The following is a 144179-nucleotide window of genomic DNA, read 5'->3' as shown; positions in this document are numbered from 1 at the left end:
ATGATATAAATGGTTGGTTAAATGATCTTTTCGCATGATGGTTGATGATTAAAAATCTTGCTTAGATGATTTAGGGTGAATGAGCATGAAATGTATGATATCCGATTTGTTATGATTTTTGGTTAGAAGTTCATGATAGGTGTTATTGATTGCATGTTTCGGATTGTTGTTGTCCGGTTATTAATGAGGGTCCGGTTAGATGTTTTTAGGCATAGTTTTTGGGTTTAAATGGTGATGTTACTGATGATGATTATAGTTGCTGAAAATTGGATTGTTGCTTATGAGATATTTCTTGAATATGTTGATAAAATGAAGAACAGTTTGAATGTTACAAAATATTTTCAAATATGCTGATTTTGATCCAAATTTGTGCACAAACCGACCAACAGACATGTTTAGTGGCTTAGAACACTGATTTCATGAAATAGCAATTCCATTGGGTCGTACACTGCAGGTTCTAGAAGGGATTGCCATGCACGTTATCACGGTTGCGAGTCGCAACCTTTGGTTTCTACTCGAAACCACACATGACCAGTCGAAACCTCCCAGTTGCGAGTCGCAATCAGCACGCATCAAACCTAGTTGCGAGTCGCACCCACAGCTGCTAAGTCGCAATCTCCGGTTACGAGTCGTAACCAAAACCATGATGGACCGAGACCTCGGTTGCGAGTCGCAACCTCGGTTGCGAGTCGCAACCACCTTAGTTTCGACTGGGCTGTTTTATGTTATTGGGCCTTGACTGTTTGCTTGTTGTTTTGGGCTTCAACTGTTGGGCCTTCTATTGACTGGACTTCATTTTTGATCTGCTACTGTATGTATATATGTTACTGTTTGTATTTCTGCCTGTTAACTGTTTGTATACGTGCATGCTATACGTGTTTACTTGTACCCGACTTGACCCATACTTGGTAACCATGCTAGGACGTGGTGACCAACATACTTAACCAAGTAACGTATCATACCGAGCAACCCAAGGTGAGTTCACAACTTAAAAGCATGCGTCCCGGTGGTTTGGGACACGAGACTAAAACAACCCTATCCCCTTGTAAAGGGGATACCGTCTACATTCCTTCCCTAGTTATTGGGAACAAACTTACTTTATCTTCCCTTGTATTGGGAAACCTTTTTAGTTAATTACTGTTTATACGGAATGCAACCAACGGCACTAAACGCAACTCTATCACTCAAGTCCCTACTACATAATACCGATTAGTCGCCGGTGCCGGGCGAACGGGTTATTAGTTGATAGCGCTATTTAGGTCTTACCAGCCTCACACCGTGCCATGGTATGGGATCGGTCGTGAACTAATGTACTCAGGCATCCGTCAATGATGATAGAACATTGACATCGGGGCATCCTGCGGAAACGCAAACGGTTACCTAGTGTTCGGTATTGGAAAAACAGTTTAGTCGCTAACTTTTGGGGTAGCTCCCCATGGCATGTATAAACGGATACATTAACTGGTGAAACAAGTTTTTTTTTTTTGGTAATTAAAACTGGACAACTAGTGAACTCACTCAGCATTATTATTGACCCCTTTTACTGCATGCTTTGCAGGTGACCAGTGACTGGAGCAGCTGCTTGGGATGTGTAGTGGTCGTCTGCCCGTGTGTTGGGCCTTTATTATGTTTACCTTATGAACACTGTTTAAAACTATTTAATTATGCTTCCGCTACTTGTTACTGTTTAAACTTGAAACCTTAAACTCTGAACTTGATATTTGCTAATCTTATGGTTAGTAAGTATTACTTTTTATTAACAACTCAATCAGTCAGTATAATTGGTGGCTGGATCCTGGTCAGTCACGCCCTCGAAGCGGGTGTTATCCGCGGGTGGATTTTGGGGGTGTGACAGATTGGTATCAGAGCCATTGGTTATAGTGAACTTGGTTTTAAAAAGGGGAAAAATCTTTTTGAGAAAAACCAGACTATAACCCGTGACTCGTGACGACACTACACTCCAAGTACAAGGCTCGACTTATCTGACCTCATAGCTCGGACCCATAGTTACTTGCTTAATTGTCTTATGCTTTCTGCTTTACTATACGTACTAGTTTGCCTGATTAGATAGATACATCTTCTCTCTTCTATCTTATTCTCGCTATCACACACTCATACTATGTTTTCTGGTTATGAAGACAATGAGTGGACGCGGACGAGGAAACGTCAACATGACTCAGGCTCAATTCACTAACCTGCTCAACACCGTGGCTGCAGCTTTCGCAGCTCACCCTATAGGTAAACTCGATGTTTTAGGATGTTTAGATCCTACCGCCACATCGTCTTTTCGCCTCTAAACCTATTTCGCTTCACTCCTCACAACAGGTCAGCCTGCACCTGTGCAACCACGTGTTTGTACCTTCAAGACCTTCATGGATTGCAAGCCTCTTCCATTCAGTGGCACTGAGGGTGCCATAGGTCTTTTACACTGGATCGAGAAGGTCGAAGCTGTCTTCGCTGTCTGCGAGTGTCCCCCTGCTAATTGGGTGAAGTTTGCTACTGGTACCCTTGAGGGTAGTGCGCTTTCATGGTGGAAGGCGCAAATTCAAATGCTTGGTTTGGAGACTGCTAACGCTACTGCGTGGGAAGATTTCAAGGATATGATCAAGGAAGAGTACTGTCACAGGGATGACATCCACAAGCTTGAGAATGAGTACTATGAACTCAAGATGGTTGGGTCAGAGATTGAGACCTACACCAAGCTGTCAAACGACTATGCTGCTCTTTGTCCAAACATGTCTCGACCTATGTATCGAAGGATCGAACTGTACATCAAGGGTCTGGCTCCAGAAATTCGAAGCCATGTAACTTCAGCCAACCACACTACCATTCAGCCGATCGTTCGACTTGCTCACAAACTCACTGATCAGGCTGTGGAAGAGGGCAGGTTGCCCAAAAGAATCAGTGCTACTGTCGGAACTTCTAGTGACAACAAGCGTAAGTGGGAAGGAAATCAAAGCAAGGATGCTAACCCTACTCAAGCCCCAGCTCAGCAAAGGAAAACTGACAACAACAAAGGCACTCAGCAACAGGGTGGCTACCGGGGAAACTACCCTAAGTGCAACAAGTGTAACAGGCACCACAATGGGGCATGCAACAAGGGTCAGTGTCAGCGATGCCACAAGATGGGGCACGAAGCAAAGGATTGTAGAAGTCAGTTCCCGGCAAGGCAGAATCAACAACAACCCCAACAGCAACAGCAGCAGGGAAACAATAGAGCATGTTTTAAATGTGGGGCAACAGGGCACATGCGAAAGGATTGCCCTGAACTGAATCAGAATCGCAACAACAATCAGGGAGCTGGGAACATTGAGCAGAACAACAATGCTGGGAATGCAAGGGGAAGAGCTTTCGTGATTGGAGCTGGAGAAGCAAGGAACGACCCCAACGTCGTGGCGGGTAAGTTCCTACTTGATGATCGTTATGTTTCTGTGTTATTTGATTCCGGTGCCGATGCCAGTTATGTATCCCGTCGCATTAGTAAGAAACTTAAGCACTCGCCTGCATTATTAAGTTCTAAGCACATCGTCGAGATAGCTAATGGTAAGAACATCGAGGCCACGCACATGATCCACGACTGCACGCTAGAGTTGTCTGGCCACACGTTTAGTATCGATCTTTTCCCTGTCAAGCTTGGAAGCTTCGACGTCGTCATTGGTATGGATTGGTTATCCAAACATCGCGCTGAGATCCTCTGTCAAGAGAAAGCGGTCCGTATACCTCGTCGTTCTGGCCAACCCCTCATCGTTAAAGGCAACAAAAGTGGAGAAGTCACAGGCATTATCTCGCTCCTAAAAGCCCAGAAGTGTCTACAAAAAGGGCACACCGCTATCTTAGCACTCGTCACCAATACCCACGAAAAGGAGAAGAGGATTGAAGATTTTCCTGTAGTACGCGATTATCCCGAGGTATTTCCGGAGGAACTACCTGGACTCCCTCCTCACCGTCAGGTCGAATTCCAGATCGAGCTAACTCCCGGAGCAGCACCTATAGCTCGTGCACCGTACCGTTTAGCCCCTGCGGAACTGAAGGAACTCTCTACGCAACTACAAGAACTATTGGATAAAGGATTTATCCGTCCTAGTTCATCACCCTGGGGAGCCCCAGTACTTTTTGTCAAGAAGAAGGATGGCACATTCCGAATGTGCATCGACTATCGTGAGTTGAACAAGGTTACCATCAAGAATCGTTACCCTCTCCCGCGTATCGACGACCTATTCGATCAGTTGCAAGGATCGAGCTACTATTCAAAGATTGACCTGCGATCAGGCTATCATCAGCTGAGAGTTCGTAATGAAGACATTTCCAAGACTGCATTCAGGACTCGTTATGGTCATTACGAGTTCCTCGTCATGCCTTTTGGAATGACCAACGCGCCGGCGGTGTTCATGGATCTTATGAACCGCGTATGTAAGCCTTACCTCGACAAGTTCGTGATTGTGTTTATCGACGACATCTTGATTTATTCAAAAAGTCAAGAAGAGCATGAACAGCACCTACGCCTTATTCTGGAACTCCTTCGCAACGAGCAACTGTACGCCAAATCCTCTAAATGTGACTTCTGGCTTCGGGAAGTCCATTTCCTCGGCCATATAGTTAATAAGAACGGAATTCACGTCGACCCCGCTAAGATCGAATCGATAAAGAACTGGCCTACGCCTAAGACTCCCACTGAAGTTCGCCAATTTTTGGGTTTGGCAGGCTACTACCGCAGATTCATTCAGGGATTCTCGAAGATTGCACAACCTCTCACGACACTCACTCAGAAAGGCGTCGCCTACAAGTGGAATGAGGCACAGGAATCTGCTTTTCAGAGGCTTAAGGATAACCTCTGTAGCGCTCCTATTCTCTCGCTACCTGAAGGTACTGACGACTTTGTGGTTTACTGCGATGCGTCTATTCATGGGCTCGGTTGCGTGCTAATGCAACGCGAGAAAGTTATTGCCTACGCCTCTCGACAACTCAAGACGCACGAAAAGAACTACACGACGCATGACTTGGAACTGGGAGCAGTGATCTTTGCTCTTAAGATATGGAGACATTACCTGTACGGTACCAAGTGCACTATTTACACCGATCACAGGAGTCTCGAGCATATCTTTAGGCAAAAGGAATTGAACATGCGACAGCGTCGATGGGTCGAACTCTTGAATGACTACGAATGCGCCATCAAATACCATCCGGGCAAAGCCAATGTCGTGGCAGACGCCCTCAGCCGAAAGGACACTATACCAAAGCGCGTGCGAGCACTGCAACTTACCATCCAGTCTAACCTCCCTACCCAGATTCGAAATGCTCAAGTTGAAGCATTGAAGCCGGAAAACATCAGGGCTGAGTCTCTGCGAGGATCGAGACAGCAACTAGAACAGAAAGAAGATGGTGCTTACTATGTAACAGGGCGTATCTGGGTTCCACTCTATGGAGATTTACGTGAACTCGTGATGGACGAAGCCCACAAGTCCCGCTACTCAGTACATCCTGGTTCGGACAAGATGTACCACGACTTGAAAACTACATATTGGTGGCCTGGTATGAAGGCCCACATAGCAACATACGTCAGCAAATGTTTGACTTGCGCGAGAGTCAAGACAGAATACCAGAAGCCGGCAGGTCTACTCCAACAACCAGAAATCCCGAAATGGAAATGGGAGCAAATTTCCATGGATTTTGTTACAGGGCTACCTAGGTCTCAACGCGGAAATGATACTATTTGGGTAATCGTAGATCGATTGACCAAGTCCGCGCACTTTCTGGCTATTAAGGAAACAGACAAGTTTTCTACCCTGGCGGAGATCTACTTAAAGGAAGTAGTTTCGAGGCACGGAGTGCCAACCTCAATTATTTCAGACCGAGACGCTCGATTTACTTCGGAATTGTGGCAAGCTATGCACAAATGCTTTGGCTCACGTTTGGACATGAGCACTGCTTATCACCCGCAAACGGATGGACAATCCGAACGCACCATCCAGACTCTAGAAGACATGCTTAGAGCGTGTGTGATCGATTTTGGCAAGAATTGGGAGAAGCATCTACCGCTAGTAGAGTTCTCTTACAACAACAGCTACCACACTAGTATTCAGGCAGCACCTTTTGAGGCATTGTACGGTCGTAAATGCCGGTCACCTCTCTGCTGGGCAGAAATCGGTGATAGTCAAATCACGGGCCCAGAGATGGTGGTAGATACAACGGAAAAGATTGCCCAGATCAGACAACGCATGGCGGCAGCTCGTGACCGTCAGAAGAGCTACGCTGATAAGCGTAGGAAACCATTGGAATTCCAGGTCGGTGACCGGGTTCTACTTAAAGTCTCACCCTGGAAGGGTGTGGTTCGCTTTGGTAAACGGGGCAAGCTTAATCCACGATACATTGGACCATTCGAAATTACCGAGAAGATCGGTAAGGTCGCTTATAGATTGAACCTGCCTGAAGAACTGAGTGCGGTACACAACGTTTTTCACGTATCCAACCTGAAGAAGTGTTTGTCGGATGAAACACTTGTGATTCCTATTAAGGAACTAACGATTGATGAACAGCTACACTTTACTGAGGAACCGATTGAGATCACGGATCGGGAGATCAAAATCCTCAAACGTAGCCAGATACCTCTTGTACGAGTTCGTTGGAACTCGCGACGTGGCCCAGAGTATACCTGGGAGCGGGAAGACCAGATGAAGCACAAGTATCCCCAGCTGTTCCCTAACGAAAACCCCAGCACTGAAGCTACGAACGAATTTCGGGACGAAATTCCAAACTAACGGGGGGGATGATGTGACACCCCGTTGAAACGCTTTCACTTACACTAGCTTGACAGTGGCTGCCTTAACTTTCGGGACGAAAGTTCCTAAAACTTGGGGATAATGTGACACTTCGGATTTTCCCGGGAAACCTTTTGTGATGTAACTTACGTGTATATATGTTATCGAATAAAAATCTGAACTTTTGTGTTATATGTATTTGTGGTATATATGTGTACATATATATATATATATATATATATATATATATATATATATATATATATATATATATATATATACATGTGTTATATTAGCGAGCCGAAACCACAACCAAACCCGAGACCCGACTCGAGACTTAGGCCGGTTGGGCCTTGTGACCGAGAAACCCAATCCGGAATCCCCCTAGCCCAACTCGGAACATTATATAAACCAACCCACCCCTCCCTAAACCATTTTACACTCTCCTCTCACACTCTCATCTCTCACACTAAACCCTAAAACCCTTACTAACACCAACATCCACCATCACCTTCTTCCTACTCGGAACCACGCTCTCGGGCCAACCAACATCAAGAAACTCTCGAATCCTAGCTCTCGGACCAACCACATCATCATCCGGTTAGTGTGTCTTATGTGTTTACCATGATTTTTGCTTTGTGTTAGAATGTGTGATGATGATATATGATATAAATGGTTGGTTAAATGATCTTTTCGCATGATGGTTGATGATTAAAAAGCTTGCTTAGATGATTTAGGGTGAATGAGCATGAAATGTATGATATCCGATTTGTTATGATTTTTGGTTAGAAGTTCATGATAGGTGTTATTGATTGCATGTTTCGGATTGTTGTTGTCCGGTTATTAATGAGGGTCCGGTTAGATGTTTTTAGGCATAGTTTTTGGGTTTAAATGGTGATGTTACTGATGATGATTATAGTTGCTGAAAATAGGATTGTTGCTTATGAGATATTTCTTGAATATGTTGATAAAATGAAGAACAGTTTGAATGTTACAAAATATTTTCAAATATGCTGATTTTGATCCAAATTTGTGCACAAACCGACCAACAGACATGTTTAGTGGCTTAGAACACTGATTTCATGAAATAGCAATTCCATTGGGTCGTACACTGCAGGTTCTAGAAGGGATTGCCATGCACGTTATCACGGTTGCGAGTCGCAACCTTTGGTTGCTACTCGAAACCACACATGACCAGTCGAAACCTCCCAGTTGCGAGTCGCAATCAGCACGCATCAAACCTAGTTGCGAGTCGCACCCACAGCTGCTAAGTCGCAATCTCCGGTTACGAGTCGTAACCAAAACCATGATGGACCGAGACCTCGGTTGCGAGTCGCAACCTCGGTTGCGAGTCGCAACCACCTTAGTTTCGACTGGGCTGTTTTATGTTATTGGGCCTTGACTGTTTGTCTTGTTGTTTTGGGCTTCAACTGTTGGGCCTTCTATTGACTGGACTTCATTTTTGATCTGCTACTGTATGTATATATGTTACTGTTTGTATTTCTGCCTGTTAACTGTTTGTATACGTGCATGCTATACGTGTTTACTTGTACCCGACTTGACCCATACTTGGTAACCATGCTAGGACGTGGTGACCAACATACTTAACCAAGTAACGTATCATACCGAGCAACCCAAGGTGAGTTCACAACTTAAAAGCATGCGTCTCGGTGGTTTGGGACACGAGACTAAAACAACCCTATCCCCTTGTAAAGGGGATACCGTCTACATTCCTTCCCTAGTTATTGGGAACAAACTTACTTTATCTTCCCTTGTATTGGGAAACCTTTTTAGTTAATTACTGTTTATACGGAATGCAACCAACGGCACTAAACGCAACTCTATCACTCAAGTCCCTACTACATAATACCGATTAGTCGCCGGTGCCAGGCGAACGGGTTATTAGTTGATAGCGCTATTTAGGTCTTACCAGCCTCACACCGTGCCATGGTATGGGATCGGTCGTGAACTAATGTACTCAGGCATCCGTCAATGATGATAGAACATTGACATCGGGGCATCCTGCGGAAACGCAAACGGTTACCTAGTGTTCGGTATTGGAAAAACAGTTTAGTCGCTAACTTTTGGGGTAGCTCCCCATGGCATGTATAAACGGATACATTAACTGGTGAAACAAGTTTTTTTTTTTTTGGTAATTAAAACTGGACAACTAGTGAACTCACTCAGCATTATTATTGACCCCTTTTACTGCATGCTTTGCAGGTGACCAGTGACTGGAGCAGCTGCTTGGGATGTGTAGTGGTCGTCTGCCCGTGTGTTGGGCCTTTATTATGTTTACCTTATGAACACTGTTTAAAACTATTTAATTATGCTTCCGCTACTTGTTACTGTTTAAACTTGAAACCTTAAACTCTGAACTTGATATTTGCTAATCTTATGGTTAGTAAGTATTACTTTTTATTAACAACTCAATCAGTCAGTATAATTGGTGGCTGGATCCTGGTCAGTCACGCCCTCGAAGCGGGTGTTATCCGCGGGTGGATTTTGGGGGTGTGACATTATTGACATAGTGAAGGCACATATATATACACACATGTTCACAATAAATATAAATATAATATAATATTTAATATAAATGAAGTTTTACCTACCTAATATGTCATCGAAACATATATAGAAATAACTATATATAATGAATTCTGTTTTATAAAATATAAATTAATACAAATCATTGAATACATTCAATATCGTCCTCTTCTATCTCGTCGACTGATTGTATAGGTATAAGCGAGTTGTAGAAAAGTATCGAAAGATGGATCCTCATCCTTGTAGCCGTTATGCTTGTGGCTTCACCATCATTTAGTGGTTTTTTGTTAATCAACCGGTCCAGAAATATACAAACCTAAACCCCACAATCCCCTAATGGTCCCGACTGCTGTGGCACGTCATCTGCATATACTATTTGAAACGGAAACTTTAACGGTAAAAGTTTGTTGTCATAATAATCATGCATACGAAGCCAATGGTCAAAAACAAAATTTATAAAACAAACCACTTCCGTTCTTCCTTTTTCCAATTGTTGCATGCCCATCAAGCTACAAAAAAAAAACAAGCATTTATAAATTTTTAAAGTCATACCTTTTGAGAGAACTAAAACTATTAAATAATCAGCTACAAAAAAACGAGCGTTTATAAATTTTTACCTGTTGTAAATAGTGAGGGTATGGTTAACCAGGTTGAAAACTCCTAAAAACCAGTGAATTGATGGTATAAATAACGGTACGTACACCTCGTCAACGCTAAATATCGGAGGAAAAGGTCCGACACCCCCGTTGAAGTAACCTCCGAACGTCTAATCCAAAGTTTGGTAATGCATCTGGAAATATGGGGGTAAAATGGACCAACGGTCGGATGGATTTCTTGAATGATACATGTGTAGCATCCATCCAAAAAGGTGTTGTTATAGGGTTGGACAATTTTAGGGTAAGTTTATAGGAAAATTTAGTGTATTTAGTATTAACAAAATAATTTATACGGCTTACATCATCGCTTAACCAGCCAGTACCGTCAGTGCCTAGCAATGCCGCCCAGAAATCAGGACCAACACAGCCGCCTGCCGTGAGGGTTAGTTGTCTAACGCCGCTAGTTGGTGCCCAATTTTGTATCATTTTGATTAAATTATCTTCATCATTTGCTATCTTTTTTTTTGTTTCCGCTTCATGTTTCTATAAACTACAAACGGTGATAGCAGAGACTTGGCAGGCTTCACAAGCCTTTTGGACCGCCTCAGTTTGATCATCTCCGGGTCCTCATTCTACAATAACATTAATTTAAGAGGTTAATTAACAGAACGTACACGGATAATGTCACACCCCTATTTACCACATGTCACCGGTGGGCCCGGTGGGGGTATCGTGACGTAGTTGATATCGTCATAGTCAAACAACTAAAATATTTAAATGCACAGCGGAAGCAAAAAGATAAATAGATTCATTTCAACCAAATGTATTGTAATATTAAGTATCACAAGTAGTTGAAACAGATCCACAAGCGGTCGGAAATAAAGAGGAACTTGTTCAACAGACTTAACGCATCCAAGCTTGCGAGACTCTAAAGGATGCTAAGGAGAGGCCAGCCTATTACGAGTAGTACCTGCACTTAACCTTTTTGGGAAAATACGTTAGTTTACACTGTTAAATACAATTTAACTGACTCATTTTGAAAATGTTAAAAATTGATTTGAATGCACATGGCACAAAAAGATTTTTATAACTCGGGATAATTATTTGAATATATAAACTTGTAAAAGAATTACAAGTCTGTTATGCGTTCAGTTGCCCGGTTCGTGCCGAGTTAAAGATTAATAGACACACCACATAGTATAGTCCCGCGGTGGGAAACCAACGGTTATACCTTGATAATTAAAAATGCACTAACGGGTGTACGCTTACACCCGTGTGCTAAGGTCATGGCCATTCTATGAATGATGCCAAGGATATCCGGGACATGGCCATTAAACTCCCAAAGGCGTCAAACAAACAAAACAAATTTTTAAACGGGTCATCTTGATAATACTTAATTACAAATGAATTAAGGTCAAATGTCCGACCAAGCGGTATTTTATATACCGTACCCCAAGCCCGTATAAGGAAAATAAGTTAAAAGTATTTACCTAAGCAAGTATAGTCACAATAAGCAAGTGCAAATAGCTTTTACTGGATCTCCTATTCTGGAACGAAGGTTTATAATAACCTATTAGAATCCTAACGGGTCTTTAATTTAGCCTAAGCTTAGACCGGTTAGTTTTAAAGGAAGAATACGGTTTAAACGCGTGAATAAGCGAAGACCGTCTTAGAATGTGGTTTTGACCCGACAAGCTTTCATGCTTGTTTAATATGGGAAACTTAATCACATTCTGGATGTTGAGACAAAATGATATAGTTTGACCTGTTTCGGCTAATATGTGTAAACTAGTTACATAAGCCGATCCGAACGCGAAAATGTGTAACGAGTAACCATAAGAGTCATATACAAGTTTCCTAAGCTAATATGCCTTAAATATGTTGTGACATCAGTAAGATGTCTTTTATTGTGCCCAAAATGATTTTAAATTTAAACTATGCCCCGTAAGGGCATTTTGGTCATTTTAAAGGGTGTAAAAGAGCTTAATTAGTAACCTGTGTTACAGGTCTGATTAAATCAGTAAATATACTCATTTTAATAAGTTATAACAGTAGGGTATCATTTATGTGTGAAAGTTATTAGTTCTAACCATTCTATGCACCGTATGGGTATTTTGGTAATTTCACATAAGCCTAAAAGGTCAAAACTGGAAATCCGAGTTTAGGACTTTTCCCTACTGTTAAAATATGAAAACTTACTGAGAAAATCAGTAGGCATCAACCCTTATATCTTTAAACTAGTTTTGATACATACTATGTGTTAAAAACTCTTAAAAAGGTGATTTGGAGCCATTTCTGGCTTTTGTATAGAAAGCTGATATTTTTATAATTCCAGAAGGCTCAAAATAATTTATTTAACATATTAGATCAGTAGAAAAAGGCTTGGGATCAAAAGGATTTATAAAACTCATTTTATAGCCCAAAAGGGCAAAACCGGCATTAACCGAATAAGCTTAGAACTCTGAGTTATGCTCAGCTTAAAAATAAATAAAAATCTCTAAAAATCCCAAAATAATTCTTTATATCAGTAGGTAATAAGTTATGTATAAAAATTTGGGTTTAGATAGGCTATATACTAATTATGCCATTTATTTACTAAAAAGGCTTCTAATTACGCTAATGAGCATAACTCTAAATCTAAACCTCAAACTGGTATCAAATTTTGGGTACAAGTTTATAAATCAGTAGCAAATGTTCCTACTCTTTTACTTTTTTCAAAAATCACATTTTAAGGGTCAAAAGGGCATAATAGTCAACAATTAGGCAATTAGCGGAAAGATGCATATGAATCGGATATCTAATGAACCAAGTTGTATAATCACAGTGGGTTATACTAACATGTAAATAGGTCCAAAAGAAGCTCTAAGGCAATCTTAAACTTGGCTTAAACGGGTTAGAACTGAAAGTCAAAGCAGAAGTCAAACTATGCGACTTTCGGTCCCGAACCGAGCCTAAACTGAAAATTGTCGGGGTGAACATGTTTAGACATGTTCTTACATTATTTACCAAGTTATATTAATGATAAAACAGGTTGCATGGATCTTACATTGCTAATTATGCATTAATTTGAAAATAAGCATTCTGTTGACTTTTTAAAGTAAGCTTTGACCCGACAATTGACCTAGTTAGAGTGGGAGTCAGAGAGTACCCTTTTAAGGGTTTATTACCAACATAATTACCCACTCATAGGTATTTTTAATTCGAGATTTAACTGAATAAATATGAGTAATCTCGAAGTCAAACCTTAATTACGACAGTTTGACTTTTAGCTAATTAACTAAGCTAAACTGAATTAGGAAGGGTTAAGGATGCTTACAAGAGTCCTAATTACGACTAGAGCCCACTAGGAAGCTTGCTTAATGACCAGAGAGCTCCAGGAAAGAAGTTGTGAATGTTGCAAATGAATGAACAAAGTTGTTGCAACTAGAGCTCCTTATATATGCATTTTGATTCAACAAGATCATGCCAAGGAGGTCTACAAATGTGATAAGATCAGTCCAAGTGCCCCTATTGCATGTTAAACCATTGGAGGGATCCCTGGTATAAGAAAACAAGCCTTTTAAGTCGGTTACAGACCTGAACTGGCAGCTGTGCATGTTTTCTGTCGCTGTGCTGCTCTCGCGGGCCGCGTAAACCCTTAAGGGTTTCTTACGCGGGCCGCCTGGCCTCCCATAACCAGCCAAACAAGTTTTACTTAATTGCATTTCAGCCCCTGGTCCTTTGTAACGTGGTTTTAAGCTCCCATTTTGCATTTTCAGCCTTCTAACCTTACTTTTAAGGGTCTTTAGACTTATACAAACTTGGTTAAGCCCTTGTTTAACTTTGTGGTCACCCGTAAGGCCTCAGAATTTAACGTTGACGCTTTTAATCCCTCGTATACGAATTTCATCATAACTTTCTCATTTGTTAACGAAACTATGAAATTTTTATCACATAATCTAGTGAGCATAATTTATCGTTACAAAACTTCGGGTTTGCTAAAAGGTCACTCAGAGGTATACTTTAAACATGTTGACACATTTAACCCCTATAGTTTGTAATCTCTCACTTTCTTTCATATTTAGCTTCGTATGATCCATGATTTATTCGTTTGAAGGTATAAACATCTTGTAGGGCTATTTTAAAATATATTTATCCATTGTTGACACTTTGGACCCTTATATTCACATAGTTTCCTTGTTTGTCAACTTTAGCCCCTTTAAAGTATTCTTTCACACGTTCAAGCTTATGACACGTGTCAATACATTATTGGACATTAATTTTCAAGGTGTTACATCCTCACCCCCTTAAAAGAAATCTTGACCTCGAGATTTACGGAAACAATTGAGGGTATTTTTCTTTCATTGTGGACTCTAACTCCCACGTATATTCGAGTCCTCTACGGGCATCCCATTTCACCTTGACAATAGGCACAAGTTTCCTTCGAAGCTTCTTTACCTGTCGATCCTCAATCGACAAAGGTTTTTCCACAAATTTTAAGCTCTCATCTATGTGCACATCTGTGTGTGGTATGACTAGCGATTCATCAGCTAGACATTTCTTCAGATTGCAGACGTGGAATACGTTGTGAATACCACTGAGCTCTTCAGGTAAGTTTAACTTATAAGCCACTGTTCCTACACATTCGATGATCTCGAATGGTCCTATATATCTCGGGCTTAACTTACCTTTCTTGCCAAATCGCATCACCCTTTTCCAAGGCGACACTTTAAGCAAAACTTTATGACCAACCTCAAACTTGAGAGGTTTTCGCCTTTTATCAGCATAGCTTTTCTGCCTATCCCTGGCAGCTTTCATGCGGTCACGAATCTGGACAATCTTGTCCGTTGCCTCGAAGACTATATCAGGACCTGATAACTGAGTTTCCCCTACTTCTGCCCAACAAATAGGCGTTCTGCATTTCCTACCATATAATGCCTCAAAAGGTGCAGCCTGAATGCTGGTATGGTAGCTATTGTTATAGGAGAATTCGACCAATGGCAGATGCTTTTCCCAACTACCACCTAGGTCAATTACACATGCTGCGCATGCACGCAACATGCCTTCCAGAGTTTGGATGGTACGCTCACTCTGCCCATTCGTCTGAGGATGGTAAGCCGTACTAAAATTTAAGCGCGTGCCCAAAGACTGTTGGAAACTTTTCCAAAAGTGTGATGTGTATCTGGTATCTCTGTCAGAGATAATAGCCACTGGTACTCCATGCAGAGATACAATCTTATCAATATACAATTGGGCTAACATGTCAGAACTGTAAGTTTCCTTAATGGGTAGGAAATGCGCTAACTTAGTCATTCTATCTACTATCACCCATATAGTATCATTTCCGTTCCTCGTCTTTGGCAGCTTGGTGATGAAATCCATCGTCACCATTTCCCATTTCCAAGTGGGAATTTCAGGCTGTTGTAGCAAACCTGACGGCTTCTGATGTTCAGCCTTGACTTGAGCACATGTCAAGCATTTAGCTACATAAGCAGCTATAGACTTCTTCAAGCCTATCCACCAATAATTTGCTTTTACGTCCTGGTACATCTTATCAGCTCCAGGATGAACGGAATATTTGGAACTGTGGGCTTCCTGAAGGATGACATCCCGAAGTCCTCCATAGACAGGAACCCATATCCGTCCATTTAATCTTAAGATTCCGTCCTTGCCATTGGATAACTGTTCTTCAGTTACCCCTAGCTTTTCATCAGGGTAGTTAGCTTCTAAAATAGCTTCCTTCTGTGGAGCTAACAACCTTTCATTCAAGCTATTCTTGATTTCAATGCTTTTGCCATTGATTCTTATTGGCTTCACTCTTTCCTTTCTACTCAAGGCATCCGCGACTATATTGGCCTTGCCTGGATGGTATCTTATTTCACAGTCATAATCATTTAAAGTCTCCATCCAACGTCGCTGCCTCATATTCAGATCTTTCTGATTGAATAGATGCTGAAGGCTTTTGTGATCAGAATAGATCACACACTTAGTTCCATACAGATAGTGCCTCCAAAGCTTTAGTGCAAATACAATGGCACCTAGTTCCAAGTCATGGGTGGTGTAGTTCTTTTCATGCACTTTTAACTGGCGTGAAGCATAGGGCAATGACCTTGCCTTTTTGCATTAACACACAACCCATCCCGGTGTGTGATGCATCACAATAAACTACAAACTCATCAACACCTTCAGGTAAAGTTAGCACTGGAGCGTTGCTCAACTTCTGCTTCAGAATATCAAAAGATTCTTGCTGCTTAGGCCCCCAATCAAACTTGCTATTCTTGCGAGTGAGGAGAATCAGGGGTGGTGCAATTCTTGAGAAGTTTTCAATAAAGCGTCTGTAGTATCCTGCCAACCCTAGGAAACTGCGAATCTCCGTAGGCGTCTTCGGCTCTTTCCAGTTCATAATAGCTTCGATCTTAGCAGGATCCACTTGGATACCACGCTCACTCACAACATGTCCAAGAAACTGGACTTCACGAAGCCAAAATTCACACTTAGAAAATTTGGCATAGAGTTTTTCTTGATGAAGCAGCTTCAGAATGCAACGGAGATGCTTCTCGTGGTCAGCTTGGCTCTTCAAGTAGATGAGGATGTCATCGATGAAGATGATGACAAATTTATCCACATAAGGCTTGCAGACGCGATTCATGAGATCCATGAATGTGGCAGGTGCATTAGTGAGCCCAAAAGGCATCACTAGGAACTCGTAATGACCATAACGAGTCCTGAATGCAGTTTTGTGTACATCTTCATCTTTGACCTTCAATTGATGATAGCCTGACCTCAGATCAATCTTGGAAAAATAGCTTGCTCATTGTAGCTGATCGAACAGATCGTCGATCCTGGGCAAAGGATACCTATTCTTGATAGTGACCTTATTAAGCTGACGGTAATCGATGCATAAACGCATTGAACCATCTTTCTTCTTGACGAACAAGATTGGTGATGAACTAGGTCGAATGAATCCTTTGGCTAGTAAATCATCTAGCTGCGATCTCAATTCCTTCATCTCTGTTGGTGCCAACCTATATGGTGCTCTCGCAACAGGTGCTGCTCCAGGGATGATGTCAATCCTGAATTCCACTTGCCTATCTGGTGGCAAACCAGGTAGTTCTTCCAGGAAAACTTCAGAGTATTCAGAAATGACTGGTATATCTTCAATATTGGGTTTCTTCTCATCAACGGTTACCTGTGCCATATAAATGACTCAACCTTTCTTTAGACATTTGGATGCCTTGAGCATAGCCACTTGCTCAGGCAATCCATGTTGAGTATCTCCCTGAATGGTGAGTGGCTCACCGGATGGAGTCTTGATCACCACTTGCTTCTTGTCGCATACAATCTGGGCTTGGTTATGGGATAACTAATCCATGCCTATCACTATATCAAAGCCGGCTAGCTTAAAAGGTAATAAGGACATAGGAAAAGAGTGGTTCCTAATGGATAAGACACATCCATCTAATACAGTCGAAACTGTTTCTATGGTTCCATCAGCTAATTCAACTTCATACTTCACACTCACTGCTTTAACAGGCAATTTCAACAACTCACAAAACTTATTATCTACAAAATATTTATCTGCTCTAGAATCGAACAACACTCTAGCAGATATCATTAATGAGAAAAGTACCTGTTATGACATTATCATTCTGGATGGCCTCCTATGCATTCATTTGAAAGACCCTGGCATTGGTCTTCTTTCCTTCCTCAGCTTTCCTTGCTAATTTTGGGCAATTTGTCTTAATATGCCCCTTTTCATTGCAACTATAGCAAGTTGCATCCTTCAGCTTCTTGCAGTCTAGGGTCCTATGTTCAGAAGACTTGCAAATCCCACATACCTTTGGCTGAGATTGGGATTTCTGCTCAAACCTGCACCTCCCAAAATGGTGCTTCTTGCAAACCTTACATTTGGGCTTATCTCCAGATTGATGCCCATCTTTCTTGGATTCAGACCCCTTCTTGTGGTCATGGTTTCCCTTGTGCTTCTTGTTTGACCGACGTGAATTGTCATCATCACGCTTTCTTTTCTCAGTGTCCGTGTTCCTTAGCGATCGCTGCCTGACCGCGTCTAGTGTGAGGGACAAGGAGATATCAGCTGCAGACCTGAATGTAGCTGGCCGAGAGGCTTTTACACTTGCCTTAATCTCTGGGGCTAAACCCCCAATAAAACGAGCTATTCTCTTGGGTTCCGGGGTCACAAGATCCGGAACCAACCTAGACATTGTATTAAAGCTCGTCAGGTAGGCTTGACAATCTAGGTTCTTCATAACCAGAGATAAGAAGTCAGCTTCAATCTTTTCAACCTCATGCTGAGGGCAATAGTTTTCCTTGATCAGTGTCACAAATTGTTCCCAAGACATGTTGTACAATGGGATTTTCCCGGTAGCTTGAATCAACGACTTCCACCAGGCTAAGGCTTCGCCCTTAAAGGACTGGGATACAAACTTCACTATGTCCCTTTCAGCACAACCACCTATATCTACCACCGTGTCCATTTCATCCAACCAGGTTATGCAATCCACTACCCCATTATCCCCAGTAAAATCTCGGGGTTTACAAGACACAAAGTATTTATACGTACAGGACTTGGCATGTGGTGCATCATCAAACACTATCTTTTTAAAGGGAACACTGTTTTCGTTGGAGGAATGTCGGTCATCATCTTTCTTAGACTCATTTTTCTTAGACTTAGGTTGGGTAGAGGGTGGTTTGCTGTGAGCCTCAGATTTAGGCTTTGAATGCGGTGTAGATATGGTCCTACTTCGAGTCCCACTATATTCACTATACTGGCGTTCCATAGCCTTTGCAACAGCATTGTCAACTAATGCTTGCAGTTCCGCACCAGTAACCTGTATTTTAGCATTTTCATGGTTTTTCACCGGACGACTATTCACTTCATTCGACCCAACCATGTAGCTTCAATTGCTACATATAGAAAATAATGGGCAAGGTTTTATTTAGAAGCTTTTACAGTATTTTTATGATTTATTAACCATGGTTTTAATAGCCATTTTTGGTTAATTTATATATTTAGGACCTTTATTATAATCCTATTTCATAATTTAATAATAGCACAAAAAGGGCATAGTCACATAGACAAATTTAATTTATAACCAAGACTTTTATGGAGTCAAGGCATTAAGACTTGAATCAAAGTTCATCACATTTTCTTAACAGGGAGTGGTAGGCTACCACTATCTTTAGTCCCAAAGGACATTAATTATAGCCCGTGGGCACTTCATCCTAAAGGAATGATTATTTTAAATAAGGGAATTTAGAATATCCCATTTAAAGATGGCATGTGTGACTTTAGCGATTCACAGTTTGCCAGAAATGTTAACATGCTTACAGATGTTAACAAGGATTGGAATCTTTTGGATAGGTTTTACCATCTTAGTCATGTCTGCAATGACATATAGACTAGGTTTTACCTTAAGATTCTTTTAATAATTAATGCAGAACAGTCCTAAATTGAGATGTTAAATTGGATCTGAATCTAATTTTGGAACTACCATCTTGGCCTTGTCTTAAGATGACACATGGCTAGGTCTTGTCCTTTTTAGATTTTGTCATTTTAATATAATGGTAGATCTTTTAACAGGAATGTTATTTTTCATTTATTTTATGCTTTATACTTATGCATATAATTTAACAATAAGTAAATATGAAAATTTAAATTTAAACCATTCCATTAATAATTTAAACAATACAAGTTTTGCCCTAAACGGGACTTCTAAGAAACAATATGCCCACGCAGGGGCCAAACAACAAACAAACCCACGCAGGGGTCAACAGAAAGACATGCCCACGCAGGGGCAGAATACTAAAAGACAAGCCCACGCAGGGGCTGAGTACAGAACAAAAAGTCCACGCAGGGACTTGATTACAACCCAAAAATAAATAAACAAAGGTCTTTTAATGACCCCTTCTTTTGGACTTCCCCTTGAGTAGGTCTGTTAGACCCTTGAAGAATCCTCGGTTGCTTTTACGCTCCCTTTGCTGCTCACATTTGCCCAATCTTTCATGGACTTCTTGTTGGCGTTCCGGCAGGATCAGCTGTGGCTGCGGCGGCTGCTGATACATAGGTTGACGAGGTGGCGGTTGCTGGTACACATAAGGTGGGTACCCGGTGGTCCAAGGACCACCATAGGGCCACTCAGGATGACGAGCATTGTAGTCCCACGCCTCCTGATACGGGTCTACATTGGCATAGTTGAAGCTGTTGTGGCCCGGCAGCTCAAACGGGTTATATGCCGCTGAACCGGCATAAGCAGGGATTGGGTTATCAAAACCCAATGGTGGCGCCACAGGCGCAGAGTGTACCTCCGAGACGGGGTTTGATGGTCCCCCCATCTGCGGGTCTTCTTCTTGGGGTGGCGGATAGTGACTGCCACTCGAGGGCTGAGGAGTGCTGATGCGGACTCCTCCTCGCACGGACATCCGCGCGTTTGATCTTCTCCGCCTCGGTGGCTCCGGAGGCGGTTGCTGAACTGGTGGTGGTGGTGGCAGAGTGACTGCCACAAATCGAGAATCCACCGAAGGATCCTGCTGCTGTTGCTGCTGCTGCTGGTACGGAGACGAGTGGTGAGAGGGTGTAAAGTACCACTCTATCTGGTTGAACCTCGCCTCGTAGCTTACCGGACCACGGTAAAGCGATCCATGAAACAAGGACCCATCCGAGATTTCAATGGGATGGTTTGGGGTCCCGGTTGCAGGCTCCACGGGATCCGTATCCTCATCCATGTCGTTTCCACCCGAGAAGTGATCCTCGGGTCCTAGTGCGTTAAAACCCATGGGTTCTTGAATATAATTAGCCGGGTTGAACCGACTCTGGAAGGCGGGAGTGGGGTCGCCAAACGAATGATGCGAGTTTGATCGCTGCAAAGGTATGAAGGATGATTGAGGGTTGTTGGGCTCGTTCTCAGACTGTGGCACAAAAGAGTGTAGGTAGGAAGGTGAGGAGCTTAAGGAGACAGATCGCCTCCCGGGTTCAATATACGTCCTCCACAGCTCCTGAGGGCTCGTGCTCATAGTAATCGAGGGTGTACGCCGGTGACAAGGCCCGACTTCATGATCGTGGCTAGTAAATGGAGCCTTACGTCGACCTCGTCTCATCCTAGGCGGCATTTTCAAACCTGTCAACAAAACAAAGATAACAACAAAATATATAATATGAAATAAAAGACAAAATAAAACAAAACAGAATTTGTCCTATGTTCTTTGTCTAGACTCAGAACTCGAGGAATGTGCATTTGTATAACTGAGATTAAACAAAAAAGGCTAGTGTTTAATTCCTCAGTGTTGGCTCTGATACCAACCTGTCACACCCCTATTTACCACGTGTCACCGGTGGGCCCGGTGGGGGTATCGTCACGTAGTTGATATCGTCATAGTCAAACAACACAATATTTAAATGCACAGCGAAATCAAAAGGATAAATAGATTCATTTCAACCAAATGTATTGTAATATTAAGTATCACAAGTAGTTGAAACATATCCACATGCGGATCGGAAATAAAGAAGAACTTGTTCAACAAACTTAACGCATCCAAGCTTGCGAGACTCTAAAAGATGCGAAGGAGAGGCCAGCCTATTACAAGTAATACATGCACTTAACCTTTTTGGGAAAATACGTCAGTTTACACTGGTAAATACAATTTAACTGACTCATTTTGAAAATGTTAAAAATTGATTTGAATGCACATGGCACAAAAAGATTTTTATAACTTGGGATAATTATTTGAATATATAAACTTGTAAAAAAATTACATGTCTGTTATGCGTTCAGTTGCCCGGTTCGTGCCGAGTTAAAGATTAATAGACACACCACATAGTATAGTCCCGCGGTGGGAAACCAGCGGTTATAACTTGATAATTAAAAATGCACTAACGGGTTACGCCTACACCCGTGTGCTAAGGTCGTGGCCATTCTATGAATGATGCCAAAGATATCCGGGACATGGTCATTAAACTCCCAAAGGCGTTAAACAAACAAAAAAAAATTTTAAACGGGTCATCTTGATAATACTTAATTACAAATGAATTAAGGTCAAATTCCCGACCAAGCGGTATTTTATATATCGTACCCCAAGCCCGTATAAGGAAAATAAGTTAAAAGTATTTACCTGAGCAAGTATAGTCACAATAAGAAAGTGCAAATAGCTTTTACTGGATCTCCTATTCTGGAACGAAGGTTTATAATAACCTATTAGAATCCTAACGGGTCTTTAATTTAGCCTAAGCTTAGACCGGTTAGTTTTAAAGGAAGAATACGGTTTAAACGCGTGAATAAGCGAAGACCGTCTTAGAATGTTGTTTTGACCCGATAAGCTTGCATGCTTGTTTAATATGGGTAACTTAATCACATTCTGGATTTTGAGACAAAATGATATGGTTTGACCCGTTTCAGCTAATATGTGTAAACTAGTTACACAAGCCGATCCGAACGCGAAAATGCGTAACGAGTAACCATAAGAGTCATATACAAGTTTTCTAAGCTAATATGCCATAAATATGTTGTGACATAAGTAAGATGTCTTCTATTATGCCCAAAATGATTTTAAACTTAAACTATGCCCCGAAAGGGCATTTTGGTCATTTTAAAGGGTGTAAAAGAGTTTAATTAGTAACCTGTGTTACAGGTCTGATTAAATCAGTAAATATTCTCATTTTAATAAGTTATAACAGTAGGGTATCATTTATGTGTGAAATTTATTAGTTCTAACCATTCTATGCACCGTAGGGGTATTTTGGTAATTTCACATAAGCCTAAAAGGTCAAAACTGGAAATATGAGTTTAGGACTTTTGCCTACTGTTAATATATGAAAATTTACTAAGAAAATCAGTAGGCATCAACCCTTATATCTTTAAACTAGTTTTGATACATACTATGTGTTAAAAACGCTTAAAAAGGCGATTTGGAGGCATTTCTGGGTTTTGTATAGAAAGCTGATATTTTTATAATTCTAGAAGGCTCAAAATAATTTATTTAACATATTAGATCAGTAGAAAAAGGTTTGGGGTCAAAAGGATTTATAAAACTCCTTTTATAGCCCAAAAGGGCAAAACCGGCATTAACCGAATAAACTTAGAACTCTAAGTTATGCTCAGCTTAAAAATAAATAAAAATCTCGAAAAATCCCAAAATATTTTTTTATATCAATAGGTAATAAGTTTTGTATAAAAATTTGGGTTTAGATAGGCTATATACTAATTATGTCATTTATTTACTAAAAAGGCTTCTAATTACGCTAATGAGCATAACTCTAAATCTAGACCTCAAACTGGTATCAAATTTTGGGTACAAGTTTATAAATCAGTAGCAAATGTTCCTACTCTTTTACTTTTTCAAAAATCACATTTTAAGGGTGAAAAGGGCATAATAGTTAACAATTAGGCAATTAGCGGAAACATGCATATGAATCGGATATCTAATGAACCAAGTTGTATAATCACAGTGGGTTATACTAACATGTAAATAGGTCCAAAAGAAGCTCTAAGGCAATCTTAAACTTGGATTAAACGGGTTAGAACTGAAAGTCAAAGCAGAAGTCAAACTATGCGACTTTCGATCCCTAACCGAGCCTAAACTGAAAATTGTCGGGGTGAACATGTTTAGACATGTTCTTACATTATTTACCAAGTTATATTAATGATAAAACAGGTTGCGTGGATCCTACATTGCTAATTATGCATTAATTTGAAAATAAGCATTCTGTTGACTTTTTAAAGTAAGCTTTGACCCGACAATTGACCTAGTTAGAGTGGGAATCAGAGAGTACCCTTTTAAGGGTTTATTACCCACATAATTACCCACTCATAGGTATTTTTAATTCGAGATTTGACTGAATAAATTACGAGTAATCTCGAAGTCAAACCTTAATTACGACGGTTTGACTTTTAGCTAATTAACTAAGCTAAACTGAATTAGGAAGGGTTAAGGATGCTTAAAAGAGTCCTAATTACGACTAGAGACCACTAGGAAGCTTGCGTGATGACCAGAGGGCTCCAGGAAAGAAATTGTGAATGTTGCAAATGAATGAACAAACTTGTTGCAACTAGAGCTCCTTATATATGCATTTTGATTCAACAAGATCGTGCCAAGGAGGTCTACAAATGTTATAAGATCAGTCCAAGTGCCCCTATTGCATGTTAAACCATTGGAGGGATCCCTGGTATAAGAAAACAAGCTTTTTAAGTCGGATACAGACCTGAACTGGCAACTGTGCATGTTTTCTGTCGTTGTGCTGCTCTCGCGGGCTGCGTAAACCCTTAAGGGTTTCTTACGCGAGCCGCCTGGCCTCCCATAACCAGCCAAACAAGTTTTACTTAATTGCATTTCAGCCCCTGGTCCTTTGTAACGTGGTTTTAAGCTCCTATTTTGCATTTTCAGCCTTCTAACCTTACTTTTAAGGGTCTTAAGACTTATACAAACTTGGTTAAGCCCTTGTTTAACTTTGTGGTCACCCGTAAGGCCTCAGAATTTAACGTTGACGCTTTTAATCCCTCGTATACAAATTTCATCATAACTTTCTCATTTGTTAACGAAACTTTATGAAATTTTTATCACATAATCTAGTGAGCATAATTTATCGTTACAAAGCTTCGGGTTTGCTAAAAGGTCACTCAGAGGTATACTTTAAACATGTTGACACATTTAACCCCTGTAGTTTGTAATCTCTCACTTTCTTTCATATTTAGCTTCGTATGATCCATGATTTATTCGTTTGAAGGTATAACCATCTTGTAGGGCTATTTTAAAATATATTTATCTATTGTTGACACTTTGGACCCTTATACTCACATAGTTTCCTTGTTTGTCAACTTTAGCCCCTTTAAAGTATTCTTTCACACGTTCAAGCTTATGACACGTGTCAATACATTATTGGACATAAATTTTCAAAGTGTTACAGATAACTAAAATAAACATATGCGCAACCCAAACTTACGGCTTTTTCCGTAAGATTTTTGGGATTTGTTGACACATGATACACATCCTTATCGAAGTTAAAATAGGAAGCAGCTGCCCCTTACAAATTTTTAAAAAAGGTTAGAAACATTTTTAAATAAATCTTTTTTTTACATTTTTATAACCAAATAAACGGGATTTTTGAATGAATACATTATCATCTTGTTTTTGCGATTGTTCCATCGGTATTCGTATGTGGCTTGGAGTATTAACAGGAGCCATACGAAAACTTGGCAACAACTCCTACTTGATCATGTCAGTCAACGCCCGGTTGTTTGCGAACATCAGTGACTGAAATTTAGAAACAAGCTGCTCTTCAGAATAAAATCCTGACGAAAACGGACCAGGAGCAGCATCCCATTTTAAGTCAGCCGTGTCTAACGGAATATCATGCATCTGAACCGGTACTTCATCATCTCCGAACAAGTCGTGAATGAAGTCCTTCATTTTCTGCTGGGCGCAGTTTTCAGTCGGCTGGATTGGATGTTGCATTTGAGGGGGTAATTCAGTCGGCATAGCAGGTTGATAAATTTGACGTTCACGGTCCAAATAATCCGAGCTTGAAATGAACCACTGTGTTTCGGCCTCAAACTCAGTAGGTAGTATGAAGTTTAGCAGTTTATATTCACGTCTCTATCATATTGAAACCAAACATTTTACAAAAAAATGTTAAAAACTATTAAAGGTCGAAAAAAAATTAAAAAATTTGTTACACAAAATAATTTGATTAGCTATTAAATGTCAAAAACTGTTAAACGTTGAATTTTTTTTATAATTTGATAATTTATAAAATTATTAAATTATTAAATTTGAAAATGCACATAAAAATGTTTAACAATTTTTGTTATAACATTATACTTTGAAAATGCATATAAAAATGTTTCAAAAACTATTAACGGTTGAAAATATTTTTAATAATTTTATAATTTTAACAGTTATTATAATTTTATACTTTTAACAGTTTTTATAATTTTATCGGTTTTTATAATTTTTTAAAAATTTAATTTTATAAAATTATAAAATTTTATAATTTTATAAAATTATAAAATTTTATAATTTTATAAAATTTGTCAAACAATTTAAAACACAATATAGCAATTTACCTTTATTGCATTCGCTAAGATTCCATCAACACTACCCTTCATCAGCTTTTGTCCTTCTTGCCATCCTAAAAATCTCGGAATGGACTGACCAGTGAAATACCCCCACCTTTGTTTGAATTCCAGAAATACCTCTGGAATCCACATATGTAAATGCATTAACATATTTAACAAGTATTAGTCTACAAATTAAAACGAACATTACACTTAAAATATATATACGATTTCCCAGGTACCTTAAAGGGCCAAACAAATCCATCTAACGAAAAACCCATCGTGTCTTCCTTTTGACGAACGTGCATATCATACACGTTCGTATACGTGCTCTCCCAAAAATAATTACCCCATGGATATTGGTTAAAGTCATTCAGATTATCCACCAGGTGTAACAGTTTATTATCGATTGCATTTGAATCCTGCAACCCTAAAAACCCTTGGCCCAAAGGCATCAGTAGACATATCCTTGTGCAATCTTCGTTGCTATATTGGATCGGACCTTCAAATATATCTCTTATTCTTTTGGAAGCAATACGTTCACAGCCTGGGAAAATTCGGTTTTTAAATGAGTCAGGGTGCTCAATCGGTGTCCAGTTAGTTGGCCCAAACCTTAACCCCGTTATAAGACAAAATTGTTTCGGGGTAAACATTAAAATTTCTTGGCCTAGGCGATATATAATACCTAATCTGGGTGTAGGTGTATGCATTTGTAATTGTGCAACACCGAGTAAAAGTAGGCTATCACACATAACACACTTAATATCTAAATATGGCCCAAAACAAGTCTGCCTAATCTGGGATTCAATAGGTGCCGTCATTCTTTTGTTCAAAGTCTTTACTATATTCCACGTTTGTCGAACTTTGATCTTTTTGGCCTTGTAAAGTAACAAGTGAAAGAAAAAAAAACAATTGAATCTTAAGTTTGCGTTACAAAAAACAGTAAATATACTAAAATACTAAAATAGTATAATAAAGGAAACAAAAGAGATAAAGTATCACCAATACACATGGGACAGGATTTTCTCCAACGTCTTGCATGATGTGATCAGGTTGCATGTGCTCTGGACGACCCATGGGTGGGTAACCGTGGTAATTTGGATCCATTCTGAGTCAACGGTAAACGTGGTAGTTCGGCGGCAGAAATGAAATGGTGGTCTGGTCTTCAACGCGGGTCGGGTCTTTCGTCGGATCTTCAACGGTGGTCGGGTCTTTCTTCGGATCTTCAACGATGGTCCACAAGGAGCATGTAGTCCCGAAGACGTTTGCCGACAGAAATGAAACATATGAACCCACACTCTGAAGGTCAAAACCTCTTCCTCGACACATGTCACGCGATGGCTACACGGGGAAATGAACTGGAACACGTGTCGTTCATCAAACGGTAGGAATGAGGAAACGTCTCAAGTAGCAGTTTAGACGTCTCAAGATTCTTGTGAAACGTCTCAAGTACCAGAACAAACGTCTTAATAAAGAAACGTCTCGATATGTTGGAAACGTCTTAAATGTCAACGTTGACGTCTCGTGCATGTCGGAAAAACGTCTTAAGACGTATAAAATGAAATGAAACGTCTTAAATGTACTCAGACGTCTTAAAATGCCACGTGTCCTACACTTAAAACGTCTTAAAGATGCCACGTGTCCTCAAATGTACTCAAACGTCCTGAAACGTCTTAAAGAAATGTCCTGAAACGTCTTAAAGACGTCTTGGTTGAAACGTCTCGTGCATGCATGCCACGTGTCCAAACGTCTTGGTTGAAACGTCTTGACCTAAATTCTCATATAATTTATCGAAATTTTTTTAAATAAATTAGACATCTTCCCTTTAAGTATAGTATTTGAGTACATTTCTGGAGCTCGCAAAATGTCTGAAAAAAATAAAAAATGATGTATACTGCTCGCAACCAGCAAACAAATCATCATCTTGGATTCTCAAAAAATGGAGAAGTTCCAAGGGTGAAAGTTCTTCTAAAGTTTCACAACGAAATGATTCAGAACAAAGCCACTTTGTACACAATCGACAAAGTTTTCACCTCCACCGGGCTGGTACATGGGCAATTCCGGACGACGAAAGTGAGAACTGGTCAAAAGACGTGGAAACATTCTACACAAATGGGGATGAGCCGTTCTGTTATTCAGTAGTTTTCACAAGATCAATAGAGTTGGACAAAAAATTTTGGGGGACTCTATTAGGTTTTCGCTGTGGCGGCTACCTAACGTCAACAGTTAATTATTCTTCCTAATATTTTAATTAAATCTAGAATTTTTTTCCCGTTATTAATTAATTTTAAATTACAACTCATACAGCATATTGATGGATGGGTGGGAAGGCTAATGGCTTGGAGGAATAGAAAGATTCAAAGGGATCCGTTGTTAAACTTGCGGTGGACAATTCTTCCACCACAATTTTATGAAACATTGTTAGATTCTACTCCTAAAAACGTTGTTAAATATGCCTGTGACAACCCGTAACTTCGAGGTAAAAACTCATTGATTTCGTTTTTATAAATCAAACCTTATGCTTATTTAATTTGGTGAATTAACCAAATCCTTACCGTGCGGTACCGACCCGAACCGTTTGAACCAACATGCATGCCTCACTTGTCGATTTAACCCACCCGTGTAATCCGAAGCTTATGAGTCCCGAACTAGAGCATGATGATTATACACTATATTGCAGATTGATTTATTTATACTTTTATAATAAGTTGGTAAACAAAATATATATATATATATATAATAGTCATAGCAAAACGACAAAGTGGCTGTCACCAATTCTTTTGTTTGCTCCCACATGTTCGGCCTACCCAGCCCAAATTACCTTGATCTACAGCCCAACATGTAGTTCTCGGCCACTAATCCCAAACAGCCCCAACTCTAAATTTCGTATATGCATAACTCCTCAACTAAAACTCCCAAAACTTGCGGCCTAAACTTCGTAATTCAAACCGACCTCCATAGAAACCCTTTATATAACATAACTTGTGTTATTTCAAATCATTCTCCCCACAACCCCAAACCGTATCATACACGCAGCAAACCTACGACATCTCTTCCTCTCTTTTCTCTCTTCGCTACGGTTGACGGAAGTCGGGTTCCGAGGTCGCTACGCTATCGGTTAGTACAAATCACTCCATAGTCTCTAATTAAGGTTTCATTGTTCGGTTTCGGTTCGATCTCGACTTATAGACTTGCATGAAAATAGGTTTATATGCAACTGCTGTTAATACTGTGTGCATCGTGATGTGATAGAGTAGATTATACGTGAATGTATATGCACATGAAAACTGTTTAAACAAAAGAGGTAGGATCGTATGAATGAACAGGTTATGTGCGACTCGTTACGGAAACTGTGATGGGGTGTTTGTATGAGGGTTTTATTAATAGTTAATGTAAGATGGCATGTATGCGGACGATCGGGCGGGTTTATGCGATGGGGAAATACTTGAATTATGAATAATAATACGGGTATTATCGTAGGGGATAAAAATGTATGCGGTGGTGTGAGTAGGAAACCGTTTTGCGACCTTATGCGTGAGAATATACGTACAGGTGCTAATCTGTTGGTTATTTACCTTGTTAATCGATTTAGAACTGTACATAATTAATATTATGCAAATATAAAGAAGATGGAACCTAATAATGGCGCCAAAATGCATGTAAGCTTGTTTAAATTGATACGTGTATATTGTAGATACTATAGAATTTAATATTATGGAAACTAAGTACAGATTTTAAATGAAAGGTAGAACATAAAATGTGTAACATGGTGGTACAGTACCATATGATCTCATACATGAAGCCATGCACTTCTCTTTTAATAACTAAAATGATTTTTTCAATGTTTTATTTATACCAATTAACTGGATACATCACTGGGTTAGTTAATATATAACAACATATTTTCAACAAAATAATCATTTGCTATTTTGTTACAAGAGTTTTTGGCTAAACTGTCATAATAAACCAAACCTAGGTGTGGAATGTTACTAGAAACGTAAATGCATTTATGGAGTAATATGATCATTTGCCTAAACTTCCCTAAACGTGTAATTGCATGATAACGTGATTCAGTGACTATGTGCTAGATACATGTAAAAATTCATAAATTGAACTAACGGTAAACATATCAGGACAAAGTTGACATTCCTGATTACCTTTCAAGCATACCGAGCAAACCAAGGTGAGTTCACACAGCCAAGGCATGGGTTCCCAGGGTGGGAATGGGTTGGATTATTTATTTGTGTTTACCTAGCACATGGAACTTAGTTATATGGTCCTCGGGTGAGGAAGGGTTATTGATAAGATACAACTAGACTAATGGTACTAAATTGAACTGATCTTCGCACACACGCCAGGGTTGGCCGCGATATTATGACTAATCTTCGCACACATACCTAGGAAGGCCGCGAACTATACTCTAAACTTCGCATACATTCCAGGGTGGCCGCGATACAAACATACCTAGTCTAGAATACTTGGGAACTTTCCCTAGTCATCGCACACATGCCTAGAGGGCCGCGATATGAACTAATACGATACATGACTAAACGAACGAACACAAGGCCTACTCTACTATTACTATTACTATTACTGAATTGTTTACTGTGAACTCGCTCAACTAGTTGTTGACTCTCTGCTGCATGCCTTGCAGGACCTTAGGTACTCATGGAGCTTGCACAAGGAGGAGCAGGTCGTTGTGGGATACGGATCGTAGACGTTATGATAAACAATTGAACTTATAACTTTACTTTGGGTTCTCATATTATGCTTCCGCTACTTAATTTACGTTTTGTTGAACATCAATCATGTCGTGATGAATTACATTAACTACTTTGAATATTAGATACTATGTTCGATATGATTGGTGGCTTGATCCTGGTCATGTCACGCCTCCAAGCGGTGGTACTCCGCGGGGTGGATTTTGGGGGTGTGACAGATTGGTATCAGAGCCATTGGTTATAGTGAACTTGGTTTTAATAAGGGAAAAAGTTTTTATTAAAATCAGACTATAACCTATACAGTGCTCAACGATCCACAACGACGCTTCGCTCCACGTGCAAGACTCAACATTCTAGGTGGTATGGTTTATGCTTTTATTGCCTACTTGCTAGTTACATAGAATTTTGCTCATGTTATGCTTAGATAAACGTAGCAACTGTTGATTGAAAACTTGTGTGCTTACCCTTTTCTGTCATTCTTTTCTTCCCTTTCTGCGTCAATACCCTCTTTTGGTACGTTGTGAGTGTGCATTCTTTCGTTTAACTTGCGTTGCGTCATCAACTCGACAGGCATGTCTGCACCGTCCGCATCTTTCGACCAATCCCGGGCGCCAGAGAAGGCACCCGCTGCTACTCACTCACCCCCGCGTCAGGTGGAGACACGTGCGGCTTATAGGAAGAGACTCGCGTAGGGCGGGGAGTCGTCCTCCCGACCTATGCTGTGAATAAGGCCCAGGCCGAGTCTGCTGTGAATAAGGCCCTCCGAGATTATAACCAGATTCTAATAGAACAAAACCAAGTCTTAATGGAGCAAAATCAGAAATTACTAAAAAAGGTTGCTACCCTAGGAGGGCGAGTGGAAGCTCAGGAGAAGCAGATACAGGAACTTAATAGGAGGACTACTGATTTGAAGGCAGAAGCCCTAAAAGGGCGCGAGGTACAAGGTCTGATACTGAGAGATGCTCGAGTGGATCATGAAAGGCTTAACTCGCATGCCGAAAGGCTAGGTATGATGAATTGGAGGGTCCATCAGTTAGAGGAAGCCCGCTTCGCACCTGAACCCGAGCCAGCACCAGTCCCGGCACCTCCCGAACCAGAGGCGGAAGAGTCTGATGAAGAGCCCGAAGAGGAGGAAGAGGAGCCAGAGGAGGTCTCGGATAATGACGGAGACGATGATGATGGTAGTGACCTCGGGGATGGAGACGTGGACGACTGACTCGTCTTTCACTCGTTTATCTAGTTATTTTTTTTTCTTTCAGTCGTTTTCGTGTAAACAATCATGGTGACTAAAACTTTTGCGAATATTCGATGCAGTAACTTATATGGTTTAATTTGAATGGGTTTTCTTATTCTATTGATTTAAGGATATTTCTTGTACTGAGTCGTCACTTTACCTCTTTATCCCCTTGCACCACAAGAGTCACATCTTTGACTCTACGACAGTTCCCTTAATTATGGTAAACCTCTCGCTAGCCTTTGTACTACCCGGTGCCTATTGGTTGATGCAATGCCTCTTGTTCGAGTTCGTTGGAACTCCCGTCGTGGCCCAGAGTTCACCTGGGAACAAGTAAATCAAAGGAAACGCAAGTATCCCCAGTTGTGCAAGGAACGTTAGTCCACTACTGAAGCTGCAGTGGAATTTCGGGACGAAATTCCCAATCAACAGGGGAAGGATGTGACATCCAAGAAAAACCAGGAAAACCACGCAACCTAACTAGCTTCCTCAGCAACCACGTGCTAAATTTCGGGACGAAATTTCTTTCAAGTTGGGGATGATGTGACAACCCGTAACTTCGAGGTAAAAACTCATTGATTTCGTTTTTATAAATCAAACCTTATGCTTATTTAATTTGGTGAATTAACCAAATCCTTACCGTGCGGTACCGACCCGAACCGTTTGAACCAACATGCATGCCTCACTTGTCGATTTAACCCACCCGTGTAATCCGAAGCTTATGAGTCCCGAACTAGAGCATGATGATTATACACTATATTGCAGATTGATTTATTTATACTTTTATAATAAGTTGGTAAACAAAATATATATATATATATATACATATATATATATATATATATAATAGTCATAGCAAAACGACAAAGTGGCTGTCACCAATTCTTTTGTTTGCTCCCACATGTTCGGCCTACCGAGCCCAAATTACCTTGATCTACAGCCCAACATGTAGTTCTCGGCCACTAATCCCAAACAGCCCCAACTCTAAATTTCGTATATGCATAACTCCTCAACTAAAACTCCCAAAACTTGCGGCCTAAACTTCGTAATTCAAACCGACCTCCATAGAAACCCTTTATATAACATAACTTGTGTTATTTCAAATCATTCTCCCCACAACCCCAAACCGTATCATACACGCAGCAAACCTACGACATCTCTTCCTCTCTTTTCTCTCTTCGCTACGGTTGACGGAAGTCGGGTTCCGAGGTCGCTACGCTATCGGTTAGTACAAATCACTCCATAGTCTCTAATTAAGGTTTCATTGTTCGGTTTCGGTTCGATCTCGACTTATAGACTTGCATGAAAATAGGTTTATATGCAACTGCTGTTAATACTGTGTGCATCGTGATGTGATAGAGTAGATTATACGTGAATGTATATGCGCATGAAAACTGTTTAAACAAAAGAGGTAGGATCGTATGAATGAACAAGTTATGTGCGACTCGTTACGGAAACTGTGATGGGGTGTTTGTATGAGGGTTTTATTAATAGTTAATGTAAGATGGCATGTATGCGGACGATCGGGCGGGTTTATGCGATGGGGAAATACTTGAATTATGAATAATACGGGTATTATCGTAGGGGATAAAAATGTATGCGGTGGTGTGAGTAGGAAACCGTTTTGCGACCTTATGCGTGAGAATATACGTACAGGTGCTAATCTGTTGGTTATTTACCTTGTTAATCGATTTAGAACTGTACATAATTAATATTATGCAAATATAAAGAAGATGGAACCTAATAATGGCGCCAAAATGCATGTAAGCTTGTTTAAATTGATACGTGTATATTGTAGATACTATAGAATTAAATATTATGGAAACTAAGTACAGATTTTAAATGAAAGGTAGAACATAAAATGTGTAACATGGTGGTACAGTACCATATGATCTCATACATGAAGCCATGCACTTCTCTTTTAATAACTAAAATGATTTTTGCAATGTTTTATTTATACCAATTAACTGGATACATCACTGGGTTAGTTAATATATAACAACATATTTTCAACAAAATAATCATTTGCTATTTTGTTACAAGAGTTTTTGGCTAAACTGTCATAATAAACCAGACCTAGGTGTGGAATGTTACTAGAAACGTAAATGCATTTATGGAGTAATATGATCATTTGCCTAAACTTCCCTAAACGTGTAATTGCATGATAACGTGATTCAGTGACTATGTGCTAGATACATGTAGAAATTCATAAATTGAACTAACGGTAAACATATCAGGACAAAGTTGACATTCCTGATTACCTTTCAAGCATACCGAGCAAACCAAGGTGAGTTCACACAGCCAAGGCATGGGTTCCCAGGGTGGGAATGGGTTGGATTATTTATTTGTGTTTACCTAGCACATGGAACTTAGTTATATGGTCCTCGGGTGAGGAAGGGTTATTGATAAGATACAACTAGACTAATGGTACTAAATTGAACTGATCTTCGCACACATGCCAGGGTTGGCCGCGATATTATGACTAATCTTCGCACACATGCCTAGGAAGGCCGCGAACTATACTCTAAACTTCGCATACATGCCAGGGTGGCCGCGATACAAACATACCTAGTCTAGAATACTTGGGAACTTTCCCTAGTCATCGCACACATGCCTAGAGGGCCGCGATATGAACTAATACGATACATGACTAAACGAACGAACACAAGGCCTACTCTACTATTACTATTACTGAATTGTTTACTGTGAACTTGCTCAACTAGTTGTTGACTCTCTGCTGCATGCCTTGCAGGACCTTAGGTACTCATGGAGCTTGCACAAGGAGGAGCAGGTCGTTGTGGGATACGGATCGTAGACGTTATGATAAACAATTGAACTTATAACTTTACTTTGGGTTCTCATATTATGCTTCCGCTACTTAATTTACGTTTTGTTGAACATCAATCATGTCGTGATGAATTACATTAATTACTTTGAATATTAGATACTATGTTCGATATGATTGGTGGCTTGATCCTGGTCATGTCACGCCTCCAAGCGGTGGTACTCCGCGGGGTGGATTTTGGGGGTGTGACAATGCCAATGGCAAATTACACCCATTTCCTTCTTTCTTCGAAGTGGATTACGTCTTCTTTTCGTTACCGTTAGAAAATAACGAATGGCTCCTAGCTCGACTAGAGTTATCGTCACAGGAGTTGGTGTATTACCCGTGCAAAAAAGTTTGTGTCGGCAATAAATACATAAACGTTATTCACCCACGTTTGACGAAGGTTAAAGTTTATTTAGGAGCATTACTAGTGCATTTGTAATATTGGAAAAAAACGGGAAAACCAGAAAAATGTATCTCTGCCGAGCTCAATGACAACTACGTGGTATCTAACACATCAATCGCAGGAAATGAAGCTGTCTACCTGTGTATGCTTATGGAGCATCTGATTACGGATAAACCAATAAATATAACTTGAGACATTTGTAAAACTTTTTTGTCGTACAGACAATTCATTGCAGAAAAACTGTATTTTTGGCGGTGTTTACCCCGTCCAAATGTTGTCTAGTTTATGCAATAAAATACCTGTTTTTAATTTATTAATTTAATAAATAGTGATCAATGAACCCACTATAAATAGGCACAGGCATTGTTGCCATTTAACCACATCCAATCACAATTTAACCTCAAACTTGAAATTTGCTAAAAAAATCATGGATTCTTGGACCGACGAAGAAGACATTGCTATTACCGTCTCCTACGCCGCCGCTCGTGATGAAGGTACTTACTCAATTTCTGATCCCGCGTTCTGGGGTCAGGTTATGAACTATTTCTGCATTCACATGCAACAAACAACCCGTAACGGCAATGACCTCAACACTCGGTGTGCTTTCCTACGCTTCAAATGTAGCTGTTTCTTAGGAAGTTACAAGAACGTTAAAAGAAATCGGCACAACAAGCTGGCTGAAGAAGAGATCATTGAAGAAGCCCTGCTAGACTACGCAATAATTTATGACGAGGACTTTGAACACATTTCCGTGTTTGAAACTTTGAAAAATTATATTTAGCTAACGTTTTTAGGATGTTATTTAAATTTATCTTGTATCGTTTTTTTAGGATGTAATAACTTTGGTAATTTAAAGTTATTATTGTATAAAAGCCAATATTTAAAAACTTATAAATATGAAAAATAAAAAAAATGGAAAGTCGGGTATCGAACCCATGCCAAACCCGGTTCACACAAACACCAACGACTTAACTAACATATCACAAGCCACTACACCGTGACCCTGAGAACGAGTTAAATCCAGTTTAAATTTAATTTATACACCCATTTTCTTTAAAGGCTCATATTCAAAAACTTATAAATATGAAAAATAAAAAGATGGGGAACGCCGGGTATCGAACTGTAAGATCTAAAATTTTGAAAGAAACTAACGAGCTTCATTTGACAAAATACCAAACGGGTCAAATAATTCATAAGTAAAATTTCTGCATTTAACTTCGTGATAGCTAACGAAATAGTTACAAAAAGAGTTTACAACCCAAACATTTCATAAACAACTAACATAATCTTTAACTACAAGTTCAACATCTAACAACTACCGGGATAAGTTACTTACAAAAGACCCGTTTTAACAAAAACCATTTAACAAAAGTTTAAACCATAACTAGTATCTTCGCGGAAGCGTGCATCATGAGTGTGTTCAATCCAAGTAGCGCCATCCATCAAGTTTCTTTACCTACATACAACCAATCAATTAGACATTTTAATTCATAAATTTATATGACATCAAATTACTAGTCGAACTACAAGAAAACTTTTTAAACCTTCTTCCGAACATGAATTTCTCAACTTGGCACATTATCCCTTCAACTCATTCAACCCATATCCTTAACATTTTTCGACTTACACTAACTCATTACAAGTATACGGTTTCGACTCTGGGATAATAACATTTCACATTAATACATACTAATAATATTTTGTAAGCAAAGGAACTTACCTTTTTCGTTGTGACCCGGATTGGCTTGAGCTTTCTTCCTTTATTCCTACAATCCAAAATCACATTCTTTAATCTTATGTCGTTCTTTTCATTCCGTTATTAACAACTTCAAATTAACAATCAACACACTCCCAATTCTAACCAATTATCTTTGGAAATAATTTTATCACCCCATTGAGGCATTTAACGAACACTTGGCGTGCGTACTACTAATCAAGCATAGTGTACAAGTATTATATGCATAACATGGCTAGTTCATTTCAATAACTTCAAGAACATCAATTTTTATCAAGATCTCATACAACCTTCATCCTAATTCGAATTCACAGCAACGACTTAATAAGAACATCATCATACAACATCATTATGCTAATTTACACCAAAATCACATGTTACATATCACTATCATTCTACTCTAAGTGGGGTTTTCACTTCCAAGATCAATCTAATATATTTCAAGCATTCATCATGTTCAAAAAGGTGATCCTAGTTCATTTATCATACTAATTCATATAAACTCAAGGATTTCTTGAAACCCCAAATATTCAAGATCACCAAAACATAAAATTCTTGTTACCTTATACTTTAGTAGGAGTAGTTGATCAAGAATTCATTAACATGCAAGAGTTTTGGCCATGATTAAGGCTTCAATTGTTCATTTTTTGTGAAGATGAGGACGGTTTCTTTCTCCTTCTTGCTCCTTGCCACCAAACACGCACGTATGTGTGTGTGTTGTGTGTTTTTGTGTTTTTAATAATCTAACTTTCATCATTTACACATTCCACCCCTCATATATACATACTTATTTTTAAATGGCCAGGAAATCCTAATTCACATTTTAACTAGGTTCACCTCCTAGTTATTTCTTAAAACATTTTATAGCAATACATATATAAAAACGCATATAATTAAATTGGGGCGTTACACGAACCCGCGCCAAACCCGGTTCACACAAACTCCAACGACTTAACCAACATATCACAAGCCACTACACCGTGACCCTGAGAACGAATTACATCCAGTTTTAATTTTATTTATACACGTTATTTATTTTAATTAATTATTTTAACCAAATAAATATTTATAATTTATAATTTTAGTAGTTAAGGTTCAAGGGGCTTTTGGACCGTTTATAATTTAAAAAGCCCATTACATGTTGCTGCCAAAACACGTTATTTATTTTAATTATTAATTTTACGAAAATAAATATTTATAACATTAAATAATATAACTTAAACTTGTTATTTTTAACATTAACATTATTGGGTGTAAGCCCAAACCCCTTACACCCAAATCCCGTAAGCCCACACCCCGTCAGCCCACACCCCTTAGGCCCAAAGCCCTTAGGCCCAAACCCCGAAGACCCAAACCCCGTCAGCCCACACCCCGTAAACCCAAACCCCTTAAGCCCAAACTCCGTCAGTCCAATACCCGTAAGCCCAAACGCCGTAAACCCAAACCCCTTAAGCCCAAATCCCTTAGGCCCAAACACCGTAGACCCAAACCCCGTAAGCCCACACCCCGTAAGCCCAAACTCCGTCAGTCCCAACTCCGTAAACCCAAACCCCGTAAGCACAAACCCGTAAGCCCAAACCTGTGAAACGGTCAACAGGCCCACCCCGTAAACAGTTAAAGAAAATATAAAACATTAAATTAAAAAAAGAAAATACTAAACATTGATAAAAACCAAAGAGAAATAGAGATAAACTGAATTCTACATTATTCAACCTTACAATATATAGATAAACATAGCTATAAACCCTAAAGCCCATAAGTAATGGGTTGGGCCTAAAATGTCTGGTTTATAACATTCCCCCTCAGACATTTAGAATTATACACAGATTACCAACGTACTTCAGGATGATGTTAAATAGGTACTTCAGGACCTGAATAAATAAACTGATACTACTAGATCAGCTATGCTGCCTCATTAAAAACCTTACTAAGAAAACCCAGTGGGATAGAACTTAGTTAAGGGAAAAAGAGTACAGCGTGTATAATTCTCCCCCTGAATTCAACAAACATCTTTCAATCTACGAAGACCGATTTTGTGTGATAGCTGCTCGAAACTACTTCTAGGTAAAGATTTCGTGAACAAGTCAGCTAGATTTTCACTTGACTTAATCTGGCGAACATCAATTTCCCCTTCCTTTTGCAAGTCATATGTTGAGAAGAACTTTGGTGAGATGTGCTTTGTTCGATCACCCTTGATGTAACCTTCTCTGATCTGAGCTATGCAAGCAGCGTTGTCTTCATAAATAATTGTTGGCTCCTTCTTGATCTGTTCTAATCCGCATGCTTCTTGTATGTGATTAATCATTGATCTCAACCACACGCATTCTCGACCAGCGTCATATAGTGCTATTAATTCGGCATGATTTGATGACGTTGCTGTAAGTGTTTACTTTGTGAGGATCTGATAGATATCCGACATCAGCATACCCAACAAGCTAGGACTTTTGATCTTTATGATAGAAAAGACCTAAGTCTTGTGTCCCGCAAATATACCGGAATATATGTTTTACACCATTCTAGTGTCTACGTGTTGGATTCGAACTGTATCTCGCTAGTACATGTACTGCAAATGCAATGTCAGGTCTTGTGTTATTTGCGAGATACATAAGGGCACCGATCGCGCTTAAGTACGGTACTTCTGCACCAAGTACTTCTTCGCCTTCTTCTTGAGGGCGATAAGGATCCTTGTGTGGATCTAGCGGTCGGACAACCATAGGTACGCTAAACGGATGTGCTCTATCCATATTGAAACGTACTAACATCTTCTGGATGTAGTTTGATTGATGGACAAATGTGCCATTGCACAGATACTCAAATTGTAGTCTGATACATAATTTCGTCATACCAAGATCTTTCATTTCAAATTCTTTCTTTAACAACAGAGCAGCTTTCTCTATCTCTTCAGGAGATCCGATGATGTTGATATCATCAACATAGACTGATATTATAGTGAAATTTGAGAGTGTTCTTTTTATAAAAACACATGGACTGATTACATCAGACTTGTATCCTTCTTTTTCGTGATATTCACTAAGTCGATTGTACCACATACGACCAGATTGTTTGAGACTATATAAAGATCTCTGGAGCTTTATAGATCACATATCTCGAGGTGTTGATTTTAATGCTTCAGGCAATTTTAATCCTTTAGGGATTTTCATGTAGATGTCATTTTCAAGTGTCCCGTACGGTGACGACATCCATTAGTCTCATATGAAGTCCTTCAGAGATTGTGAGGCCGATTAGGAACCTAAGGGTTATCGCATCCACTACAGGGAAATACGTTTCCTCATAATCAACTCCTGGGATTTGGGAAAACCCTTGTGCTACAAGTCGAGCCTTATATCGTACAATCTTATTCTTTTCATTTCTTTTTATTGCAAACACCCATTTATAACCAACTGGTTTGACGTCTATGGGCGTTCGGACTACAGGTCCGAAAACATGTCGTTTTTCGAGCGAATTCAATTTGGCGTTTATGGCTTCTTGGCATCTTGGGCAATCATTTCTGTGCATACACTCTTCTAAATTTTTAGGTACGTAATCATTTTCATTGATTACATCCGTTGCTATAGCATATGCGAATATATCATCAACACATGTTTTATTCCGGTTCCACATTGTACTATCTTGTACATAATTAATAGAGATCTCATTTTCGTTCGGTACCGGTGTTTCTTTTGAAACTTCATTTTCCTCTGGATTCATAGTTGTCTCTTCTGGGACATTTACCTCTACCGAGGTTTCACTTATAATCTTTTCTGAGTTTTCACCAACTGCGTTACTTTGCTCTTTTCGTTTCCGTGGGTTTTTGTGTTTGGAACCAATTGGTCTCCCACGCTTTTGTTGTATAGTAATCGCTTCTGGGATTACTTCAATTCGAGCAGGTGCATTTGATGCTGGTACATGTGACTTTGTCACTCTATTCGTGTCTGTGAATGCATCTGGTAATTTATTCGCTATTCTTTGCAAACGTATGATCTTTTGGACTTCATATTCACATTGACCACTTCAGGGGTCGAGATTTGATAGCGATGATGCATTCCACGTTATTTCTTGTGTTACCAGTCTTTCTTTGTCCTTATCTGCCCCTAAGACTGGGAACATTGTTTCATCAAAATGACAGTCAGCATACCGTGCTGTAAACATGTCTCCCGTCATTGGTTCTAAATATTTAATTATGGACGGGGAGTTAAAGCCAATATAGATACCCAGTCTTCTTTAGGGTCCCATTGTAGTACGTTGTGGTGGCGGTATTGGTACATATACCGCACAACCAAAAATTCTAAGGTGGGACAAACTTGGTTCTCGTCCGGAGACCAGTTGCAATGGGGAGTATTCGTGATCAGCAGTTGGTCTCAATCTAATCAGTGCAGCGGCATGCAAAATAGCATGACCCCATGCAGAAGATGGTAATTTACATCTCATTAAGAGTGGTCTAGCGATTATTTATAATCGTTTAATCAGAGATTCAGCTAAACCGTTTTGTGTGTGAACATGAGGTACTGAATGTTCAATATTGATCCCAATTGACATACAATAGTCATTAAAAGCTTGAGATGTGAACTCTCCCGCATTATCCATCCGGATGTTTCTAATTTGATTATCGGGGAAATTGGCTCTCAATTGTATGATTTGAGCTAAAAGTCGGGCAAATGCTACATTTCGAGTAGCTAAAAGGCTCACATGTGACCACCTTGAGGATGCGTCTATTAAGACCAAGAAATAGCGGAATGGTCCACATGGAGGATGAATAGGCCCACAAATATCCCCTTGGATTCTTTCTAAAAATGATGGGGTTTCATGTACCAATTTAGTTTGTGAGGGCTGAGTTATAAGTTTGCCTAGAGAGCATGTTGCACATGATAAGTCTTGTGATAGCAAAACTTTTAAGTTTTTGAGAGGGTGCCCGGTTGCACTTTTGATTATTCGTCTCATCATTATGCTACCAGGGTGACCTAGACGGTCATGCCATATATTGAATGTATCTTTATATAACAGCTTTTGGTTACTCACCATGTATGATTCGATAGGATTGATATTAGTACAATATAATCCAGAGGATAAGGCTTCTAATTGTTCAACAATTGTTTCTTGGCCATTTTTGTTTGAAGTAATTTGAAGATATTCAATATTATTTTCAGATATTGTTTTTAGGTGGTAACCGTTTTTTCGAATATCTTTAAAGCTAAGTAAATTTCTTCTGGATTTACTAGAATATAATGCATTATCAATTAGATTAGTTTCAGCATCTTTCCTTTTTCTTTCATCATGCGTTGATATGCCTCAGCGAGGTGTTTAGGGGTGTGACATGTGCGGGACCAATGATTTGACATCCCACATTTATAACAAATGTTTCTTTGGTTCCCGCTACTTTTCCCTTTCGAAGGTCGCCCCGTATTATGTCGACTCGATTCACCACCGCTATTTTTAGTGTTCTGGGACTCTCAATGCCATGTATATCCTCGTCCTCGAACACGACCAAGACCTCTGCTGTGGCCGCGGCCTCTACCTCTACCTCGTCCGCTTTAAGAATTGGCCACATTCGCTTAAGGGAATGGGCTTGCACGGGCGGGTCGCGATTGATGGTTTTGTAGTAGGAGCTTGTTGTTTTGCTCCGCGACCAAAAGACATAATATCAGTTCAGAATATTTAGTAAATTGGCGTTCCCTATATTGCTGCGACAAGAGCATATTTGAGGCATGGAACGTTGAGAATTTTTTTTTCAAGTATGTCTTCATCGGTTATTTTTTCACCACTTAATTTTAACTCAAAGGTAATGGGGAATAAGGCAGAATTATACTCACTGACAGTCTTAAAATCCTGTAGTCGTAAATGAAGCCATTCATTGCGGGCTTTGGGGAGTAAGACCAACTTCTGGTGGTCGAAACGTTCTTTGATATTTGTCCATAATTCAAGAGGGTCCTCAACAGTTAGATATTCCCGCTTTAGATCTTCGTGAAGATGATGGCGGAAAAATATCATAACTTTCGCTTTATCTTGAGGTGAAGTTTGATTATCATCAATAATTGTCTCCCCCAAATTATTTGTTGTCAAATGAATTTTGGCATCAAGAATAGTTGTTGCCCGAGAATTCAAGTGCTACGAATTCAAGCTTTGACAGGTTCGACATCTTATTTGGATTGTGTATAAAATTTATATTGTATGAAAACTTCAGGTTCTTGTTAGTGAGAAATGTGGGTTCTATAGCATAAAGAGGGTGCTATATAATCGAAAAAGAATTTAAAAATGTTTGTATAAATCTCATATTGTGTAATGTGAACCGTATAAAGTTATGGATGTAAATCTCAGAATGCGTAAACAAATGAAAACCACATACAATTTTGAGAATGAGTTGTGTGCATCTATAGATGCGATTTGTAAGTTATATATTGACTTTGATTATGGTTATTTTCTTTATCAGAAATAATTGGACTTAAAAAAATAATAATCTTTTTCAGGAAAAAATATAATAATTCTTCTTAACATGTTTTCTCGTTGGGTTTCTTTATATCGGAATTGGTGCATTTTCGAAGAACTCTTCTAGAATGATTTTTCATTTTCAGAATTTAAAGAGTGTATGATTTATGATTTATGGTGTATAATCAATTACTGTTATATAAAAATCTATCACCCAAAATATTTGCCCAAAACGAATAATCCACAAAATATTCTGTCTACATTTTTATAATTTAAACTTTAAATTTTATTAATTATTAACGTATATAGTAAACTCATTACAACATAATAAAATTTATTGATTAAAAAGTTATAAGGAATCTTTTCCTAATAATCGAATCAACTTATTTATTTACTTTTTTTTTCATGAACTGTAGATTTAATGAAAAAAATAATAACTACTGGTGAGCAATTGAATTAATAGTACATGAAGGTTTCAAACCAAAGATTGAAAAAAAAAATCTAATTTACTATGATTTCATTAATATAACCTTTTACAATGGCCAACATAAAGTCAGCATCATAAATTGAATGTGGAAAAGTGATGGCCAAAATATTGATTATGATTATAATTTTGTCGTTGTTATAAGAAAAGGCAAATGAGAAACATAAGGCTACTCGGTATGGGGTCGTCCCCACACCGTCCTGCATCGGCGACAGTATGAACACCGTGCCGCCCCCCCCCCCCGGTCCCGTCGTCAACGTCCATATAGCGACGTTCAAGACGCGCACAAAAGGACAAAAATTTGTGAGGACCATGCTGCATTTGACCGTTTGAAAAAAAAAATTAATTTCAAAATTTTTATTAATTAAATAAACGGTCATAATTCAAAAAACACCCCAATTCACTTCCATTTTTTTAAATATTCACATCTTTAACCATTTTTTTCATAACTTTTCACCCTCTACCAACCCATTCTCTCTCACATTTTATTACTACTCTTCCCTTTTTATAAAAAGTCATCATATTTTGTACCATTTTTTACCCGCTACCACCCCATCTCTCGCTAAAAAATTATCATGGCTTCACCCATTTCTTCCATTTCTTCAATTTCTTCTATGTCTTCATCGTCTTCGTCTGCGTGGTATTCATCATCTTCGGAAGAGGATGGTATTATGCACAACATGATTATGAACGCGGCTCAGGTGTTCATGGTGGCTGATGAAGGGTCGTCCCAACGGCTAACTAGACGAGCAAAATATAACCGAGACCAAGAAGGTATTTTACTTTTTTTTCCTTATGTTTTATATAGATTTGAAAATGTATTTTATAATTAATTTCATTTATGTTTCGTTTTAAATTTATAGCCGGCCACGATAAACTAGTAGCCGATTATTTTGCCGATGAACCCGTGTACCCAGCCGAGATTTTTCGACGTCGGTTCCACATGAGTCATCCACTGTTTTTACGTATTGCAGGCGACATGGCCCAGTCTGATCCGTTTTTTACATTGCGAAACGAAGCTAGGGGGCAAAGGGGTTTCAGTAATTTACAAAAATGTACGTCGGCCATTCGCCAACTTGCGTACGGTTACGCACCCGATGCATTAGATGAGTATATTAGGATGTCTGAAAGAACCGCACGTCGATGTTTGCACAAGTTTTGCCAATGGGTTGTCAAATTGTATAGCAAGTGATACCTGCGGAAACCGAACGCAAACGACGTTCAAAAATTATATCAAGCACACGAACGGAGACATGGTTTCCCAGGAATGCTCGGGAGCATTGATTGCATGCACTGGCAGTGGCAGAACTGCCCAGTTGCATGGCAAGGTCAGTATACTAGGGGAGATCATGGACATCCGACTATTATTCTAGAGGCCGTTGCGTCACAGGATCTCTGGATATAGCATGTTTTTTTTGGTCTACCTGGTTCGCTCAATGACCTTAACATCATATACCAGTCACAGATATTTGAGGATGTAGTGGCGGGTACAGGTCCAGACACAAGCTTTACGGTTTCAGGGGTGGAATACAGGCGAGGTTACTACCTAGCCGATGGGATATACCCAAGGTACTCGACAATCGTTAAAACTATCCCGCACCCGACAGACGACAAAAGAAAAAAAGTTTGCGAAGTTTCAAGAGGGTGCGAGAAAAGATATTGAACGGGCTTTTGGTGTTCTACAAAAAAAATGGCACATCATTGAACATCCAGCACGTTCGCAAACACCAAAGAGGTTACGACACATTATGTACGCTTGTATCATCCTTATAAGATGATCATTGAAGACGAAGGGAGAGCGATATGCGAGTACGACGAAAACGCGTCTACTGGAAATTCTGTTCCAGATAGTGGGGAACAACAAGATTTGAACGCCTTCGCTCTACGTAACGAGTACACACATCATAACCTACAAGCGGACTTGGTGGAGTACATTTGGAACAACGCTCAAAACGAACCCGGCCACGACATGGAAGACGAAGACTAGTAGCTTATTTTAATATGTTAGGATATTTTTAAGTTTATTTTTTTTAACTTTATTTTTTTAAGTTTATGTTTTTTTTAAATTTATTTCTTTAAGTTTAATTTTTTTTTAAGTTTATGTAATGTTTTTTAATATTAATGAAAATATTTTGTTACTTTATTTGGAAAATATTAAATAAAAGTTGAAGATTAAAAAAAATTAAAAAACATAAAAGTGGTGGAGGACTATGACTAGGACTATCCTCCCATGCCCTCTAGTTTTGGAGGATGATCTATCCTTGGGAGGACTATGACGTGTCGCCTACGTAGCGGATCATCCTCCAAGGATGGACCATCACCGTACCTTGTAGCCTAACGGTCCGTATTTTCCTTTTTATGGATGAAGATGACATTTAGAGAATGTTTAAATGAAATAAAAATCCCAACTTTCCACATCTGATATGGTAGCCCATTCGTTGTATCTGTTTAGCCGCCTGAACGGAGAGGCGGGTAAGATTGCTATGTGTAACGGTAGGAACCGTCGTGTGTTTGACAAAAAAAAAATCTAATTTAATTGTGGATCGGTTCGTTAATTGTTGTGTCGGAGTTGTTCGAATTCGAAATAATTATTTCGTTTCTGTCCTAATACACAAAAACAAGGCAGTCCTAATTTGTTCTAAAATTCAAAAGAAAATCGCAGAAAAATTGATAGTGTACTCGGATTTGATGAACGGCAATTATCTGAATCCAAGCCGGTAAATTCCCTAATGAATAGAGCGATCGTGCTGATAACGTGATAAAAACCAAAGAGAAATATAGATAAACTGAATTCTACATTATTCAACATTACAATATATAGATAAACATAGCTATAAACCCTAAAGCCCATAAGTAATGGGTTGGGCCTAAAATGTCCGGTTTATAACAAACATTACATTAAAAAAAAAGAAAATATAAAAAGAAAAAAAAAACATTACATTAAAAAAAACAAACATTTAAAGCCAAACCCTAATCATTTCCCACTGCGAGACGTGTTCGAAATCATGTCCTTTTTTGTGGCTGTAGTTGATTAGGGCAACCGCCTTGATGTCCTCCTCGCCAACATCCTGGGATAAATCCTCCACAGATCTATAGTAACGTTCGAACTTCTCACAGTCCAAGCGTATAACCCGAAACCTTGAAGATAAGGCATCAACGGTGCGGCCGTGGTACGGACCACGGAGTTGTGCAAAATATTGTTGCACACGGACCCATAGACCCCCTGCCCTCGACGAGGAGGATCGGTATACACCTCTTCCCAAGCCACCACCAACGCAATGTCCTCAACATCGGTCCACGACGAAGTAGCCATGTCTGCAAAAACTGAAACGCATCTGCTTGTTGTAAACGTTGAACGAATATGAAAGTAGAAGAAGAAGAAGAACGGTGCACGGCGTGTGTGTGTGTGTGTGTGTTTAGGGGTGTATATAGTGGGGTTGGTTAAATGAATATTTAATTTAATATAACTTTAAATATTCTAACGTCTTAACATAACTTCGAATATGTAATTTTTAATTTTTTTTGAACTAGAATTCAAACGTCTTAATTGGCTGTTGAACGAATATTTAATTGGCTGTTGAAATGTCTTCACATTGAATTGGCTGTTGAAACGTCTTAACATTGAATTATACTGAATTGAACTAGAATTCAAACGTAAATTAGTAAAATTTATAACTTTATTATGATTGAATACAAAGTACATAAAAAACATAACACAAAAAAATACAAACATAATCATTTGAACTAGAATATACCAAACCGCTACTTCCAACTAGGTAGGAGATCCGGATTCTCATTCCGGAATTTGCATAGAAACACCTAACAATGATAAAGATGGGTCGTGAACTGGTAAGTTCCATCAACCCACATTTATATTGGCCTAGGTGATATGTAACGGGTTGTTGACATTTTCTTTAACGGTTCTGCGGCTTCAGTTATGTTTCGAGACATGGCTAACACATTGGTGAGCCCATTGTGTTAGCCAAGGTCTCATCAACCACCCTAAAGGGGCAGAACCGTCATGTGCCGAACAACCCGTTAGACCCTTCACGTGTCCATTGTAGATGAGTTCTTGAACCCGATCGACCCCGCAGAGCACGTGGAAGGGGATATCCGATCTCATCCCATTAAATGGGAGAAGATCTGTGTCCGTTGTAGATGACTTCTTAGACCCGTTTGTTGAATCAGGGGGTCTGGTCATTTTTTGAAGCTGTGAACACTAATGGGGTAGAAGATATGGTGAAGAAGAAAAGGTTGTGTATAACAGGGTTGAAAATTGTGAACGCCTTAAAAACAGGTTTCAAACGTCTTAAAAACAACTTTGGAATTCGTGAAACGTCTCAACGTTTATAGAAAACGTCTTAAAAAACTTTTAAATTCGTGAAACGTCTTAAAAATAACTTTGGAAACCGAGAAACGTCTCAAAATTCTCAAGTTTGAATGAAACGTCTTAAAAAGAACTTTGGAAACTGGGAAACGTCTCAAACGTCTCACAGTTTGAATGAAACGTTTTAAAAAGAACTTTGGAAACCGTGAAACGTCTCAAGGTTTGAATGAAACGTCTTAAAAAATTTTTAAAACTCGTGATACTTTCAAACGTCTCAAGCCGTGTTGAGGCATCTCAAGTCGGCTTTAAACGTCTCAAACCATGCAAAACTGTCAGCTTAACAACTCAACTTTTAAAACGTCTCAGGCCGCCGTCTAAAACGTCTCGGCTAAGACGTTAAGACGTCTGAGCTGTGTCGGACACGTGGCATTGTTTGTTTGGTCAGCCACCAAGATGCTAGAACGTTTTTGTCGCAACTCCCCAAGACGTTTGACTTGGCCATTTTGGAAAAGTTGACTAATTCTTGGCCATTTTGGCTATTTTCCCATTTTAAAACCTTTTTAATTGTTATTTTAAAATATGATATTGACTTTAAGAAGCAACACATAATTTTAAAGTCTTTTTAGTTGTAATTTTAAAATATCTAAAGGTGTTTTTTTAATTTCTGGAAAAGTCCGTTTAATTTACAATTTTTTAATAGTCTAACGCACGAGTTGCCATGGATGTGTTTAATTTTGTATATAAAGTTTCAAATGTTATCAACAACATCAAGGTTTTATTTTTTTTATATATAAAGTTACATATATTTAATAATGTGGGGCCTACGTCGTTAATTTTTGTCACGGTTTTACATCTCAACCGCAACATGCGCCGTTAATTTTTGTCACAGTAAAGGAGTGCCGCTTGAATATTCGACCCGCCACGAAGTGCGAGTTAATACCCACTAGTTATAGAAACAAAGGTAACGAATTTAATGTGAATGTTCTCATTATATGCAATTAGATAATTTATGATGTGGTTAATGATTATGTGTGCTTACGTTTCAACAATATATATTTGTTTAAAAATAGTTAGAAAAGTTAGGTAAATTGTTAGAAATATTAGAAGCAAATATCCTTACAATAATAACAGAAATAATAATACCATCTAAACACATAATAACAAAAATAATAATACCATCTGAACACAAAGTGGAAGTTATAAATTTGAGTCTCGAAATAAAAATATTGTTGAGCAGTGGCGGAACTAGAATATTAATTCAGGGGTATTCCAAATTTTTTTTACCGTGCAATCATACAATATTAAAAAAAACGACAATAAATAAAGTAAAACAATTACCTAATAGATTTGTCCTCTTCTTTTTTTCATAACTTGAAAGCGTTCCATCACATCGTCGTCTTTTACTTCACGTAAAAAAATCCTTTTCGACCGCACAAACCATCGTCGTCTTTTACCTAATATGATCGTCTATTCATCTCGTCTTTGACTATGTTCGATGACTCGATGTGCGGCTGCCAATTATCAAACAATTATCAATCAAAATCAAACTAACAAGTAACAGCAGCAATGCAATAGCATGTTCTATCAATGAAACTAACAAGTAATAGCACTGCTTCAACGTCAAACAAAAAAAAAGAAAAATAGTATATCAAATAACAAGTCCGAATGTTCTATGAATCAATGGCAGCCGTATGTTCGAACAATTATCAATCAAAATATCAAATAACAATCAATCAGTTATCAAACAAATAACAATGAAATAACAATCAAAGTATCAAAGCAACCTGTAGTATGTTTCTGACGTCGCTGCTGCCAAATCAAATACCAATTCCGTTCGATTTCACAGCTGTTCTCACCTTCTCGGCTGTTCGTTCGATTTCGATTTCACTGTTCGTTCGATTTCGATTACACAATTCGTTTTTGGCTCTTTTTTGTGTTCGAGAATCAAGCTTCCACGTCTGACTATTGGAGTCGACGTTTGATATCCCTTACTGATTAAACATGCCGCCCAAATCAATAATCATTCAATCTTTTGGGCTATTATTTACTTATTTGGGCTTACCTAATGTGCTATTATTTACTTATTTTGGCTTACCAACTAGGCTTATTATTTTGTAAATTTTTTTTGAGGGGTGTCCTCGTACTTGTTCATCAGGGGTGTCCTATGTATAAAAATCGAAAAAAAAAATAAATTTTACACTACTGGTAAAAACTTGAGCCGTAGCCCGGGCTACGCCCGACACAAGGTCAGGTCCGCCCCTGAATGTTGAGTCAAGGATTCTATCATAGTAAGTCTTATTAGATAACATATGATGCGCTTAATGATTATGTGTGGTTACGTTTCAACAATATACACTTGTTTAAAAGTAGTTAGAAAAGTTAGGTGAGTCGTTAAAAAATACGGGAAGCAATATCCTTAGGGTATAAGGAGTGGTTAAACACTTTAAAGTGGCAAACCAAAAAACCGACCAATGAGAGCGCGCCATGTCAATTAGGCAAAAGTGTTTAAACTTTGGTGAAAAATGTTGGCAATGGTTTAAACAGTTGGTGAAGTGGTAAACTATTTTAAAAAAAAAAAAAGGAAAAAGGTGTGATTGGTTGAGATTGGAATGGACCCCACCCCACACCCCCCTCTCTCTTTCCTTTCTCCTTTCCCGCATCGGTAAAGCATCACCGAAATGGTGAAACTTTGATCGGCAAAGTTTATTCGCATTGGTTTGCCACTTGAAACAAAATCGGGTAAGTGGGTTTGCCGACCCCCACTCCGTATCCCCTTACAATAATAACAAAAATAACAATACCATCTAAACACAAAATGTGTTTGCCAGTGAGGTAGTGGTGTAGTAGTTGAGGAAAGATTTGGTGTTTTTTGTGACCTAGATTCGACTCTTACTTTACCTATTATTTTCTGCGGCATCCAGGTAAAGGGCAAATACGGGTGGCGCCGGTTCGTCTCGGATGAGAGGCGAGGTTTTACCGATTATTTCACTGTCGTGTCTTCGGGCGGCTGGAGGTTGGGTTCCGTGCATCTGGGAGAGCCAAGGGGCTGGCACCCGGTCTAGTAGTCAACATTGGTCACAGCGCCCGGTGTCACGGTGGTTGGCACGTCGTTCCTTGCCGTTCAAAAACAACACAAAATGTAGGTCAAAAGTTTGAGTCTCGCCTGTAGCACAAATGTTCCGAGTTGAGCCAGGGTTTCATCACAGTAGGCCTTTGGGTGTCGGGTTTCCTCTGGAATGGTGGTGGGCAGGGTCACAACGTCGTTTGTGTTTGCGGGCGTGTGTGCCTTTTGCTATTTGATTTACCCAAATGATTGAGCTTTTGTTAGTCATTTAAAAAAATACAAACCCGCATGATTGCTACATATTGTGACAAATGACACAAATTCGGTAACTTCAGTACCATTTAATAACTATTTATTGTCTGCAATTATGTGTTTTAAACGTCAACATTTTATGTGTACATGTTATACATTTCAATCATGCATGTTATTCATTTCATTCATCGCATCGTGAAACAATTTAAGCGTTGCGTCAAAACAATTAGTAAACTCACCGGTTAGATAAGCTGTGTCAGTGGCAGTGTAGGCTTGTTGAGGGCGAGGGGCCGATAATTCCCTGTTGTGGGTTTGGGGTCAGTGGGCGCGATTGAGGGAGTGTGGGATAAGGACAAGGTGGACTGGGCCAGAAATAACCAGTCTGTTGTAGCCATGGACTGTTGCGATTTATTGAGCCAGTGGGTTGATTAGACCAAGGATAGTGAGTCCATGGTGAGGTGGGGTTGGTTCTGCCACGGTCTCGACCGCGTCCACGGCTCCGGCCTCGAGTGTTACAGGTGTTATACAGAGGAGGCTGTGAAGAGGCGTTTGTTGGTGGGTTGGTTTGTGGTTGAGATGGGTTCGTTGAGGTGTGTAGGGCGGTTTCATTCGTGACATAATTTGCTTTGGTCGTTTCTTCAAGGATCAATTGAGAGCGCGCATCGTAAAAGGAAGGAAACGGCTTGGTATTTTGTAGTATGGCACCAACAGTAGCATATGCTTTGGTGAGACCGGTGATTAATTGAATCACAAGGTTTCGTTCGGAAACGGGAGAGCCAACGTTTGCCAATTGATCGGAGATTATCTTCAGTTCTTGGCTGTATGCGGACATGTTTTGGAAAGAGGAAAGCTTAAGGTTTGAAAATTTCTGTTTGTCATGGAAAATCCGTTTCAAGGCGGTCCACGCATAACATGTGGTGGAATCGGGACGGATTATAGTACTTAGTAGGTCATTAGAGATGGTGCGATAGATCCATTGAAGGAATATCGCATCCAGACGATCCCAAACATCATCGGTTTTGGCAGAAGCTTTTTCTTTAGAAGGTTTGGTAAAGGCAGCAGCGGGAGCAAGGCCGTCTCTGAGGGGGTGCGGGGTGGACGACGGCACGGGGCCCAAACCCTTAGAGGGCCCAAACAATTTTAATTTTGTATAGATTTTACGTTGTATAAGCTATAATATATATATGCTGGATCGAAAGATGACATAAACAAGCTCTTGTCGGGGTGGTTATTGTCTTGCTTAGACAACAAGGAGACACTGGTTCTAATCCCGGCGTCTCCAAATTCTCTATTTTAGCTTCATTTTTCAGTTTTTTTTAGCTGTATATGATATTTAATGCCTAATTTTGTCAACTACATATTTTCCTTTAATTTATAAATTACTAACTACGCTTAGCTAAAAATAACTATTTAAATTACTTTCACATAAACTTTAATAATTAAATAATTGATGAGTTTATAATACATGGAAATTTGCGAATAGGGCCCAAAATTTTTATCTCGCACAGTGCCAATATTTTTTTGTTATTTTCGGAGACGACCCTAAGTGGGAGGATCGGTTATGCGGGGAGAGAGGTGGTCGAGAACTTAGAACGCACGACAATGTATCTTAAAGAGTTAAGCCCATGAGCAATATTGACTGGTTTCCATCTCGAGTGTGATTGGAATGAAAGTTTTGATGTTTGAGATGGTAATAGCGGGGTGGGTTTTTTGGTCCATGGTGTCGGTAATGCAAGAAAAGAAGAAACAGAGGGCTAGTTGGTGATATAGACGGCTGACCTGCAATGAAAAAAAAGTACGGGAGAGAGGATTGAAAACAATTAGGAAAAAAGGTTTGATACCATATTGAACTAGTTAAATTCCCCCGCACGTTGCGGCGGGTATTCATTCGGTATGGGTTCGATTCATTACGACATCGGTACAGTATCACCACTCGGTTTATCAAGCGAAAGATAAAACCCAAAAAATATAGTCATGATATGACCAAAATAATATTGATATGTGTTTTACATCGGTCAAAAACCATATATACGAATATCAATAACGGTTCTAATAATAAGGATATCGATACTGACGTTATACAGTTGAGATCGCTAGGGAATTAGTGTTACTAAGACATTATCTTAAATGTCATACGAGAAAACTTAAAATAATAAAATAATAGAAACGTAAAAAAAAACTATAATATTATTTGAGAAAACTTAAAATAATAAGATAAAGAAAACAATAAAATAATAAATTAAAGTAATAAAATAATAAAAATTTAAAAAACTATAAGATTAAAAAAATCTTGAACTGTTCATCACCAGTTTCTATTAATATGTATAATATGTATAATGATGAAATATTTTGTCTGCCTCATTCTATATTTTACAAATGGTTGTATAGTAATTAGATAAAATAACCTACTCTAATTTAGCTCCTATAATTATACTATCTATCTATAATAAATGTGATGTGTGATGATAAAGCTGTTACACAAATTTAGCCATTAATTTAGGTCTGTTCTAATAGTAATACAAAATATATTGAAATGTTAACAAAAATAAGTATTTTAAGGGGCTGTTTGGCAACCCTCTTAATGATTCATTAAGAGGTTCCCCTCTTATTCGGACAGAGGTTACCTGTTTGGTTGGCAAAATACCAACCTCTTAATGGTACCATTCAGTGCTTAACCATACAGTGATAAGAAGTTGCTGAAAGAAAAAAAAGACTCCGCATACCCTTTTCCTTCTTTCTCTCTGTATCAAAACTAGGGTTCACCATTTCCCCCTTTCTCCTCACATCAACACCACCTCAGCCCCCATCCCTCTCCTGACCACCTCCCGCCGCCCTCCTCCTCCGTCTCCTCACCAACGAGAGCCGCCCTCCTCCTCCCTCTCCTCGCAACCGAGCGCCGCCCTCCTCCTCCCTCCGGCCGCCTCCATCCCTCTCCTGACCACCTCCCGCTCGGCGCCTCCTCCTCCTCACAACCTACAGCCGGTCGCCGCCTCCTCCTCCTCCTCACAACCTCCCGCCGGTCGCTCCTCTACCCAGGTTCGTTTCTTGCTCGTTTTTTTTCTATTAAACTGATTTTTAATTTAATGTACTCATTATTATGATGTGGTTAAGTTTGATTTGGTTTTTTTTATGGATATGTTTATTTTTCTGATTTTTTTTATTAGTTTTTTCTGATTTTTTTTCAATATTTTACTCATTATTATGTTGATTGATGTTATATGTAGAATGGTTATGTTGTATGTTGATTATTATTAGTTGTTACATTAGAAATATTGGCTAATTGGTATGATTGTGAATGGTTATGTTGTATGTTGATTGTGGTTATGTTGTATGTTGAAAAAAGATACATGTTTTCTTTGTGTTGTATGTTTGATTGTGGTTATGTTGTATGTTGAAAAAAGATACAAGTTTTCTTTGTGAATGGTTATGTTGTATGCTGAAAAAAGAAACATGTTTTCGCTATGTGAATGGTTATTGGTATGATTGAGGTGGTTTAAATCCATAATTTTTAGGAACCAATATCCAAAGAAATGGCAAAAAGGATTAGGATTAATTGGAAGCAAGAAGGTCTTGAAAAAAACCTTTCTTGAAGCATGTGTTCATGAAATAACCGTTAATGGTCGTGAAGGAAGCAGTCTTAAACAAGCGTCATGGAAAACTGTAGCTGAAAATTTGAAAACACAACATAATTAAAATTGTATGCAGAGTTGTGTTATTTGTATTTGGATTTCGTATGTTGTGTTATTTTGTATTTGGATTTTCGTATGTCTCCATGGAATTTAAAGGATTGATGTGTAATTTGGATTTTCTATGGTTTTGTATTTTTCTTTTACAATTTTTCATCAATCTGTACACTATTCAGAGCACTTGCCAAACAGATACATTTCATTCAGCACATAAGAGTTCAGAGGAGTAAAATAGTCATTCTGCACAGTCATTCAGAGATACAACCAAACAGCTCTTAATGGTTTAGCACTTACTGGTTCAGAGCCTCTTACCCATTCAGACCTCTTACTGATTCAGCACTTACTAGTTCAGCACTTGCCAAACAGCCCCTAAGTGATTTATTTGCAATTGGAAAGATTTACAAAATATCTCAATTCTCAAAATTTTATATGCATGTCGTGGCATCCAATGATCTGAGCTAACATGTTGACGCAATTATGGTGATTTGAGAAGATGAGGACGTCAAAGATATTAAAGGATACGAGCCGTGAAAGAAAGGTCACATAGGAAAGAACGACCGTTGTATGAAATGGGTCTCATTCAGCTAACTAAGATCCAATTACACAACGACTAAACATAAGCCATGACATAAAAAATATCTTTGAAATAAGTTTTGCTACAAAAACATTCTCAGATATTTTAACATCCTTAATTTTAAATAAAGGAATGTGCCATTACTAGTTATTAAAATATTTTCATAATCTTATTTTGAAAAAGGTTAATCGATTTAAAAATAATAAACTTCAAGCCTTCAGTGGCGACGTGACAACGACAGATGCATTATATGACAACTGACAAATATTAAACAATAATTTGTGCTTTAATGACTGTACATGATTAAATTAATGACATGAATGATTTTCTGATTGTTGTCATATACATACAAGTGCATTAGATGTTGCATGATTTCTTATCATTATTGCATGCAACACAGTATGATTCAATTAGTGCACAGAACAAGTTAGCACAGTTATTAGAGAACCTAGAAGTACTGACGGGGGTTCAGTACTCAGACAGACATGATGTTAAGACATAGAATGAGCCCGAAACCAAGAGTTACACTAGAATAGTGTGTAGGAAAGTAGGGATCATAAAACTGCCTTCTGAGTGATAGTTTAAGTGCCGGAAAGTGACTCAAACACACTAAAACTGCAGAATTCTACACAATCAGCATTTTAACAACAAAATATAATGCAGAATTATAGTTTAATGGTCCAGAATACCTTCATAAGTGTCGGGAATCAAAACTGTGATAAAAGACTACATAAAACACACTAAATTGCGCAATTTAGCACTTTAACGAACCGGTAACCAACCGGACACTACCCGAAACATCAAATTTTCAATAGAAGCATTGTTTTAGTGTTATGAAGCTAGTCTTGAACATCAAACACCATATTACATCCTTTAAACACTAAACACCTAAAACCCTAACTATTACACTTAACAAGCTAACTAAATCCTTAACTAGTAGTTGAAATCCAACAACATACCCCCCCCCCCATTTGGCGGATCCAACATGGGTCCCACACAAGTGATTTCTTCCAATTATTTTATTAGATGTGTTGTGTTGATGTAGAACATATTAACCCCAAGATAAAAAGATGTTGGAAGTTTTCTTTAAAAACCACAAGTTTAAACTTCATTATTATTCTTCACCATAAACAACAAACTCCTTCTCTTCTTCTCCCCTCTACCTACGGCCCCAAACACACCCACACATACTTTCATTTTCAAGCCATTCTCAAGTATTCAAAGATGATCCTAAGGTGTCTTATGCACATCTAAGAAGCTTGGAAGCATTGGAAGTTGAAGGACCTTCACCTAGAGCTTTTATCCACCTCATTCATCATCATCTTCATCTTTGTTTCTTCCCTAGCCATAGAGCTAGTAGTAAGCTACTCACAACTTGTTATTACTTCTAATTTTGGTGGTTAAAAGGTTATGTAACTTGTTAATCTTAAGAATCACAAAGAAACATGAAGATGATCTTGAACATAAAGCTTAATAACATGAAAATCTAAGTTGTTTTAGTGTATGTATGAAACTTGTTTGTTGATTTCTTGTGTTTATGATGTTGATCATCATAAGAAGCTTGCTAGATGATGTTTAACACATGATATAGCAAGTATAAGGATGGATCTTGTGAAATTTGTAATGATCATCCTTTATATTTATCATGAACTTGAAAATGAATTTGTTTTAGTGTATGATGAACATTTCTACAAGATATAAGTCTTGAAAATAAAAGATTTCAAAAATAATCCTTTCAAGAAACCAAAGTTTAACATGATCATGGTTTTTGAAGAAATTAATCATGTTTTAAGTGTTAAATCAAAGCGAGAAAAGTGTTGTTAACAAAAAGAATACAAGAATAATTATTTTTAGAAAATCATCATACAAGTTGTAAAGAACTAAAATTTACAAGAATGAGTTTGATAAACTAAAAACCATGTTTTTAGAGGTAACTAAACTTACTAAACAACATGTGAAGTTACTACAAATTTTTACAAACTTTCAAGTTCATGTCATAGTGTAAAATGCATATTTAAAGTGTAACGCATGCGTCCCTAGACTTTTAGCTATTGTCAATTTTAGTCCCTAAACTATGTGATACTTGGCACTTTTGATACTTTTGATACTTGAATCTAGATTCTTGACTCTTAATACTATGAGGCTTGATTCTTGATTCTAGAAACTTGATTCTTGGTATTTAACACTATGAGACTTGATTCTTGATACTTGATTCTTGAGGCTTGAATCTTGATACTTGATACTTGATTCTTGAGGCTTGAAACTTGATACTTGATCCTTGATTCTTGACACTTGATACTTGGAAACTAGATTCTTGATTCTTAACACTAGATACTTGGAAACTAGATTCTTGATTCTTGACACTTGATACTTTGGTGCTTGACTCTTGAGACTCGTGAAACTTGAGACTTGGTTGAACGAGAGACTGGAGACTTGTCACTGGCGGAAACTATGAAACTTGGAAATTTTTGTGTTAATAATGTAATCTAGTTATGTGATACTATTACCCAATAATACGCAACGCTTAAATCTAACTCGCAAAACGAATCAAAGACGGGAACACGGAAAGGATGGGATTGACCGAATGGCAATCCGATCAGATGACCAGATCGGATGACCATCCGATCGGAGGGCCATTCGATTGAAGTGCCATCCGATCCGTGCCACACCGCCTTACCTCCTCACACACACTATAAATAGGACCTGTCACATCATTTCTCACTGATGTGACAACCTCCTTCGAACCAGACGCACACACTCCACTTTTCTTCCATTTCTTGGCCATTTCGGTACGTTTTATACAAGATTCTTGTACATCTTTAATCACTACACTATTCTCTACGTGATTCTCCTTTGAAATCACACTTTTCACCGTGAAATCTCTGAGATTTGAGCTCTTAAGGGTGACATTATCATGGCGGTTTGTACAAACTGTTGTGTGATGTCATTCTAGTCAAGATCTAGCTCAGATCTAAGGAATTTCATGAGTTTTTACACCAAAACCTTGCTAGATCTAAACTTTTCAGCTAAAACTAGTGCTCTTCTTCATATTTTCTTAAACTCTTGCTTAAAACAGTGGAATCTGGACCCAAACGGACTGTAGACTTGATGATTAGTCTGGAGTCGGTTTGAAAATGGATTGTTACCAGAGAAAGGTGACCAGAGTACGGATTCCGACATGAACACCATCAAGAACAGACACCTGATCGGACGTGGTGATTCCCATCCGATCAGACCGGCTGAACAATGATGTGTTTATTGTTGTCTCAGGACGAACCGTGGCGTCACCATTTAACCAGAAACTTAGAAACTTTACAAAGTTGCAAAACGGAACAAGTCATGACGATTGATGTGTGTAAAATGCAACATATAAATTACATCAGATGAGGCGTAAAACTAACCCTTTTTTAGTACTAATGTTGGAAAAAGTATGCTTTTGTCTTCCTTTTTTATTTTCAGGAGTAAATGAGCGTAAATGAACAAAAGAAGAAAATATGCAGCAAAATCTAACATAATTACAAGAAAAGGAATAAACGTGGCATGCCCGACCCCTCGAAAGCATCTTCCCAATCAAAAACAAGTAAACAGAAGGCTGAAGACGGCCCCGTGCCCAGCGGACACGGGGGCGTGGTCAGGTGTCTGCAGGAAGGACAAAGCTATAGAAGCTTCTATTCCCGACACGGGGGCGTGCCCAGCTCAACACGGCGGTGGTCAACGCTAAGATTCACAGAATCCAAGCAAATCTTGATAGTACAGATACGCTTCTGCACACGGGGCCGTGTGGAGTTAATGCAGACAAATTGCAATTAATGAAGAAAGAGAAAGTGGATGGACACGGGGCCATGCTCAATGGACATGGGGCCGTGTCCGGGCTTCTGTGCAGGCTATAAATAGAGGTGCTTGGTTCACTTCAAAGGCATCCCTTGGCAAACCACCTCTCTCCCACTTCACCCACACTCCACCACCACTACAACCCACATCCACTACCATCATCCATCATCTATCATAGAGTGTGTGTAGTAGTCTCGGGATCCAAGATTGATAGTAAGAGTTCTTGACAATCAAAGGCCATGTTTGCCTAAGTCTCTTACATCACTTGGTGAAGACAAACATTTAGTGTAATACTTTAGATTTTTAATCTTTTCGCACTTTTTATTTGGTTTTGAATTAATGACTTTAATAACTAGTTTCTTATGTTGAAGGTGAAACTTCCTTATCATTTGTCTGTGGTGTCTTGGCGTTATTTTACTGTCTATATAAAATAAAAGATTTACACCATTCATATCTCTACGGTCTATATAGAGATATGTTGGCTACCTGGTCGGGGGTTAAGGGAATGGTTTGGTAAGGTTCTTGCCTTGTTCAGTGTATAGATCCTGCAAGGACCTGGGTCAAGCTTACTAAGACCTCCTTCAATACCCACTGGTATTGGATGACGGGGGTGCCAATGGCTTGATCCCCTCATATGTAAACTACTATTAATACATTAACCCGGCTATTTGGGATTGTATCCCTGCTGACTCAAACCACTTAGCCGAGGGTAACGTCACCTTCAAAAGAGGGGCCTACCACATTACGCATTAATAAGTTAATTAATTGTCTTTCAATATTCCGTCCCTTTAGGATTGTATTCTTGCTGACTCAAACTACTGGGTTGAGGGTAACGTCACATTCAAAAGAGTGGCCTACTACTATAACTAATCTCATAAAAACTGCAAAAGTGAGGAAATCATCAAAGGTTACACTAAAGGCGAGTCGATCCAAGTGATTCATCTTGTCTATCTGTTTTTATTTTATTTTATTTTTCAGCATTTTTAGTTTTTGTTTTCATGTTTAAAACTTTTTCTAAACTTTTGATTTGATTAGACGTTGAGGATAAACCGGTACTAAAAGCTCTTGTGTACTTGGACGACCTCGGTATCTTACCAATGCTATACTACGCTCACACTGGGTGCACTTCCCCATATGTGTGTTTAGTGTTATTAAAATATCGTGTTTTATAAATTTAAAACTTGACTAAAGTGTTAAAAAGGTCTTAAAATATTAATAAAAATATAACACACTCGACACGCATCAACGATCGAATGGCAATCCGGGAGTTTCCAAAGTTTCAAAGTCTCGGTTTCAAAAAGATTCCAAGTATAGGGGGTTGCAAGATACATGCCACTTCGATCGGATGGCAATCTGATCGGACTACCATCCGATCGAATGACCGTCCGATCGGAGTGAACACTTGGCATAAAAGTTGAACTTTTGGAAATCTAACACTTGGTTCGAATGACCATTCGATCGAATGGCCATCCGTACGGATGACCATCCGATCGGATGGCAATCCGTTCCCCACTTACAATAGTCACCTCTATCGAATGGCAATCCGATCGAACTGTCGTCCGATCGAACGGCCTTCCGAACAGATGACTAATCTGACACTTTGCACAATCTCGTTATTCTGTCCGACACTTATCTATTGTAATCTAATCAGGCTAAACCTAAAGAGCTCCCTTTGATCCAAAACAGTTATACTGTTAACAATCACTATGAGTATACTCGATCCCTTTTGTTTTAAACTTTGGGCTGTAACATGTATTCTATTAAACTATGAAACTTGACACTTTTGAATCTAAACTCTATCCTATGTGTATGTGAAGCTTGTGATTCTTGATTCTTTATGCTATGTGTACGTTTAATCCAGAGTGTGTAGTTCCGCCTTAACAATAGTAGCGCTATAGGAAGATGCACCTCCCCATTATTCTCAGAGGTATTGTTAGGAGGATTCTAGTTTTCCTTGGTTCTTGGGAAAATAACAAAGCATCGGGACGCTTGGGCTATCACTTGGACTGCGAACACTAGCATGGTTGAAACTATTTTGTTATCATTTACATTATGGATATGAGTCTTTTGAATCTATTATGCTATGTACTCAAACTTGTATACTCGTCGGTACATTTTTGTACTGACTCTATTTTAATACATGTTGCAGGTTGATAGGATGCTGAATCATGGAAATCAAGCTAGGGCTGATGCTTAGAAACCCACCTAGTCTAATCTAGAATTTGAACAATGATTCATGGTTGTATTTGATACTTTTGTTGGTGATGTTGCTTTAGATAAATTTTTTCATGAAATTAAATTAATCCATATTGAAACTTTTGTTGTTATGGAATCTCATAAGCAATCTGAACGCTTAGTGTCGCGCACCCCGATGTTTCCGCCATCGGTTGGGGTGTGACAGATTGGTATCAGAGCCATAACTATAGGGAATTAGGATAAGTAGGAATATTTGCCCTATTCTATAGTTCTAGGAATCTTGATTCTTATCTGTTGTTTAAGACTTATGCATTCTCCCGTATCTGCTTCCTAGCAGCACACCTTCCTCCTAAACTTACATGCCTTCCCTAAGGCTGACACAAGATACACTTGATACTTTGAAAACACTGTAAATCGGTGTTTATATTTTGCACGAGATTTACCCTCAAGTCAGGAGTGACATCCGAACCTTGATGAGAAATCTCATTATCATACTCTAGTAGGTCTTATCTGTTGATAAGTGCCAATGCTATTAGGGTACGATGTTGTCAAGTTAGAGGTGAAACTCAGACCTTGATAACTTGTCTCATTCCTTGATTTTCACGTCTCGCCAAGGTCTCGAAACTACCAATCAATTAGGAACGTGAAATGACCAAAAGGACGAATATCGTAGGCCTAACATCGATGACGTATTTGTCTAAGTAAGTCAAGACACGTTGCCTCAATTCGAAAGAGGTTTGAATCACTTTGGTTAGTCACCGTTCCTCTACCTGGAACAATCCTATGTTTTATGGGCCTATCTTTTGTGTTATCTCGATTTTTATGAGTGGTTTTAAACTTGATTCTTCGTTTATCTTAAGACTTTTTACATAATTCGCACGTATGTCCGCAATCTACAACACTAATTCTAATCTCAGAATCAAACTATATTTATGAAGCTTTGTTCATGGTGTGAATCTATGTGGGAATCTTGATCAACTATGATACTATGTGGAGATATTTTATGAATCTATGTGTTACTGTGGTTATGAAGCACTAAACGGAACATGGCATAGAAATACGAGACAGAAGTGACGTGTCTGAAACATGGTGGATACGCCGCTGGTACTTCCTATATATAAGTGTTTTAGGCATGTTACCAACTTTCGTACCACATGCCATGCGAAACTTAGTATTTTGCATACCGGTGATGAGATGTTGAAATCTAAGCTATGGGAAACTATTTGTGTAATCTAGGGGGAATCTATGTGAAATCTACGTGTGATCTATGTGTATTCTAGTGTAATCTATGTGTAATCTATGCATGTGTGGTTTTGAGGAAAAAAATACAAAATGTAGCCTAGCGCCGAAGACGAGGCAGACATGGCATGTCCGAAACATGGTGGATACGCCGCCTATAAGTGTTTCTGGCAGTTACCGAACCTTCGTACCACGCGCTAAGTGAAGTTCGTAGTTTTGTGGACATCGGTTGAAGTTGTTGAATCTAATGGGTTAATCTATGTTATTGAATCTACTTGGTTAATCTATGTGAAATCTTTATGAGATGTGATGGAATCTAATGTTATGGTTAGCAAAGCATGACACCGATGACGAGACGAACGTGGCATGATTGAAGCATGGTGGATACGCCGCTGGTACTTCCTATATATAAGTGCCTCCGTCATGTTGCCGAACTTTCATAGCACGTGCCATGTGGGATTTCGTTGTTTTGTGATGAGGTTGTTAACTCTAAGCTATGTGAATCTATTGGACTCTATGTGAATCTATTGGAATCTATGTAAATCTATCGAGTTAATCTACGTGCGGATGATGATGATGATGAGTGTGTTGTCGTGTTTGGCAATTGCGACACGTAACATGACACCAAGTACAAGGCAGAAGTGATGTGCCCGAAGCGTGGTGGATACGCCGCCGGTACTTCCTATATATAAGCGTTTCTGACATGTTGCCAAACTTCGTACAACATGCCATGTGAAGGTCGTGGGTTTGTGGTGTCTAATCTATCGGAATCTAAGTGAAACTTGTTGAAATTCTAAATCTGTAATCTATGTGAATCTTGTTGAATCTTGAGTCTTTAATCTATCGTGTGTGAATCTATGCTGTAAGACTTTGTGAATCTAGACTTATACGATCCTCTTGTTGGATCATTAGATGTCTTCTTGTAAGCTATCCGACACTCTCAAGAGATCCAGGGAAAAGTCTCAGAAAAAGATGATGTCCTTCATGGCCGACTAGATTGCTCGAGTTGTGCCAAAGATCGTCTCTGAGATCCAAGGATCAAACACTCCTCCATCCTCTGTGGACTCGAAGGCCGAGAAGCTAAAGCCTACAAAGTTCAACTACAAACACTTCATCTCTTGCAACCCAAAGCCTTTCACGGGCAGTGATGGGGTGACCGCTATGCTCGAGTGGTTTGATAGCATCGAGGTTACTTTCATTAACAGTGAATGCCCCGAACACTTGAAGACTAGGAGTGCAACGGGAATGTTTCAAGGCAGAGCTCTAGAGTGGTGGTCAATTGAGAGAAACATCTATTCGAATGAAGAAGCCTATGCTCTTTCATGGGCTGATGTGCGAGAATTAATGATGATTGAATTCTGCCTCCCCATGAACAACTGAAGCTTCAAGAAGAGTTCTGGCACTTGAAGCAGATTGGTGATGATAATCTGGCTTATACTACACGTTTCAAGCAACTCAGCTTGATCATTCCTCACTTGGTTTCCACTCCTAAGCGAATGATAACCAAGTACATCAATGGTCTACCTCCTGCTATGCGTGATTCTATTGAAGCAACACAGCTTGAAACTATTGAGGAAGTTTACCGTCTTGCAGCTAGTCTCAACAACAACCGCGTTCGTGATAAACAGTTTGCTAACCCTGCTCCCTCTAAGTCTGCACATCAAGTTACCCAGCAGCCAAGTGGCAGCAAGAACAAGAGGAGAAAGTCACAGGGTTTAGGATGCAATGCTATTGTTCCTGCTGCAAACCCTGCTGCTAAACCTGCTCCTGCTGCTGCTGTTCAGAACCCTACTGCTACTGAAGTCAAGAGGCAGTACACTGGTCCTCATCCCAAGTGTACGACTTGTAATTTTCATCATCCTGCTGCCTCTACATGTCGTTTGTGCACCAACTGTAACCGCTATGGTCACACGACTCCTTACTGTCGACAAGCTAACCCTACCCAACCAGCCCAGCAAGCCCAGTTCAGGCAGTCTTACCAGCTCTTCCAGCTCCTCAGCAGAATCCTAAGCCCGTCAATGTTGTTCGTGCATGCTACAAGTGTGGAGATACTACTCACCTCCGTAATCAGTGTCCTCAGCTGAACCAGGACCAACAGCCAGCCGCTCGTGGACGAGCGTTCAATCTTAATGCTAACCAGGCGCGTAACGACAATGACGTCGTTAATGGTACGTTTCTCGTGAATAATCTTTACGCTTCGATACTATTTGATACTGGTGCCGACAGAAGCTTTGTGTCCGTAGAGTTTGAATCTTTGTTAAACTGTGCACGCTCTAAGTTACCTAAGTCGTTTTCGGTGGAGATTGCCGATGGTAAATCGATTCTAGTTGATTCTATTCTCTGTGGTTGTTCATTGATTCTCAACGACCACGTATTTACTATTGATCTAATACCCATGCAATTGGGTAGCTTTGATGTCATTATCGGCATGGATTGGTTGCATAAGAATCATGTCGAGATTGCTTGTCACGAGAAGTTTGTTCGTCTACCCCTTCCGTCTGGTGATATTTTGCACGTCTATGGTGACCGACCTTCGAGAGGACTGAAGTTGATGTCATGCACTCAAGCGAACAGGTACTTACGTAAACAGAACTTTGCCTTCTTGGCCCACGTGGTGGAATAAAAGGGTAAGGGGAAGAACATAAGCGACGTTCCAGTAATGTGTGATTTCCCTGACGTCTTTCCTGAAGATCTTCCTGGTCTTCCTCCTCCTAGATCTGTCGATTTTCGTATCGATATCATACCTGGTGAGACTCCTGTCACCAAGGCTCCTTACCGACTTACACCTTCCGAGATGCAAGAATTATCTAGCCAACTACAAGAACTAATCGACAAGGGATTCATTCGTCCAAGTACCTCTCTGTGGGGTGCTCCTGTGCTATTTGTCAAGAAGAAAGATGGTTTGTTTCGTATGTGTATCGACTACCGTGAACTTAATAAGCTTACCGTTAAGAATCGTTATCCTCTTCCTCGGATTGATGATCTATTCGACCAACTACAAGGCGCGTCCTGTTTCTCGAAAATTGACCTTCATTCTGGTTATCATCAGCTTCGTGTACTCGAAGATGATGTGCCCAAAACCACTTTTCGTACTCGTTACGGGCACTATGAGTTCGTGGACATGCCTTTTGGATTGACCAACGCATCCGCTGTGTTCATTGATCTTATGAACCGTGTTTGTAAACCTTATCTTGATTGTTTTGTGATAGTCTTCATTGATGATATTCTCATTTATTCGAAATCTAAAGCTGATCATGCTCCTCATTTACGCTTGATGCATGAACTCCTACATGGTGAACGTTTGTATGCTAAATTCTCTAAGTGTGAGTTTTGGATTAATGAGGTACAATTTCTTGGCCATGTCGTTAGTAGGCAAGGTATTCATGTTGACTCTTCTAAAATCGAAGCTGTGAAGAATTGGAGTATGCCTAAGTCTGCATCTGAGATTCGTTCCTTTCTAGGATTGGCAGGTTATTACCGCCGATTCATTGCGAACTTTTCTAAGATCGTTGTTCCCCTAACTTCGTTGACTCAAAAAGAGAGGCGATTTTTTCTTGGGGTCCCGAGCAAGAGGAATCTTTTTAGACTCTTAAGACTCTTTTGTGTAATGCTCCTGTTCTTACTCTCCCCGATGGGAATGATGATTTTGTAGTATATTGTGATGCCTCGAACCGTGGCTTGGGCTGTGTGCTCATGCAGCGGGACAAGGTTATTACTTATGCCTTTCGTCAACTCAAGATACATGAGAAAAACTATACTACTCATGATCTGGAGCTTGGTGCAGTTGTGTTTGCGTTAAAGATCTGGCGACACTACCTGTATGGTACAAAGTGTGTGGTTTTCACTAACCATAAGAGCCTTCAACATATCTTTGACCAAAAAGAACTGAACATGCGACAGAGACGTTGGGTGGAATTGCTTAACGACTACGACTGCGAAATTCGCTATCATCCTGGCAAGGCGAATGTAGTGGCCGACGCTCTTAGTCGTAAAACTCATGTTAACGCTATTCGTATCTCTAGTGATCTCCATGCGTGTATTCGTGAAGCTCAGTATTCGTCAGCTAATGAAGGGAATCTGTTTGAGGAAATTCGTGGTGCTTCTATGGATCAACTCGAACTAAGTCTGATGGACTTCAATACTATCTCAATCGCATCTGGGTGCCAGATCGCGATAACCTTCGTGAGCTCATTATGGATGAGGCTCACAAGTCTCGCTACTCTATTCACCCAGGTGCCGATAAGATGTACCATGATCTGCGTACGACTTATTGGTGGCCCGGGATGAAGAAGGACATTGCTGCTTATGTCTCGAAATGCCTTACTTGTATAAAGGTTAAGGCTGAGCATCAACGCCCATCTGGTTTCTTAGAGCAACCCGAAATCCCTGTTTGGAAATGGGATAGCATCGCTATGGATTTTATTACTAAACTACCACGTACACCTTCTGGTCACGATAGTATCTGGGTGATCGTTGATCGTTTGACCAAATCCGCTCACATTCTTCCTATTCGTGAAGATTATAAAGTGGAGAAGCTTGCTCGAATCTATACTGATGAGATTATATGCCATCATTGCATTCCCCTTGACATAATCTCGGACCGTGATGGTCGTTTTACCTCACGTCTTTGGCAAACCTTTCAATCCGCTATGGGTTCTCATTTAAATCTTAGAACGGCCTTTCATCCTCAAATGGATGGACAGACCGAGTGTACTATTCAGACCCTAGAGGATATGCTCCGTTCTTATGTCATCGACTTTGGAGGTAACTGGGATGTACATTTACCATTGATTGAGTTCTCGTACAATAACAACTATCATTCTAGTATTCAGATGGCTCCTTTCGAAGCTTTGTATGGCCGCAAGTGCCGATCTCCTCTCAGCTGGCATGAGGTTGGTGACAAGCAGTTTACTGGCCCTGAAATTATTCAAGAGACAATGGATAAGATTCTTCAGATCCATGATAACTTGATCAAGGCCAGGAGCAGACAAAAGAGTTATGCTGATAAAAGGCGCAAGCCTCTGGAATTTGATGTTGGAGATCAAGTTCTTCTCAAGGTATCTCCCTGGTAGGGAGTGGTTCGTTTTGGTAAGAAGGGAAAGCTCGCTCCTCGATATGTGGGTCCTTTCACGATACTCGAAAGGATTGGCACGGTGGCGTACATACTCGACCTGCCATAAGAACTAAATAGCGTACATCCAGTCTTCCACGTGTCTAACCTACGTAAGTGCTTAGCCGACAAGGAATTATAGGTTCCCCTTGAAGACTTGCAAATAAATGAAGCTGTACACTTTGTGGAGAAACCGGTCGAAATCATGGATCAAGGCATCAAGCGATTGAGGCGCAACAAAATTCCCATAGCCAAGGTTCGATGGGAAGGAAAACGCGGCGCCGAATTCACTTGGGAACTTAAAAGTGAAATGAAGACCAAGTATCCGCAGCTCTTCGAGCAGTCTTCTTCCTAGATTTCGGGGACGAAATCTCCTAAAGAAGGGGAGACTGTAACGCCTGCATCCCTAGACTTTTAACTATTGTCAGTTTTAATCCCTAAACTATGCGATACTTGACACTTTTGATACTTTTGATACTTGAATCTAGATTCTTGACTCTTAATACTATGATACTTGATTCTTGATTCTAGAAACTTGATTCTTGGTATTTAACACTATGAGACTTGATTCTTGATACTTGATTCTTGAGGCTTGAATCTCGATACTTGATTCTTGAGGCTTGATACCTTGATTCTTGATTCTTGACACTTGATACTTGGAAACTAGATTCTTGATTCTTGACACTTGATACTTGGAAACTAGATTCTTGATTCTTGACACTTGATACTTGGAAACTAGATTCTTTATTCTTGACACTTGATACTTTGGTGCTTGACTCTTGAGACTCGTGAAACTAGAGACTTGGTGAACGAGAGACTGGAGACTTGTCACTGGCGGAAACTATGAAACTTGGAAACTTTTGTGTTAATAATGTAATCTAGTTATGTGATACTATTACCCAATAATACGCAACGCAATGCTTAAATCTAACTCGTAAAACGAATCAAAGACTCGAACGCGGAAAGGATGGGATTGACCGAATGGCAATCCGAATGGATGACCATCCGATCGGAGGGCCATTCGGTCGAAGTGCCATCTGATCCGTGCTACACCGCCTTACCTCCTCACACACACTATAAATAGGACCTGTCACATCATTTCTTACTGATGTGACAGCCTCCTTCGAACCAAACGCACGCACTCCCATTTTCTTCCATTTCTTGGCGATTTCGGTACGTTTTAGACTAGACTCTTGTATATCTTTAATCACTACACTATTCTCTACGTGATTCTCCTTTGAAATCACACTTTTCATCGTGAAATCTTTGAGATTTGAGCTCTTGAGGGTGACATCATCATGACGGTTTGTACAAACTGTTTTGTAATGTCATTCTAGTCAAGATCTAGCTCAGATCTAAGGAATTTCTTGAATTTTTACACCAAAACCTTGCTAGATCTAAACTTTTCAGCTAAAACTAGTGCTCTTCTTCATCTTTTCGTAAACTCTTGCTTAAAACGGCGGAATCTAGACCCAAACGGACTGTAGACTTGATGATTAGTCTGGAGTCGGCTTGAAAATGGATTGTTACCGGTGAAAGGTGACCGGAGTACGGACTCCGACATGAACACCATCAAGAACAGACACCTGATCGGACGGGGTGATTCCCATCCGATCATACCGGCTGAACAATGATGTGTTTACTGTTGTCTCAGGAAGAACCGTGTCGTCACCGTTAAACCAGAAACTTAGAAACTTTACAAAGTTGCAAAACGGAACAAGTCATGACGATCGAATGGCAATCCGATCGGACTGCCGTCTGATAGAACATCCATCCAATCGAAGTGGCATGTATCTTGCAACCCCCTATACTTGGAATCTTTTTGAAACCGAGACTTTGAAACTTTGGAAACTCCCATAATCGAATGGCAATCCGATCGGACTGCCGTTCGATCGAATGGCCATCCGATCGGAGTGAACACTTGGCATAAAAGTTGTACTTTTGGAAATCTAACACTTGGATCGAATGACCATTCGATCGAATGGCCATCCGTACGGATGACTATCCGATCGGATGGCAATCCGTTCCCCACTCACAATAGTCACCTCTATCGAATGACAATCCGATCGGACTACCGTCTGATTGAACGACCATCCGAACAGATGACTAATCCGACACTTTGCGCAATCTCGTTATTCTGTCCAACACTTATCTATTGTAATCTAATCATGCTAAACCTAAAGAGCTCCCTTTGATCCAAAACAGTTATACTGTTAAACAATCACTGTGAGTATACTCGATCCCTTTTTGTTTTAAACTTTGGGATGTAACATGTATTCTATTAAAATATGAAACTTGATACTTTTGAATCTAAACTCTGTCCCATGTGTATGTGAAGCTTGTGATTCTTGATTCTTTATGCTGTGTGTACGTTTAATCCAGAGTGTGTAGTTTCGCCTTAACAATAGTAGCGCTATAGGAAGATGCACCTCCCCATTATTCTCGGGGGTATTGTTAGGAGGATTCTAGTTTTCCTTGATTCTTGGGAAAACACCAAAGCATCGGGACACTTGGGCTATCACTTGGACTGCGAACACTAGGATGGCTGAAACTAGTTTGTTATCATTTACATTATGGATATGACTCTTTTGAATCTATTATGCTATGTACTCAAACTTGTATACTCGCCGGCACATTTTTGTACTGACTCTATTTTAATACATGTTGCAGGCTGATAGGATGCTGAATCATGGAAATCAAGCTAGGGCTGATGCTTAGAAACCCACCTAGTCTAATCTAGAATTTGAACAATGATTCATGGTTGTATTTGATACTTTTGTTGGTGATGTTGCTTTAGACAAATTTTGCTTGAAATTTAATTAATCCATATTGAAACTTTAGTTGTTATGGAATCTCATGAGCAATCTGAGCGCTTAGTGCCGCACCCCGATGTTTCCGCCATCGGTTGGGGTGTGACATAAAGCATATGGTAAGTTATGTGTAAATTTTTGATGATTGGTGATGAGTTTTTAAAAGAAAATGATATGCTTTTAAGCATGAAAACCTCCATTTTTAAGGGGAAACTATAGCAAAATTTTTTGTAGAAATTAAACACTTAGAAAAATATTTTTAAACTAGTGTTTACAAGTAAATTTTGATGATGGTTTTCATATAAAAATTTGCCAAAATTTTTATTACAAAAATTACAAATATTGGAGGTTGATTTTTGATAATAAAAATGATTAAGTATATATTTAGGAACTATAATGAACTGAGTCAGACAGAGCCTTGACATGCGTTAAGGAGCCCTAGATCAATCGGGTAGGGTAACAGATTAGTGATTAGGGGTTAAAATACTTACAACGAGGCAGAGCTTCGTGTTTCAGGGGTATTATACCCGATAATTTTCGAGCCAGAAGTCTGAGAGAGAAAGAAGTTTTGAGCGAGTTGGGACTGAGGCTAAAAGCCTCTATTTATAGGCTGGATTAGAGGTCTCTCGCGCCCGCGAGAGCCTTTTTCTTTTCCTTCACAGCCCGCGAGCCAGGCCTATCTATGGCTAGGTCTGGTTAGTCACTTGTATAGTCTCGACACATAACAGGACAAGTGGCAACCTAAGGGTTCGATAGACAGAAGGTCCTCGCGCTCCGCGAGCCACATAGTGGACTCGGTTGTAGCCCGCGAGCGATGTATTTTTCTTATTTTATTTGATTTTTATTAAAACTAAGGTTAAACGGGCCCGTTTAGGGTATAATAGGGTGTTTTTCGAGGGTTGTTATAGCGGAGTTAGATGCAGAGCTAAATGCGAATGTCGGTGCTATTGAAACATAGATTAACGTAGAGAGCCTAACAGCAGAACTACCTATTAAAGATCAACCATCAAGAGTGAATCCTCCTCGCACTGAACCGGTTAAGACTGTCCCTGCTGAACCTGAAAGTGTAACTAAAGATCCCACGGCTGATCTTCATCCTAGGAAGCGTAGCAGAAGAAATCCTAGGATCAGTCGTGAGATAGATACTGAAACAAGATCAAATCCAGAATCGACCATGCCTGGGGCTTTTGAACGACCACCTATTCATGTTTCTAGAACACCTGTAAGTGAAGCGATAGTTGATTTCATATTGAATCCAAGAGCGGCAATGTACATGCCTGCTCCCAAAACAGGTGAAGGGTCGAGCAGCGCTCCGTGTAACGCCGATGTGCTGAAAGCTGCTGAGTTGTTGCAACAAGTTGCTAGTGAAGCTGCAGCAGCTACTAAACCCAGTCCGGAAAGAACTCAAGAAGCGCCTAGTAGCCCTGATAGTGAAGAGTTGTTTGAGGATAATGATGTTGCAATTCTGATGAAAAGGATCACTGCTCATGAAGAAGACAAGATTTTTTAAGACGTCCAAATTGCAAGCCTTATGGAAGAAATAACCCACAAAAATCAGCAGATTCATGAGCTCGAGACACATTTGGGATCCCTCACAGTTGTGGTTATGGATCTTAAACAGAAATTAGAAGGAAAGTTTCCTAAGGAGTTTGCTGAGCCTCCTATGGAATACACAGCTGAAGAAAAAGCTCAAATGGAAAAAGAACATGAGGAAGCTGTTGATTGTTACATTTAGAATCCTCCTCGTACTGCTAATTAGAAAATGAAGCAGAAAGAGGTGATCATGAGAAACGTGGGTGCTGAAAGGAACTTTGGGTTTCAAGACCAGCCAGACAGATACATAGTTATCACTGAAAAAGATAGATTTGATGTGTATGGCAACAGGTCTGGGATTGTTAGTTGGGCGTATAACGATGAAAATGGATTGTTCTTAGTGAAAAGAAAGAATGGAGCTGTGGAGTACTACAATAATGCAAAAGCTTTTGAATCCTGGACTGCAGTAGATCTTCGAGAACTGAGCAAAGCTTTTTATCATGATCAATGCAGGGATCACAATTGCAAGATTGGATGGAATTTCTTTAACAAATTGCAGCAACAAGCTAGAGTGAACTTCAAGGATATGAAATTAGCTCAATCGTTTGTCTTGGAGCATGAAGATGTTTTAGATCCTTCCACCAACAAGCCATTTAAGACAGTAATGTGGCCTCCTACGAAGCAAACAAGAATGTTCCATTACTGAAAGAGCTTCCAGATAACAACTTGAAGGATTTGTAATTCTGGATGTACGATCCCGTTACCAGTCAAACAGTGATAGTTTTTGAAACTGAAGAGTACAGGGTTGCTGACGTGAAAGAATTGATGCGTTTTGGAGAAAATGATATAAAGCTTCTAGGAAGAACACAGATCAAGAGTGATCCTCAGTATGAAGTTTATGCTAAGAACTTCACAGCTGCGATTGCTCAGATTACATTGCTAAATTATGCTCCTGGACAACGTTCAAGAGTGGAAACTCAATTTTTTTGGTCCTTATGTTGGAAGACATCTACCTGATTCCTAGAAGAAGCAAAAGAAGAAGCCCAAGTGAAGCATGAGCAGCCAAGACAACATAAACCTAGGGGGATATTGTAAGGGCATGTACTTATTTAGGTTTAGGTTATCTTGGTTTACTTGTTTTGGATTGGTTATATGTTAATGTTAGGCTTGGTCGATAGGTCTCATATGCTTATAAGGGTTGGGCTTGGCCCATTTGTATTAGGTCATCCTATAATCTATAAATAAGATGTTCCTTGGTCTTGTGTTAGTTGTTGATTGTTTGCAATACAAAGTGTTTGTGTACCAGGCGATACTTGATATCGTGTGCACTTATTCATCAATACAATCGACTTGTTCTTCATATTCTACACCTTTTCTTGTATTTTTCTGGACTTACAATAATAATAATAATAGTAGTACTAGAGTTGAGATCCTGTACAAACAGTGCTAAGTGTAAAAACCGTAAGAACAGATCTGAGCCATTAATAGTCTAAATCAAGGGTTGATATTGATTATAAATAAAACCCCTATAATTAATAATTAATACTATCAAGTTAGGGGTATCTTAGTCATTTAGTCATTTCCAATAAAATACTATTTCCACTAAGTTTTTTAAACTAAAATAACTTTTATATATTTCATTTATTTTGGAAAAAAAGTATACCATAAAATCAAGTATTTTTATCTTTAATATAAGTACCATATTGCTATACTTTTTATTTATTTATAAAAATGACTTTTAAAAAAGTTTAAAAAAATGTTTTATAATTGTGCTAGTTATGTAGTTGAAATGTGCTAATATGAAAATGTATTGTGTTGATTTTAAATCTATACGTAATTTCTTATTGTATTGTGTAATTCTTATATGTTGTTATTTTTTCCTTTTGTGTTATTATTGAGAGCCTATTTAGAAATAAATTTGTTTTCTACTAGTTATGTTATAGTATGTGTTAGTTACAAAGTTAAAACAAAAACATGAAATTGTGCTAGCATGTAACACAGTGTGTTGTTTTTAAAAATAAAAAAAAAATTGTGTTATTTATGTAATAGTTATGAAATTGTGCTAGTATGTAACAGTATGTGTTTATAAAATTAAAAAAAAACATAAAATTGTGCTAGTATGTAACAGTATCTATTGTTTGTAGAATTAAAAAAAAAACTGAAATTGTGCTAGTATAGAACAATATGTGTTGTTTATAAAATTAAAAAAAGTGAAATTGTGCTAGTTATGTAATAGTATCTGTTGTATTTTTTTTTTCTTTTGTGTTGTTATTGGGAGCCTATTTAGAAATAAATTTGTTGGAAGGTTGTTATTTTATTGTACTAATGTTGTTTTTGTTGGTGTTACCGTCGGATGCCCAGACGGTGGTGTTAAGAGAGTGCTAATGTCGTTATTTGATTGTGTTAATGTCGTTTTCTGATTGTGCTAATGTCGTTATTTGATTATGCTAATGTCGTTTTTTGATTGTGCTAATGTCGTTGATAATGGAAGTTCCTTTTTTGATTGAAACGAGAATGCTGATAATGTGGATGGTCTTATGTTATGCTAATGTCGTTTTTTGATTGTGCTAAGGTCGTTGATAACAAAAGTTCCTTTTTTATTGAAACCAGAGTGCTAATAATGGAAGTTCTTTTTTTTTTTTTGATTGTGCTAATGTCATTTATGTGGGTGTGCTTATGTTTTTTTGTTGGTGGTTCCTGGAAGTTGGTTTGATATGGATATGTTACAAAAATTAAATTTTAGTTTGAAGTAATCTGTTTGGATTTACGGATATTTTGATAATTAATTTTAAATAGTTATAAATAAAGAGGTCAAAAGGTCTAAATTACCCCTAAACTAATTTTTAATTAAAGAACACTTGTCATTTATGTCTTGGTTCTTATGGTTCTTACAAACAAAAGAGTTTGTATTTGATCCCATACCATACTATAGTAATAGTAATATTAGTAGTAGTAGTAATAATAATAATAATAATAATAATAATAATAATAATAATAATAATAATAATAATAATAATAATAATAATAATAATAATAATAATAATAATATAATAATAATAATAATAATAATAATAATAATAATAATAATAATAATAATAATAATAATAATAATAATAATAATATCGAAAAGGTTATTTTACTTGAACTATTTTTGAAGGCAAACAGTTGAAAAACATAGCATCGTAATTGCTACTACATATAAGACAACTCTTTGAAGAGCAAAAAATATCAAAACCATATTGCCTTGTAATTGTTGTCCGAACTGATGACTCTTCTAGTCTTCTACATCTTCCTCTCTTTACAATTGAAAGCTTCAGCATCACACACATGGATCAAATCCGGTTATTGGTACACCGGTAGCGAATACCCGATACCCAACATAAACACGGCTCTTTTCACTCACCTAATATGTGCTTTTGCATACATCAACTCTTCAACCCACGAGCTCGTTTTATTAACATCAGACGAGCCGTATATATCGTCGTTTACATCTACCATCAAAAAAAGCAACCCATCAGTTAAGCCACTTTTGTCAATATGGACAGAAAATGAGGGCTGCGAACACAAGGACGGGAATTCATCCAAATTTTTGCTGATAACCGAAAACCCCGCCTATCGAAAGAGTTTCATCGAGTCTTCAATAAAAATGGCTCGGGCTTACGGTTTTGAAGGGCTCGATCTTTATGTTACAACTTTGTTAAAAACAAAGGGAAACATAACCACATTAGGGATCTTATTTAACGAGTGGCGAGCTGCGGTGGATGAAGAAAAACTGATCTTGACCATGGGAGGTCATTTCTCACCTGAACTCGACTTGGTGAGTTACCCCGTTGACTCAGTACGCAGAAATTTTGATTGGGTGCATGTTCAATCATACGACTTTCATACACCTAAGATCGATAATTTCACGGGGGCCCATTCAGCCTTATATGATCCATTTAGCCACAAGAATACAGATTATGGTATAAATGAATGGATCAAAAGAGGATTACCGGCTAGCAAGCTGGTGTTGGGTTTAGCATACCATGGCTATGCCTGGACCCTTGTGGACCCCAAAGATAATGGCATCGGTGCACTGGCTAAAGGTATTGCTATAACAATAGATGGGTCGCTGAGCTATGACTATATCAAGAAGTACTTGAGCAGTTACAGAGTTAATCCAGTGTATAATTCAACATACGTGATGAGTTATTGTGCAATTGGTTCGTTTTGGATTGGGTTTGATGATGTGGAGACTATCAGAAATAAAGTTGCTTACGCGAAAGAGAAGGGGCTTCTTGGTTATAACGTATGGCAGGTCCCTAATGATCGCAACTGGGAACTCTCAAAAGCGGCTGGTAAGAACGACTATAATTTATCGTAATATTTTCTCTTCCTCCTCGACTTAAAAGAGGTTAATGGCAATTTGGTAAAAAGACATGGTCAAATGTTTTTATTTTCTTCTGATTTTTCATAAACTATTGGAGTGAAGTACACTTTTTAGACTTTAGAACGTGGGGTATGGGTGGGGGATTGGGCGTGGGTTGGAGAAAAATGCTCAAGCCATCACCCTGGGTGGGCTTGGGTTTGAGCGTGGTCTTTGGTGCTTGGCTTTCAAGCCGGGCGTTGGGCGGGATGGCCATGCTAGTTGGCTGAATCTCATTTGCTCACCCGCCACGTTAGGCGGTCTTTTTAAATTTCGAAATTTAAAATTCAAACGGTCCCCCATCTTCTCTAACCGCCACCCGGGTCCCCAAAGGCCTCTATATATTGTAACCCCAACCCACTGGTCCCCCCATCCCACGAACCCAACAACCCCACCGGCTACCCCACTGGTCCACCCCATCTTCTCGAACCCGCTACCCCACTTCTCTCGAACCCAACCCCGCTATGGCATCCTGGACCCATGAAGAGGAAATTGCTCTCGTCACAAGCGTCGTTGACGCTATGAAGGGTCGGCCACCGAGCCAAACAAAATATTGGGTGGAAGCATTCGGAGCCTACCGACATAACGTCGGTAACGACCGCCACAACCTCAACGTGTGCCAACATAAATGGCGCGAGCTACGGCCCAAGCTCGAGCGTTTCAAAGCTTATTACGAAGCCGTTCCCGGTGGCGATTTAAGTCACGAGGACCGGGTGGCGGTGGCTAACATAGAGTTTCGAGACAAGGAAAAAAAGGCGTTCGACAAGATCGACCTTTTTGAAATTTATTTAACGCTTTAGGTTTGTTATTTTGTAATTTTGAGAAATTATGTAATTTTTAGTATTATGTAATTTTTAAAATTTTAATGAAGTTGTAGGTTTTTTTATAAATGTGTGATTTTTTATAAATTTTTTGTATTTTTTTTAATTATTCTGCCACACGGTGCACCCAACCCACGCCCCGCCATACCCCGCGGCTACATAACCAGACGGTGAGGGGCTCCCATTCCACGTGTCAGCATATGCCTCAAGCCAAACCCAACCCAAGCCCACGTACTTATGTTTATACTAACTTTGAAAAGTTGTTTCTAAACTAATGTAGTATCAAGAACGATTGTCCTTTATGTTTGAAAAAGCACGCACATCACATCCTTTTCCATACGGATGATAGATTTTTGTTATGTGCATTAACTGCACATGACTGCAGTTTAGTCGTTTACCATTTTATTCAAAAATATTAAAAAAAGTTGGGCCCCATTAAATAAAATAAAAAGATTCTAAAAAAGTTATAAATTCAAGAATTCAATTTCACTCTATACAATGTCTCTCAATCCAAATCTATTTCTTTTTCTCCCCGACCAAGAACACCATTAGTAGATCTTCACAGCCAGTGAAGGGCCTACAAATTATTCGCTGAAAGTATAGATAAGTGGTTCTGTAAAATGGTATAGATCTAAAAGGAACTGAACAAATACACAAGATGTAGCGACAAAACTGTGACAAAATCTATTATTAACCCAAACCAAAAAAAGTACCCAATCAAACCCTAGATCTCAAATATCTGAGATCTATGAAGTACAATAACAGATTCAACAGATTTAACAATCTGTTGAATGTAATCAAAGAAATACAAACAAAAATACAAAGAATATAAACTGAGATCAACAAGATCTCAAACACAACAATGATCTCTTTTCAGAAATCAACAAGAAACAATGAAACTCTTCAACAACTTGAAGATGAAGACAGCTTGGAGAACAGATCGCCACACCAACAGCTTAGATCACAGATGATCTAAGCAAACACAGAGAGAATCCAGCGAGTTAGGTGAAACCCTAAGAAAAATCTAGATCAACTGAACTCTTCCTTCTCTCTCATCAATTATATACCTGGATAAAAGAAACTTTCACAAAGAACCTCAAACAATATTAGATAAACAGAAAAGACCCCTCGGCCCATAAGTCCATCGCAACAACTTGTAACAACTTATAACAACCAGGCTTATAAGCCCACCAATATAAACAGCCCAATAAAACAATAACAAGCCCAAACAATAAGCAGGATGAAATTATAACAACATGAGCATATTATTTTAACATCCCCCCATAATTTCAAACTGCAAACATATCAAATAAACCCAACTTTTCACTCAACAAACCATGCTGTACCACATTCAACCCTTTTGTGAGAATGTCTGCTAACTGTTCATCAGTAGCAATTTTATGTGGTTCTATGATCCCACTAGCAATTTTTTCTCGCAAAAAATGTAAGTCCAACTCAAAATGTTTGGTTCGTTCATGAAAAACTGGATTTAATGAAATGGAAATAGCAGACTTGCTATCACAAAATAATTTTATTGGCAAAGTACAATTAAACTTCAACTCAGGCAAAACATTTTTGACCCACATTACCTCACACGCAGCTGAACACATAGCACGGTACTCAGCCTCAGCTGTGGACCTAGCTACAACACCTTGTTTCTTACTTTTCCAAGATACAAGTGTGTTTCCAACAAAAACAGCAAAACCTGTAACAGACTTACGAGTCTTGGTACATTTTCCCCAATCAGAATCAACATAACACACAATGTCAAAGCTATCAGTTTTCCTGAATAAAACCCCCTTCCCTGGACACTGCTTTAAGTACCTTAATAACCTCAAAGCAATATCCAAGTGTGCCTGACAAGGCTTATGCATAAATTGACTCAAATATTGGACAGCATAACTTATGTCTGGTCGAGTTAATGACAAGTATATTAACTTGCCAATTAACTTTTGAAACCCAGTCACATTTTCAAGAAAACTAGTATCTTTATCAGTTTTAGCAGTTATGACATGTGACTGCTCAATCGGGGTTCCAACAGGTTTACATCCTAAATACCCAAATTCAGCAAGAAGTTCAAGACAATACTTCCTCTGAGACAAACAAATAGAACCATTTGAATATAATACCTCAATACCAAGGAAGTACTTTAATAGCCCTAAATCCTTAATTTGAAAGTTATCACTTAAACACCTTTTGACAACTTCAATTTCAGAAGGACTATTTCCAGTAATAACTATATCATCAACATATACTAACAAAATAACAACCACATCATTCTTCTTTAAAACAAACAAAGAGTGATCACAAAGACTTTGAACAAACCCCATATTTAGAATAACAGAAGTTAATTTCTCATTCCATTTTCTTGGTGCTTGTTTAAGTCCATAAAGGGACTTAACCAATTTACACACCTTATTCTTATCACTATTATAATATCCTTGGGGTAAACTCATGTAAACTTCTTCAGACAACGACCCATACAAGAAGGCGTTGTTTATATCAAGTTGATATAAAGGCCAGCCACTATTCACAACAACTTTTAACACAATTCTAACAGTTACCATTTTAACCACAGGTGAAAAAGTTTCACCAAAGTCAATACCTTCCCTTTGGTTGAAACCTTTAGCAACAAGCCTAGCTTTATACCTTTCAATTTCACCACTAGCTTTATATTTTATTTTATATACCCATTTGCACCCAATAGGTTTCCTACCCTTAGGCAACTCAACAATTTCCCAAGTTTTATTTCTAAGAAGGGCTTCCATTTCTTTATTCATTGCCTCAATCCACCTAGGATCTTTGACAGCCTCACTATATGAAGCAGGTTCAACAGACTTATTTAAAGATGTAACAAAACACAAATTATCAACAGACAGATTAGCATAATTCACCACCTTTTCAACACCATATTTAACTTTCCCTTCTACAATGAAATCACTAAACCTATTTGGAAAAACCACCTTCCTAGAAGATCTCCTAACTGACTGTCCCTCAGATAGGTTGGTCTCATCATGCACTACAGTGTCCTCTGCCCCGCCAATATTACCCAAGCTACTACTACCCAACTGCCCACTTTCAGAAATAACATTCTCAACACCTTGGGCAGTGGCAGATGTAGAGGGTGACACTGGCTGCTGATCATCACTGCAGTGATCTAGAGCACCAGTTGTACCCTCTTCATCATTGGGAACATTAGGAACTTCAGGTATATTTGTCTCAGTAGAATCAAAAAAATTTATATGATTTAAACTTGTTTTATTTACTAACTCTTGGTCTTTACTCACATTAGACTTGAAAGGGTACACATTTTCATAGAACTTTACATCTCTAGAAAAAAATACTTTTCTATTATCCAAACTTAACAACTTGTAACCCTTTTTTACATTAGAATAGCCAACAAAAACACACTTATCAGCATGATAAGTAAATTTATCAGACTCAGACAAAACAGTGCTAAAACAAAGACACCCAAAGTTCCTTAAATGATCAAATGAGGGCTTAAAACCATACACAATTTCATAAGGACTCTTACCACCTAACACAGATGAGGGTAACCTGTTAATCAAGTAAACAGCAGTCAATACACAATCAGACCAATACCTTAAAGGTAAATTACTTTGAAACATTAAAGCCCTAGCTGTGTTTAAAAGATGTCTGTGTTTTCTTTCCACCACACCATTTTGTTGTGGTGTGTATGGACAAGATGTTTGATGTAATATACCTTTGTTTTTACAAAACACATTCATTTGGTTATTTACAAACTCTGTTCCATTATCACTTCTGAACATTTTAACCTTTTTCTCAAACTGTGTCAAAACAAGTTCATAGAAATTACATAAATTTTCAAACACTTCAGTTTTATTTGCTAACAAATAACACCACACAGTTCTTGAAAAATCATCAACAATAGTTAAAAAATACTTGTATCCCTCATAACTTGTTACTTTATAAGGACCCCATATATCAAGGTGAACTAATTCTCCTATAGACTTAGTCTTATGTTCACTAAGTGGAAAAGGAACTCTGACCTGTTTAGCTCTATGACACACATCACAAAGACCATGATCAACACTTTTTACACCAAACTTATCTTTTAACACAGCTAGTACTTGATCAGATGGATGACCCAATCGACTGTGCCACAAACCAGATTTAACAGAACTATTAAAACATATATTAACAGAATTACCATGTTTCCCCACAAAATATAGACCACTATCTTGACTACCAGTCATCAGGATTCTCCTTGATTTGGAATCCTGTAACACACAACTATCTTCTTTAAACACAACATTTATATTGTTATCCTTAGCTAATCTATGAACAGACAGTAAGTTAACATGATACCCTGGGACATAGAAAACATCTTTTAAAATAACACCTTCTATTAATTTTACATCTCCAATTTTTAAAACTTTAACATTTGTACCATTTGGATGACCAACTTTTAGATCAAAATCAGAAACATCAACTATATTAAACATGTCTTTATCATTGTTAACCATATGCTGACTAGCCCCAGAGTCAACAATCCAACTAGTTATTCCTTCAAAAAACACAGAACTAGAACAACTTACACCACTAGAAACAAAGCAAGACTCATCTCCTACATTTGTTGACTCCACTCCAGTACTTGACACATTAGCAGACTTATCACCCACTAAATTTAACAACTTAGCAATCTGTTCAGGTGTAAAAGGCAAAACAGAAGCAGATACACTAGAAGAAGACCCAACAGCAGCATTTGATTTACCACTAACATTAGTTTTACCAGAAGTGTTATTAGTTCTTTTTCTAAAATTAGGAGGGTAACCAATGAGTTCAAAACATCTATCAACAGTGTGACCTAACATATTACAATGAGTACACTTTAAAGCAGAGTTAGGACCCCTTTGATTAGATGTCTTTCTTCTTGATTCAAAAGACTGGTTTGGCTTAGAAGCAAAAGAAACATTCTGTCCTTTTGACCCATTACTAGTTAACCTATGTGATTCCTCCCTAGAAACCACAGAATAAGCAACCTTGACAGATGGAAAGGTTTCTCTGGTTAACAGATTTGTTCTTACTGGTTGATAAACATCATCAAGTCCCATAAGAAACTGCATTAGCTTGATTAACATTGAAAAATCATTATAATCTTTAGCTGCTTTACAAGAACATGTTGGCAGTTGAAGCATAGCATCAAACTGCTTCCACATTGTTGTTAATCTATTATAATAGTCAGCAACTGTTGAACCATTTTGAGAAATATTATTTATCTTTTTGAACAAATCATAAACCACAGAACCATCTATCTTGTCATAAGTTTCTTTCAAATCCTCCCAAACCTCTGAAGCTAAACTAGAAAAAACTTGACCTAAGAAAAGTTCCTCCGACACAGAGTTTAAAAGCCAAGTTAACACCACAGAGTTACATCTATCCCACTGACTAGCAAGTACATCATCCTCAGTGGATTTTTCACACTTTCCATTTACAAACCCAAACTTATTCTTAGCTTCTAAAGCAAGTTTCATAGATGCAGACCACACAACATAATTTTCAGTACCCTTCAACTTTACACTAACAATGGTAAGGGCACTAGAATCACTAGGGTGTAGGTAAAGTGGATCTCCAATATCCAGTTTACCTATTAAGGTCTGAGATGTACTAGCTCCTGGAACAGGTTGATCCACTGGTTCTGGTTGAACCATGATAACACACAATCAAGAAGACAGATAGAACACAATCAAGAAACAACAAATAAACCACAGAAATACAACACAAAATGGCGAAGCTGTATCAGTGTCAAGACTTCAGGTTCATCACTTATAGTGCCTGAACATGTCTTAATACAGGAGCCAAACTCACAGAAAACAAGTAAAAACAAAACAATCAAGAACAAACAAAGTGCCGGTCCTCACTACCCCGACTTCAACTAATCAACCAACAAAGCAGAAAACTAACTACAAGAAGGAAAGATCTCACAGTGGGTGCAAAGTCTTCGCACAAGATGAAGACTGTAACCTTCTAGGGTTACGAGTCAAACACCAAACAACAATGAACAACTACTGGTTGGTTTGCCCTGAACCTTCTAGGGTTTCAGAGACCAACGCAGTCTTCCAAGAAGTGCCAAGATCCACACCAAGTCAATCCCAAGATCAGATGAACTACAACTCCACAGATCTACAAAAAAAAAAAAAATAATATCAGAACAGATCTACAACAAACAAACAAGATCTAAACAGCGGAAGACTTAGATCTGTACACAAGAGCTTTAAAGCTCTGATACCATGTAAAATGGTATAGATCTAAAAGGAACTGAACAAATACACAAGATGTAGCGACAAAACTGTGACAAAATCTATTATTAACCCAAACCAAAAAAAGTACCCAATCAAACCCTAGATCTCAAATATCTGAGATCTATGAAGTACAATAACAGATTCAACAGATTTAACAATCTGTTGAATGTAATCAAAGAAATACAAACAAAAATACAAAGAATATAAACTGAGATCAACAAGATCTCAAACACAACAATGATCTCTTTTCAGAAATCAACAAGAAACAATGAAACTCTTCAACAACTTGAAGATGAAGACAGCTTGGAGAACAGATCGCCACACCAACAGCTTAGATCACAGATGATCTAAGCAAACACAGAGAGAATCCAGCGAGTTAGGTGAAACCCTAAGAAAAATCTAGATCAACTGAACTCTTCCTTCTCTCTCATCAATTATATACCTGGATAAAAGAAACTTTCACAAAGAACCTCAAACAATATTAGATAAACAGAAAAGACCCCTCGGCCCATAAGTCCATCGCAACAACTTGTAACAACTTATAACAACCAGGCTTATAAGCCCACCAATATAAACAGCCCAATAAAACAATAACAAGCCCAAACAATAAGCAGGATGAAATTATAACAACATGAGCATATTATTTTAACAGGTTCAAGCATATTTTCAGGGGTATGGTCCGATTTTTTTACCTAAAAATACACTAATTCTTTTAAGGGGTGCATCCGTCCACCCAAGGCTTCACCTAGGTCCCTCAGCTGCCAGCCACCTCCACCTGTGTAGCTGCTGGAAGGGTTATCGCAATGGTTGTGATTGAGGATGCAAGAGGTGTTGGAAAAACGATCTTCCGGCAATGGTGATGCCGCAAAAACGAGGGTTTGGTGAGCTTCGTAAAGGTGATTCAGGCGAGAGAGAGAGAGAGAGAGAGAGTTGTGGTGATGATGATTTGCCCCCAAATACAACCTTTTATATCTATAATAGGAAGCTTCTATACAAAACACTAAATAAATATGAGAAGAAGTAGAACAAAATGAATACCTATTTTTCAATTCTACAAATATAATTTATTTTTTCTCACAAAACCTAAAAAGTATATGAAAATACTACAAATGTAAAATTTATTTTTTCTCACCATAGAATTCAATACAAAATATCAAAAGAGAGTTTAAAATACAAAAATCTCTTAACATGCAAAGCATATGCAACCACAAAATAACATATGTAATTTTGTTTTACTCATGCTTGATTTTTTTTACCACGTGCCTAATTAGGGGTAACTCATGCGTGATTTCAGTGTTTTGTTCATACGTGATTTTGTGTTTAACCTATGCGTATGCGTGATTAGGGTTTAAATTTTAAAACATGCGTAATTTAGTATCGTGTACTTCGCACGTTAAGGGGCTATTGTACGTGAACCATTCCCAATGATGATCACTAAAAAAGTGGAGAACCGATGAACAATGCATTTAACATGTTAAATTTATCTTAAAATTTCCATTTAAAATGATAAAAAATACTTTTTTCAAAAAAAAATCGGAGCTTTTGCATATAAAGATGTGTAGAAGTTATTCCAATAAAAAAAGTCATTTTTGTAAGAAAAATTTCCTATTTTTGTTGTTTTAAAAAAAATAGTTTTTGAAGTTTTTTTAATTACAAAGGCATCTACATATATTTATATGCAAAAGCTCCAAAATTTTTTTTTAAAAATAATTGATTTTTAATATTTTTTTTTTTTTTTTTGGAACTGCAAATTTCATAACCAACAAAAAGCACACATACCTACTAACAAGATACGAGCAGGCTGCAGCCAAACAACAAACAAAGATTGAATTACAACTCAAAGTTCCTCCATCTATGCCATTCTAAAACACCAATGCTTAATCCATAAATAAGAAAGGGTACTGATTTCACCCAAGATGTTGTTAACCTTCACTGGAATTTTGGAAAAAAAATGAAGTTGTTCCTAGCCCAGTATAAACTCCAACACACAACCAGAATCACCACTTGACTCAGCTTCCTCATCGACTCTAAAATCGCCACATGCTTATGGATCCCTAAAAGGTCCGCAATCCCTAAAGCGAATATAGGAGGAATCCTGCACCATCTATTAATATTATGCCACACCGCTGCAGCCACAAAGCACCCCGTGAAGACGTGGTCAACAGATTCAGCATTCTTCAAAAAAAAAAAAAAAAAAAAAAAAAAAAAAAAAAAAAAAAAAAAAACAGATTCAGCATTCGTCATACACATGATGCAAATGTTTGGCTTGTTAAAAACTTTTCTTTTAAACAACTCATCTGTAGTAGGTAACACGCATCAAACTCAGTGGCAGACCCAGAAATTATTTGCTAGAGGTGCGGATGAGTGGTTCAAGCATATTTTCAGGGGGTGCGGTCGGGTTTTTTGCCTAAAAAAGACACTAAATTTCTTTTTTCAAGGGGTGCGCCCGCCCACCATGGGCTTCACCTAGGTCCGCCCCTATCAAACTGCAACCAAATGTATTGATCTTTAGCAGGATCATAGAGTTCCAAGAGAATATAGAGCTATTCGGGACCGGATTCACTCGATGAATAAGGTTCTTTATATTAGCAATTGAAAAACCCCCACTATTATCACCCACCCAACACCAAACATCTTCCCACATCTTAAAACCATACTCCTGAATCCTCACCATCAGCTCATTTAACTCAGAAACTGCTTGCCCGTTGAGCCCTGACTTCCAACTGCAGAGAAAATCTACCAAGGACTCATTATCAACGAAGCATCTCTCCGCAACTCGACACCCTTTCTTACCCTCCAACTGTAACAGATTTGTGAAAGATTCCTTTAACAGACGTTCACTTAGCCAAATATCATGCCAAAATCGAGTCTTTGACCCACTTCCCACCTCGCTTTTAAATGCAGCCTCCAGATTAAACCTGGAACTCACCATACAATTACTAAGCTTGGCTATGGTATAGCACACTCCATTTAAGGCTTTATTTTGAGGAATGGCTGGCCACAACCTAGGAGTATAGTGTATAGCCTCAATAAATTTTCTCTAGAGAGCGTCTTATTCAGTCTTGAACATCCACTAACATCTCTAGAGCAAAGCAAGATTAGACACCTTTAAAGGGCATAATCCAAGACCACCCATCTTTTACCCCGTACTGATGCGTTCCCACGCAACCCAACTTGTTTTCACCATGCCGTTACCTCCCCCCCTAAAAATTACCTTCTCCAAGTTTCCAACATGTCAATCACTTTCGTAGGAGCTTTGTAGAGAGCAAAATAAAACAGATTTAGTTAACGGCAAACGACCCCCCATAGATAAAGAATTTGCTTTCCAATTAGCAAGCCTATTGGAAAACACCTCAACTACGGGTTGCCAATTCGGGATACGGTTCATATTGGCCCCAACCTTCATCCCAAGTACATCAAAGGAATGAAACCCGGCCTACATTTTAGAATGCTCACCATACTCATAAGCTCCCCTTCCGAGACTCAAATGCCAAATAAGGAATCCGCCATGTTTATCTTAAGATTCGAAAAGAGGTTAAAACATCTCAACAAACAAGCCACATTTTTAATATCGTTCGCCATCCAATCCCCCACTATCAAAGCACCATCTGCAAACAAAAGGTGTGAGATGTTGGGGCCATCGTTTGGAGATCTAAACCCATTCAAAAGGATAACGAAACAAGCATTCTTCACCATTATCGAAAAAGCCTCCATAGCAAGGATAAAAAGGAACGAAGAGATAGGGTCTCCTTGGTGAATATCCCTAGAGCAATTTAACTTGAATGTATGTGATCCATTAACTAGTATGGAGGACCTTGCCGAAGATACAACTCCAAGAATCCATCTTCTCCACTTATTGGGAAAGTTCATTTTACCCATAACCACATCGAGAAAGTTCCAACTAAGATGGTCATAGGCTTTCAAAATCAATCTTAAAAAGGAGACCTTTTTGCTTTTACTTTGTAAGCCAAGAAATTATTTCATTAGTGATGAGGCCTATCCAATATTGACCTCCCACTAGTAAACGACGATTGAGACTCCGAGGCCACCAAGTTAATCAACATACAAAGTCTTAAAGCAAGCACCTTGGAAACCACTTTTGATATAACCCCAGTTAGGTTAATTGGTCTAAAATCATGGAGACCTGAAGGGTCCCTAATCTTAGGAACCAAAGATATAAACGAAGCACAACATCTTTGATGAAGGGTCTCCGACTCGTAGAAAGAGTCCAAGAGCCTCAAAAAATCACCTTCAAATAAATGCAAGAATTGCTTTAGGAAGTTGAAGTTATACATGTCCGGCCCGGCGCCTTATTACCACCACAACTCCACAACACGACCTTAATTTCTTCCAATGAAAATGGAGTCACCAGAAAATCCACCTCATCCGAAGAAAGGGAGGGGAGCAAGACGAAATCAAGAACCAGTCTGCTCGCCAACGGTTCCTTGACCAGTCTCGAAAGTGATAAATAACTTCTTTTTGACCTTATTGGGCCGATACACCCACCTACCATTAACCAACAGCCTATAAATGCGATTCGAAGTAGCTTTACTCTTGACCACGCGGTGGAAGAAGCTCGAATTTTCATCTCCTTTTGCTGCTCAATTCACTCTAGACTTCTGTTGAACATCCATTGTGCGTTTAAACACCATCTCCTCTTGCTCTTTCAAACATTCATGGTTGTTAGATTCCCTACTAAAAAGTGGGGAACAATGTGGAACTGATACAAACGAAATGGGGAACTGATACAAACGAACTCCGATTGAACTCATTCCAACGGCGTTGGAACCGACTCGTTGAACCCTAACTAGGATCTCTTAACCATAAACCCTAAATTTTAACTAGTAAACCATAAAGCTAAACCCCTAAGCTAAATGCTAAAAGCTAAACCATAAAGTTAAACCCTCAAAAAATCTTAAAAAATATAAAAAACACACAATTTTTTTAATATTTTTTTGTAAAAAACGCTACTTTTAGTATAAAAAAAAATCTTTTTAAAAAAACTAATTTTTTTTGTTAACGAAAAGTAGCAATTTTTATAAAAAAATATTTTTTTGTGTGTTTTTTGGATTTTTAGGTATTTTTGGTTATGTTAACACTGGTTCTCGCGTTTCTCGCAATAAAGGGTAGTTTCTAACGCATTCTTCTCCTATATATATAATTAGACTTAACTATCCTAATAAACTAAAATAATATAACACTAAATCTACCCAATCGTTGACTTGTTCTTGGTGTTATAAATTTGTACTTTTGTTGAACTTATTTTGTATGTTTTTATTAGCTTGTTGACTTTGAGTCGGAACTCTTGAATTGATGACATTTCGGAGTTCTAGACATTTAAATTTGAAAACTTACTAGGAAACCTTGAAAAACTGATCTGAACCAAGCTGCTCGGTTTCAACCGAAGTGAGTTCGAGCAAGTCCACGTTCAGGTCGTTTCCATACTGTTTGGTGGTGAACAACACTCGTATTAAGGTCACGAGGTGGTGGTTTAGTGTTCTTAGAGGAAGAGTTTAGGTAGAGTGTGGGGTGAGATATTTTTTGGATTTATATATAGGGTATGAAATATTTCAAAACCTTAAATATTCGTAGAACTAATATATATATATATATATATATATATATATATATATATATATATATATATATATATATATATAGGGTGGAGTTATTGTAAAAAAGAACAAAAGTGTGAGAAAGGTAAGAAAGAATCTCAACCATTAGATCTAAATTAATTGAAAAGGGTATAATTGTAAATGAATTAACAAATTCAAATATGGTAATCCTAGATTTAAGGATTTGGAGAGAGAAAATTCTTGATTTAAGGACTTATAACCGTCTATAACATCATTCATTTTAATTTTTTTTGCATCATTCACAGAATCAGAGCATGTTCATGACATGGTGTTTTTAAATAACTTCATAGTTCAATTAATGGTGTTTTTACAAATAAATATAACACCATTCAGTAAACAAAAATATAACACCATTCAGTACACAAAATAACACCATTCAGTACAAGATATAACACCATTCAGTAAACAAAAAATAACACCATTCAGAAACAAATAACACCATTCAGAAACAAATAACACCATTCAGAAACAAAAAACACCATCCAGTAAACAAAAAGTAACATCATTCAGTAAACAAAATAACACCATTCAGTAAATAAAATAACACCATTCAGTACAAGAATATAACACCATTCAGTAAATAAATATAACACCATTCAGAAAAAGAAAATAACACCATTCAGAAACAAAATAACACCATTCAGAAAAGAAAATAACACCATTAATGAAAAGAAAAAAACACCATTCAGAAAAGAAAATAAACACCATTCAGTAAAAAATATAACACCTCTGTATCATCTTCTCCACTTCCGGCACCACCACTGCCGCTCCGCCGCCGCTGTCGTGTTTCAAGGTTTTGGTAGGTGATTGAATTCAACAAAGAAAACATCTTCATCTTCATACTGATCTTCAGTCTCCAGTGATCTACAGGTGATTAATACTTCAATTCTCAATTCTCGATGTTTGATTCAACTAACTGCGATTCACAAGTTGTTCAATCGGAGTTCTGTACTTGTTGACTGTTACAAAACTTGTTGCGGAAGTTAATCTCGCTGCGGAAGTTAGTCTCGTTAACTTAGGGTTTTCGATTGATTGAATATGGAAGAAGAAAGAGAGAGAGAGAGAGAGAGAAACTGTGAGCGTATGAGAAAGAACGAAATTGCAGGGATTTGATTTACAAAATGAATATAAAAAGACATAATTGCCCCTAGATATTTCAATTCAGTCCAAATTAACAAAAATATTTTACAATTTGGTCCCTATTGATCTCAACCATTAGATCAAAAGATCTAATGGCTGAGATTCTTTCTTACCTTTCTCACACTTTGGGCCTTTTTTACAGGATCCTAACTCTCTCTCTCTCTCTCTCTCTATATATATATATATATATATATATATATATATATATATATATAAGTATCTATAGAAAACCCACTTTAATTTAGAAAACCCGGGAAACTCAAAACTCTCGATGTTTTTTTTTCTTGAAAAAATTTACACATGTTATATACATGTTTTTAAGGGTTTTGGCAAAAAAAATCAAAAAAGCGCCAAGTAGATATTTTTAGAAAAAATAAACAAGTTTTGGTGTAACACATGTTACAAATATGTCAGATGAATGTAACATGTGTTACACCAAAACTTGTTTATTTTTTAAAAAAATATCTACTCGGCGCTTTTTTGATTTTTTTTTTTTTTTTGCCCAAAACCCTTAAAAACATGTATATAACATGTGTAAATTTTTTCAAGAAAAAAAAAACATCGGGAGCTTTGAGTTTCCCGGGTTTTCTAAATTAAAGTGGGTTTGCTATACATCTTTCCCCTATATATATAGGGGGCTGCTAGAATGAGAACCACCCCGAGTAGTAAGAACCGCGAGAACTACACCCCACGGAGCGCCGTTCGCCATGATTTTTTTTTACAAGTAGATGTGTGTATTATAAACACAGCCGTAAAAAATCATGGCGAACGGCGCTCCGTGGGGTGTAGTTTTTTACACCACAAGTTTGGTGTTTTTTAATTTTTTTTCTTTTTTCTTTTTTTTTCACCAAACTTGTGGTGTAAAAAACTACACCCCACGGAGCGCCGTTCGCCATGATTTTTTACGGCTGTGTTTATAATATACACATCTACTTGTAAAAAAAAAATCATGGCGAACGGCGCTCGGTGGGGTGTAGTTCTCGCGGTTCTTACAACTCGAGGTGGTTTTCATTCTAGCGGCTTATATATATATATATATATATATATATATTATATTTTTAAATCCTTTTTGTTGTAAATTATTTTTTATATATTTGGTGGAATCCAAATCTTTATTTAATTTACACAAATAGTAGTTTTTAAAAAGGATGAAATGATAAAAATGCCCTTAAGGTACATGATCAGACTTAATAGAAAAAGTTAACACTCGTTAGTGGAAATGATGAAAATGTAAATATATTCTTTAATATTTCCTTTGTTTAAGGATAATTTCTGAAAATTGATTTAAAAATTAACGACGAAAAGTGTAATTCCCTCCAAACTATTGGTATGGCTCAATAGTTAGCACATATTTTTAGTAAAACATATCAGAAAAAGGGTAGCAATTATTGTTCATTACAACAATAGTCAAACATATCACATTTTCATGTAATTTACCCTTTAGAAAATATTATTTATTTTTCATCAAACAGATTAATAATATGCTTTGGGCGTATTAACCTTTTGATCTACCTGCTACTGTACAGACGCAAAAGTGTCATAACAAGCTGTTATCATATGCATCATCTTTTTGGCCTATATGTGAATGAACTTACATGAAAACTTTGCAGCGGAAGAAGATAACTACAGCCCCCATAAGCTATCATTGGCGATTAGTTTGTGCATAGTTGCTTCCTTTATCCTGCTACTAGGCTGCATAATTTGTTACCTGAGAAAAAGGATGATATCAAAAGGTAGATTGCCAATTTCCACCATTCACTGAAAATAAAAAAGTAAAGAAAATAATGACTCAGAAAACTTGATGGGATTGAATTTACATAATCATAATACAAAGGTTATTAAATCAATTTTTATCCTTTATATTATAGAAGTTGATATCAAATGATAACTTGTTGACCTCGATTTATCTAATCATATTTAACTTCCGCTTAAATGACGTAGAAGTACGGATCTAATCATATTTAACTTCCCCTTAAATGATGTGGAAGTATGGAACGAATGTGTGACTGACGATAATATGTTGGTTTGCTTTAATAGTGAAACAAATGATCATCATGATTAAGACGATGATGAATAGAGGCAAATCATCATATCATAATCAGCAAGTAATTAGCTTTGAAGACATAAGAGAAGCTACAAATAGCTTCTCGGAAGAAAATAAGCTTGGCGAAGGGGGGTATGGACCAGTTTACAAGGTACATAATAAATATTTTTACATGTCACTGAAAACGGCTATGGACAAGTAACATAAGTGTGTTATAAGTCGATAAAAAGTGCTTTATGTTGTTTGATGACATTTGAGAAAATCATCAAGGCTAGGGATTGATCTAAAAGGGTAAAGTGTAAATAAACATCTTGAGACCAAAATGTCATAGGAAGGGTACGCAACAGACTAGCATGCCAAGAGAAGTATGTTTGTTGCAAATCACTTAATTTCCCAGAGTATAAGGAGTTTCTCAAGAGCATAGAAATGGCTTTATATACTAGTAATGACAATAAATTTTGGAAATATCATGAAAGAAGCGGTATTCTGAGTGTGTTATACATATCTGCTCATGTTCACAGAACAATTGGCATATATTCATACTCATGTATCAATTTTTAAGCACCTCAATCCGAAACATTTTCATTCTATACAAAAATGATAATACATATATGCGAATCTATATTCAATATGGTGTCACTTATCACATCAGTTTAAGTTATCGGAAAAAGCTTGTTACATGAGTAATAAATGTAGATACACAACAATGTTTCATAAAATTCTCTAAACTTTATAGATTAACCAATATAGGTCATGGGTATATCTTGGTTTTGATATTAACTTTTGCATGGTAAAATGTTTGACCTTATGGCTACGATTCACAATTTAAGCTTGTGGATCACAATTGTGAATCACTAGGGAAAATTATCAAATGGACAAGAAATTGCAGTAAAAAGACTTTCACATAGTTCTAAACAAGGAATGGAGGAGTTCAAGAATGAGGTTACTTTTGCAACCAAACTACAACATGTGAATCTAATAAAACTCTTGGGGTTCTGCACTGAAAGGGAAGAAAAGATGTTGATCTATGAATACATGCCAAATAAAAGCTTGGACTTCTACATCTTCGGTAAGAAATCCTCCATATTGTTGATCTTAAATCTATTATATGAACCCACATCTTGGGTTACTGCAATTGAATTTTACTAATGATATAAAACTATTTGTGTAGATCCACAAAGAAGGTTGATGTTGAACTGGGAGAAATGGGTTGAAATAATTGAAGGGATAATCCAAGGACTTTTATATCTCCAAGAATACTCACGACTAACAATACTTCACAGAGACTTGAAAGCAAGCAACATTTTACTTGATGCTAATATAAAGCCCAAAATATCAGATTTTGGTATCGCAAAAAGCTTTGAGAGCAATGAAATTGAAGCAAGTACTGACCGGATTGTTGGAACCTAGTAAGTATGCTCATAAGTTGGGATTATTTGATTATTATTCTTTAGACACTTTCTAAGTATTTCATTGGTGCATTGCAGTGGATGTGTTCCTCCGGAGTATATAAAACAAGGTTTATACTCTCGAAAATATGATGTTTATAGCTTTGGGGTTCTCCTTCTGCAAATCATAAGTGGGAAGAAGAACTATAGCGTCTATGGACCACATCAAAACCTAAATCTCCTAGAATATGTAAGTTTCCTTCTCTTATCTTTTTTCTTTTATATACTGCAGAATAAGTATAATCTCTTAGATTTGTTGGTTAATAGGCTTTTGCCGTTGGTAATTTCACTTACCAATGGAAAAAGGTTGCGAGTTAATTTTGTTTTTCTAAACACATTACTAATGGACTTCATTACTTCAATTGATATTTAGCCCTAAAAATATGTTGATGACTAAAAGTGTTCATTAATACCCACGTCTATATAGTTAGTTGGTATATATAAAATACTGATTTTAAAGATTGTGTTAGAAGACATATTTGTTACATCTTGAGCAAGAACTTCCATTGTTCTACGAAGGCATAGAGATTTAGTGAAAATAGACACATTCCATCGATTTATCAATTACCACTTATAAAGAATTACAACATAACTGGGAGAAAATCATGCAGATAAGGAAGGAAATTATAGTAAAGTTACAATAATCAATGGGAAGTCACATTAGTCTTTGATTAGAGTTGCTAAGGATTCCCATCCGTGAAACGCCCCTACAAGAGAAGTATAAAGAACAACTTCTGAGTGAGCGGTAGAGTAAGAACGTTTGCCAGCTGATCAACCGAGATGATATGAAAAACCTTGGATGATCAATTTGAAACCCATTCTTGAACAAAGTGGTAATCAAGCCTTGGGTGATCAATTTGAAACCCATTCTTGAACAAAGTTGTAATCAAGAGCAAAATGTTTCATTCTTGAATTGTGTATGGGATTGGCGCAAAGGTAGGTAGCCCAGTATTCTTGCAAGAAAGCTTAGGAGGTTGTATTGTGATGATCTCAAGTTCATGTAAGAGGTTTTAGACCCAGCCTAGTTATGTGGTCGTGTTTGCCAAGGCTATGTAATAGGCTTTTGTTGGAGATCTAGACACTTATTTTTGTAACTAGATCGCCACAAGATAATGTCGGGTTCAAGGTGAAAAACGTAGGCATTTCTAGATCAACCCCAATCATAAATATAACCCATTTAAATTTGGAAAAAAAGCAAGAGCTCAATAGAGTGTGCCCGGTTGAGGAATAGGCAATTGTGGGTGAACACATAAATTGTGGAGAGCTTGTTAAGAACAAAGAAGATATCCGGTCATGCAAATGCCAAGTATTGAAGGGAGCCTACAAGCTTTCAATACGAAGTCCAATCTACACCTAGGGATATATCATGATGAGAAAGAATGTTGGTTGCACTGAGTGGAGTAATTACCTCTTTTGCACCACCCATATAGAATTGAGAAGGGTGATGCGTGTGTAGTGTAATATATTTTAGATGTATATTTAAGCCCCTTTTTACACTTTTAGCCAAGTTTTAAATTTATAAAACACGATATTTACTAACACTAAACACACATATGGGCAAGTGCACCCATCGTGGACGTAGTATAGTGTTGGTAAGATACCGAGGTCGTCCAATGACACAAGAGCTTTTAATACCGGTTTATCCTCAACGTCTAATCAAATCAAAAAGTGAAAAAAATGTTTTAAACTAAGAAAAATAAAAACTAACTAAATGCTGAAAAATAAAATAAAATAAAAACAGATAGACAAGATGAATCACTTGGATCCGACACGTGTATTAGTATAACCTTTGATTATTTTCGCACTTTTGCACTTGTTTAAGAGATTATCTTAGTTATTGTAGTAGGCCCCTCTTTTGAAGGCGACGTTACCCTCAACCTAGTAGTTTGAGTCAGCAAGGATACAATCCTAAAGGGTCGGATTATTGAAAGATAATGAATTAAGTTATTAATGCAAATTGTGGTAGGCCCCGCTTTTGGCGGTGACGTTACCCTCGGCTAAGTAGTCTGAGTCAGCAGGGATACAGTCCTAAATAGCCGGGTTATAGTATTAATAGTAGTTAACTTATGAGGGGGTCAAAGAGTTTGGATCCCCGCCATCCAATACCTATGGGCATTGAAGAAGATCCTACTAAATTTGACCCAGGTCCCAAGAAGGACCTCTAAACGCTGAACAAGGGCAAGACCCTTACCAAACCGTTCCCTTAACCCCCGACCAGGTAGCCAACATACCTCCATATAGACCGTGGAGATATGAATGGTGAAAATCTTTTATTTTATATAGACAGTAAAATAATGCCAAGACACCACGGACAAACGATAAGGAAAGATCACCTTCAACATAAGCAACTAGTTATTAAAGTCATTAATACAAAACCAAATAAAAAGTGCAAAAGATTAAAAATAAAAAGTATTATACTAAACACTTGTCTTCACCAAGTGATGTAAGAGACTTAGGCAAACATGGCCTTGATTGTCAAGAACTCTTACGATCAATCTTGGATCCCGAGACGACTCACACACTCTACGATGGACAATGGATGATGGTGGTGGATGATGGTGTTATGGTGGTGATGGGTGGTGGATGAAGTGTGAGAGAGGTGGTGTGCCAAGGGATGAAAGAGAATGAAGCCAAGCTCCTCTATTTATAGGCTGAACAGAAGGCTGGGCACGGCCCCGTGTCCGCTGGACACGCCCCCGTGCCCGTCTGACATTCTCTCTCTTCATTAATTGTAATTCGCAATTACAATTAATGCGCCTGCTGTACTTTCACCACGCCCGCTGGACACGGCCCCGTGGTGGGCAATGGAAGCTTCTACTGGTTTGTCTTTTCTGCTGCTTCCTGGGCACGCCCCCGTGTTCGCTGGACACGGGGCGTGTTCAGACTCTGTTTTCTCTTCTTTGCCTTGGGAGGTGCCGTTGAGGGTCCGGGCAGTCTACTTTTGCTCCTTTTCTTGTATTTATGATAGAATTAGTTGTCTTTTTGCTTCTTTTGTGATTTTGAGCTCATTTCATCCTGAAAATACAAAAGGAAGACAAAAACACTCTTTTTCCAACATTAGTACTTAAAAAGGGTTAGTTTTATGCCTTAATTGATGTGATTTATATGTTGCATTTTACACACATCGAATACCCCCACACTTGAACTTTTGCTTGTCCTCAAGCAAAACTCTTTAAATGTGGCTTACACTCCCAAATGGAATAGGTAGAAGAGAAGTTTGTAGCTTGTCCTAGAGTGTCGGGAATCCAAGGTCTTTATAAGTTTTATTTTTATTTATTTACAATCCTATTCGTTATGATTTATTTTGAACGTTTCATAAGATAAATTACTTATTTGGGCATAGCATGCCTTATTAAAATTCCATTTATATACAAGTTCACATACCTCACGGGGGATCACTCAACACTCGGCCGAAGGTGTATATTTTTAGTGAATCACTCGAGAGCCGTATGGAACTTACGCCTTCCATAGGCTTGCCAAGCAATCAATCCTCCTCCTTTTTAACTTTTTACCTTTGTAAATATCAAGAGGACCTTTTGGGGTAGAGGGTTAGGCTTGGGTTAAAGGTGGGTGGTTGGGTTAGTGGTTAGTAAAAAGGGCGAAAATCTTAAAAGCGTCGGTTTTCGTAAAATGCCTTGTCTTTAGCGACTTTTTATTTTGAAGTATTTCTCCAAACAAGCTTTTATATAGCTTTTGTTTGTTTTTGACTTCATTCATTTTTTTTTTTTGATCATAAAAAGGCGAGTTTTACGAAAAACCGAGCTTGTTACTAAAATAAAGGGTGAAAAATAAAAAAGGTTTTTGGTGGGTGAAAAGGGTTTTTGGGGTAATGAAATGAAAGGTTTAGGCTCAAAGGGGCTATCTAGGGGGATTTTGGGTAGGTGATAAAAAAAAAATAAAAATAATGGTGTTGAAAGAAAAATGGTTAGTCCTAATGCCTCCATCATTTACTTACTTGGGTTTAAGTTGGGTAGGACCGGGAATGTATCATTGTGGCAAGTTCTAGATTTGTAAGAACCAAGCGGCTATTCACACAAGAAACGAAAAATGAGCATTTAATCTAAATATGTATGTTTTTGTGCTCAATAAAGGCTCAAAACTCACTTTTGTGGGAATGGGTTTTTAATGTGATCAAGTATATATAATCGAATTTTTAACTAGACTTGTTATGCCGTTTCATAATTTTCTTATGTTGGTTCTTTGTTATCACGACGCTATCGGTTGTAAACTTGTAAAAATATAACCTTTTTAGAACTTGTTATTCCCAACTTAAACTAAGACAAGTAAATGAAAAAATGAAAAACTTTTTTGAAAAAATTTGGGGTGTTTAGCGGTTCCAATAGAGTTTTGTGTAAGGCTTGTGTTTAGGATTTGCAAAATTTCAAGGTTTTAGCATCCCCCCCACACTTAAATTACACATTGTCCTCAATGTGTCCAAAAATAATGTTTTTGGTTGATTAGAATGTGTAAAAGTAAGTTAAAAAGCAAAGATTTATGTTACTGGCATCCTGGACACGGCCCCGTGGTGACCAGACACGGCCCCATGGTCAAGTGCCAGTAACAAAAATTAGAGAATTGAAACAGAAGCCTGGACACGGGGGCGTGTCCGCTGAACATGGCCCGTGTCCAGTTACCTGAACTGGGTGTTTTCCTGCAGGGGGCTCAGCACGGGGCCGTGTTGGTTGGGCACGGCCCGTGTTGAGCCTTCTGTGATGGAGATTTTTGTCGGGTTGCTCTGTTCTTCGTGCATGGTTCCATTTTTCTCATTCCCTTTTTCATCCATTACCACCACGAGTGTGTTTTATTCTGCAAAATAAGACTAAAAGATTAAACTAAGCTAAGGATAGTTCCGCGGAATGCCTCCGTGGTGCGCCACGTTTATAAGGGTCCTTGGCTAGACCCAATGCGAGGTTATATGTTTTCTGAGTGGGATGCTTGGCGTCCCATGTTACACCGTCGGAGAGCAGCATCCAAGCTCGAATCAATAACCTTCATGTAATTGACCGGGTCGTCATCTTCTATTCTCTTCCCAACTCCGAATTTCACTTCATCATCCCCATACCTCAAGGTGAGTGTCCCGTCATTCATATCCACCACTGCCTGGGCTGTGGCAAGGAAGGGTCTCCCTAGTATAAGGGGGACCTCGGTGTCTTCCTCCATATCGAGAATGACAAAGTCAGCTGGATAAACGAATCTGCTTACCTTTACCAAGACATTCTCGATGACACCTTGTGGGAATTTGACGGATCGATCAGCGAGTTGTATGCTCATTTTGGTAGGGCTCGTCGTTCCCAAGCCGAGTCTTTTGAACATTGATGAAGGCATGAGGTTAATGCTAGCCCCTAGGTCGGCTAGGGCATTGCGAACGGGCGATTCCCCTATTGAGCATGGAATCGTGAAGCTTCCGGGATCGATTTTCTTTTGGGGAAGTTTATTGAGCACGAGGGCAAAGCATTCTTCGCCTAAATTAACTAATTGCAACTTTTCAATTTTCCTCTTATGCGTAAGGAAGTCCCTCATGAATTTAGAGTATTTGGGCATTTGGGTTAGGACTTCGATAAAAGGAATATTGACGTGCAATTGTTTTAACAGACTTTCGAATTTTGCGAATTGCTCATTTGTCTTTTGACGAATTAGCCTACCGGGGTACGGAACTCGAGGAGCCTTGGTCGGCTCTGGTGATGGAGGAGAGTTCTTCTCCTGCAGAGGTGTCGGTACTGTTTCTTCCGTTGGCGGTGGTACTTCTGCAGGTCCTACGGTACGGTTTCGTAATGTGATGAGGTGAACTTGCGCCTTTGGGTTTGTTTCGGTATTGCTAGGTAATGCGCCTTGTGGTCTCTCGGAAAAGTTTTGAGCTATTTGATTTATTTGTTTTTCTATGTTTTGAATGCTAGCTTGTTGATTCCTAAAATTAGATTCTAATTGTACAAATCTTTCCGAGTTTTTCTTATCAGTGTCAGAGACGAGGCGAGATATAGTATCTTCGAGCCTTTCTCGTCCACCTTGTTGTTGAGTGAAATTTTGTGACTCATTTCTTGATTGCTGAAAGTTTGTTCGTTGGGTTTGTTGGTTACTACTATTGCCGGGTTCCCTCCAACCAAGGTTTGGGTGGTTTCGCCATCCTTGGTTGTAAGTTCCCGTTGGGGGACCCGACGGCCTAGGTCTATTATCAATGTAGTTTACCATTTCTTGTTGATCTTCCGTTTCTTTCATGCAACTCCAATTTTCATGTGACCCACCACACCCCTCACAAGCCATAACCGAGACTGTTTTTGTCATTTCTAATTTTTTTATCTTTGAAGAAAGGGCCTCGATTTGGGCTTGTAAAGAAGTGCTTTCGTCGACCTTATGGGTGCCCGGGGCGATAGACTTATTTCCCCGGGGGGTGTGCCATTGAAAATTGGTTTGAGCAATTTCCTCAATCTGATTATATATTTCGTGTGGGCGCCGGTTACCTAAAAGTCCCCCGGAGCTAGAATCAAGTGTCTGCCTAGTGTGTGGCAACAATCCATTGTAGAAAGTGGATACTTGCAGCCATATTGCGAGGCCGTGATGGGGACACTTGCGTAATAGCTCCTTGAACCTTTCCCAAGTTTCATATAAGGATTCCCCGTCCTCTTGTGAGTATATATTAATTTCAGCCATTAATTTAGCAGCTTTAACAGGAGGGAAATACTTATATAGAAATTTTTGGGCTAGTTCATCCCAGGTGTTTACCGATCCAGCTGGGAGGGCGTTGAGCCAAGCTTTCGCTCGGTCTTTTAGTGAGAACGGAAACATACGGAGGCGGATGGCGTCGTTTGATGCTCCATTGATCCGAAAGGTATCACATATTTCTAAGAAATTAGTTATATGTAGATGGGGATCCTCGTCCGCAAGCCCGTGGAAGGTTGCGGAGTTTTGGAGCATTTGTATCAGATGCGGTCGAAGTTCGAAGTTATTGGCTTCGACATTCGGAGCATTGATAGCGGCGCCTAGATTACCTACGGTGGGTTGTAGATAATCCATAAGGGTACGTTGGTCCGCCATTGGAGGTGGATCACCCGAAACCTTCTCTTGGTTTTTGGCTTTTAACCTTTTTCTGAGAAAGCGTTCGGGTTCTTCTAGCGGTTCTTTTATGTCTTTATTGGAACTGGAGCTCATACACTATGTGAGGTTGGCGTCGGGTTCCAAGTCCTGCAATAAAAACAGAAAAGAATGTTGGTCAGAAGGTTCACCACGGCCCCGTGTTGAGCGAACACGGCCCCGTGGTCGGAGTTGCAGTGATTGTTTTCCAGATCCCAGTTACTGGAAGTTGGACACGGCCCCGTGTTGCACCGGCACGGCCCCGTGGTCAGCCTTCTGTAACTTGAAAAACAAAAACTGCCAGTAACGATGCTGAGCACGGCCCGTGTCCGACCAGGCACGGCCCCGTGCTGAGCTCTGCAGAAGCTGAAAAACTAAAAAATAATCTTAAAAAAAATAAAAAAAAAATAAAAATATGATTAGGCCGTTGATTTCTAACTTTCTTAAAATCCTTGTGTCCCCGGCAACGGCGCCAAAAACTTGATGCGTGTGTAGTGTAATATATTTTAGATGTATATTTAAGCCCCCTTTTACACTTTTAGCCAAGTTTTAAATTTATAAAACACGATATTTACTAACACTAAACACACATATGGGCAAGTGCACCCATCGTGGATGTAGTATAGTGTTGGTAAGATACCGAGGTCGTCCAAGGACACAAGAGCTTTTAATACCGGTTTATCCTCAACGTCTAATCAAATCAAAAAGTGAGAAAAATGTTTTAAACTAAGAAAAATAAAAACTAACTAAATGCTGAAAAATAAAATAAAATAAAAACGGATAGACAAGATGAATCACTTGGATCCGACACGTGTATTAGTATAACCTTTGATTATTTTCGCACTTTTGCACTTGTTTAAGAGATTATCTTAGTTATTGTAGTAGGCCCCTCTTTTGAAGGCGACGTTACCCTCAACCCAGTAGTTTGAGTCAGGAAGGATACAATCCTAAAGGGTCGGATTATTGAAAGATAATGAATTAAGTTATTAATGCAAATTGTGGTAGGCCCCGCTTTTGGCGGTGACGTTACCCTCGGCTAAGTAGTCTGAGTCAGCAGGGATACAGTCCTAAATAGCCGGGTTATAGTATTAATAGTAGTTAACTTATGAGGGGGTCAAAGAGTTTGGATCCCCGCCATCCAATACCTATGGGCATTGAAGGAGATCCTACTAAATTTGACCCAGGTCCCAAGCAGGACCTCTAAACGCTGAACAAGGGAAAGACCCTTACCAAACCGTTCCCTTAACCCCCGACCAGGTAGCCAACATACCTCCATATAGACCGTGGAGATATGAATGGTGAAAATCTTTTATTTTATATAGACAGTAAAATAATGCCAAGACACCACGGACAAACGATAAGGAAAGATCACCTTCAACATAAGCAACTAGTTATTAAAGTCATTAATACAAAACCAAATAAAAAGTGCAAAAGATTAAAAATAAAAAGTATTATACTAAACACTTGTCTTCACCAAGTGATGTAAGAGACTTAGGCAAACATGGCCTTGATTGTCAAGAACTCTTACGATCAATCTTGGATCCCGAGACGACTCATACACTCTACGATAGACAATGGATGATGGTGGTGGATGATGGTGTTATGGTGGTGATGGGTGGTGGATGAAGTGTGAGAGAGGTGGTGTGCCAAGGGATGAAAGAGAATGAAGCCAAGCTCCTCTATTTATAGGCTGAACAGAAGGCTGGGCACGGCCCCGTGTCCGCTGGACACGCCCCCGTGCCCGTCTGACATTCTCTCTCTTCATTAATTGTAATTCGCAATTACAATTAATGCGCCTGCTGTACTTTCACCACGCCCCCGTGCCCGCTGGACACGGCCCCGTGGTGGGCAATGGAAGCTTCTACTGGTTTGTCTTTTCTGCTGCTTCCTGGGCACGCCCCCGTGTTCGCTGGACACGGGGCGTGTTCAGACTCTGTTTTCTCTTCTTTGCCTTGGGAGGTGCCGTTGAGGGTCCGGGCAGTCTACTTTTGCTCCTTTTCTTGTATTTATGATAGAATTAGTTGTCTTTTTGCTTCTTTTGTGATTTTGAGCTCATTTCATCCTGAAAATACAAAAGGAAGACAAAAACACTCTTTTTCCAACATTAGTACTTAAAAAGGGTTAGTTTTATGCCTTAATTGATGTGATTTATATGTTGCATTTTACACACATCAAAGGGTAATCATGAATTTTCCATTTTCAGATAGGAAAATACCTCTAGATGTGGATATAACTTCCAGGCCAAGAAAATGAAGAAGTGGTCTAAGAGGTTTTTGTCCTTAGTGGTTAGCACAATGTCATCAACATAGACCAGGAGGTACATGTAACATGACCTTGTATATAAATAAACAGCGATGGGTTAGCTAGGAATTATTGAAGCCAAATGAGAGGAGAAATGTTGTAAGTTCACACTACCATGCACGAGGGGCTTGTTTGAGCTCGTATAATGATTTTCGCAACTTACAGATATGATGTGGATTTTGCCAGGGGTTGGACCATATTGACCTCCTTATTTAATGTTCCATGTAGGAACACATTGTTAATGTCTAGTTGATGTACATAATGACTATTTTTGAGAGAGCGTTTATTAGTATAAGATGTATAGTTTCTGGTTTTGTGAGGGGACTTTATTGAAGTAATCTTTCCAGTATTGTTGATGGAAACTTTTTGGTACTAGGCAGGTAGTGTATTTTACTATGGAACCATGGAGATTTTTTAACTCAGAAAACCCATTTACACCTAATTGGGTTTTAGGAGCTTAGTGGAAGTAGTTTCCACTTCCCATGTTCAAGTATTGCATTGAGGTCATTATTCAGAGTCAAATGCCACTTCAGATCTTTAAGTGCATGTGTTTCAGTGGCGGGTTCTAGTGAAGTCGGAATGGGCTAGAATGGTTGACAATTTTATGGTTGAAATATTTAGGATTGGTTTTGCGAGAGGTAGGTTGCACAAGATGTGAAAGAGATTTATATTGACATTGGAAGCGATAATTAAGGTAGTGGTGGTGGTGTGTAGAAGGGTTAGGTGACGGTGTGGATGGTGTAGGGGAGTTGGAGAAATAACATGTGAGGAGGGTGGCATGTGCATGTAGGGGTTGGGATGTGTAGAAGAATTAGATGAAGGTGTGGATGGTGTAGGGGATTAAGGGTGAGAAGGTTGATATGTGAATCTTGTGGGTTTGCATTGAATGGGAACAAAGGGTAAGGGTGGTGACATGGGTATGGAAGGTGGAGTTTGTAGTAGGGAATTAATGGGATTGGGGATATTTTGGGAAGCGGGTGTATAGAAGGTATTTGGTGGGAAGGGAGGGGTCAATGGGTTGGCTTGTTTTGTCGGGAGATTGAAATCCAATAAACTGAATCTGTCCGAAGTTATACAGGTGCTAAGTGTTTGGATTGTAACATTTGTAGGCATATTTGGAGGTGTAGCATAAGAAATGCATTGAGATGGTCGTGGTTATAGTTTGGATGATGTATAGGGATGTAACCACTGGTAGGCAGCCAAACGATTGGAGTTTAAAGTTGGTGGGTGGTTTGTTATAGAAAAGAATGAAGGGACATTTGGAATTTAGGATATTTATATGTGTGGGTGTGTAATTCATGAGATGCATCGCCGTTTGGGAGACATGAGAACAATACTTACTTGATTCGGAGGTTCACATAGTATAGAAGTGCTATACTGGTTTTTATAATGTGTGTGAGGCCCTAAACTTGGGAGACCTCGTAGTTGGATTCAAGCAAAAAAAAACATTGTGCTTAAACTAATCGTGGTCATACATGCGCAAAATACAACATTTACAACATCAAATATTAATAGTTTGAAACTAACAACCAATAACAACATAGTGAGTCTTCAAAGGTTGATGGGTTTCTGGTCCTTAGGCTAGGGTAGTCTTCATTTCCATGCCTTGTGACTTTCAATCAATCATCAAATGTTAGTCGTCAATCATTACCATCAATTGTCAATAACAACATGCCAAATCAATCATACAATATAACTCATAAACATGTTACAGCTAATAACTATACCACATATGGTTCTAAGTCAATAACATTTAAGGTAGCATGCACATCAACCTAAAATAGTAGAAAGATCATCTTAATTGATCACTCATACACAATCTGCCCCTTGAACATTTAATTAATTGATCAAAGATTCACATAAATCATATCAAAATTTCACACAACAAAATCATGCAAAAAAAAGTATACTTTTAGCATTAATATAATCCAACAACATGTTTTAGCATTAATATAATCCAACAACATGCACATAGGGCTTTTCGCAAAGAATGCTCCTAAGGGAAAAGTGGCTTTTCACTAAGGCAACATTTTGTTCCATACTATACTCTTTTCGCTAAGTTAGTATCCTGCCCATTTTAACTTTTCGTTCATATTATTTTCATTCTTGCATTTGTGCTAAACTATTATAATGAAAAGTACTACTTTCCGTGTCATCGTATCAAATAGAGTGTGCTAAGATGTTCCACGATATCCTATATATGTGTTAGTGGCGACTAAGATCAGATCCACTCTCGTTTAACATTAAGATCCCAACTTTTTGTGTAAATATGCATTAGGATCAACTCATGACATTGTTTCATGCGTCTAACATCAATAACATACATTCTTTTCACGTGAATTCATACCTCTTCTTTGTTAAAACCGAACCAAAGCTTTAGTGTAAGACCCCAAAATCCAGATGTTTCACAGTTGGGTCATCTTTATATAAATAGTAAAGAAAGAAATAAATCTTTTATTTAAAACTCAAAAGTATACGCAATAGAAAACATTTAAGTTAAATTCCCAAAACAAGAGAAACATCCAAATTAAAAATGCAAAATTTAATGTATAAAATTGATTTATTAAATAAGTGTCTTCAACTAGAAATGTCCCCTTCGATTCTCAAATAGCTTCATGCAACATCCAAGGGGTCACATGTCCAATCAACTAATCTGAAATCAATCTAACGTGCATGCAAATGTCAACTAGACTAAGTGAACTCAAATTTTAAATAATGTAAAACAATAAAAATATCTGTAAAGCATTTTCTTCACATTCTTGAAAATAAATAATAACTTTCATCAAACGGGTCAAACACACAATACGAGTCTCTTCACCTTTCATTACCAGAAACTAAGTAAAGGATAACAGGAATTTTTCATATTCATTCTGCTTCAAGGAGAGCAAGATGGTTATGGGACGTCCTAATTGCCCCAAGGTCAGCTTGTAGGTCCGGTTTCGGAACCAATCCGTGATTTTCATGATAATGTTCATAGATGGAAGAGATAAGAGAGGATAAACATAACAAACTTTGTATTAATCCGGTAGTAAACATTACAAGTCGGCCCGGTTACATGACAACCGAACTAATACCAAAGAAGTATACATCCGGGGAGAAACCAAGTGGTGATTTCTCCCGGTGAGGTCTCAGACCTCCATTCTCTCTCTAGCACACACTTGTGCTCTCACTCTTGTGTTGCAAATGACAAAGTGTTGGTATTTATACCAAAACAAACACTGCAGGTCGAAGGATCAGACTGACTGGTCGAAACATCATCCTTCGATCAGACAGTCTTCGAAAGATACTCACATACCTCGAATGATATCCTTCGATATCCTTCGAGGTCCATCCTTCGATGGGTATCTTTCGAGCTCATCGAAGGATATTCATAATCCTTCGATGCCTTATCCTTCGACACCAATAACAACACAGCAACTTTGTCTAGCAACACACACACACAGTCAAACCAACAACCCTCTCGTTTGACCACTTCAAACGAGCGGGTCTATACACGTTCGCTTGACCGTTTCACTAACTATTACAAATTCAGCATAAAATAAAACTAATCTATTCGACAAGCATCGGACACAAAATCTGCATCAACAAATTCCCCCTTGTCCGTTGCTGTCGAATGCTGAAAATGCAATTGCAATCAATCTTCAGCCAAGTATTCATCTTCTCTGTGTAGACAAATTCCCCCTTGACCGATGATCCAGGTAAGTAGCATCCTGATGCTCATTGTATAAGATTTCCCCCTCAAAGTACGCGTATCCGTGTTGAGTGTTGTGCAATTTCCTCAAAAGGATCAATTGACCGATCTTCCGCTGATCTTCCAAAACTCCAACCGGCATATGATAAAGGTTCCATTCTTAAACAACTGCATCAAGTCTTGATCTTCAAGTGTCTGTGCAAAACATTCCACGCTGAACCGTTTGAATCACCAGAAGATCATAAACTCTACCACCTGTGATTGCGTTTAGAATTTTACCGAAGAAATTCAACAAATGAAAAAATTTTTATCCCCCCATTTCTTTGGCAAAATCTCTAAACCTTAACAGATTCTTTCCACTTCAAAGAAACTGTCGTCAAATATTCACCAATTCCCTCCACCAAGCGGAACTGTTGTGTTTGGCCCATAATAGTCACGTTACCATGTTTGTCATTGCATCGGTAACCGTGACTACCCCACATTTTCAAACATCAAGTCTTCATCATCTCTTGTGTTCATCATGCTGCATCACCCCGCGTGTTCCCAAAGCCCGTACGAATTTTGATGTTGAAACTTTGAAGCCCGGTATGAATAATCCTTGCGAACACCCGACCCGACTCCAAGTGAATTAAATGATTAACCCCAACACACTGTCTGAGTTCATAAAATTCCACAACATCTGGATCCTTCGAAACACCTGCATCAACCGAAAGATAAACACCAAGACAGCTTCGAAAGATGATCTTTCGAAGTCTTTCGAGCACATGTCACATATCTTTCGAGCATCTTTCGAGCACATGTCACAGATCTTTCGAGCATCTTTCGAGCACATGTCACAGATCTTTCGAACACCTTTCGAAGTTGGACATGGCTGATCCTTCGTACACCTCAGACTTGATCCTTCGAAGTCTTTTTGATCCTTCGAAGAACCTTTTGATCCTTCGAAGAACTGATGATCTTTCGAGCACTCCTGTTCATCTTTCGAATCTCCTTGATCGAAGGATGATCTTTCGAGGTCGAAAGTTATCCTTCGATGGTCCTGACACAAGGACAGAAAGTACGACAGGTGTCAGAAAAGTTGATGTGGTAGGTGACCAACTTTCGCACATTTCGAAGCATGAAAATTTGAATTTTGAATTTTGTTTCATCCTTCGAAAAACTGTTCAATCTTTCGAGGACAAACAGCATCTTTCGAAATTTGAAGCTGTCAAGAACATCAAGAACACGGAGGACTGTTCATCTGCAGATCTGACCGAAAACACTTGTACACGTTGTTTTGATGAAGAAAACTTGAGTATTTTAGAGAAAAACATAAAACCCAACACCCGGTTTAGCACAGATCTGGATATCCGGGTCCAGATCTGGGTTTTTCTCATTTTCACCTTTTTTACATCTTGAACAAAAACCCACAAAAATCACAGATCTAGAGCACATGTGACTTAGTAAACGGTTAGTTTTACTAAATCGGGCACCATGGCTCTGATACCAATTGTAGGTCCGGTTTCGGAACCAATCCGTGATTTTCATGATAATGTTCATAGATGGAAGAGATAAGAGAGGATAAACATAACAAACTTTGTATTAATCCGGTAGTAAACATTACAAGTCGGCCCGGTTACATGACAACCGAACTAATACCAAAGAAGTATACATCCGGGGAGAAACCAAGTGGTGATTTCTCCCGGTGAGGTCTCAGACCTCCATTCTCTCTCTAGCACACACTTGTGCTCTCACTCTTGTGTTGCAAATGACAAAGTGTTGGTATTTATACCAAAACAAACACTGCAGGTCGAAGGATCAGACTGACTGGTCGAAACATCATCCTTCGATCAGACAGTCTTCGAAAGATACTCACATACCTCGAATGATATCCTTCGATATCCTTCGAGGTCCATCCTTCGATGGGTATCTTTCGAGCTCATCGAAGGATATTCATAATCCTTCGATGCCTTATCCTTCGACACCAATAACAACACAGCAACTTTGTCTAGCAACACACACACACAGTCAAACCAACAACCCTCTCGTTTGACCACTTCAAACGAGCGGGTCTATACACGTTCGCTTGACCGTTTCACTAACTATTACAAATTCAGCATAAAATAAAACTAATCTATTCGACAAGCATCGGACACAAAATCTGCATCAACACAGCTAGACCATTAAGAGACTTTTAATGCACATTTTTCCCTAAGGACATTTATATGATTAGGGGGCATCATGATTGTCTCAAGGCTGTTTAGATTGTTATGGGACTTCTTTTAATTCAACCTAGTCATGGCAAGACATTAATCATTTACAATCTCATGCACACACATACTTTCACATAACCAAACTTCATATATAGTTTAAGATAACACAAAATACTATACAAACATTCATTAAAGGTTTACCATAAAAAAAAAACTTCCTAAGATGCACATTATCCCGAAACGTTAAAAAACATTAAAAATGGGCGACATTAACTCAGCTTCGTGTAATCTACTGCAAGAATTCAAGACTTGTAAACTGAGAGGAACATGAAACACTCAAGGACATGATAAGTAATCACATATATAATTATCTTACCTTATGACACATTCAGCGGGTCAAACGGGTCTAAATCGGCCAAGTACAACCATTAGAGTTCAAACCTGTACAACCAGCAACCATTCAACCAATTATGGCCTAAGGGATTCCCATGAACAAGTATAAGTAATTTTGTTTATTCTAAGGCAATTTTACCCGTTTCTAATCAAAGTTAAGCACATACACTTTTAGCACATCGTAATGGGTCGTTTCCATGCAATTTGATGTTCCAAGAAGGTTAAACCTATTCAATACCCATCCTCATCCAAGACCTATTCATTTCAGTGCGTAATAACTTTGTTTAACACCTCAAGGAATCAACCAAATCAATTGGGAAACAACGGCATGCAAGGCGTCATCTATTTCATTCCAAAAAAACATTAATTGAACATGTTAAAAACGTGTATATACATAGGTCAACCAATTTGGGATCGTTTCATGAAAATCCCTTGTATTACCTTTCAATAAGTCATTTAAGTGTCTAAGACATGAATTAGTTGCTAGTTTGATCATGCAACGCTCATTACAAAATCCTAAATTTGAACACACTAAATCCCTAGTTTCGTATTTTTTAGAATTGACTGACATAAACTATTCCAATGGCTACAAAACTAATGTGTGATGTTAAGTACATACTTAGAAGTGATTAGAATCAAAAACCCCAAAAAATTTACCCTTCAAATGATACCTAAATCGATTAAGCATGAAACAAGCCGTTAACCAAAAACCGTCAATGGAATCCCATCCTAACCTCTTCCAATCGACCAAAAATTGAATCTAACATTTAGTACTAACCTGGAATGGATCATTTTCAGCCTCAATTCCTCTCAAAATAACTGAAAATCTAGTGGGCAGCATAGGAATGAGCATGGTACCAGACTGATACCGAAAATACAATTACCGAAAAATGAGAAAAGTGGGTATCAGTACCGAAAATAATCGGTACGGTACGGTAGCAGTATTTGCTGGTAAACAAAACATAATACCGGTACTTATCCTTTAAAGTGGGAAAAGTAGATAACAGTAAAAAATGATCGGTATGGTATAGTACTTATTCGGTACCGATACCCGATACCAAATGCTCGTCCCTAGGGGAGTGTCTTGGGTGTTCGTTGCTGTAAAGAGCATTGGGTGGGGGATTTTGGGTTTTCAACTTCTCATATTTACACATACAACCCCTAAAGTTCGGTCTAAGATACCCTTTGTTCCCAAAGTCACTTGAATGGACTTTTTCTAATAACACAAAGGTCCTTCAACTTCAAGATACATAGATTACAAGAGTACAGATTACACATTGCGTATTTTTATGTCACGAGGAAAATTTTCGGGCGTTACATTTAGACCTTTCAAACCAATTAAGATCCTCAAGAAATATGATTTTCTTGATCCAAACACACTATTGATCCTAAATCTACAAGGAGAAGACACAACCCAACACACACCCTGTGATGTTTAGTCTCGATCCAATGTCTTTTTCTCTCACTTTCTCTCCAGCTTGGTGTTAAGGTTTTGAAAATAAGGGTGGTTGTTCCTTTTCCCTCTTTCTTAGGGTAGCATGGGGACTTTTACCATTATGCCCTCTTGGCCTTTTTGCAAGTCGTTCCCACTAGTGGGATTTGAACCACAATCAAACTTAGTCCATAACCCCATATTAATTAGTCCTTTGAAACGGGGGGAGGGGGTGTTACAATGTGTCAATGATGACGTTCTATGACGCTATTTTGTTCTGGAGTATGCGGTGGTAGTGAAGTTCGAAGTTCCTTAGGATTGAAGGTAAAGCATAAGTCCTTGATATTCAGTCTGTGAAAAATGAGATTAAGGATGTTTGAAGATACTTTTCAACCAATGACTTGACTTAAATTGAGGGAAAAATTTACAAACATTTGATTTACAGATATACGACTTAAATTGGTGAGTTTAGGGCTATGTACGGGGCAGCTCGTTTTTGAGCCATAACCAAAATCAAATTCATGATGTAAAGGAAAACACAACACTTGTTAATAATTCTAAAGGTGTGCATGAGAAGGTTCAGTTCAGTTGGGTAAGTAAAATGGTGTACTTAACGCCTGTACATATTTAAATATAAGAAATGCCTATTTATGCAAGTAGTAATGTAAGTAAAATGGTAATGTACGCAATAAAGAACAATGTAGCTAAGACACTATCAATTAACATCAGCAGTCCACCTAGGATGAAATCTGATGATTGTCTAAGGAGATGTTGTGGGGCGATTGAACTTAAACGAGGTGTTATAATTGTCGGCCCCGTGTAGCAGAAGCATATGTAATTCCTACATATCCAATTACCTGCATCAAGAAACTAAAAAATGATAGATTTAAAAGTTCAATTAGAGGACAAAATAGCATTTACAAATGTGTGCAAGTTTTTAGATACCCTAGTATGCCTAGCCCAAGAAAACCACTGGCCACAGAGATTGCTAACGTAGGGTGATTCGGTGATCTGGGAAACAAATAGACAGATAAATAAGTATTCTCTGTCTTAACACAAGAAAAGAAGAAGAAAATGAAGAAAATGTTACCTGTAAATGAAGAAGGCAGGAGGAGGAAGAAGAAAGGATGCTATAACATGAAAAGACGATTTTACCCTCACATGTTATGCATGTGAGGCCATTTAACAAGTATTAATAACTGGGTAAGTGATTAAGAATGAAACCCGTAACTAATTTAATCTTAAAGGCTGGTTTTCGTAAGTTTTAAAGATTAAGGCTGAAACCAGGAGGATTGGTCAAACTTAAAGGACATTTTATGCAATTTACTCTAATATATAAGTGTTTAACAGGAGGTTCAAACGAGAAGAATAAAAATATGTAACAAGAGTAAGAGCAATATCTAACCAATCAAATGTTTCCTTATTAGTTCTTATTTATATATCTTACAAGTATATAAGGGTAACTATATATTAATTGTCTCAACTCTATTTTTTAAATATCTAGGTTAAATAATAAGTCTTTCATTATTTTTTTACAAAATTTTGAATTCAAATAAGGGGTTTTTTCCATTTGTAACCAAATATTAAAAAAAAACTATTATATTTTTAGGGTTATCTTATCCCCACATCCTTTTCTCTCTCTCTATATATTTATAGAAAGAGATTGAGAAAAGTGTGAATATCAACACCCTATTTTTATCAATTACATTAACACATAAAAAATCTTTACATTGTAATCATATATAACTTTGATATGTTTAGGATAAATTTTGATATGTGTGTGATATATATATATATATATATATAACATGTTACGATATATGTAGGATAAACTTAGAAATGTGTAGCATAAAATGTTTTTGACTAATTACTTAAAGAAAGAACAAGTAATAATTAGATTTGAAACACTTAGATTATGGGGTGTGGTTCCCCTTCTCCATGTCCACCTCATTGCCACATCACCCTCCCTTTCCACCTTATCATCCTCCCCTAAACATGAAGTGTGGTTCTTCCTTATTTCCCCATCTATTTTTTTATTTTTATTTTTTAATATCAAAATTCTTAAAAATATAAAAAGGTTTCGTTAATTAAAAATAAAATTACACATCCTAGAAAAAAAAAGACATAATTAAAAAAACATTACTTAAAAATAAAATAAACTAAAGTCCATTTCCGCTTCCTCCTAGCCATTTCTTCGCGATTTTGTCTTTCATCCTTGAGAGCACCGCACGGTCTCTTTCGGGTACGCATTCGATGTTGGTTCTCATTAGTCGGAACTCTCGGCTTCTTGGTTTTGTATATCAAATTCGAGTCGCCTCCTATCAAACTCAAATCTTTCTTTTTCCCTCGCCATCGCTTCTTCCTTTTCCCTCTCTTTCTTTTTGTATCAATCCTCTTCCACTCCCATAAAGTGGTTAAATTTTTGTAGAATTGCATCAAGTTTAGACGCATCACTCAAGCTTGTTCCCTTTTAACCCGATGCCTTCTGAGCGGCCACTTTTTTAGCACGATCCTTCCAGTTGGTCGCTCTCTGGTTCAGGAGTTAAAGCTTCATCTTCGAACTCGGGGTCATCGTTTATATTGATAGCACATCGTGCATCCGAACCTCCCGCACTATAACTCCTCGACGCACTTGTTTTTGATCTTTTCGCTTCAGAAACATCATTAGGCACCACCTTCCATTTCTCTCATTTTCTCAATATTTCATACAGCTTCGTGTAATTCCATGGCCTGTGTTTCATGGTGTATCACTCAACCGCCAACACTAAAACAGTTGTATCATCTTCAACACTTTTACGATTGTTCCATGCATGTTGAAAAATACCCCAAACAAACCAATTTTGTAATTCATCTCTCTAAATTTTAAACTAACGGAATGGAGTAATCGATATGGCTCGTGTTGAATCAATTTGAAAAATTCTTTACAAACTTGGTTGTAAAAGTCATCATGTTTTCTCGATGGTTTGTTACAAATTAAAATTAAAAAATATAATAATTCTTCAGGAATCAAATACATATACTAATTTTAATTTTTAATTTATAAATAAAAGTTAAAAAATATACCTAAAATTGGATCGGTAGAAGCTTTAACCCAAACTCGTGCAAGTGCTTCCAACTTGTCTGGGATCCAAGGAATGCTTTTCGCCCTCCCGCTTCCTTTTTCTTGATATCTTATAGCTCGTTTTCCCCCCTTCTTAGTGTTCGTTGTTTGTGGTTGTGTTTCGGGTGTAACATCGTTATCCACGGCTAAAGAAATGAAATCGTGCTCGGGTGCAGTTTGAGTGAACGGTAGTAACGACGGTATTTGTACGCCTTGCGATTGAACTTGCATTTGCATATGCATAGCATAGTGGTGCTGTTGGTATTGTATTTGACAAGGGTATTGAGATTGACTAAAACCACCAAACGAAAACGGGTCCATTGGTGTCATGTTGTAGACAAGTGGGGGTTGGGTCGAAGGAGTAGCGGGTGTGTTGGGAATGCATGGGGGCGGCCCGTGATTTTTTTGGATATTGAAAATGGAATGAGATTGGCATATTAGTAAAGGATTAAAATGGTGTTTAAAAAGGTTTTAAAAAATATTTTTTTTTAGAATTATGACCGTCGTAACGGTCAAAAAATTATGCCTTGGGGGTGGACGAGAACATTTCCCCAATTGGCCCGAAATCAAGACGGGGGGGTGTTCCCCGTCAGGGTCCCCCTCCACATCGACCTCCCGATGCTTTTTCCCGTTCCACCTGTCACCGTCTTACACGAAAATATCTAAAATGCCCGTGTTAAAAACAAATTTGAAATGATTCATCGGGTAAAAAAAGTTTATTTTGCCTAAGTAGGATGAGAAGTAATCTTAACCATTCATTTTTCAAATCAATGGTAAAGATGAAAGTGTAGGAGAAACGAAAAGTGCAAGGGTATCTTGGGAAAATCCTATTTATAGACTTTATCTTTCCACATGCAAGGCACATGCATATTCCACCCCCATTTTTTAAACTTTCATAACTTTTTTATACAACGTTATTTTTTCATAAAAATTTCACCATAAAATCGAGCGTCTTTTTATCTTTAATTTGAGTACCATATTGCTATATAAAATATGAAGACTAAAAAAACCCACTAAAATGTGTTATATTTCTATGTTGTATAACAATTTTTTGTGCTGGATTTTTGTACTATATTTTTGTGCTAAATTTTTGTCTTAAATTTTATTTTTCTCAATTTTTTGTGCTGGATTTTTTTGCTGATTTTTTTCGTGCTATATTTTTTTGTACTAGATTTTTTTGTGCTATATTTTTTTGTACTACATTTTTTGTGCTATATTTTTTTGTACTGGATTTTTTTTTTGTTGTATTTTTAAAAAACAAAAGGAGTGTCACATGTCATTTTCAATCTTATTTATAAGGACTAAAATGCCTTTCATTTCTACTTATTAGGAGTGTCACATGTCATCATCACAATTCTTCTTAGGCTACTTAGACAAAATCCACTTTTTAATGGATCCCCTGATTACATCTATTACGAAAATCTCAACATCACTCATAATCCTTGATGTTATTAATGCAGGTGAAGATTACTAAATAAAAGCAAACTAAATAAAAAAAGATAACTATGGTAAATTAAACTGGATAGAAGTAGTACAATCTTCCAATGAATTGAAAATAGCATCTTGCCCATAGAATCTCCCACTAAACTTGCACTAAGGCTAATAATATATCTAACCCTTTAGAAAAATATTGATTAATAATAACAAGATCAAACCCTTTAGAAAATTATTCATTAATAACAAGAATTATTGCTTCAGTTCATCAAAATTACTCCTACGAGTACCAGGTTTTTAATCCCATTTTTTTATTGTTCATTATGAACGCCTTCGATTCCAAATGGCTTTTTTTTTATTAAATCTGAATAATCACATGTGAAAAAACTCATAAATACATGAATTTGATGTCTTGTCAATTTTGTTGATTTTGAAATTCCTTTTTACCAGCAAAAATTCCAGAAAAATAAGTGGACAGAAAACGTTTTGCTGGATAAACTTATCCAAAAAAACCGACGGGTGATATTAGATGAAAAGTATGTCAGGATGAGTGAAGAGAAACAAACTGATGCCACTAACACATTTTTTGTTGCTGATATTGGTATGTATAATATATTTTACAACTAAACAGCTATCATGTTTGCACAAATTATCTTTGATGGTTGACCATGAACAATTACAGGCATATGTTCTATGTAAAGAAGGGAGAGGATTGGAGTTTATAGATACTTTATTGGATGATGAATCTTCAACATATAAATTGACCAGATGCATTCAGGTGGCCTTGTTATGTGTTGAGGAGAAATGGACACACAGGCCATCAATGGTGGAAGTTGCAGCCATGTTAAGGAATGAAAATCAAAATCTTCCTATGCCAAGAAGACCTGCTTTTTCAACAAATGAATATGATGAAGAAAATAAAAATAAAATCAATGGGAATGTCCATTCTGTTAAATAACTAATATAACAGTTCTCGTTAGAAGTTCACGTCAGTTTTTTAAATAATAATTCGACTTCTGTAAAAAATTCTGTTAATATTGTAACTATTTCCCAACTTTTACCACTGGGTCGTTGTTGGGTATATTTTTTTTTTATGTAAGCCTATTCAAACTTGGGTTCTAAATCAAATTTGGTAACCGATAATTCTCCTTTGTTATTATTGGATTGTATCTCGTATATATTTGTGAATATTTATTTGTTAGGATTGATTATAGGTTCCTATTTTCCCTCTTCCATTTGTATGTATTTATAGGTTGTCAATATTCTAATCAAATCAAGGAAGTTTGCTATCTTTCATGGTATCAACCCTCTGGCTAAGATCTCGATCTCGCCAGCCATCCCCTCCTTCACTTCCGACTTTCTTCGTTGACCATCGTGGGCGATAAAGCTGTTGAAAACAAACCTCAAAACCCACAAACCCTCCACCCCGTATACACCGTCACTAATATCTAAAACAAGTCTTAGTACTTGTTGGGTTTAAACTACATTCTATTCCAGTCATCGCTTAATCAAGCGTATCGTATCGTTTTTGATAATTTAAGTTAACCGGTCCAAGTCTATGACTTGAATAGGAGCCGTTAACATTCTAATTGGGTATTTATACCATCATTCCAGACCGGGGCCTTTCCGTAAATTGCAATCAACTTTAGTTAATTGGTTACGGATGTGCTATTTATAATTCTTGCATATTAAGACGAGTTTTAGCCAGATAAATACTCTTAACCTATTTTCCCTTTACGGGCTTGAGATATGGTAAATTATTACCGCTTGGTCGGGTATGGGATCATATGTCGGATTGTGACTAGAAAATTATCATAACCCGTTTTAATCTGTTTTGTCTGATAACTTAAACATTGGGGGTTAACGTGACCGTGTCCTGGATATCCTTGGCTCATTTAAGTTACCAATGGCCACGACTGAGCACGGGGTGTAGGCATACACCTGACAGATGCTAATGCTATTATAAAATGTTTTTCTTACCCATTTATTGGGGATACCGCTTTGTGAGTTTAAGTGGCGTATCGGTTAATCATGCTATTCGGTTTCTGCACCTGTGACACCCCGTTAAAACACTTTTGCTACACGCCAATGGTGACAACGGCGCGAGAGGACGCGTGTTTGTGATTGGTGCAGGAGAAGCAAGGAACGACCCCAACGTGGTAACAGGTAAGTTCCTACTCGATGATTTATTTGTTTCCGTACTGTTTGATTCTGGAGCCGATGCTAGTTACGTATCTTTAAGTATTAGTAAGAAGCTTAAGTCTCCACTAACTCCTCTGAACGTAAAGCATGTCGTGGAATTAGCCAATGGTAGAAACATCGAGGTTACTCACGTCATTAACAATTGTAAACTTGTTCTGTCTAACCAAGCGTTTTCCATCAATCTCTTTCCAATCGTTCTTGGGAGTTTCGACGTTGTTATCGGGATGGACCGGTTATCCTAGCATCGAGCTGAAATACTCTGTCAAGAAAAGATTGTTCTGCATTCCTCATTCTGTTGGCGAGCCTCTCGTTATTCAAGGCGATAAGAGTGGTGCCGTTACGGGCATCATCTCATTCTTGAAGGCCTAGAAATGTCTACGAAAAGAGCATACTGTCATTCTAGCTCTTGTTACTGATACTCAAGCAGAGGAGAGGAAGATTGAAGATATTCCTATCGTTCGCGACTATCCCGAAGTATTCCCTGAAGAACTACCTGGTCTTCCACCTCATCGATAAGTTGAATTTCAAATCGAGCTAACCCCCAGAGCAGCACCCATAGCTCGTGCGCCTTATCGATTAGCCCCAACCAAACTGGAAGAACTTTCTACGCAACTGCAAGAGCTGTTGGATAAAGGCTTTATTCGGCCTAGCTCGTCACCCTGGGGAGCCCCAGTACTCTTTGTCAAAAAGAAGGACGGCACCTTCCGCATATGCATCGATTATCGCGAGCTGAACAAGGTCACTATCAAGAACCGTTACCCACTCCCACACATCAACGATCTATTCGACCAGCTGCAAGGGTCGAGTTATTACTCCAAAATCGATCTACGACCGGGTTATCATCAGTTGAGAGTCTGCGACGAGGACATCTCTAAGACTGCTTTCAGAACTCGCTTTGGTCATTATGAATTTCTTGTCATGCCTTTTGGAATGACAAACGCGTCTGCGGTTTTCATGGATCTTATGAACCGAGTGTGTAAACCCTATCCTGATAAATTCGTTATCGTTTTCATTGACGACATCCTGATTTACTCAAAGAGCCAAGAGGAACACGAGCAACACCTGCGTCTTATTCTAGAACTCCTCCGAAACGAACAACTCTACGCCAAGTTCTCGAAATGTGATTTTTGGCTTCGTGAAGTCCATTTCCTCAGACACGTGGTCAACGAATCTGGGATTCATGTTGATCCATCTAAGGTCGACTCCATCAAGAATTGGCCTGTACCCAAAACTTCGACCGAGATCCGTCAATTCTTGGGTCTGGCGGGTTATTATCATAGATTCATCAAAGATTTCTCGAAGATCACGCAACTCCTTACAACTCTAACTTAGAAGAGTGTCGCCTACAAGTGGGCGATGCTCAGGAGTCCGCTTTCCAGCAACTGAAGGAAAAACTATGTAGTGCACCTATCCTCTCGTTACCTGACGGACCCGACGACTTTGTCGTTTACTGCGACGCATCCATACAAGGGCTTGGATGTGTATTGATGCAGAGTAAGAATGTTATAGCTGTAACAACTGTCACTAAAATCCATAATTAGGATGGTAATTAGCTATTAAGGAAACCCTAATTGAGAAACCCAAGTAATTCTGCACTAACCCTAAAATTTCCAGAACAATCAGAATCAGGATCAGGGCCCTTAAAACTCAGGGGGGGCAAAACCCTAGTTACGATTATCTAAATAACTTGCTGGCCGTTTTGAATTTTACGATTTCGTCAACTCAGCAAGCCTAGTTAGGGACGTGGCTACCTATAGAAAATAGGTTACCCCTCGCGTAGCGCGACGCCCATGGGGGGTACCCCTCGCGCTACGCGACAGGGTCAAATTTCGGGTATAAATAGTAGAGGTTGGGACTTGAAATTCTGCGTTTAAACGACGAAGAAATTCGTCTAAAGCACTGAGTTACGGCCTGTTTACCACAATTAACACACACAAACCTCGAAACGCTGCCGCAATCAGGGTATTAGCTCAATCGCTATTACGATTCATTCTCCGAGATCAATATATCCAAAGAATGTCTAAGTGCCGCCCACTTTGGGTTATGCTTTGTCGTTTGTCGATAATTCGATAAGTGAGTTGAAGCATTATACTTTGTCGTTTGTCGATAATTCGATAAATGAGTTGAAGTATTATACTTTGTCGTTTGTCATTTTGATAAACGAGTTGAAGTATTGCACTTTGTCATTCATTGTGAGAATTTGATCTCGTAAGTTATCGTAACTGCTGTATTGATCACTAACCCTGTTTTGTGTGCATTATTGTGAAATTAGGTTAACAGGGCTAAAATCCTATTCTATCCGTAGAAATCTGCAATGTGAGTTCATTTCTCTTTTCTCACCGTTTGTGAGTCCATATTCTTTTATCACAAGTTTTATCACCTTTTTGTGAAACAATTATATTGCAAATTGCTTTCTAAAAATCCTAAATGATTACCAGTTATACATACAGTGATTAAGTTATTATATTTTACTGGTATGGGAGGTATTATACATTATTTGATTCTCGTTACTATGACTCAGGAAGTTAGCATGACCACAATTATAACTAATATTATTCTTAACATTAAATTATTATGTATAAATCTAAATGATGCATACCATAATAAAATAGTCAAGTATAATACTTTTAGTCAGGCTACTATACCCTGATATTACAATTAGTGAACTAACATATTTTGATAAGTTATAATAATTGACATAAAAAGTCATTATACTAGATTGCATGACTTGGTGCTAGAGATAATATGTTTGACAAAGTAATAAGACATCATTATGTCCAAAGTCACTAGCTGAAAGAATGATCAGCAGTGATATGTCCAAAGACACTAGTTGAAAGAATGATCAACAGTGTTATAATTAGAATCACTAGTTGAAAGAATGATCAACAGTGATAATGTCCAGGAACACTAGTTGAAAGAATGATCAACAGTGTTATGAACAAGTGATATGGTCAGAGTCACTAGTTGAAAGAATGATCAACAGTGATATGACCCAGTCAAAGGAATTGCCTAATGATAGATAAATTAAATAACAGTAAAGTATAGTTATTTGATTAATTCACTATTGGATGAAAGTAAACCAATGAGTGATATTATTGCTGTCATATTGGAATTGCCATTATGTGACAAAATACTGATTAAGTAGGGTGAATGCAAATAAATATAAAACCTTAATACTGTAAGGTATAACAATATATTTGTATAAAAATAGAATGAATTCACTCAGCATTCCCGCTGACAAAACCTTTTTCAAACATGTTTCAGGTAATTACCATAGATTGGAATAAAGGCTGGATACGACACTGAAAGGCATCAAGAAATGGCTTATTAAAGAAATATTGTTTTATAAAATAAAACTTATCTTTATTAAAGCTACCATTTTAAAATAGGGAATTATCCCATCTATTTAAATCAAATCCGGTGTTTTCTAAACTCTGATATTTTCCTAACTCACGGTCCTGATGAAAATTCCGCTGCAATGTTTTTCAAAAATAATCACCGGTACCACGGGACTGCTCACGGCACCTGATTCCGTCCAGGGTGGGTCGGGGGTCGTGACAGAAGGTGGTATCAGAGCTAAGCCATTACTTTGAGCCTATAAGTGTTGTAATAATAATATTTAAACTTAAATAAAAGAGTTAGGAGATTGCTATTAACTGGTAGCACATCTGATAACATTCAAAGGTTGAATAAGAAAAGATGCCTTAGTATAAGTTAAGCCACTTGTTTAAGCTAATTAGGTGTTCTTTAAATACCTAAACAATAAAGTTATGAAATTAATACAAATTAACTTATGTGTTATACATAAAATATGTATATGTCAATATGCATATATAATATCCTGGAGGTATTGTTTTGTTTTAATTATTATGTGATATTAATAAGTGAAAATATTTGCAATCCAGATGTCGAATGAAGTATCACATAATCCAGAAGTTCATGCTAATAATGAAAATCCTTTGGATAAAAATGCTATAGAAAATCTAATAGCTCAAGGAATAGCTAATGCTTTACCTTTAATAATTAAAGCTGTTAAAAATCCCGTAGAACCCACCAAAACTATGAGCAGTAAGCATACCCGTGACAATAGTCTTAACCATAGTGTCCATAGTAATAATAATGATATTCCCAAAACCCCATTTCCTAAGAAGAAGAAGGCAATGACTCCCGGGTGTACCTACAAAGAATTTCTAGCCTGTAAACCAACCGAGTTCGCGGGCAGTGAAGGTACCACGGCTGCTCTACGATGGTTGGAAAAGACGGAAGCTGTTCTTACGATCAGCAAATGTGCTGAAGAAGATAAGGTGATGTATGCATCTAATCTCTTTAAGGAAGAAGCCTTAGAATGGTGGAATACTATTCTTCAGGCAAAAGGAAGGACCATGACTTATGCCATAAACTGGGAAGAATTCAAGGAAGTAGTAGAAAGAAAATTTTGTCCTCCTTATGAAAAGGAAAGAATAACTAACAAGTTCCTAAATCATAAAATGATAGATGTGAATTGCCGTGAATATACGACAACATTCTTCGAATATGCAAGAATGGTACCAACTCTGGCTTCGCCAGAATCTGTACTAATTTCTCGTTATATTTGGGGATTAGTTAGCGAAATTCGAGACATAGTCAAGGCCGTTAGACCCCAGACTATTGAGGAAGCAGTTGAACTAGCTAACATGCTGACAGATGGACTAATCCGCACAAGAGAAGAAAACAAGAAGAAAGAATTAGCCCAGAAAATTTTCCAAGAATTCAAGAAGAAAGAAACTGAACCGTCACTGGAGCAACCTATCTGCAGAAACTGTAACAAAATGCATTCAGGACGATGTCGTTTTAGGAACACACCCTACTGTGACTTCTGCAAGATGACCGGGCACATAGAGGAAGAGTGCAGAAGAAAAACTAACATCTGTTACAATTGCGGGGAAACCGGACACATCAAACCATAATGCCCGAAACTAACCAAAGCATCTGACAACAAGGCTGGAACAACAGACGGAGCTAAGAAGAACGCGCTAGCATACGCACTTACTACACAAGAAGCAGAGATGATACCAGACGTAGTCACTGATATATATCTAAGTTAAGTTATTATTTGACCCTAGTACAAATAAAAGTTCATAAATAAATACATTCCGTCAAATATTTCCTCTATTTCAGATCCATAACAAACTTGTTTGGTTTTCACTTTCGTTGAATTATTTATTTGGTCACGATCACCTTGTGGTGACGTTTTCACAAATTTGAAGCTTGTGCTAATCTCGTTGCACTTCTTACATACGGGTTTAATTATTCATTCATATTGAATCCGCTTTGATTTATTCTATCAAAACAATCTTAACACAATCATGTGCTAAGATAATGATACACAAATTCATTTCACATTTCCGTGTATCTATCGAGCGTTTCGTAATCCTTATTGCCTTATCATCTTCGATCGAAAAAAAAAAAAAAAACTTTCTTCAATTATTTCAATTTCAATCCAAAATAATTTATTGAAACATTCGGATTTACTACATTTGATTTACATCATGGTGAAACTCGTTTCATTCACCACTACTATGACACCTTGTGGCGTCATAATAAATTTGTAGCTTGAACTATTTTCAATTTCACTCCTAATATACGAATTTTAATTTTTTTGGTTCATATTCTTAATCAGTCTTAATACAACTATGTGTTAAGATAAAAGTACACAAATTCGTATCATATTCCGGTGTACTTCTTAAACGTTTCTTTCATTATTTATCGAAAATTTTAGAGTAATTCAATTGGTCTTTTAAAACTTTCAGTTAATTATACGGTAAAATTGTTCGAGCACCGTAATTATTGAAATTATTCCAAGCCTTACGACACCTTGCGAAGTCGTAGCTTATCATAAACATACAAATCATTCAAAACCCACGTATATCTTTCGTTTGACTCATCATTTGAAAATAGTCTTGATACAATTGTGTATTAAGACAATGATACACTAAACTTTGTTGCAGTCCAGTGTATTCTTGCAATGTCAACACACTGATTTTTCTCTTGATATGATTCGATAATTAACAATCATCTTCGTGCTATTATTTCATTCTGACCTTATTGATTCTGAGTCTTCCCCAGTTGCCAATCAAAGTAAGTCTTCTTTTGATCATGAATTTTATTCTAAAAAAAGTCATTTCACTAAACAGATATCTATATCTGTTGACTTGAACCTAGTCCCATTCGAAACTATATCATTTCATCTCATTCAGTTGTCACCGATTTCTTGAACTATTTCAGTTGAAATTTTTTTAAAAAACCCTACTGATACAACTAGTATTCACAAAATTTGACTCTGTGTCATTTACCTTAAAAGAATCCAGTTTCATTGACTAAATTATGACATAAATCTAACAGAAATATCATAACCCAAATCTCGAGGACGAGATTTTTATTAAGGTGGGGAGGATGTAACAACTGTCACTAAAATCCATAATTAGGATGGTAATTAGCTATTAAGGAAACCCTAATTGAGAAACCCAAGTAATTCTGCACTAACCCTAAAATTTCCAGAACAATCAGAATCAGGATCAGGGCCCCTAAAACTCAGGGGGGGCAAAACCCTAGTTACGATTATCTAAATAACTTGCTGGCCGTTTTGAATTTTACGATTTCGTCAACTCAGCAAGCCTAGTTAGGGACGTGGCTACCTATAGAAAATAGGTTACCCCTCGCGTAGCGCGACGCCCATGGGGGGTACCCCTCGCGCTACGCGACAGGGTCAAATTTCGGGTATAAATAGTAGAGGTTGGGACTTGAAATTCTGCGTTTAAACGACGAAGAAATTCGTCTAAAGCACTGAGTTACGGCCTGTTTACCACAATTAACACACACAAACCTCGAAACGCTGCCGCAATCAGGGTATTAGCTCAATCGCTATTACGATTCATTCTCCGAGATCAATATATCCAAAGAATGTCTAAGTGCCGCCCACTTTGGGTTATGCTTTGTCGTTTGTCGATAATTCGATAAATGAGTTGAAGCATTATACTTTGTCGTTTGTCGATAATTCGATAAATGAGTTGAAGTATTATACTTTGTCGTTTGTCATTTTGATAAACGAGTTGAAGTATTGCACTTTGTCATTCATTGTGAGAATTTGATCTCGTAAGTTATCGTAACTGCTGTATTGATCACTAACCCTGTTTTGTGTGCATTATTGTGAAATTAGGTTAACAGGGCTAAAATCCTATTCTATCCGTAGAAATCTGCAATGTGAGTTCATTTCTCTTTTCTCATCGGTGAGTCCATATTCTTTTATCACATGTTTTATCACCTTTTTGTGAAACAATTATATTGCAAATTGCTTTCTAAAAATCCTAAATGATTACCAGTTATACTTACAGTGATTAAGTTATTATATTTTACTGGTATGGGAGGTATTATACATTATTTGATTCTCGTTACTATGACTCAGGAAGTTAGCATGACCACAATTATAACTAATATTATTCTTAACATTAAATTATTATGTATAAATCTAAATGATGCATACCATAATAAAATAGTCAAGTATAATACTTTTAGTCAGGCTACTATACCCTGATATTACAATTAGTGAACTAACATATTTTAATAAGTTATAATAATTGACATAAAAAGTCATTATACTAGATTGCATGACTTGGTGCTAGAGATAATATGTTTGACAAAGTAATAAGACATCATTATGTCCAAAGTCACTAGCTGAAAGAATGATCAGCAGTGATATGTCCAAAGACACTAGTTGAAAGAATGATCAACAGTGTTATAATTAGAATCACTAGTTGAAAGAATGATCAACAGTGATAATGTCCAGGAACACTAGTTGAAAGAATGATCAACAGTGTTATGAACAAGTGATATGGTCAGAGTCACTAGTTGAAAGAATGATCAACAGTGATATGACCCAGTCAAAGGAATTGCCTAATGATAGATAAATTAAATAACAGTAAAGTATAGTTATTTGATTAATTCACTATTGGATGAAAGTAAACCAATGAGTGATATTATTGCTGTCATATTGGAATTGCCATTATGTGACAAAATACTGATTAAGTAGGGTGAATGCAAATAAATATAAAACCTTAATACTGTAAGGTATAACAATATATTTGTATAAAAATGGAATGAATTCACTCAGCATTCCCGCTGACAAAACCTTTTTCAAACATGTTTCAGGTAATTACCATAGATTGGAATAAAGGCTGGATACGGCACTGAAAGGCATCAAGAAATGGCTTATTAAAGAAATATTGTTTTATAAAATAAAACTTATCTTTATTAAAGCTACCATTTTAAAATAGGGAATTATCCCATCTATTTAAATCAAATCCGGTGTTTTCTAAACTCTGATAACTCACGGTCCTGATGAAAATTCCGCTGCAATGTTTTTCAAAAATAATCACCGGTACCACGGGACTGCTCACGGCACCTGATTCCGTCCAGGGTGGGTCGGGGGTCGTGACAATAGCTTACGCCTCACGACAACTCAAGATTCACGAAAAGAACTACACTACTCATGACTTGGAACTGGGAGCCGTAGTGTTCGCTCTCAAGATATGGAGGCACTACTTGTACGGTACCAAATGTACAATTTACACCGATCACAAGAGTCTCCAGCACATTTTGGATCAAAAGGAATTAAACATGCGTCAACGCCGATGGGTTGAACTTTTAAATGATTACGAGTGCGCTATAAACTATCATCCAGGCAAGGCAAACATTGTAGCTGATGCCCTCAGTCGTAAGGACACTAAACCAAAACGTGTGCGTACGCTTCAGCTCACTATTCACTCAAACGTTCCCGAACAGATTCGTGACGCTCATACCGAGGCACTAAAGGAAGAGAACCTGCTAGCAGAATCACTACGTGGTATGGAAAAGTGACTTGAACGCAAAGATGACGGCGTCTACTACTTCATGGAGCGTATCTGGTTTCCACTTTATGGGAATCTTCGAGAGCTTGTGATGGATGAAGCTCATAAATCTCGCTACTCGATACATCCTTGAGCTGATAAAATGTACCACGACCTTAAGACCTTGTATTGGTGGCCGAGCATGAAAGTAATCATCGCAAAATACGTTAGTAAATGCTTGACGTATGCTAGAGTTAAGATCGAGTATCAGAAACTGCCTGGGCTACTTCAGCAACCCGAACTGCCAGAATGGAAATGGGAACAGATTTCCATGGATTTTGTTACTGGCTTACCAAGATCACAGAGCGGGAACGACACCATTTGGGTGATCGTAGATCGCTTAACCAAGTCTGCACACTTCCTCGTGATCAAAGAAACAAACAAGTATTCAAAACTCGCAGCCATCTATTTGAAAGAAATAGTTGCCAGGCACGGACTGCCAACTTCTATCATCTCTGATCGTGACCCACGTTTTACTTCCGAGTTATGGCAAGCTACGCATAGATCTTTTGGCTCACGTTTAGACATGAGCATTGCTTATCACCCACAGACGGATGGTCAAACTGAACGTACCATCCATACACTCGAAGACATGCTGCGAGTATATGTCATTGATTTTGGTAATGGATGGGAAAGACACCTACCACTGGTAGAATTCTCTTGCAACAACAGCTACCACACTAGCAATCAGGTAGCTCCATTCGAGGCATTGTATGGACGTAAATGCCGTTCTCCCCTGTGTTGGGCGGAAGTTGGCGAGAGCCAAATTACCGGCCCGAAACTCGTGGTCGACACAACGGAAAAGATTGTCCTGATCAGACAACGCATGGCGGCAGCTCGAGACCGTTAGAAAAGCTATGCCGATAAGCGTAGGAAACCCTTAGAATTCCAGGTCAAGGACCGGGTTCTACCAAAAGTCTCACCTTGGAAGGGTGCGGTGCGTTTTGGGAAAAAAGGGCAAACTTAATCCGCGATATGTCGGACCTTTCGAAATCACCGAGAGGATCGGTAAGGTCACTTATAAACTAAATCTGCCTGATTAGCTGAGTGCAGTACACAATGTTTTTCACATATCGTATCTGAAGAAGTGTCTGTCAGATGAAACTCTTATCGTTCCTTTAAAGGAACTCACTATCGATGATCAGCTACACTTCGTTGAGGAACCAGTCGAGATCGTGGATCGAGTGGTCAAAACCCTCAAACGTAGCAAAATACCTATTGTTCGCGTTCGTTGGAATTCCCGCCGTGGCCTAGAGTTTACCTAGGAACGGGAAGACCAAATGATGCGCAAGTATCCCCAGTTATTCGCAAACCATACTCCCAGCACTGAGGTTACAGCTGAATTTCAGGACGAAATTCCAAACTAACAGGGGGATGATGTGACACTCCGTTAAAACACTTTTGCTACACGCCAAAATTTCGGGACAAAATTTCTGTTAACATGGGGATAATATGACAATCCGCGCGTTCTGTTTTTGTACCATTTCGTTATGCGATGTAATGCTACTTATGATAAACGATATTAATACAACATGCTCTATTAGTCGAATTTTTCTGTATACCATTATCACATATAACACAACTAATCCTAATCGCACACTCACAACACACACACTTCCTTGATTAGGCTGACTAAATGGTGAGTTCTTTAATATAAATCGCACAGACCATTTCTCTGGCCCAAAGGTTCAGGCCTAATCCATACATTTACCCTAATTTTATTTTTTTGGGAAGGCCCAGCAAGAATTTACCCTAATTAATCGCACACTTAAAACAATGGACAAATGAGGGAGTGTGCGACTTACTCCCTGACACTATATAAAAACCTCAGCCGACAACCTGATCATTTTGGCTATTATTGTGCATTTCAGCAATCCCCCATACACCCTCACCTTCTCTCTAAAACCTCTCCTTCCACCAAAACTGCTAAACCCATCTTCCTCCTCCGATTTAACTCCGGCAGCCCCTCTCACGTATCACCTCTCGAAACGCGACACTCGAAACTCAGCTTCTTCCTCTCGGTTCAACACTTCTCGTTCACCGGAGAGTTACGACATTCGTCGATCTTATTAGAATATATAAACTTGATTATAATATAATTATTATGTGTGTTATGTATTATAACATTAGTATACTCATTTACATATGTGTGTGTCGAATATTAGCGAAGGGGTATGTCACATATGACATACCGGTTTGATCGGAGGTTATTGCCGCCAAAAATAACCCTCGGAATCAACCGCTCCTTCATGTCTGTATTTAAACGAATTGTCGGGATTATAACCGGCACCAAGATATTACTCTATAATATCCACTATTCGAATATTCGTATTCGCTCTTTATCAAGTGTGTGTTGTTTGTTCAATTGATTCACTATGAATCCGAAATATGATTATGGCGAATCTAGTAATGCAAACTATGTTCATGAAGAAGATAAACTTCCGCTGCCAACATGTGGTATCAAAGCCATGGCAGATTATGAAGGAGACAAAGTTTACGCGTCTGCAACTGTGATGAACAAAGAGAAAGATCGATGGCCAAGACAATACAAAGACGATGTTACTACTGTAATCAGCCTGGACATCAAATAGCGTTCTGTAAAGAAAAAGAAAATAATGAAGCAACTTTGTTGATCAGGCAAGCCATTGACACTCAGAGTTCATCATCAACGGCACTGACGGTGGTCTTTGGTCGGAAATTTGGTATGTGAATACAAAATTTAAACGTCATTTTTCCGGTAACTTAGATTCTTTCAAGAGAATAAAGAACATATTCGGTGTTGAAACAAACACCGGTGAAAATAACTTTTATTTCATACGGGGCATAGGGGATGTGGATGTTGTATTAGGATGTGAAAATTTTTGAATCCAAAGTGTTTATTACACACCGGAATTGGATAGAAATATTCTCAGCCTTGATCAACTGATAATTCAAGGATTAACACTACAGTTTAACGGTGATAGATGTAAATTATTCCCTACATTTAGTGCACCCCTTTTGAATAAGAAAAGCAACATAACGGGATTAACTAGGGAAGATGAAATCGGCTCAAGGGAGAAACAATTAATAATCGAGAAGGAATCTGAACATGAAACATTCAAGTCTGATTACTTGAATGATTATTTCGAAAAGTTGAATCTAATTTCCAACGAACCCGATTGGAATGTCACGATTCTGCAATCAATGAAATTCAAAGAATTTCAGGATTGCAAGGCCCTATTAGATATGTTAGATGACAGCGAGTATGTGATGAAATACAAGTATGAAATAGAAGGGAAATTTGAAGAAATGATCGACTGGTTTTTACGAGTAAAAATGGGAATTAATACGAGACTGATTCCGGTGTACATGGGTAACAATAAAAAGGTAAATCTGTTAGAAATTTACATGGTAGTCAAGAGAGAAGGTGGTCATAAAACTGTGACTTCAAACAACTTATGGGCAATGGTTTCGAAAGATATGGGGCATGATTATGAAGACGGAGACTACATGAGGATATTGTATGCTATGTACTTGGACGTTATTATATACTATTACAAGTTCAAATCGGTACAAGGCAATGTGAGAGAAGATCAAATTCAAAGATCTGTAAGGAATGATGACAAGGGTGCTGAAGGAGGAAGAAGGACGATAAGCACAAGATGTATACCAGATGATGATAGAGAGCACTATGCACTGTTCGTTGGGAATGATTGGATGGGAATGAAGAAGGCACAAAAGCGACGTAGGTTCGATTTCCGGCAAGCTGAAAAAGCGGTGAAGCCAACCGAAGCGTTTTAATGAACTCCCATGGATATAATCCAGTTTAAGGGGGAGTATTAGAATATATAAACTTGATTATATTATAATTATTATGTGTATTATGTATTATAACAGTAGTATACTCATTTACATATGTATGTGTCGAGTATTAGCGAAGGGGTATGTCACATATGACATACCGGTTTGAATGGAGGTTATTGCCGCCAAAAATAACCACCGGAATCAACCGCTCCTTCATGTCTGTATTTAAACGAATTGGCGGGATTATAACCGGCACCAAGATATTACTCTATAATATCCATTATTCGAATATTCCTATTCGTTCTTTATCAAGTGTGTGTTGTTCATTCAATTGATTCACTATGAATCCGAAATATGATTATGGCGAATCTAGTAATGCAAACTATGTTCATGAAGAAGATGTTGGAAATTTGTGAAAATAGCATTTTTCACCAATATAGGAAAATGATTTTTTCCTATTTTGGACTAGAAATAAATATAATAAAATGAGCGGGTTTTATATATTTATTTGTGGGTTTGTGTTCTATGTTGGAAGAGCTTCGCAATGAACTAAACCACGTCCAAAACGGAGCTAAGATGAATGAGATATCGATGCTCAAAGTTTGGTGTTTGAAACTTGAATGCTGAAATAAGTGGGAAAGTGGTACCTTGTCCCACATCGGATGAGAGATGAAACTTAAAGGGGTATTTAAGTGTGAACTCTCCAATCCTATTGTTTCATGGAAGCACTCAATAGTGTACTCGCGAAGGGTGCGAAGCACCCTAACTCGCACTCGCCCACGCGCGCGCGCGTGGTGTGGGCGATGAGGCGTAATGTGGCGCTTTGATGGCGCACTTTGCACTTCGCTCGCATCGCCGAGAGCCGCCTTTGTATTTTTGACCGCGTGCGCGTGGTTGGTAACGTGGAATTCATGCGCGCGAGTACACATGGCGCGCGGTTGCGCGCATGGTGCATGGGCACTGAGGTGACGTGCGCGGCGCACCAAAGTGAGCCAAAATGGCGCGACTGTGTGGCGTGCTCGTAGAGGCTTACAGGTGACGTGGTGAACGCGTGTAGATGCGCATGGGACTAAGGCGCACGCGCACATGACGCAACAGGCATGAGGGTACAGACCTGCGCGCGCGCAGAAGCTTCCAGCAGCAGTTATTGCTGTGCAGTTACGATTCAGCATTCGAAACTGAAGAAGTTAATGCGTTTGACTGAGAATTTAATGACGAATTAAAGTGCATTGAAGACGTTTAATGCAGTTTAATTCTCCCATTAAATTCGTTTTTCAGTTTCGACCTTCATCTGCAGTATAAATAGAGGTTCTAGCTGCAGAATCAAACACACCGAAAACTAACAGCAAATTGCAATCTTCTCTCTGAAATCTTCATCTTCTTCAAGCATTCGAGGTTCACCTTCGTGTTGGAGTCAAGACCGCCAGTGCAACTGCTTGCGGCTGTTGTATCCTGGAAACAAACGTGTTCTCCTGGGAGACACGAAATTTGTTTTAAGGGACCCGTGTCTAACACGATCCTCAGCCAAGAATAGTTTTTTTGTTCGCGTTTTCTGTTCTTGTTGTTTCGTTTAATTTCAGTTGTAATTGTAATTTTTAGTTTATTTTCTGTATCTGTTCTGAAATTCAAGTTAATAGTAAATTTTTATTTATTTTTACACGAACGGATTCCTGCAATCTTAAAACAAATTTTTAAAACACCGTTCGTGTAAGACACAAACACTTCTGCTGTGATTCTAATTTTTTTTTCTTTCCTCACAGCAGGATGTGTTTTAAGAAAGTTTTTCCTGTTATGGTTCAAAGTAGCGACTTTGTCAAAACAGATTCTGCTTCTACTCCTTTCTGGTTTTGAGTTATAGAAATCTACTGTTGTAGTCTTCAAAGTTGGACTTAGAAGCTACACGGCTGGTTTTGCGCACTCATAAAATTAATAAATTAGCACATTTATTATTTTGAAAAAAGTTTATTAACTTGTTTTCTTGGAACTTTTCAGAATTTCGACTGAAAATGTGAACACGAGCAACAATAATGTTGTTGTCGGTACCCCTGCCAACACTGTGGGAACGTCCACAGTGGCAAATCATGCTGAACGACCCGAGAAGTTCTCGGGTCTCCACTTCAAGAGGTGGCAACAGAAGGTGTTCTTCTACTTGACCACCATGAACCTTGCGAGGTTCTTGACAGAAACCGCTCCCCAACCTGCGGAAGGGGAGACCGACGCTCAGGCTCTGAGCGCGGTAGAGGCTTGGAAGCACTCGGATTTCATATGTCGAGGCTATGTACTCAACGGTCTCTCGGATGCATTGTATAATGTGTACTATAATATCAAGACTTCCAAAGAATTATGGGGGTCATTGGATAAAAAGTACAAAACGGAGGATGCGGGAACAAAAAAATTTGTTGTCGCCCGTTTCTTGGACTTCAAGATGGTTGATAACAAGACTGTTATGAACCAAGTCCAAGAGTTGCAAATTATACTACACGACATCCACGCTTAGGGAATGATACTTAGCGAGACTTTTCAAGTGGCAGCCATGATTGAGAAATTACCTCCTGCTTGGTTGGATTTTAAGAATTATCTTAAACACAAGAGAAAGGAAATGACGATTGAGGAACTTTTCGTCCGTCTTCGTATAGAAGAGGATAACAGGGTGGCCCAAAAAGGCACCATTTTGCAAGCTTCGGCTAAGGCAAACATGGTGGAAGTGGGAGAGTCCTCAAAAGGCAAGAAAGGCAAGGGTAAAAACAATAACAAAGGGAAAGCAAAGGTTAACAACCTTGGACCAAAAAATGGGTTTGTGAAAAAGAAGTCTGCGCCTTTCCAAGGTACTTGTTACAATTGTAACGAGACGGCGCACCGTGCTAACCAATGCAAGAAACCTAAGCGTGAGTGTGCGCATATGGTTGATGAGGATGGTATGCCTCTAATCGCAATGATAACCGAGGAAGCGGCTATGATTGAAGAAGTCAACGCAATGGGTGAAAACCGAAAAGAATGGTTCGTTGACACGGGTGCAACCCGCCATGTTTGTGGAGACAAGGCTCTTTTCTCTACATTCAAGGAAGCTTTGGGTATAGAAAAGCTTTATATGGGAAATAAAGCTACCGCAAGCATCAAGGGGGAAGGCACAATCGTCTTGAAGATGACTTCGGGCAAGGAGCTTACCTTGACAAATGTGCTTTATGTCCCAGAGATACGGAAGAATCTCGTGTCGGGATGGATGCTCAACAAGTTTGGATTTCGTCTAGTGTTTGAAATGGACAATTTTGTCTTGTCTAGACGTGGAATGTTTGTTGGAAAGGGCTATGCCCTTAATGGTATGTTTAAAATGAATGTAATGGTTGTAAACCAAAACAAAAGTTTGAATGAAACTTCTACTTCTACTTACATGGTTGAGTCTTCTAATGTTTGGCATGGTAGACTAGGACATGTAAATTTTAATTCATTACGACGTTTAATTAAATTAAACTTGATACCAGCATTCCATATCGAGTCCAATCACAAATGCGACACATGTGTTGAAACCAAACTTACGAGATCATCGTTTAAATCGGTTGAACGAATAACCGAACCCCTTGATTTAATTCATACCGATGTGTATGATTTAAAAGTGGTTCCCACGCGTGGAGGAAATAAGTACTTCATCACGTTTATTGATGATTGTACTAAATATTGCTACGTGTATTTACTTAAGAGGAAAGATGAAGCAATAGAAAAGTTTATCTTGTACAAAAATGAAGTTGAGAATCAACTTAAAAAGAAGATAAAAGCTTTGAGAAGCGATCGAGGAGGTGAATATGTTGCACCTTTTGCGGATTTATGCGCAAAAAGTGGCATTGTACATGAGTGTACACCTCCTTATTCTCCAGAATCAAATGGCGTTGGGGAACGAAAGAACCGCACATTGAAAGAGATGATGAACGCCATGTTGATAAGCTCGGGAGTGAACCGAGAAATGTGGGGGACGCCATTCTCTCAGCAAACTATCTTTTGAACAAGATACCCTTGAAAAATAGGGACGAAACTCCATATGAGTTATGGAGAAAAAGGAAGCCTTCGTACAAATACTTGAAAGTGTGGGGGTGCCTAGCTAAGGTTATTGTACCACCTCCTAAGGCTCTTAGGATAGGACCCAAAACTGTTGATTGCATTTTCATTGGATATGCACATCAAAGTAGCGCACATCGTTTTCTTGTACATGAGTCCAAGAATCCCGATGTACATAAACACACTATCATAGAGGCAAATCCTAACGTCGTCTCATATTTTGAGAATGTGTTTCCTATGTTAGGACAAACACATGCGACTTCATCAAGAGTGGTTGATGAAGCAGGTCCAAGTTCATCTACATGGTTAGATGAAGCAGGTCCAAGTTCATCTACGAGGATAGATGAAAGACATGAATGACCTGAGGTCGAGGAGGGTGAGCTTAGAAGAAGTAAACGACAAAGGGTTGAAAAATCCTTTGGTCCAGACTTTATGAGCTTTATGGTTGAGGGTGAGCCCAATACCTACCGCGAAGCGGTTACCTCCGCGGAAGGACCTCAATGGCAAGAAGCAATTAAGAATGAAATTGATTCTATATTGCAAAATCATACTTGGGAGTTAGTAGATCTTCCACCTGGTTGTAAACCAATTGGATATCGTTGGATATTCAAAAGGAAGATGAAAGCTGATGGAAGTATTGATAAATACAAGGCAAGGTTAGTGATTAAAGGATTTAGACAAAAGGAGGGTCTAGACTACTTTGGTTCTTGCAATTGCGGCTCTAAGAAATTTGGAAGTTCACCAAATGGATGTAAAGACTGCATTTCTAAATGGCGATTTAGAAGAAGAAATTTACATGGAACAACCCGAGGGTTTTTCCGCCCCAGGTAACGAGGGCAAAGTATGTAAATTGGTCAAGTCTTTGTATGGCTTGAAGCAAGCTCCAAAACAATGGCACCAAAAGTTTGATCATGTCATGATTGACAATGGTTTCAAAATAAATGAGTGCGACAAGTGTGTTTATTTTAAAGACACACCAAGAGGTTATGTGATTTTATGTCTTTATGTAGATGATATGCTTATCATTGGGAGTGATGATAACATGATCAACTCAACAAAAGACATGTTGAAAGCAAGGTTTGACATGAAAGACATGGGTCTCGCGGATGTGATTCTTGGAGTAAAAATCACTAGAACCCAAAATGGTCTAGTGTTGAGTCAATCTCACTACGTGGACAAGATCCTTGGGAAATTCAATTCGGATGATACGAGTATAGCTCGCACTCCAATTGATAATACCCAACGACTAAGGAAGAATCGAGGCGAGAGTGTTTCTCAGTTAGAATACTCAAGGATCATTGGTAGTCTCATGTATATAATGACATGTACTAGACCCGACTTAGCATACGCTGTGAGCAGGCTAAGTAGATACACCAGTAATCCGAGCGAGGATCATTGGAAAGCTATCATGAGGGTGCTTAGATACATAAGATACACAAGAGACTATGGATTACATTATACCCGTGATCCAGCAGTGATCGAAGGATACACTGACGCGAATTGGATATCGGATATAAAGGATCACAGATCCACAAGTGGTTACGTGTTTACACTTGCGGGCACGGCTATAGCTTGGAAGTCTTCCAAGCAAACGGTTATAGCGAGATCCACGATGGAATCCGAATTCGTCGCTTTAGATAAAAGCGGGGAAGAGGCGGAGTGGCTACGTCAATTTGTGGAAGATATTCCAAGATGGCCAAAGCCGTTGACGGCGATTTACATACATTGTGACAATCAATTTGCGCTTGTTAGAGCACAAAGCGCAATGTACAATGGCAGATCAAGGCACATTCGACGTAGACACAACACGGTACGATAACTTATCTCAAAGGGTGTGATCTCAGTTGACTATGTTAGGTCAAAGGAGAACATTGCGGACCCGTTAACAAAAGGCTTAAGCACAGATAAGGTGTATAGGTTGTCAAGAGGAATGGGACTAAAGCCCATAGATGAAGGGAATATGAGGGAAACCTAATCTAGTTGACTGGAGATCCCAAGATCTAGGTTTAATAGGCAAACTTAATCATAAACCCAAAGGGAGTCACTGTGGGGGATGCTCCAAAATTCATAAAGGGAGTTGTATACTTCCTAGTCCATTCCAATCAGTGACATGAAGTAAGGATAAGCATGTTGAGGTTAAGGATTTTGAGGAAATCCAAGACTAACCATGATGCTTTTAATGATTCAGGGGAATCACCTATGTTAGAGAGAAGTGGGGTCGCTTCGAATGGATTTGTGGGGAGGCGCAAATCCTAGAGCTCTCTCAGAACCAGGAATGTGTTCCATGACCATGAACGGTTGATGCGTGTCAGTGTGTATACGTTTTTAATATATAATTAAGCCCTTTTTACACTTTTAACCAAGTTTTAAATTTATAAAACACGATATTCACTAACACTAAACACACATATGGGCAAGTGCACCCATCGTGGACGTAGTATAGTGTTGGTAAGATACCGAGGTCGTCCAAGGACACAAGAGCTTTTAATACCGGTTTATCCTCAACGTCTAACCAAATCAAAAAGTTAGAAAAATGTTTTAAACTAAGAAAAATAAAAACTAACTAAATGCTGAAAAATAAAATAAAATAAAAACAGATAGACAAGATGAATCACTTGGATCCGACACGTGTATTAGTATAACCTTTGATTATTTTCGCACTTTTGCACTTGTTTAAGAGATTATCTTAGTTATTGTAGTAGGCCCCTCTTTTGAAGGCAACGTTACCCTCAACCCAGTAGTTTGAGTCAGCAAGGATACAATCCTAAAGGGTCGGATTATTGAAAGATAATGAATTAAGTTATTAATGCAAATTATGGTAGGCCCCGCTTTTGGCGGTGACGTTACCCTCGGCTAAGTAGTCTGAGTCAGCAGGGATACAGTCCTAAATAGCCGGGTTATAGTATTAATAGTAGTTAGCTTATGAGGGGGTCAAAGAGTTTGGATCCCCGCCATTCAATACCTATGGGCATTGAAGGAGATCCTACTAAATTTGACCCAGGTCCCAAGCAGGACCTCTAAACGCTGAACAAGGGCAAGACCTTTACCAAACCGTTCCCTTAACCCCCGACCAGGTAGCCAACATACCTCCATATAGACCGTGGAGATATGAATGGTGAAAATCTTTTATTTTATATAGACAGTAAAATAATGCCAAGACACCACGGACAAACGATAAGGAAAGATCACCTTCAACATAAGTAACTAGTTATTAAAGTCATTAATACAAAACCAAATAAAAAGTGCAAAAGATTAAAAATAAAAAGTATTATACTAAACACTTGTCTTCACCAAGTGATGTAAGAGACTTAGGCAAACATGGCCTTGATTGTCAAGAACTCTTACGATCAATCTTGGATCCCGAGACGACTCACACACTCTATGATGGACAATGGATGATGGTGGTGGATGATGGTGTTATGGTGGTGGTGGGTGGTGGATGAAGTGTGAGAGAGGTGGTGTGCCAAGGGATGAGAGAGAATGAAACCAAGCTCCTCTATTTATAGGCTGGACAGAACGCTGGGCACGGCCCCGTGTCCGCTGGACACGGCCCCGTGCCCGTCTGACACTCTCTCTCTTCATTAATTGTAATTGCGAATTACAATTAATACGCCTGCTGTACTTTCAACACGCCCCCGTGCTCGCTGGACACGGCCCCGTGCCCAGCAATGGAAGCTTCTACTGGTTTGTCTTATCTGCTGCTTCCTGGGCACGCCCCCGTGTTCGCTGGACACGGGGCGTGTTCAGACTCTGTTTTCTTCTTGGGAGGTGCCATTGAGGGTCCGGGCAGTCCACTTTTGTCCCTTTTCTTGTATTTATGGTAGAATTAGGGGTCTTTTTGCTTCTTTTGTGATCTTGAGCTCATTTCATCCTGAAAATACAAAAGGAAGACAAAAACACTCTTTTCCCAACATTAGTACTTAAAAAGGGTTAGTTTTATGCCTTAATTGATGTGTTTTATATGTTGCATTTTACACACATCAAATACCCCCACACTTGAACTTTTGCTTGTCCTCAAGCAAAACTCTTTTAATGTGGCTTACACTCCCAAATGGAATAGGTAGAAGAGAAGTTTTTAGCTTGTCCTAGAGTGTCGGGAATCCAAGGTTTGTATAGGTTTTATTTTTATTTTATTTACAATCCTATTCGTCATGATTTATTTTGAACTTTTCATAAGATAAACTACTTATTTGGGCATAACATGCCTTTTTAAAATTCCATTTATATACAAGTTCACATGCCTCACGGGAGATCACTCAATCACTCGGCCGAAGGTGTATATTTAAGTGAATCGCTCGAGAGCGGCACGGACTTACGTTTTCCATAGGCTTGCCAAGCGATCAATCCTCCTCCTTTTTAACTTTTTACCTTTGTAAATATCAAGAGGACTTTTGGGGTGAAGGCTTGGGTTTAAAGGTGGGTAGTTGGTTAGTGGTTAGTAAAAAGGGCGAAAATCGTAACAAGTGTCGGTTTTCATAAAATACCTTATTTTTAGTGACATTTATTTTTGAAGTATTTCTCCAAACAAGCTTTTGTAGCTTTTGTTTGTTTTTGACTTCATTATTCATATTTTTTTTTTTCGTCACGTAAAGGGTATGTTTATGAAAAACCGAGCTTGTTACTAAAATAAGGGTGAAAAAATGAAAAAGGTTTTTGGTGGGTAAAAAAAAATTGTTTTGGGGGTAATGAAATGAAAGGTTTAGGCTCAAAGGGGTTTTTCTAGGGGGATTTTGGGTAGGTAAAAAAAATGAAAAATAATGGTTTTGAAAGAAAAATAGTTAGTCCTAATGCCTCCATCATTTACTTACTTGGGTTTAAGTTGGTAAGGACCGGGAATGTATCGTCGTGGCAAGTTCTAGATTTGTAAAGACCGAGCGGCTATTCACACAAGAAACGAAAAATGAGCATTTAATCTAAATATGTATATTTTTATGCTCAATAAAGGCTCAAAACTCACTTTTGTGGGAATGGGTTTTTAATGTGACCAAGCATATATAATCGAATTTTTAACTAGACTTGTTATACCGTTTCGTAATTTTCTTATGTTAGTTCTTTTTATCACGACGCTATCGGTTGTAAAATAAAAAAAAATATAATCCTTTTATAACTTGTTATTCCCAACTTAAACTAAGACAAGTAAATAAAAAAAAAATGAAAAAGTTTTTGAAAAAATTTGGGGTGTTTTGCGGTTCCAATAGAGTTTTGTGTAAGGCTTGTTTTAGGATTTTGCAAAATTTCAAGGTTTTAGCATTCCCCCCCACACTTAAATTACACATTGTCCTCAATGTGTCCAAAAATAAAGTTTTTGGTTGATTAGAATATGTAAAAGTGTGTTTAAAAACAAAGTTTTGTGTTACTGGCGCTCTGGACACGGCCCCGTGTCCATTGGACACGGCCCCGTGGTGAACTGCCAGTAACGAAAAACTTACAGAGGGTGGACACGGGGGCGTGTTGGGTGAACACGGCCACGTGTCCGGCAAAAATCTGCAGGTCAGTAGCCAAACAGCAGAACTGGGAGATGGGCACGGGGGCGTGTCGGCTGGACACGTCCCCGTGTGGACAGTCTGTTAGCCACAAAAATAGGTTTTTTTTTCCCCGGTTTCTTCATCCTAGGGCTGCAAGTGCCAATGTTTAGCACTCTAACCCTTGCATTGCACCTGTTCAATCATTCAATACCATCCAACCAAGCACAAACCATCCTAATCTTACCATTGTCAAATATTATCCAAACATAAAGTAAAAACAAAATAAAGATAAAAAGAAAAGAGTTAAGGAAAGTAAATTGTTTGACAAATGGCACGCAGGCCATGAATTGTTCGATGGATAAGAAGGGTAATCAAACCTGTGGGCTCATCACCAGCTAGCCCCTTGTTCCTCCCAGCCTCCTACTCCATGTCTTCATCACTACCATCACCTCCACCCCCTTGCCTCGCCATGTACTCCCGGATGCTACCGATATCATCTTGTATATCGTTAATGTTGCGTTCGATAGCTCCAACCCGGTGGTGTGTGTTGTTGGCGAGGTTGTAGGTGTTCCTTGAGCACATGAGGTTTTCCTGCAAAAGATCATGTAAACTTTGAAAGTTAGGAAAACCACCTCCTTGAGAGGAGGATTGGCCCGCATCGCCTTGGGGTGGATACTGAAAATGGGGATGTGGTGCATGAAGAACTAGAGCCTCCTGCGGGTTCCATGCATAGCCTTGCGTTCTCTGAAAGCTCACCGTGCCGTCCTCCGCTTCATAAAGCAAGTTCATGGATTGGCAAATGTGATAATCGACCCGCCCCGACCATGGACTCCTTTCGAAGGACCTTGGGATATTCGTGAAGTGCTTGAAGAGACGGTACACCCATCCTCCGAAGAAGATTGGTGTAGGAGCAGAGGCAAGGCGGTTTAGGTGCATGTTTCGCAGTAGGAGGTACGGAACATCTAGAGGCTTCTGGTTGTGGATGCAGTGAAGGACAACCAAATCTTTCAACCCAACAACGCCACTACTGTTGTGGCATTGGTTCAGCGAGTACGATAGGAGCCTGTGGATGTAGCGGTATAACGGGTCCCTCAGTTTGGTGCTCTTTGTGCTGCTTGGGTTGTAGATCCCTTCACCGATTTGAGCCCATGCGGCTTGGCGTTCAGTTGCGTCCAAGTCTCGCAATCCCCCGGTATTCTCTTCATTCCCCGCTTCTTCATCTTTGTACAGCCCAATGATTGATCCGAACTGCGCCATGGAGGTTCTATAGGTCGTACCTCCACATCGAAATTCGACCGCGTCATGATCAAATGGTTCGCGTCTCGAGTTGAAGACGAACGTGCTATAGAACTCCATTGTGCATTGATGGACCGACCGAAGTCGGGCAGTCAATGCGACGTGCAGTGGACCCGTCACTATGTTGTTGAAGCGGTCCAGTTGGTTTACCATTGTCAGCAAATCAGTACATGCCCGCCTTGGATACTCTTCGGGCCTTGTTTGTAGGACCTCGTAGCGAGCCCTGGCGTCAAGTTCGCTGGCATTAAACCGTGTGAATTTAGACATCTGAAAAGAATACAGCAAAAGTTAGTGCGAAACATGGAAATTCAGGTTGAAAAACTGCAAACAGTGGGCTGGACACGGCCCCGTGTTCAGCGGACACGGCCCCGTGTCCAGGCGTCTGTAACACCTAATTTTCATTTTTTCGTCCCGGTTTCGAAAACCTGAAAATTTTTAGCCTAGTAGCAGCGGTTTCCCCCGAAAATGAAACCCTAAGTGTCATTTTTCCAAAATCAAACCATTTACCCTTTCAATTTTGTGTTTTTCGGTTCAAGAACAAGGGTTTGTGTTTTTAGTTGGAAATCGGACAAATCTATCAACAATACATGTCTATTTACTTCCTACTACTCTACTCTAAACTACTACTAACAATTTTCATCAAAAATTTTGAGTTCGATCCGGATGAACATGAAGAACCCTAGATTTTCCCCAATTTTTGATGTTTTAACTACATGCAAGTAACTAATCTAACTACTAAGAAGGATAGAATCATACCTTAACGTTGTTAGGTTTGGTGGTGACGTTCGAAATCTGCAGAAAATCGCCTCTAACCAGAGAGTTTTCGGCGAAACGGGGCGTGTGGAATGGTGTAACTGATAGAAAAAGAGGGTTTTATCCCGACAGTCGCCTCGACACGGCCCCGTGTCCAGCGGACACGGCCCCGTGCCGGGTGAAGTTTTTGAAATTTTTTTTTTTTTTTTTTTTTTTTTTTAAGGTGTTCGTGTGCATGCCCCTTATTTCCGAAAAATGGTTAGATGATTTTACCGGTTTTGAACGTATACTTACCTGTAACATGTTGGGTATGAGTTTATTCGTTGACCGTTTGAAGTGCGATTTCCTCTTCCTCATCCTCAATGGATCCTCTGTAGAGTTTCAGCCGTTGGCCATTGACTTTAAATGGTGTCCCATTTCGAGTTTTAATTTCTACTGCACCGTGTGGAAAAACATGGGTGACTGAAAAAGGTCCCGACCACCTAGACTTTAACTTACCAGGGAACAATCGAAGTCGCGAATTAAACAATAGAACTTGGTCTCCAACCCGAAATTCATTAGATTTAATATATTTATCATGCAAATTTTTCATTCTTTCTTTATAAATTTCGGAGTTAGAATATGCATAATTCCTAAGTTCTTCTAATTCGTTTATTTGACAAAATCGATTTTTACCGGCAACTTCTAAGTCTAAGTTTACGTTTTTTATTGCCCAGTAGGCTTTGTGAGCGATTTCTACTGGCAAGTGACAACTTTTTCCATAGACGAGTTTATATGGGGTTGTGCCTATAGTGGTTTTATAAGCGGTTCGAAAAGCCCATAAAGCGTCGTCTAGTTTGTCGGCCCATTCTTTTTTATTTATTCCTACGGTTTTTTCAAGTATTCTTTTTAAACCTCGATTAGTCACTTCGGCTTGCCCATTTGTTTGAGGATGATATGCTGTTGAGACCCGGTGATAGACCCCATACCTTGTTAATATTTTTTCGAGTTGATGATTGCAAAAATGGGTACCTCTATCACTTATTAATGCCTTTGGTGTCCCGAAACGAGAGAACAACTTTTTCAGGAATTTTACCACTACTCTTCCATCATTTGTTGGAAGAGCCTCGGCCTCTGCCCATTTAGACAAGTAATCGACTGCCACAAGTATATATTTGTTTCCCTTTGAAGGTGGGAAGGGTCCCATGAAATCGAGTCCCCACACATCAAAGATTTCACAAACGAGAATGCCATTTTGAGGCATTTCGTTTTTGGAAGAAATATTACCTGATCTTTGGCAGGCATCACATGTCTTTACAAGGTTTTGTGCATCCTTGTAAATGGTTGGCCAGTAAAATCCCGAATCAAATACCTTTCTTGCGGTACTTGCGGCACCATGATGTCCTCCGTATGGACCTTCATGACAATGACGGAGTATTCTTCGTGCTTCATTACCATGGACACACCTTCGGATGAGTTGGTCGGCACACATTTTGAAAAGATAGGGGTCTTCCCAAAAGTAATGCTTTACATCAGCAAAGAATTTTTTTCTTTGATGATGTGGCCATCCTTTGGTGACTATACCGCTGGCTAAGAAATTAGCGTAGTCGGCATACCATGGTTCTTGTCTGCTTTCCATCATTTCCAGGGACTCTGTGGGAAATTTTTCGTTGATTTGCTTGTCCCTGGTTGTCTCCAAAGCTGGGTCTTCTAAGCGCGAGAGATGATCCGCAGCAGTGTTTTCTGCTCCTCTTTTGTCCTTTATTTCAATGTCGAATTCTTGGAGGAGTAGAATCCATCTTATCAAACGGGGTTTTGCGTCCTGCTTCTTGAAGAGGTACCTGATGGCTGCATGGTCTGTATAAACTATTGTTTTAGAAAGAACAAGATAAGAACGAAATTTATCAAAAGCAAATACCACCGCTAGTAACTCTTTCTCAGTAGTTGTATAATTTTC

General features: G+C 38.6%; 2 protein-coding genes and 1 non-coding gene across 5 annotated transcripts; 2 read left to right on the top strand and 1 right to left on the bottom strand.

The window, feature by feature from the left end:
• The first annotated feature begins 75573 nt into the window (after nucleotides 1-75573).
• On the top strand, nucleotides 75574-116914 carry LOC110908489 (probable L-type lectin-domain containing receptor kinase II.1). 2 transcript variants are annotated; one of them, XM_022153435.2, is made up of 7 exons: nucleotides 75574-76727; nucleotides 92287-92409; nucleotides 92714-92871; nucleotides 93579-93789; nucleotides 93892-94129; nucleotides 94208-94358; nucleotides 116459-116897. In XM_022153435.2, the coding sequence occupies exons 1-7, from the start codon at nucleotides 75656-75658 to the stop codon at nucleotides 116732-116734; spliced, it is 2229 nt and encodes a 742-aa protein (XP_022009127.2). In that variant the 5' UTR covers nucleotides 75574-75655; the 3' UTR covers nucleotides 116735-116897. The 2 variants fall into 2 exon arrangements, 1 of the variants encoding a protein (XP_022009127.2); XR_004866906.1 differs by lacking the exons at nucleotides 75574-76727; nucleotides 92287-92409; nucleotides 92714-92871; ... (1 more) ...; nucleotides 93892-94129; nucleotides 94208-94358 and adding an exon at nucleotides 116184-116377 and having other exon boundaries at nucleotides 116459-116914.
• LOC118482466 lies at nucleotides 100713-100819 on the top strand. The gene has a single exon (XR_004868501.1). It is a non-coding gene; the product is annotated as a small nucleolar RNA R71 (small nucleolar RNA).
• Nucleotides 113304-115004, bottom strand: LOC118482029. Of its 2 annotated transcripts, none has more exons than XR_004866907.1 (2): nucleotides 114306-115004; nucleotides 113304-114032 (listed from the first exon to the last, which is right to left on the bottom strand). XR_004866907.1 is itself a non-coding variant. In XM_035977455.1 (2 exons), exons 1-2 carry the CDS (start codon nucleotides 114670-114672, stop codon nucleotides 113938-113940), a joined length of 402 nt encoding a protein of 133 aa, XP_035833348.1. In that variant the 5' UTR covers nucleotides 114673-114763; the 3' UTR covers nucleotides 113304-113937. The 2 variants fall into 2 exon arrangements, 1 of the variants encoding a protein (XP_035833348.1); XM_035977455.1 differs by having other exon boundaries at nucleotides 113304-113972; nucleotides 114306-114763.
• Nucleotides 116915-144179: the final 27265 nt, after the last annotated feature.

Source organism: Helianthus annuus, chromosome 9, assembly GCF_002127325.2.
Source record: "Helianthus annuus cultivar XRQ/B chromosome 9, HanXRQr2.0-SUNRISE, whole genome shotgun sequence".
Taxonomy (NCBI): Eukaryota; Viridiplantae; Streptophyta; class Magnoliopsida; order Asterales; family Asteraceae; genus Helianthus; species Helianthus annuus.
Note: the sequence above shows the minus strand (reverse complement) of the source record. Positions and strands in the feature narration are given on the sequence as shown.

Bases quoted from the DNA above. Each gene is read 5' to 3' on its own strand.
- LOC110908489 (XM_022153435.2), top strand. From the start codon at position 75,656: ATGACTCTTCTAGTCTTCTACATCTTCCTCTCTTTACAATTGAAAGCT. The intron at 94,130-94,207 runs GTAAGTATGCTC...GGTGCATTGCAG, and splicing joins GACCGGATTGTTGGAACCTA to TGGATGTGTTCCTCCGGAGT. The intron at 94,359-116,458 runs GTAAGTTTCCTT...GAACAATTACAG, and splicing joins ACCTAAATCTCCTAGAATAT to GCATATGTTCTATGTAAAGA.
- LOC118482029 (XM_035977455.1), bottom strand. From the start codon at position 114,672: ATGACACCAATGGACCCGTTTTCGTTTGGTGGTTTTAGTCAATCTCAA. The intron at 113,973-114,305 runs GTATATTTTTTA...CATGAAACACAG, and splicing joins TTCTACCGATCCAATTTTAG to GCCATGGAATTACACGAAGC.